Here is a 144179-nt window from a genome sequence, read left to right as displayed (position 1 = left end):
AATCTGCGGGAATCATCTTGGAACCAGGTCATTGGCCAGGAAAGTGATCCGAGCAGGATTCTACTGGCCAACCTTACAGAAAGATGCCACAGAATTTGTGAAAAAGTGCCAGCCATGTCAAATGCATGCAAATTTCCACGTGGCTCCCCCAGAAGAGCTCATTAGTATCACTTCTCCATGGCCCTTTGCAAAATGGGGAATGGATTTGTTAGGTCCTTTTCCCCAGGCGCCAGGACAAGTTAAATACCTAATAGTGGGAATAGATTACTTCACAAAGTGGATAGAAGCAGAACCACTGGCCACCATCACAGCACAAAGAAGTCGGAGGTTCCTCTACAAAAATATAATCACAAGGTATGGGATACCTTATTCCATTACCACAGATAACGGAACCCAGTTCACCGACTCCACCTTTAGAAGCCTGGTAGCCAGTATGAAAATTAAACACCAGTTCACCTCGGTGGAACACCCACAAGCCAATGGGCAAGCCGAAGCAGCCAACAAAGTCATTCTGGCAGGGCTGAAGAAAAGGTTACAAGAGGCGAAAGGAGCTTGGGCTGAAGAGCTCCAACAAGTACTATGGGCTTACAGAACAACCCCCCAATCCGCCACTGGAGAAACACCCTTCCGACTAGTCTATGGCGTAGAAGCCATGATCCCAATAGAGGTCAACGAGCAAAGCCCAAGAGTGATTTTCCACGACGAGATCAGGAATATACAGGGGCACAAAGAAGAGCTCGACTTGCTCCCTGAAGTCCGAGAAGAAGCTCAGATAAGAGAAGCAGCATTGAAACAAAGGATGACTACAAGGTACAACAAAAAAGTCATTCGAAGGAGTCTCACCCCAGATGACTTAGTCTTAATCAGAAACGACATTGGAGTCAACAAATCTGGGGAGGGAAAGCTCGCTGCCAATTGGAAAGGACCATACAAAGTCAAGGAGGTCTTAGGAAAAGGCTATTATAAGGTGACCGACTTAGGCGGCACCGAGTTACCAAGGTCATGGCACGCTTGTAATATGAAAAGGTACTACAGCTAAAAGCAAACTCTACTCCCTGATGTACTCTTTTCCCAGCTTCATGATTTTTTCCCAGAATCAAAGGGTTTTTTCTGAAGAAGGGTTTTTAACGAGGCATCACAGTAGGGGCTAAGGGAAATAAATTATCAAAAGCCCTTAGTAGCAATAAGGTACCTTCTCAATTAATAAAGATCTCTTTCATTTTAAATATCTCTTTCAAATTCCCTTTTTATTTTCTTTCTACGAAACGCGCCGATTTAAGCTCGACAAAACGTGAAAATCCCATGAACCGACCTAGATGGTCGTCAGGATAAAACGACGAGGTACAAATCGGCGTAAAGAGGCTATAGAAGTCGGTCATGATAAACTCGGAAGCAGTCCGACTCATAAGTCGGAAAACGAAGCCGAGTAAAGTTAAAATGAATCGCAAAAGTAGCCTAAGTCACGAAAAACTCAATAGAACAAAATTGAGCACTAAGAATAACAAAAAGAGATAAGGAAAAACTAAGAAGAAATAGTAAGGCTGCCTTGAAATTCAGAAAAGCAGGCAAGCCTCAAAGAAAAGTTTTTCTAGAAAAGATCAAAGAGTCAAGAGAACCACGAACAGAAAAAAGCATGCACACATAAGGTAACTCAAAACCCTTATCCAAAAAGGGCATTTATTTAACGCTAAATTAAACCCCTATTAAAAAAGAGGCATTACTGTTTTGTTTACGGCCTTAAAAGGCCAAAAAATTGTTCAAAACACCAACAAATAAATGTAAAGAGTTTAAAAAGAGGGGCCCACAGGCCGGGCCCCAATAGCCAAAATCACTTTTTTAGAAGATCACCACCAGCAGAGTCAGGGGGAACGCCAGGAGCAGGAGTTGAAGAGGAAGTCGGAGGAACGGTAGAAGAACTCGGAGCGTCCTTAGAGCGAGGAGGGGACTCTACGATCCTCTGCCCCCGAGTCTTTAAATCAGACTCAGATTCCACTATGGGGGCAGGAGGATCCACGATGGCACCATCAATAACAATCTTATCAGGGTCCAAAGGAGAAAGGTCCAAGTCAGGAGCAATAACTCCGACCTGTTCCTTGAAAATCCTCCAGGCCTCATCAGCACCATCCGCAATAGAGTCCTCCAACTCGGTGTAGGCCTTCCGAGCGTTCAGTAAGTCGTTCTTTACAGACACAAGATCAGCAAATAAACTATTGTAGCTGGCTTGCGCTGCCTTCCTCAACTCCACCTCCATGTTGCATTGGGCTTGCAACTTCTGCCCCTTCTCTCGGAGGCTGTTCCTCTCCCCCTCCAGTTTGGCGACTTTCCCCTCCAACTCCCTCTCATGCTCCTGATATATGCGAAGCCTACCCTCCAGCTCCTCGACCCTCGAGGTCGTCCCTAAGGAGCTGATGGGAGTCTTCTCAAATATATCCAAGAGTTTGCCACAAACCCCCGCCGTCTTGAGACTCTCCTCAACCACAGTGGTGAGGTAGTGCCGAACAGAAACATCATCCATACTCATACGAGCATGAGGATAGATGTTCTTTCGGACGAACGCAAGAGCGTCCGCCTCACCAGAAGCGCCAGACTCTAAGGTCTTGCGCTTCTTTGGCTCAGGTTCGGGAGTAGGTCGGACGGAAGGGGGTGGCAGAGAGGAAGCAGAGGAAGAAATTACAATAGGTTGAGAGGGAGTCCCAACGTTCCGAGGAGGAGGAGGGGGAGAGACAACCGTCCTAACACCTCCAGACCTGGCTCGAGACTTTGCCTTGGCTTCCTGAACCATCTGGTAAGACTCTTGAGCGTTTTTCTTTGCCATCTCTGCAAAGACAAATTGGTAGCTAAAATCAGACAAAGTCGGTAAAAGAAATTGCAAGTCGGAAATAAGCAAGAAACACAAAAAGCTACCTAATTGTGACTGGACAAAGGTCGGCGACCCCTGGAGAAATTTTTTAGTATCCAAGTATGGGGCCCTCCCCCACGCTTCTCGGAGGAACCCCACAATGGCTGCTTCTACCTCACTTAAGTCATCCAGACCATATTTCTCGCAAGGGGAGGCCTCCAGCCAATATAAAGGAAATCGGGGAGAAGAATGATCATCCAGGAAAAAGGGGTGGTGACCCTCTACAGCTTGCACTTTGAAAAAGTAGTTCTTGAAGTCATGAAAGGACTCGTCAAAAAGGGTAAAAAGTCTCCGACCTTGTATGGCTCGGAACGACACCCACTGTTGTTTATTGTTTAGCCCACTGAAGGGTTTTGTCATATGGAAAAGATGGAAAAAAACCTTTAAAGAAGTCGGGAACTCTAAAGCCTGGCTGACAAATTGATAAATTTTCAAAAAACCCCAAGAGTTGGGGTGAAGCTGGGTGGGAGCGACTCGACAGTGACGCAAAACAGATATCTCAAAATTCGAAAAAGGAAGAAAAACACCCAAACGGGTGATCATGCACTCATACATAAAGAAAAAATGAGGGGCCGCCTCATCGACTCTTCCAAAACAAACCCGGTCTTCAGGATCCGGGACTACCAATTCGTATTTTGGTTCGTCATCCTCAGAAGTACAAATTCTGTGATGAGTGCGAAGGTTGGTAATGAACTCAGAATCGACTGAGGGCTCCTCCCCTAAGACCGTGACATCAACCCAGTGAGAGAGAGCATCTACAGAAGCCATTTCTTTTTATAAAAAAGGGGTAACAAACCTACAAGGGGAAAAGAAAAATCACCAACACGGTCTCTAAAGGGAGGAGGATGCGAAACTAAAGTCTACAAATCAAATTTATCTACAAAGGCATATTAAAGAACTAACCTTTATCCGGAAATAAGGGTTGGAAGCAAAAGCCTTCGAAAACGCAAGAACGCAGCACGAACGAATGCAAGGAAAATTTGAAAGATCGCAGAAACGAAACAACGAAAGAGAGGGAAAATATTTATAAGAACGTTAGGGGCATAATGGTAAAATCGGGGCAATCATTAATAAAGATGCACCGTTACCAAGGCTATTAAATCCCTACGCACACCCCTAACAGACACGACGCTTGATTGGACGTAACTGTCAGAACCAAAAGGTCACGAAAAATCACGTCGGTTTTCAAACCATCACGTCGGTCCTCTTACAAATCGGCTATGACCCCGAGTTGAATACTCGAACCCAACTCTTAAAAATAAATTGGGCTCGAGTAGGGGCACTGTTCATACCCTGGCCCAATAAATAGAGCCCAGGATCCAAGCAAAGAAGCCCAACCCAAAGGGGTTGGCCCTCCCCCAGTACCAGCCTTCATCCCCAGAAGTCGGTACTGAACACGACCTGCTCCAAAGAAGTCGGATACGAGGGCTAGCTGGCAGATAACACTCATTCGAATGAGTAACTGCCCCTAGAAACTCTCTAACCACTTCATAGAGCCATATCTTAACCTCCCTAAGATATGGGAACGGTTATCCACCTAAAAAGGTGGCACTACTTCAGCGGTGGTTATTGGTTCACCACTATAAATACCCTGACATCCCTCAGGTATCACTAAGTTCCAATACATTCTCAACTTGCTCACACTCTTGCTGACTTAGGCATTGGAGTGTCTTTGCAGGTACCACCCCCCATTCTTCCACACGCACAAGTCGGACGGAGGAACACCGAGTTTCAGGTTCACTCGATAATCACCTCCCTCACGCGTTTGGGCCAACCAACGTCATCCGGCCCACGAATCTCTGGTTACCCACCGTAACAAATAGTTATGTAAAAGTCTAATCTATTCGTTTGTGGATATTGTTTGTTTTGATATATGTCGGACTTCGTAATTTTATTATTTTTGATAATAAAGAATAATGACAAAGTCTCTCATATTCATCCATCAAAATATCTCAAAAAAAAAATTTATATTTTTATAAGGCATGTATGTCTCATTTTATTCTCAAACCGATGTGAAACTTCACATTTTTTTAGTTTTAAATTAACTTAAGTTAGTTTAATGAAAGAACACAAAATAAAAAAATACCACATCAAATTTAAAATCTTAATATATTAAGTTTATAAAGAATCTTTCGTTTTATAAATTTTTCTTTATTTTTTTCAGTTTGAGATTATTCAAGTATTTATCATATTTACTCCTCAACAAAATCATAGTAATTTATTTATCAACGATAAATCTTTAATTAAAGCTCATATATATTTATGATGAATTAATTATTAACTTGTTTAATTTTGCTATCAATTCTATATCATAAAAAAAAAAGAAAAATAATATATATATATATATATATATATATACTAAATATTGTTTTATTTGTATAAAAATACGGTTCTTACTAATTAATTGTGTATTTAATTGTTAAAAAAAAATACTAATTAATATCAAAATGGTTTTTGATATGAAGAGTATATATATTAAATTAAAACAAAATTATAAATATCAGAATACCAAAAAATAGACTATATTATATCTATACAATAATGCAAGTGGGTGAAATAGACTGATAGATGATATATATTGCTAGCAGCTGCTTATATATTAGCAGTTGCGAATATAAACAATATAATTAACACCTACCACTTGCACGCATACCTGTTCATGATAATATGATATGATCAATTTCCAAAATTGGAAGATACATGAATATATATATGCAAATGCAGTGAATCCACCGGCTGGCATGCAAATGGGGTATATAGAGAAATCAAACTCTTGTAATCATATTTTGAAAACGATTATTCTAAGTGTATACTAAAATCAATTATTAAAATTAATTTTTATTATAAAATATATATTAAAAATAAATTAAATTATATATATATATTTATATATAAATATATTGATAATTAATTTTAATGATTATTTTAATATATTAATAATATTTTTATTTGTAAAATATGCATGATAATTTATATATTTTACGCTTTTATGATAGATTAATTATTGTTGGGCCCCCGATATATCTTCATATTATCTCATCAAAGAAACTATTGACAAAATAATTGATGACACATTCACAGAGACAGGCAGAAAATGTCTTTTTTTTTTTTTGTAAAATATTATTTTTTTATTATATATTTTTTAAATTAGGTAAAAAAATATGAAAAAATGTCAAAAAATAAAAAACTATACTTAAAAAAATTAAAAAATTAAAAAAATGTATTTTAAAAAATTTATATATTATAAAGCATATCTATATGCTTTAAAATGTGAATACAAAATAATATTTGAATAGAGCCAATAGAAACATGCCACAGCTGTGGCGGCTATTAGTATCACCTTCAATCATGTTATTTTGTTTTTTTTATCGAAAAAAATATATCATTTAAAAGAAAGTCAAACGATACTTATAGAAAATTAAATTTAAAAATAGATAAGATAATTAGATAAATTTTATGCTGAAATATAAACTGAAAATAAGTTTAACGTTTGATTATAAAGAATTTTAACTAGTAGAAATATAAATAGATTTGAATTTTTATGATTTTTAAATTAACACTAAAAATGATGCAACATGTTAAATAATTGTTCTTCTTTTCTGCTTAAAATCAAATTTTCCTTTGATCTGAAAATATTTCCATAAACAACAAATAAATTTCAATATATACTCTAAAATATGATAGATCTGTACCAACGTATCTACATTATCCATAAAGAGAGGACAATAAACCATCACAAAAGGTGACGCGAGAACAAGTAGAGTTAGTAGATTAATTATATTAGTTACTTATAATAAGGAAATACAAGTTTCATATTGCTTAGGATAGTGAACTTTGTGTTATCTATTAGTCCCACATTACTTAAGTCGTGAAGATTTTTCTTTTCTCACACTACAAGAATAAAGCCGATTAGCTACAACAAAAACAGTCGAAAAATCATCACTAATCTGACGCAAAATATAATTTGTGACAGATTAGCTACCGTCTAGCAACCAATGCTTTTCTCGTTAATTACAAGTCGCAGATCAGTGAGGCAAACACATTAGTCGCTAATTCATCGGAAAAGTTTTTTAGGGACCGAATAGATAGTCGCAAATCCATCACTAAATTAAAAGCTAATTCCATAGAAGAAATAGACTAACAGGTAGTCGCTAATTAGCGTCAAACTCTAGCGCAGTAAACTCATCGCTAAATCGAAGCTAACTTCGTAGACAAAATGGAATGCTTAGTTGACGCTAATTAGTGACGAATTTTTCCGAATCTAACTCGTCGCAAGTTGTTCGCTAATACAATCGCAAATCTATCACAATTTGTAGCAAATCTATAGCTAATCTTTAAAAATCCTTAATTAAATTTGTAGGAATTTTGTCGCTAAACCAAAGCCAATATAAATGAGAAAGCAAAGTTCCGAAGTAGTCGCTAATTTGCTAGAAAATATGTATTTAATTAGTTGCAATACTATCGCAAATGTCATTGCAAATTCCTTTTAAACTAGTAACAAGTCGATAAATATTTCGCACTACAAGAAAAATTGGTTTTTGCTACATTTTTAAAGTGTGCCAAAAATGTAAAAAAGTGGATATACAACAACGCTTTTAGAAATGTGCCAATTGAGTTGGTTTTGGCCACGCTTCGAAAGCGTGCCAATAGGAGACATAGCCACACTTTTGAAGGAAGAAAATAAGAAAATATAAAAAGAATTAATTTTTTTTATTAATTTACATGAATTATTTACATAGTATAATTATAATTTAAAAAATTACAAATCTATAATAAAACTAATAATTTAATTTACATACTGCAAATGTAATGCCAACAAGCCATAACAACCTCTGTTTCAAGGTGAAATATGGAGAAAAATGCCTGACCCATTTTTGGTAAATTTACCGAAAAACTATTAATTAAGTGTTGATTACTTCATCAGTTCTGCATACTTCTGCATATTACAAAAAAGAAAAACAAATCAATAGAAAAATTAAAAAAAAATTGTCCATACATGAGGTCATAGAACTAGCCAAACTAACCCATGATACAGAATTTCATAAATGGATTCATACAAGATGATCACCAAAAAAGTAGCAAGAAATTCAACAAAAAAAAAAGAAAAGAAATTCATAATCATAAAATCGAACAATAGTCAAAATCAAAGGTACTACACTACACTACACAACGTCATGTGATTTTTGTTTGCATGCAAAAGAAATTAATCAAGATAAACAACAAAATCAAATAGAAGAAAACAAGATGAGAAAATTATATGAAATTATTATCAAGAGAAAAAAAGTAGTGCAAAACAATTAGTATAAATTAAACAAAAGGCATAAAGTGATGATGATGATATAGAATCTTGGATATGTGTGGTATATAAATACATGTGTTGTTTAACTCATTTTCAATTACTAATCAATTCCTTTGTAATCCGATCATATCTCGTATGTCCTTATTCAATAGAACAATTTTATCACTTAAACATTCAACTTAAATTCTTGTTACTTCTTTACTCCCCACCGCTTAGTCCCGTACAACAAAATGACGAAAGTTAACTTTAAAATAGTAAGGAGCAAAGATGAGTTTACATTCTAAATTCAGTGTATATGTCCTTTCTATACACAATTAAGGGTAGTCCACGCCTCACAACTGTTTAAAACATACCTAACATATGTGTATATAACTTTTCTCCAACATCCTAAATACATACTATCATATTTTTGTTTCCACGAGAAAATAGAAAGAGAAAATTCCATGACTTTGAAATTAGTTCATATACTCAAACCACAAGAGAATAGAATACAGTTTATTATTTTATGGTTAAGTTTTGCACCCGATATAGTGATAAGTTCTTATAGAAATAAAATTGATGAACTACTCCTAAATTTTAGAATTAAACATATTAATTCCAAATAAAATGATTACTCCATAATTTTGTAAAAATATAATTTGGTAGAGGAATTAATTAAACTATTTAAAATTTTAAAAGATTAATTTATCCTTTTGTTTTATAAGAGACTCATTTGCTTAATATTTTAAAAGAGAGAAATTAAACAATCAATTTTCTTTAATTACTCACTAATTTGTGAAGCAAAAATATAAAAGGGACTGTTTAGGTTCTTACTCTTAAGAAAAATCCTCCATCCATTAGACTAGCAACTTTTAAAACAATTTATCTCACCTCTATAATAGGAGGAACCAATGGTCTTTTCCATTTCAACTCTTTGGTTAAGAAGTTCAATTTCTTCTCTTCATTCCACTCACTGTATGTACCCATTCTCAAGTACTTGGTAATTGCATCAACTGTTTCAGAATGTCTAGTAGATTCCTATGATAGATCTAATTTTCAGGGCACATGTGATTATAAAAGAAAAAATGAGCAACATATTATTCATACCTGATGAAAATCAAGCTTCATTAACATTATTCCAAAGGTAGAAACTCTTCAAATTAAGTCAGCTAGTCGACCATCAGCTAGCACTGCAGGTCCACATGATTGCTGAGGAAATCGAGAGTTAAAATAAAACTTTGAAAGGACAACTTTGAAGGATATATATAACTATTTGAGTCCTTACCCCACAGCTTAAGCGTTTAGGAGATAGAATTCACGCATGGTATCAAAGCCTATAACAGAAATTGTTTCTCATTCTTCTATGTATTAATTGAATTTAACATAGGTTACATGTGGTATGTGTATTGTCAAAGCTTAAAACTCAAGAAAAAGACTATTGTGAGATTACATATTAAATATATAACCATTTATGATCATGTACCTCTACCAATAGCTTAAGCTTTTGGGGTAAGATATTTCATTATAGCATGAAAAGTAGCAGTAGGAGAAAGCACCAGAGATTCATAACAGAGGAGCAGAGGTTCCAAAAGCTGATCTGTTGTTTCATAAAAATCAGATGGATTTTGCTCACATGGACAATCCTCTAAAAGAAACTCTAGCCGACTTTGAGTTCTTTAAAGCTAAACACATGGAACAGAAAATGAATTCGTTCACTAGAATATTATAAATTATAAACTAATTATTTCAATTACTTGCTAAAGACAAAACTGAAAATCAACAAGTTTACATAATAATATAGATAAATGCATTAACTTTAAGGTGAAAAATTGCATACAGTTGTCTGCATGTGAAATTGATAGTTGAAGATTATTAGATGACAATTTCGTCAAATATGTCAAATCATCTAACGGTTCTTATCTGTTAACTTTACATAGAGATAATTGTAGTTTCTACCTAAATTTAATGGATCATCATAAATTAACCTTTTATGGACAATTATAAATCTATTTGTGAAATAAAAGTCAAATAGGAATGCCATTCACCCTTTATTAAGAATTAATCGTGCAACAAGTTCTATGATTAGTTAATGATTCGTCACAATCACAAACATCCATAATCTTTCAAGTAAGGGAAAAATTAAGCCAAACCATATGAGACAAGAGAGGAATGGTAGCGGATATTTATATTCTCTAGGCCTCAAAAGTGGGAACTTCTTAACTGTACGGCCAACTTCAACACCCTTAGATTCATAAGCCTGCAGTTGATTATACTCAAACACGGTCTTATCCCACTGCTTTCTGTAATCATTGTCCATATAGAAGTTTCTTAGCATCTCAGACAAAATATCATTGAATATAGTCACGCTCAAATAATTAAAATCAATAAATTAAAATCAATAACAATTAACAAATTAAAAAAAAATTACAGTAGCAGGCTGGCAGCAGCTAGCACTGAAGAACAACAAATCAATAGCAAGAACAAATTAATAGCAAGAAATAGCAACAACAAATAATAGCAGTAGTGCAATGAAAAATAGAGAAACAATAGCAAGAACAACAAACAATAGCAAGAACAGAGATCGAAAATCAAAAAGCAAAAAATAGTAAGAAGAGACTGAATCAGAAATTGAAAAACCAACCTGACTCTCCATTCTTGATGAGTTGATGATGGAGTGGCAAAGTGCAGGGAGGACCACGGAAAGAGAGAGGCGCTACGAGGACGACGGCGTCCTGCACTGCTGATGGAGAGTTGCTATGGCCTGTGTGGAGAACGACGACGTGTTGCTGGCCTGCTGCTGCGTGGAGCCTTGCCAGGGAGGACGACGGAGAGAGAGAGGTGCTACGAGGAAGGGAGGGGAAGAGGAAAGGGTCGCGGGACACAAGCAAGGGTTGGTGCCGTCCGGCGACGTCAATGGCGGAGGAGAGGGAGGAGTTTTAATGCTGTGAGAAATGAGGGGACGAGGATTTTCAGCGCTGAGGATTGGAGAGTGAAGAGGGAGTTAGGGTTAATAGTGCGCCTAGCGCATTTCACTCATTTGGGAGTGAGTGGGGTTGTGTTTGGGGGGAATTTAGATGTTTTAAATTTTAAATTTTTATTGTAGAGGGTAAAGCCTTATTTTTTATTTTTGAATAGATTTTTTTATATTTTTTTTTGTTTCTCATTTATATAAATGGTGAAAGATTTTATTTTATTTTTAAAAATAAAATTTAAAATTTAGAGGATTTAAATCTTTTAAAAAAGAGAATTGTGAACAGTGTGATTAATTTAAAAATTTTTAAGAGAACTGGTTCTTAATAGTAATTTAGTATAATTATAATATTATAATATATTAAAATTATTTTTAAAATATATCAAATATTTATTTATTAATTTATTAATGAGTTAAAATAATTATTTTAATTTAAAATATAAAATTATTTAATTATTTTATTTTTCATAAAATTAAATTTAAAAATTTTTATTATTTAAATTAAATTTTTTTATTTTTATTATCTTACAATTATTTACATTTTAATTATGTATAATAACTAATTATTAAAAAATTATTTAAAAGTCTTAATTAAATAAGGTTAATTTAAAAGAAATTTAATTTAGTTTATTTTAATATTTTAAAAATAAAATTTTTGAATAAATGAAATCATTTCTAACTAATTTATCAAAAACAAAAAAAAATGATAAGAACCATGGGAGAAAGAAATTACATAGAACATCCTATATAAGAAGTGAAGTTAATGCGTAATGTACGTGTTCAGTATAAAAAAAAGTAGTCAAGATTTTTATTAGTGAAGAGTTTTTAACAATAATAATATATTAACAAATTTGTGGTTTAATTGGAACAAAAAATTTAAGAAAAAGCTTTTGATTTGAATTGTTTGAAATTTTTTAGAATTGACATCTTGCTAGAATATTATAAATTATTAGTTATTAAAAATTAGCTAGTTAATTATTAGTCACAACTTTGGTACTTTAATAATTGGATTTGGATTTTCTAAAATTTGAATTACATTTTAGAGAGTAAAGTGTGATCTCTCACCATTAATTTCATAAGTGGAACCAAGAATAAATATGAAAGAGAAACTATTCAAGAGTAGAAGATCACACTTTACTCTCTAAAGTAAAATTCAAACTTTAGAGGATCAAAATCCTTAATTATTCTCTCGTTTAAAATTGCTTTAGATTAGTGACAAAATTGTGACAAATTACATTAGTGTGTTTGGCAAATTTATTTCAAATTTTTCATGAATTTTCCATGGATTTATATAGAGGTTAGTGATTAGTAGCAACATGAAATAAGGACAGAATAAGGACTAACATTTTTTCTAACAAATTAGTAGTAACGTGAAATAAATGAGAAAAGTATATCGGTTGCTAAACGGTCGCTAATTCCTCACTAAATAAGCTTTTGATTAGTGACTCAATTGCGACCAGTTACTTCTAAAATTTTTTCGATCAACTTTGGATTTGTTATAACTCTGCGACGGATTTCCAACGAGATTAGTGAGTAATTTGCTACAAAATAGGTAGGATATAGCTTTTGCTTTGCGACAAGATTGCAGTTGCCAAGTCACTAGCTAAATTAAACTTGCGACAACTTAGCGACAAATGTATTTCGCCCGCTAATCAGCGACTTGAAATCAGCGAACGAAGTGTGTCAGTTGTTAAACAGTCGCAAATTTCTTGCTACTTAGGTCATAGGCACTCAATATCCGTATTTCTACTTTAGCGACTAATTAGCAAGGAACACTTTCCTAGCTGAATGATATATCCGTTGCGACGAGTTAGCGATGACTGTTTTTTGTCGCTACCCTAATTTTTAATTTTACAATATTATGCGACAAATTAGCGAGAAACAAATTGCTCGCTAAAAATAAAAACTTTGGCGACAAATTAGCTAGGAATTTGTCCATCGCAGAATACATTTCAAGTCTTTGTAACAGATTAGCTAGGGACATTGTTCCTCACTAATTAGAGTTTTTCACACAAAGTTTATTTAGCGACGAACTAGTGTGTGAATTGTTTCTCGCTACTTTACTTTTATTCGATTGAACTCCTAAGTGACTGATTTGCTAGAACATTGTCACTCGCTAATTAATTTGTGAGAAATTAGCGAGAAAATTTTTCTCGCTCTTTTTTTAGCTATAAAAGTCAATATGTGAGAAACAAACTTACTCGTAAATCTCTCGCTAATCAGTCGTTTTTCTCAAGCTCGGGTATTTTGTAACCGCTTATTAATTTTGTCGTTAGTGCGTCACTAATTCCTCGCAAGTTAGTGACGGATTAGTGACAAAAATATTTCTCGCAAAAATTCGTCGCTAATTTGTCAAATTCTTGTAGTGTCATTAGTATAAATAACTCATGTACCTTTTGTTTATGAAATGAAGTTGAAGTTGATTTGAATATAAAATAAGTAGTTGTGTGCTTATTTTTTTTTTAGACTCTTTGAGACTAAGATGTGCATCTTTGACTTGGCCAACCAAGATGGGTTTTTGGATATTTTTACCATGGTGGGGTGAGAAGCAATGGAGGTAAAGAAGAGAGGGGTAGGAGATGAAAGAACAGGGAAAATAATGGGGAAGGAAAGGAAGGTACAAAGAAAAACAAGAGTTAAAGAAAATAAAAACAACTCCACTAGACAATGAAAAATCTAATAATGTGAACAATGAGTTGTAGATTTAGCCCAATATATGTAAAAAATAAAAAACACTCCATAAATTACCTAAATAAAAAAATCCATCTAGTTATTCCAAAAAAATAACCATCACAAACCCTAATTTATCAATGCATTTTATTCCAATATCCTCTTCTTTCCTAACTGGCTGCCACCCCCACCTTCATCAATAATAATCCCACTTCACCATGGCTTGTCACACGTTGCCACCGGCATCGTTCACCCCTAGTAAAAGTAACCATCCACTTAAGGATAAAAATAATCATCTGCATACCTAATGAATTAAACATCCAACATATTTTAATTATATATAACTAAATCCAATCCAATCAAAATAATCATCTGCATACCTACTAAAATGACTAAACAGAAGAAGGAGAAAAATAAACAGAAGTAGCAACCATGATCAAGCTCCCTTAGCCGCGTACGTCCATGTAAGTTGATCGGATCTGTCGCGGATGGTGATGCTGGGACGGTGAACGCAGTGGGCTGTGGGGGAGGCCCCATAGCCGGTAGCGAGTGGGCAGCGCAAAGGAGGTTGACCGGGCTAGTACGGTGCGATCGGACGTCTGCGGAGAGGCTGGACGGCGTCGACTGAAGGCTAAGCGGCAGTGGCTAGAGTCTCGTCAGTGTCAGACCGGAGAACGGGGAAGTGAAGCAGTGGCTGAGTTATTTTGCAATCCGGAGTTCATGAATGAAGAAGGGAGGTTAGCGTGATATTGGGTGTAACTGCACGGTTTGTGATTTGGTTTAATTTAAAATCCTAACTTTTTAAATTTTAAAATAAAAAATTATTAATAATTAATTAATCATCTGATTTATAATTTTAATTTCATTTTCTTTATTCTATTGTTCACATTATTTACTACTCTCATTGTTTTCTTATTATACTTTTTTAAAGAAAAAAAAACCAAAAAAAAAGAGAAATAAAAAAAAAAAGAGGAAAAGGAAGCCACCACTTTACTAAATTAGCAGCGCCTGCAAAAAAAGGAGAAAAATAAAAGATAAAGAGAGGAAAGAGGGAGGTCACCACCTTACTAGGTTAATGGCGATGACAACCTCTCTCCAAGATAACACAAAGATAAAAGAATTCAAATGTTAGTAGAGAAGAGAAAGAGAGTTCAACAGCAAAGATATTCCCGTAAAAAATACACTACTTACTTTCAATCATATTATTAAAATACTAAAAATTAAATAACATCTAATTAGTTATTAATATAGAAACAAGTTAAATGTTTGTTGGAAGTTCAAAAAGATGCAACTAGCTTCAATAAAAAGGTTTTTGGCAATATTTTTGTTAAGAAAAGGGAGTTGGAGAGGCTTTTGAATGACGTTCAGATTACTCTGGAAAGTCGGGAGGATCAACAGCTTAGGATCAAAGAGCAAGTTTTGCATCAGGAACTGAATGCTGTCCTTCTTCAAGAAGAGTTGTTGTGGTATCAAAAATCTAGAGAACAATGGGTGAGATGTGGAGACAGAAATACAAAAATTTTTCATCTGCAGACAGTTATCAGGAGAAAGAGGAACAAAATTCATGGGTTATTTTTGGAGGATGGGTCTTGGACCACGGAGACTACGACTCTAGAAATGGCGGCAAATTCTTTCTTTCAAAAGCTCTTTTCTATAAGGGAGGATATTGACCTGGACGCCATGGGGCCTTTTCCTTGCCCGTCTCTTAGTACTGAGGCTTGTCAAAAATTAGTGGAACCGGTGACGTCTGAAGAGGTTAAAAGAGCTGTGATGACCATGAGTTCATTTAAAGCCCTAGGGCCAGATGGATTTCAAGCAATTTTCTACAAAGAGTTCTGGGACTCTCTTAGCAACGATGTGTATAGACTGGTCAAGCGAGCCTTTGAGGGTGAGCCATTGAATGTGGCTATTTTCGATACTCTCATTGTTCTAATTCCTAAAGTGGAAGTTCCCTCTTCCTTACGGGAGTTTCGGCCTATTAGCTTATGTAATGTAATTTATAAAATTGTCACAAAGGTTCTAGTTAACAGGTTCAGACCTTTCCTGTCGGAGATCATTGGTCCTTTGCAAGGAGGGTTCATTCCAGGAAGAGGAACCACAGAGAATATTATCATTGCTCAAGAGATTATGCACTTCATGAGGAACACCAAGTCTCGAAAAGGGACCATGGCATTCAAGATTGATTTGGAAAGAGCTTATGACAGGGTAGACTGGCGTTTTCTGGAAGCTACTTTGGTCCGGTTTGGGTTTCCAAAGGCTACCATTAATCTTATATTGAATTGTGTGACTTCCTCTTCGTTGGCAGTTTTGTGGAATGGGAACAGGCTCCAAAATTTCAATCCGAAGAGAGGGTTGAGGCAAGGAGATCCTATGTCTCCTTATCTATTTGTACTCTGTATGGAAATGCTTGCCTGCTTTATCTCTCATAGAGTTTCCCAAGGTTTGTGGAACCCAGTTGCGGTTTCTAGGAATGGACCACGACTCTCTCATTTGATGTTTGCAGATGATCTTTTGCTTTTCTGTAAGGCATCAAAAGCTCAAGTAATAGAGGTCATGCATTGTTTGGACTTGTTTTCTAGAGCGTCTGGTTTAAAGGTAAATCTTCATAAGTCAAAGGCCCAGTGTTCCAAGAGGGTGTCGGAGAGGAGAAAAGAGGTTCTCTCAGGGGTCTCTAACATCCGGTTCTGCAATGATTTGGGTAAATACCTGGGAATTAACATCGGTCATGCCAGAGCTTCCAGGAAGACGGCTCAGGAGATTATTGAAAAAATTTCGAGAAAGCTCTCCAGTTGGAAAGGACGCCTACTGAATAAGGCAGGGAGGCTTTGTCTTGTTAAATCGGTTATGGCCTCTATCCCAGTTTATGAAATGCAAATTTCTCTTCTCCCGAAGTATGCATGTAATAAAATTGATTCCTTGATGAGACAATTCTTGTGGAAAGGCCAAGCGACTGGAAAAGGGCTGCCTCTGGTCAGGTGGGAGGTCGCCATAACTCCTAAAAAGGCAGGAGGATTGGGTATTAGGGATACTTCCTGTGCTAACATGGCGCTTCTGGGAAAGTTAGTATGGGATTGTCTAAATAATAGTGAGAAGTTATGGGTGCAGGTTCTGAAGCATAAATATCTCAGGAATCAATCTGGTATGAACGGAAACAGTAGAAATTCTTCATCGGCTACCTGGAAGAACATTGTTAGTGCCTATGAGCATCTCAAGGAAGGGCTTCATTGGAATATTGGAGATGTCCACAAATCAGTTTGATATGATGAGTGGACTCCTTTTGGTAAGCTTTGCAACCTTGTTCCTTATGTACATATTTCTGAATCAGATTTCATAGTGGCTGACTTGTGGAAAGGGGTGTCTTGGGAGGTGGATAGTCTTACCACGCCTATTCCGCATGAGATTAAGCAGTTTATTTGTGGTCTGAGATATCCTAGTTTGACTGAGTTGGAGCCACAGTGGGAGTGGTGGCCTGCAGCAACAAAAAAGTATAGTGCAAGGGAGGGTTACAGATGGTTATTAAAGAAAACATTAAATTGGAATGCCAACAGTAATTGGAACTGGTTGTGGAACACAAACATTCTAGAGAAGTTCAAATTTACTATGTGGCTTAGCTTACATGATGCTCTACCAACTGAGACCTTTCGATTCAAGCGGCATTTAGCTTCTTCAGATATGTGTAAGAGATGTAACAAGGCGCAGGAGACTATGGAGCATTGCCTTAGAGACTGTGAACGATCAAAGGCAATCTGGTATATGTTGGATCCTAGTATCCTGGACTCGACGGCTGGTACTGCTCTTGAAGAGTGGTTTCGGAAGGCCTTGGCTAACAATGAGGTGTCCTTTGGTGCAGGGCTTTGGTGGGTATGGAGACATAGGTGCAATGACATATTCAACACTGACAACCCTTGGACAGACCATAAGGTTGTTGCCTTGGCCAGAATTACCGCCAAGGACTTACAGGTTTACAGGAATCGAAGCAATGTCTTTAGGTCTCTCCGAAATTGCCTGTGTTGGGAACCACCGGTAGGCAATAGTTTTAAAGTTAATTGTGATGCAAGCTTGTATATGGATTCAAATTTAGCGGGATTTGGGTGTATTATTAGAGATTCTAAGGGAGATTGGATCTCGGGCTGCTCTGGAAGTATTCCCCCTTGGTCTATAATCAGATGTGAATTATTTGCTGCTTGGAGGGGGCTGATTTTAGCTTGGGATTGCGGTTTGAGGGATATTATATGTGAAACAGATTGCCTTGACATTCTGCCCATCATGCATGAGCTTACAAGTGGGTATCCATCTGAAGTAACAGATTTGGTTCACAAGATTCAGGAACTTTTATCTCGTCCTTGGCTTGTTCACGTTGAATGGGTGTCCCGAGAAGCAAATAGAGCTACGGATTGGATGGCTAAATATGGTGCCAAGAGTAACTCTAATCATGTTATTTGGTCTGAGCCTAGTGTTGATCTCCAACGAATCATCCGCTCGGATTTAGAATAGTTTTTGCTTTGTTTCTTTCCTTGTTTAGTCACAAAAAAAAAATATAGAAACATATATAAAAATGTGAAATATACATGGTATATATTTAAATTTATAATAAATGCAGAAAAGATATTTTTTTGTGTTCATATATAAAAGTTTAATTATGATCCATTATTATAAAAGGTTCGATTATTTTACCGTACAAAAAAGTTAATTAATTTGTTGTGGTGTTTAATTAGTTTGATAATTGATCACTTTATTAAAAAATATGAAATAAGTTAAATAACATATGCACATGTATATATGACTAAGTTTTTGTATTTATAGAGTAGTTTTTATTATATTATTTTTCATAAATTTGTGAACTTTGTTTAATCAAATATTACTAAAGAGATACTGAAAAAGAGAATTTGCGAGTTTATTATTAATAGTTATTAAAACTATGACTGGATTGGTACTATGCGGGAGATGATTGGTATTATATTTTTGCTTATTAAATTTTATAAGATTAAATTAGGAGTCCATAGCTGGCTTGATTTCTGGTATTAAGTAGTGTCTTCTCGATAAAATCGGTTTATGTTATCTATTTGGGGACATGCGTATGACTTAAATGCTTTTTTATTCTCGAAAATATGGAGGCTAGAAGTTTTGTATCAGTTGCGGTCTTTCTACTAGTTCGAAGCATATTAAGCCTATTTGACCAATACAAAACGCGCCAAAAAACATATGGCGGAGGAAAATAGTTGTGCCATTTGTAGTGTATTCCCTGAATCTTTGCTCCATGTGCTCCATGACTGTAAGGTGGCGAGAGGTATGTGGATAGCATTGATAATAGTTTGGTTTCGAGTAACTTTTTTGACTCTCTTTTCTTGACTTAGTTGTTAAAGAATTTATCTACCAAATCTCCCTACCAAGGACAATCTTAGTCCATTCTTTTTGTTACTACGATGAATTCCTTATAGTATTGACGGAATAAATTTGTTTTTAATTATTTATGTTCAATTGAAATTTTACTTTACACTATAAAAAAAATTATATTTTTTATTTACTAATATTTAATTAATATTTTATATTCTAAATATTAAATATTAAATATTAAATATTAAATATTAATAGTATAAAATAAAATATATATTAACTAAAGCTATTAATTAATATTAATAAAAAATATTATCTCTGACATTTTTTTTTCTTTTCCTTGACTTGACCAATGACCATACCATTCAAATCTTATTATCAATAATAATTCGACTAAAATTTTGTTTTATTTTAACTGAAATCTTTATAAACGAACATAAACAGTCTTTCTAAGAAAAACTATTTATATTTTTAAACTCTAGAGATTAATATATTATATATTCATTATCTGAATCAATTTCTGGTCGATGTGGCAAAATAAATGGAAGTGATTAAAGATTCGGATGGCTCTCTCTCTCTCTCTCTCTCTCTCTCTCTCTCTCTCTCTCTCTCTCTCTCTCTCTCTCTCTCTCTCTCTCTCTCTCTCTCTCTCTCATATCGATCATGCATGCTACCTATATACCAAAGTTTAGCTGTTAGATCAATTCTTAATATATAATACATATTAAAATATAAAATATATATTAAAAATAAATTAATTTTTAAAATTTTTAAATTTAAATATTTTAATTCATCAAATTTTAAAATATATAAAATAATTTCGGCTCAACATTTATTTCTGTTAGATAATATATTTTTTTATTAATTACTAACGATAATTTTTTTTTTGTTGCCCACGGTATCCCCCAATCCGACAGGTGAAGGACTAATCCGTCGCGGATCTGAGCTCCATTTAAGGGTCTGCCGCTGGCCAATGGGTTGCTGCATGCATAAGGCGGGATTCGAACCCCCAGCATTTGCTTAAGCGGACGAGTGAGCTGACCACTCGACCAACCCAAGTTGGTTAATTACTAACGATAATTGCTGATGTAAATGTTAACTCGCACATGTAGTTATTAAATATCCACATGTACGAACTGGACAAATTAATCGAGGTGATGAAGTACAAAATAATCCGCGAAAAATTTAAAAAATATCAAAATAATCCTTAAAAAAATTTTAAAATTCTAAAATAGTTTCTTCAAAAATTTTTAATCTTTTTTCAAATATCAACGTCTTAAAAAATTTTTACTAATTAGAATAATAAAATATTATTGAAAATATATAATAAATAAATAATACAAAAAATAATAAAATATATTGTAAAATATAATTATATTAACAGTAAAATATCATTAAATCTATTACATCATTAACTTAAACTCCTAAGATATTGACACCAAATAAACTTAAAAAAATATTCCTAAGTCAAAAAATCTTTTTTTTTTGTCATAATTGTTAACTGTGATAGCACAAACAACTTTAACTATAATCTTATTTTGTGCAATATTAAAATTATTGAATTTCAAATCTTTCTAAGAAACATGAATAGAACACTTGAATTTGTCAAAACATTTCTTCTTCAAGTGTGGAGGATAGCATAACACTCAGCGAATCACTGCTGAGGAAATATATTGATGTATATTTGTCAAACACAATTTGGCTGAAAAAATGACTGTTCCACAAATAGTTGCAACAGTCTTTGAACCATTTGGCATCTTAATTATCACGGAATTGATACGGTGGTCAAAATGAAATAGTTTTAGTAAGGAAGACACATGTGCAGTAGCACCTGAATCTAGGATCTAATAATTGTTTTTCAATGTATAATTTGTAGTTGAGAGTATTTGAAAGATACCTGCGGAAGGAACAAGTATTAGCGATGCCAAGTTTTTACTATGAGCAAGTTGCTGATCATGCTGTTGAAATAGAGTAATTAGTGCCTCTTTCTGTTTGTCTGAGAACAAGCCATCGATGTTGATGCCATTATCACTCATGGGAGAAGTATTGCTGAGTTCACTGTTACCTTTAGCAACCGAACTGTTGATGTTGACAGTGTTAGCAATCCTGTGGTGAGATTGCAGATGAGGAGGGTAACCATGCTTGGTGTAACAAGTATTCACAGTGTGACCTTGTTTGCCACAATGAGAACACGGTTTTGGAGCACCCTTTCCCCTGCCACAACCTGAGCGCCCTCTCCCTCTATAATTGGAGGCTGATCTCATTGTACTATCTTTCTCCCTGTAGTCTTTTTCCACAGCATTAATCGATGCTCTTGGTTCGGCTTCACCATGATTCAGCTGTCTTTCTTGCTAAAGGAGTAAGCAATAGATTTTGTTGGTGTCGAGGGAGGATTTTGTTAGCATGATTTGAGAGCGTGCAGTCGAATGCTGGTCATTGAGTCCTCTAAAAAATCTAATACCATAAGACTCGAGTCTATACTATTTCATTACTACATGGCCACAAGAACATGAAGCTGCACAATGGCAAATTGGAATTAGCCTAAATTCATCCAACTCTTCCCAAATTACTTTGAGTCTTGTGAAGTAAGCTGTAATGGTGAGGTCTCCCTGTCTCAAACCAAACAGCTCCTCCTCTAATTCTTCAATTCTGAACAAGTGACCTTCTTAGAATCGATGCCGAAAACCTCTCCACAATTCGCTTGCGTCGTTACACCATAACACACTATGTAAAACTTCAGGACTGATTAAGGCATGTAACCATGAGATAACGATGGTGTTATTTCTCTTCCAACCCTCAAACACCGGATCAGTCTCATCCGATCTTAGAAAGGAACCATCAACAAACTTGCATTTGTTCTTTGATTTTAGGAAAATCCAAGTTGGGCCCAGGCATGATAGTTTGAAGTAGTGAGAAGAGAAGGCGAGAGTGTGGTACCTGGATTTTCACTCGCATGCAAGAAAAAATAGCTTGAAGGATCGTGAGTCAGATTCAGGTTAGATCTATTCACCTGAGCTTGAAATGCTGAAAATTGCTTCATCATCTGAGCAAAAGCTTGAAAATCATTGGCAGAAAAACACGGATTTGAACCTTGATCTGGATTCATCGATTCTCCCGGCATCATGGCTTCCTTTGATGAGCCTTCACACTAGAGAACCAACTTTCACAATCTTTACCGATTTAAATCACTTTAGAATTCTCAATTTCTGCACTCTCCACGCTCACCGCACCATATAAAAACTCATGCTCTAAATGCAGAGTTGTGTGAAATAAATGAGAAGAGTTGAGAGAAAATATGCGGAGCCAGCAAATATCAAAAAATGAGATTATAAAAAAATGATGAATCCCATTGAACTAAGCTATAGAATTCAGTTTATATACATGGTTAAGTAACTGCCATCTAACTTTAGTAAACAAACTCTAGTTGACTTGTGACTCTTGTTAAGTTCGTCACTTAAATATTTGGTTACAACCACTAACTAACTTCAACACTTAGTAATAGAAACAGTACGACAATAGCAGCATAACTAACTTTCAATGCATAGTAGTTAGTTATGCATCAATATGTTTCCTTAGCAATCATTGGTTGAGTGCTAATGATATCCTCCACATCAAGTGTTGGAAAGTATATATTAAGAGGTTCACGTTGGAATTTTGTAAATTATCTACATTAGTTTGCATTGCATGTAAGTTATAGGAATGACAATTTTTTCCAATGGAACAGGTATTCGCGGAAATTTACCCGTCGGGGGACAAGTTTGGGAGCCGATTTCTTTCCGTGTGGCGGGAAACGGGTATCTGTTAGTAAACGGGGAGGGGGCAGGGTTAGAGATACCCGCCCCGTGAATACCTGTTTAATACCCATAACTATCAATTTACCAAAATATCCCTAGTATATATATATTTTTAACAAACCCCATTCCCAATTTCTCATTGCACTCACACGCCCTCTGCCCGAGCCTCGCTCTCAGATCCTTTCCTCATCACTGCTGCCACCTCCATTACTCACTTCCTAGACTTGCCGGCAAGCTCCTCCTCCTTTGACGAGGTCACCTCGCCTTCCCCCTTCCCCTTTCCCATTTTCTCATCAAGTTCTGCTCCTTTGTCATCAAACTGCCTGCCGCGGTGTCGCCTAATCGTCATTGCAGTATCTAGCATCCTCATCGTTGTCAGATTCTCTCCATCTCGCAGACAATGTCGTCAGAGCTCCTCCTCGAGCGCCATCCCTCCTCCTCTTCCTCGTCAGATTGTCAGCGCCACAGATCTACCCGTCGCCGTCTCCACCACAGATTTGCGCATTGACATCTACGCATGGCCGATTTCCTGTTGCCGTCTACTTTATCTCCGGGTCTGCTCTTCGTCGCTGCTGACTGCACGTGCCTCGTCATCTACAGATTTATGTGTTTTAATTTTTTTAAAATCTATTGTTAATCTGCATTGTTATGAAATCTGCATTGTATAGATCTGAAATTTTTTAAATTATTCTGAAACCTGTATTGTTAATATGCATTGTTACAAAATCTGCATTGTACAGATTTGAGATCTTTGAAATTGTTTTGAAATCAAAATTGTTAATCTCCATTATTATGAAAGAATTATTAATGTGCATTGTTTCTGAAATCTGAGTTCTTTAAATTTTTTTATTTTTTATTTTTTTTTTGTTTTTTAAAGAAAATCCGTGGAGATATCCACGGGGAATGAATATTCAGCGGGTATCGGGTATCCGTCACCCATCGCAGATACGGGGCAGGAACAAGGGGCTTTTTGGGGCCACAAGGCGGGGGTGGGGCATTTCCTTGTCCCCACGGGGACCCGTTGTCATTCCTAGTAAGTTTTAAAGTGTTGCCTTCGTAAATATTTTCACAAATATTTTCAATTATTTATATGAAAAATTTTATGTTAAATAGAAGTTCTCTTATCTCTTCAAATAACAATAGCTTATTCTCTTCTTTATAGTTAAAGAAGGTTATAGAATACAAGACCTATAAATTAATTTTTTTTGAAGAGTAAACAAGCTCAACACACTAAGTGGAGCATACAAGTGACAAAACATAAACGTAAGCAACCCTATGTCATCTCTGGCATAGCCATCAACAAAATAGGTTATTTGCACCAATCCTTAGAACAACAAAACGACCTAGCAATGCAATCTACTACATCTATTGACTTATTTTGAAAAATGAACTCTTCCTACACAGCCAGATATTCCATATAACTGAGAAGAACCCCACTAACCATGTTTTTCGCGCGTCTTTCCTCAAGGGCAATGACCTCCAACTCTCAAAGTGCTTTTTTATGAATTCTGGGATACTCCATGCACGACCCACATAACTAATCCACGCGCACCACACCTGCCATGCATACTCACACATAACAAACAAATGTTCTACAGTTTCAATTTTCTTTTTACACATTACACAAATGTTATCAGTTCGTTCAATGATACCCATTCTACTCAGCCGATCCTTTTTATTAACTCAGCCTACCAACACAAACCAAGTAAACAACTCTACTCGAGGGGGCACAAGTCCTTTCCAGATTCCATTTGTGAACTTGTAGCTGAGAATATCTTCTGTCACAATCTGTACATGCAACACCTGCACAAATGAGTTAGTAGTATAAACGCCTTCCTTATCAAATTTCCACACCGCTCTATCTTGTGCGCCTTCTATCAGTCTCACAGCTTGTAAGATATCTAAAACTTGGTTCAAACTGTCAGTCTCCCATTGGCAAAGTTTTCTCCTCCACTGAAAGTTCCAAACTCACTCTATCCCATCCCAAAACACACAGTCCCCAATCACGGATCCTTTGTTATTTGAAATCAAGTAGAGTCTCGGAAAGGAGTCTTTCAGCTTTTCCGACTGTATCCATGTATCTTCCCAAAATCTGGTTGATCTGCCATCACCTACTTCCATAGCCAGACCGTCAATAATCTTTTATCTGACATGTTGTTCTTTAATTTGTAAGTGACAAATATCTCTCCACGAACCTCCTTTTGTTGGTATAGTTTGAGTAGATAATAACTGCCCAGGATTCATATTATTACACAAGCATACAACCTTCTTCCACAAAGGACACTCTTTCTTAGAAAATCTCCACCACCACTTAAACAATAAAGCAGTATTCCTAATCGTCGCATCTCCCACACCCAGCCCTCCTAGTTTTTTCGGTGTTTGTACCAACTTCCATTTTACAAGAGCCAGCCCAGGACGTCCATCATCTTTTTCCCGAAAGAATCTCTTTTGCAGTGAAATTAAATTAAATTAAATTAATATCTTATATGGTAAAAAAAATATAGATTCATTTATTGTAAATTGTATTTTTTTTCAAAAACAGTGTTTTAAAATTAATTTATAATTTATTTAAAAATACATAGAAACTATTTGTATATAAATAATTAACTTTAAAATAAATAGACCAAAAATTTTAAAATTTTTTAATTTAAAAACACTTGTATATAAATAATTTTAAAAAATTATTTTAAAATTTTTTAAAAATTATTTTGAGATTTTTTAAACTGTTTAAAAATTATTTTATATTTTATTCTAAGAAGTGATTTATTTAAATATATGTAAGTTAATATTTCACGTTACCAACCATTATTATTAGTGATTAAATATATATAGCAACATAACGTTGTGCATATTATTTTAATATTATATATATAAAGGGAAAAAAAGGTGATGAGATAAGATTAATAATTTATTGCTAATCAAATTTTATTTAAGAATCTGTTATTAATTAATAATAAATTATTATATATATAATAAAATTTGTATTTTTAATATTTATTTAATAAATAAATAAATAAATAAATTATTTGACCATCTAAATAGATTTTATATGATACTATTTTATTTTGTTTCAAGAGAGATAGGTACCAACTTTAAATAAGCACGGGAACATTTGAAGAAACTAAACTATATGACAAACTTAAGAGACTACTTCAAACTTTGATTTGGTAAAAACAATTAATGAAATACGTAATAATTTTGCTCACTGAATCTTCTAATTATATCTTTTTGTTGTTAGAAAATTATTTAATTTTTTAATTTGTTGGTACGTAATAGATATATTAATTATAATTATAAATTATATTATTTTAAATTAAATGACTTATATAATGGTGATCTCATTTATTGTTATAGATGATAAATTGAATAAGTCATAATTACTTTTAATTTAGAATTAAATGAGAATAAAATTAGATATTATCTTTTATTTTTTAGATAATTATATTTTGGATTTTAGATATATTATTTTTTGGATTTTAGATACTATTTTATTTGGGTTTTAGGGTTTAATGGATGTCATGCTCAAACATAAAGAGTGCCTTCAGTCCCCAACATATTAAAGTCGCCTGACCAACTCGTTTTCCATTTGCAATTCAACCGCTTAGGAATACAGAAGGCTTTGGTTGAGAAAGATCGAAAGAACTACAAGATCCAAACTCTTTCGATCATGATTCGTGTTTATGAATTCAGGTACGTTTCCGCATTCAAATATTTTATTTCTTAATGATTTAACATGAATAATCTTTGGGTTAAAGAATTCTGAAAAAAATTTAACAAGAGATATCAGAGCCGTCTATAATTAAATCATTAAAAAATTGTAAATTTATTTTATTTCAATTTGAATCTTAATTTGAGTCTATAAGATTAGATCCAAATATGTGCTGCTTTTGGATTGTGTAGCACATGTTAATAAAATTAAAAAATTTTAATTAATTTCTTGATCATGGACATTGCATATCCATAGATTTAACATATTTACCATAAAGTTTTTTTTGTATGTACTATAATTTAATCTGTGAATATGAATCCAGATAATTTTTTTTTTTTAAAAAATGTTCTTCGTTTGTTTATCTTTTTTATACCGTTTTATATGGATTCATTCTTTTGAAAAATTCATTGTTTTTTTTTTTTTTTTTTGCGTGGATTGAATCATAATGATTGATTCTAATTTTAATAGATTAAAAAAATTTTGGCATATGAATTAGTTGAACAGTTATAATTATGTCTTTTTTTAAAGGTCTGAAAAGACACCATTAAGATTTAATTCCTTTTGTGATTTAAATATTTTTTTAATTGTTACATTAGAAAACTAATAACAATTTGGATTATTATACCCACCTATTTTATAAAGATTTTGTTTTGGAATAAATTGATTGAACATTAAGCTGTCAAAGTAGCCTCTTTTATGAAAATTGATTTATTTAAAACATTAGAAATATGTTGATATGTAATTCATGTGAATATTGGTCAGCCCAAAGGAAGATCTATATTTGGCCGAATTACGTACACATGTTGATAGTAAATACATGTTTGGGTAGTTAATTAAGAATAAAGTAATACTTATTATTTATGCAGACAATAATCAGCCCAAAAGAAGTTTATTGTTTGGCCAAATAATAAGCATTGCACACTTTTGGTTTATTTTTTATTAATTATGCGATCAATAATCGGTCCAAAGGAAGGTTATTGTTTGGAAAATTAATAGAAAATATATGGCGTAATAAATAGGTTGCGAAATTTAAGTTTTCATGTGCGCATTCAGTCGGTCCAAAGAAAGTTTTAATGTGTGACAGAAATTTTGATAATATTTGATTACTACAATGAGAGTATCACTTACAGTTAATTTTTCTATCCAAAGATTGAAAATTAATGTTGTTTTAAATATCTCAATATAAATTTTTTTTCCATTATTTAACTAATGTTTACTGCATGTTTTTTGTTCTAATAAAGAAATTTTGGCTTCAGCTACTAATGTTTCTGCACAAATAGCAGTATTCCTATGCTGAATGGTTCAAATTTTAAGGTTTGGAAGGATACCGTGGAAATTATCCTCGGTTGTATGGATCTAGATATAGTTCTTCGAGAGGAGAAACCCACTTCCATTCTAGAAAATCTAAATGAGGTTAAATTAGAGAAATGGGAGATATCCAATCGAATGAGCATTATGATCATGAAGCACTCCAATTCCTGAGGCATTTCGAAACTCAATTACTGAGGATAAAGATGCCAAACAGTTCCTGAAAGATATTAAAAAATTCCTTGCTAAGAATAAAAGGCAGAGGCAAGTAGATTTTTTAGCAAGCTTGTCTCCATGAGGTATAAAGATAAAGGGAACATACGGGGAGTACATTATGGAAATGTCTCATCTTGCTTCAAAATCGAAAGCACTAAAGTTAGAGTTGTCTGAAGACTTACTCGTGTATTTAATTTTGATCTCCCTTCCTGCACACTTTGGGCAATTCAAAGTGAGTTATAACACTTTGAAGGACACTTGGTCCTTAAATGAGCTTATATCTTACTGTGTGCAAGAAGAAGAGAGGCTACAACAAAATAGGGCTGAAAGTGCTCACATGGCTTCATCTTCTCAGTATAAAAGAAAGTGTGATACTACTGTGGATGTGTCTTTTCAGCAGAAAAAGGCTAAAAAACAGGATCAAGTTTCAACCTGTTTCTTCTGTAAGAAGGTGGGACACATGAAGAAGGATTGTACCAAATATGCTACTTGGCGTGTAAAGAAGAGATTGCCTGTGGAGCTGATCGCCAAGTGATGCTGAAAGATACATCTATGTGGCAGACGACAATATAGTTGCAGTCGAAACTATAGGAACCTTTAGATTATGTTCTACAAGTGGATTTTATTTGGATTTATTAGAGACATTTTATGTACCGTCATTTAGACGGAATTTGGTTTCTGTTTCTCGTTTGGACAAATCAGATTATTTTTGTTCGTTCAGAAATAATACAGTCAGTCTCTTTTATAATTCGAATAATATTTGCTCTGGTTATTTGGTGGATAATCTATATGGGCTTGATTTGAATTCCTATAATAATGAAATACTACAAACAGGTACAAAACGAAAACTAAATAAGAATTTGGCATCATTATGGTACAAACGCCTAGGTCACATCTCTAAACAGAGAATTCAGAGGCTCGTGTCGGATGAAATTCTTGGACCCCTAAATTTGGCAGACTTTGAAGTCTGCATTGAGTGCATAAAGGGGAAAAGGACAAATGAAAGGAAATTAGGTGCCGAGAGAACTAAAGAGGTCTTAGAACTAATACATACCGATATATGTGGCCCATTCTCTATTGTCTCTTGGAATGGACAACGGTATTTTATTACGTTCATAGATGATTATTCTCTTATGGGTATTTATATTTAATTTATGAAGAGTCTCAATCCTTGGATGTTTTCAAGTCTTTCAAAGTTAAAGTTGAACTTCAATTTGGAAAGAAAATTAAAGCTGTCAAATCTGATCGTAGTGGTGAATACTACGGAAGATTTGACAGTTCAAGTGAGCAACGTTCTGGGCCTTTTGCTCTTTTTCTAAAGGAGTGTGGTATTGTTTCGCAATACACCATGCCGGGCAAACCTAGCATGAATGGTGTTGTAGAGCGAAAGAACCGAACTCTTAAGGACATGGTGAGAAGTATAATTAGTCATTCTTTCTTACCTGAATCACTCTGGAGAGAAGTCTTAAAGACCACAGTGTACATCTTTAATAGGGTGCCAAGCAAAACAGTTAACAAAATCCCTTATGAAATTTGTACTGGAAAAAGGCTCAGTATAAAGCATTTGCATATTTATGAATGTCCAACAGAGGCGCGACCTTATAGGCCGCATGAAAGAAAATTGGACTCAAGGATAATTAGTTGTTACTTTGTTAGTTACGCTGAGCGTTCAAGGAGGTACAAGTTTTACAATCCTGAATCAAAATCTATTTTTGAAACGGAAAATGCGAGATTTTTTGAGAATGTTGAGTTTGGGGGGAAGAAAATATTAGGAATGTTACTTTTGATGAGGATTCTATAACTGACAATGATCAGGTTCTTGTGCCTATTATTGTTCAAGATACAGTTATAGTACAAGAGCACAATGAGAATCCTACTGTAGATTTAGTTACAATACAGGAGAATAATGAGAATATTGTTGTTGCTCAATATATTGTTACAGTATAGGAAAATAATGAGAATCTTCCTCAATCCCAACCCATACAGCAAGCTCAACAACCTCAAGAAGTGTCATTAAAGAGATCCAACAGAGAAAGAAAAAAATTCATCTATGGTATCAAACAAGCTTCCTGTCAATGGTATCACAAGTTTAATCAAGTCATTACCTCATATGGTTTTGAGGTAAATATTATAGATAAATGTGTATATCGCAAGTTTAGTGGGAGTAAATACATATTTTTGGTCTTATATGTTGATGACATTTTACTTGCCAGTAACGATATAGGCTTGTTGCATGAAACTAAGAAATTTCTATCGAACAAATTCGAAATGAAAGATCTTGGTGGTGCCTCTTTTGTATTAGGAATCGAGATACTTAGAGATCACTTTCAAAATATTCTTGGATTATCACAAAAGAACTATATCAAAAAAGATTTTAAGTAGATATGTCATGGAAAGTTGTAGACCAATGGACACACCCGTAACTAAAGGAGACAAGTTTAATCTCAAGCAATGCCCCAAAATGATCTTGAGAAGACAATAATGCATGATAAACCTTATACATCAGCACTAGAAAATTTAATATATGCTCAAGTCTGCACACATCCTGATATATTATTTACAGTGGGAGTGTTGGGTAGATACTTGAGCAATCCGAGCATAGATCATTGGATAGCTGTTAAACGCGTAATGCGTTATCTAAAGAGAACAAAGGATTACATGCTTACTTATCGGAGATCAGAAAATTTGGAGATCATTAGGTACTTTGACTCCTATTTCATGGTATATAATTGCAAAACTTTGTCACTGAACTTCGTATAGTAGATGACATTGAAAGATCATTAAAGATATTTTGTGACAATAAGTTAACAGTACTATACTCCAACAACAATAAGAGCTTGACAAAATCGAAGCATACATACATCAAGTTCTTAGTTGTCAAGGAGAAAGTTTAAGAAAAAAGAAATTTTCATAGGACATATAGGAACAGAGTATATACTAGCAGACTCATTAACCAAGGAATTGATCCCTAAAGTCTTTTATGAGCACACTGCTCGGATGAGTGTCAATATTTGTGATGCCTTGGTTTAGTGGGAGTTTATTTTATGCTATATGTCCTATGACAGATATTAGTTATTTTTTCTGCATAATTAAGTTGATGGTTTATTTCATGTTGTGTGAAATGTTCATTTTGCAATATTTGTTTTGCGTTTGATCTCAATAAAGTTTTAAAGTTGGACCAGCTGAAAATAGACATGCATAAGATCACTTGGCATGTAATTTCCATATTACTCATTCAAATTTGATCTATGTCGTTAAGTATATTAGGATAGTGATTGTCGTGGTTTAGTCACGACATTAATGTGATAAAAGCTGTGGTGATTCCATATCTAATATATGAGTAATAAGAAAATAGCATTCAAATGCGCGCATAAAGTTTATAAGATGTGATTATGTCAAGAAAGAATATATGTACAGGCCAAGTGGGAGATTGTTAGGAAATTATTTAATTTTCTAATTTGTTTGTGAACAATACATATATTAATTATAATCACAAATTATGCTATTTCAAATTAAATGACTTATATAATTGTGATCTCGTTTATTGTTATAAATGTTAAATTGAATAAGTCATAATTACTTTTAATTTGGAATTAAATGAGAATAAAACCAGATATTATCTTTTGTTCTTTAGATAATTATCTTTTGGATGTTAGATATATTATCTTTTGGACTTTAGATACTATTTTATTTGGATTTTAGGGTTTAATGGGTGTCTTGCTCAAATATAAATAGTGCCTTCAAGGTTTCGGTCCCCAACATACCAAAGCCGCCTCAGCAACTCTTTTTCCATCAGAGAAATCGCAATTCAGCCGCCTAGAAATACAGAAGACTTTGGTTGAGGAAGATCGAAAGAACCACAAGATCTAAACTTTTCCAATCATAATTCATATTTATGAATTCAGGTACGCTTCTGCATTCAAATATTTTATTTTTTAATGAATTAATATGGATAATCTTTGGGTTAAAGAATTATAAGAAAATTCTAACATGTGTGTCTCACTATTTTTTCCTTAAAAATTTAAGTTATATATATATCACGTACTTTTCGTATAAAAGTCTTTCTTAAACTTAAACCATTGTTATATATTGGTCTATATTTGCCTCTTCTTCGTTTACAAAACTTTTGTTCAAGTTTTCATTAAGACCTAAAACAATAGATATGAAAGTATTTAATAATAATAATAATAATAATAATAATAGATTATACAAACAGGGAATGCTTGCTTACTAATAAAAAAGAGAAAAATGTCAACGGGTTATAACTCTAATGATATAGTCTCTTTTTTTCACTTACAAATTTCGAGTTTAAATTTTACTCCTAACTTTAGAAAAAAAAAATTAAAAAAATATAATGTGGAAATTATAAATAATTTTATATAGTGAATGAAGTCAAAGATCGAACACTTGGTTGTTTCGAGTTCAGGATTACTTTCGTGAATATTATGAGTATTCAACTTTGGCATTTATGATGAGACTTGAGAGCTTTACTAGCTATTTAATTAATTAATTAATTAATTTGTTATCAACGCATTTTATGATTTTTAGTATCTCTTGGCTTCTTGGGGCCTACTATTTCTTTCTTTGGGTGTTTTTGGTTTATACGGTCAAAGTCAACTCTATTAAAAAATTATTTGATTTCATAACTTATTTGTGGGCAATACATATATTAATTATAATCACAAATTATGCTATTTCAAATTAAATGACTTATATAATGGTGATCTCATTTATTGTTATAAATGTTAAATTGAATAAGTCATTATTACTTTTGATTTGGAATTAAATGAGAATAAAGCCGGATATTATCTTTTGTTCCTTAGATAATTATCTTTTTGGATTTTAAATATATTATCTTTTGGGCTTTAGATACTATTTTTGGGCTTAAGGGTTTAATGGGTGCCATGCTCAAATATAAATAGACCTTCAGGGTTTTGGTCCCCAATATACCAAAGCCGTATTTGTTACTCTTTCCCCATCAAAAGAGTTACAGTTCAGCCTCCTAGGAATACAGAAGGCTTTAGTTGAGGAAGATCGAAAGAATCACAAGATCCAAACTCTTCCAATCGTATGATTTATGTTTATGAATTCAGGTACGCCTCCGTATTATGATATATATATATTTTTGGTGATTCAATATGAATTATCTGGGATATGAAAATTAATTTATTCTAACAAATGGTATCAGAGCCATCCATTATTTACTCATCGAAAATATTCAGTTTTTTGTTTTTTTTCTATTGTCGAATCCATATATATATATGTATGTTGTTTACGTTATAAATTGTTGCATATATATAAACTTGTTTGAGTTTGTGTGTGCGTCAATGTATATATATAAATTGATACGTAGATATATATCCATCGATAAGCCCCATGTGTTTCTATATATATATATATATATGATTTTAGCATTGTTTCAGATTACATGTTATTACTGCCACTTGGATTGCTTTGTATATATATATACTTTTGGCTGCTTATATATATATATATATATATATATATATATATATATATATATATATATATATATATATTACCGTATTGATATTTTTATTTGATATAGTAATTGATTTATTCTGAAACACTAGCACAAAGAATTATTATAATTGTCTCGTTTTTTTATTTTGCGTGTCATTAATTTGGTATAAAATTAATGGATTATCTTTTTTGGATATAAAGATTAATTTTAATTTTAATAGATCAAGAATTTTTGGCACATAAATTATAATCATATTTTTCTTTAAGATTTCAAAAGATATCATTAAGATTTAATTCCTTTTGAGATTTAAGTATTTTTTTGTTGTTACATAAGAAAATTGGTAATAATTTGGATTAGTATACCCATCTATTTTATAAAGATTTGGTTTTGAAATAAATTGATTGAACATTATGCTGCTAAAATAGCCTCTTTTGTGAAAATTGATTTATTCAAAACATAAAAAATATGGTGTTATGTAATTCATGCGAATATTGATCGGCCCAAAGGAAGGTCTATATTTGGCCGAATTACATACACATATTGATGGTAAATACATATTTGGGTAACTAATTAAGAATAAAGTAATGCTTATTATTTATGCGAACAATAATCGGCCCAAAGGAAGTTTATTGTTTGGCTAAATAATAAGCATTGTACACTTTTGTTTATTTTCTATTAATTATGCGGTCAATAATCGGCCCAAAGGAAGGTTATTGTTTGGCCAATTAATAGAAAATATATGCGGTAATAAATAGGTTGCGAAGTTTAAGTTTCCATGTGCGCATTAAGTCGGTCCAAAGAAAGGCTTAATGTGTGACAGAAATTTTGACAATATTTGATTACTGCAATGAGAGTATCACTTACAGTTAATTTTTCTATCCAAAGATTGAAAATTAATGTTGTGCTGGATATCTCAATATGGATTTTTACCCATTAATTAACTAATATTTACTGCATGTTCTTTTGTTCTAATCCAGAAATTATGGCTTTAGCTACCAATGTTTATGCGCAAATTAGCAGTATTCCTATGCTGAATGGTTCAAACTTTAAAGTTTGGAAAGATACCGTGGAGATTGTCCTCGGTTGTATGGATCTAGATATAGCTCTTCGAGAGGAGAAACTCACTTCCACTCCGGAAAATCTCAATGAGGTTAAAATAGAGAAGTGGGAGAGATCCAATCGAATGAGCATTATGATCATGAAACGCTCAATTCCTGAGGCGTTTCGGGGCTCAATTACTGAGGATAAATATGCCAAACAGTTCCTAAAGGATGTTGAGAAATTCCTTACTAAGAAATTCAGTGCTCACATGGCTTTATCTTCTCAATATAAAAGAAAGCGTGATACTACTGCGAATGTGCCTTCTCAGCAGAAAAAGGCTAAGATACCGGATCAAGTTTCAACCTGTTTCTTCTGTAAGGTGGGACACATGAAGAAGGATTGTACCAAATATGCCACTTGGCGTGTAAAGAAGGGTATAATTCTTACTTTCGTTTGTTCTGAGGCTAGTTTAAGTTATGCACATGTTGATACTTGGTGGGTAGATTCTGCTGCTACTACTCATGTAAGTGAAACTATGCAGGGTTACCTGTGGAGCCGACCGCCAAGTGATGCTGAAAGATACATCTACGTGGCAGACGGCAATATAGTTGCAGTCGAAGCTATAGGAACCTTTAGATTATGTTCCACGAGTGGATTTTACTTGGATTTATTAGAGACATATTATGTACCGTCATTTAGACGAAATTTGGTTTCTGTTTCTCGTTTGGACAAATCAGGTTATTTTTGTTCATTCGGAGACAATAAAGTCAGTCTCTTTTACAATTCGAATAATATTTGCTCTGGTCATTTGGTGGATAATCTATATAGGCTTAACTTAAATTCCTATAATAATGAAATACTGCAAACGGGTACAAAACAAAAACTGAATGAGAATTCGGCATCATTATGGCACAAACGCCTAGGCCACATCTCTAAACAGAGAATTCAGAGGCTCGTGTCGGATGGAATTCTCGGACCCCTAAATTTGGCGGACTTTGAAGTCTGCATTGAGTGCATAAAGGGGAAAAGGACAAACGAAAGGAAATTAGGTGCCGAGAGAGCTAAAGATGTCTTAGAACTAATACATACCGATATATGTGGCCCATTCCCTACTGTCTCTTGGAATGGACAACGGTACTTTATTACGTTCATAGATGATTACTCTCGTTACGGGTATCTATATTTAATTCATGAAAAGTCCCAAACCTTGGATGTTTTCAAGTCTTTCAAAGCTGAAGTTGAACTTCAACTTGGAAAGAAAATTAAAGCTGTCAAATCTGATCGTGGTGGTGAATACTACGGAAGATATGACGGTTCAGGTGAGCAACGTCCTGGGCTTTTTTCTCTTTTCCTAGATGAGTGTGGTATTGTTCCGCAATACACTATGCCAGGCAAACCTAGCATGAATGGTGTTGCAGAGCGAAGGAACCGAACTCTTAAGGACATGGTGAGAAGTATGATTAGTCATTCTTCCTTGCCTGAATCACTCTGGGGAGAAGCCTTAAAGACCGTAGTGTACATCCTTAATAGGGTGCCAAGCAAAGTAGTTAACAAAACCCCATATGAAATTTGGACTGGGAAAAGGCCTAGTATAAAGCATTTGCATATTTGGGGATGTCCAGCTGAGGCGCGACCTTATAGGCCGCATGAAAGAAAATTGGACTCAAGGACAATTAGTTGCTACTTTGTTGGTTACGCTGAGCGTTCACGGGGGTACAAGTTTTACAATCCTGCATCAAGGTCTATTTTTGAGACAGAAAATGCGAGATTTCTTGAGGATGTTGAGTTTGGGGGGGGGGAAAGGAAATATTAGGAATGTTGCTTTTGATGAGGATTCTATAACTGACAATGATCAGGACCTTGTGCCTATTATTGTTCAAGATACAGTTATAGTACAAAAGCACAATGAGAATCCTGTTGTAAATCCAGCTACAGTATAAGAGAACAATGAGAATATTGTTGTTGCTCAAGATACTGCTACAGTACAGGAAAATAATGAGAATCCTCCTCAAACCCAACCCAGGCAGCAAGCTCAACAACCTCAAAAAGTGCCATTAAGGAGATCCATAAGAGAAAGGAGAAGTGCAATTTCGGATGAATATGTTGTCTATCTCCAAGAACATGAGGATGGCATTGGTTTGACAGAAAATGATCCAATCAATTTTCTTCAAGCCATGCAAAGTTCTAACTCTGAAAAGTGGATCGATGCCATGAAAGAAGAGATGAAGTCTATGAAAGACAATAACGTTTGGGATCTCGTAGAATTACTTGAGGGTGTGAAACCAATTGGTTGTAAATGGATATTTAAAACCAAAAGGGATTCTAAGGGTAATGCCGAGAGATATAAAGCTCGTCTAGTCGCTAAAGGCTTTACTCAAAAAGAAGGCATAGACTATAAAGAGACTTTCTCTCCAGTATCATCGAAAAACTCTTTTAGAACCATAATGGCACTAGTAGCTCATTTTAACTTGGAGCTACATCAGATGGATGTAAAGACAGCGTTTCTCAATGGTGACATTGATAAAATGATGTATATGGTACAACCAGAAAATTTTGTATTAGGTGATTCAAAATCTATGGTTTGTAAGTTAAAGAAATCCATTTATGGTCTCAAACAAGATTCCCGTCAATGGTATCACAAGTTTCATCAAGTCATTATCTCATACGGCTTTGAGGTGAATATCATAGATGAGTGTGTATACCGCAAGTTCAGTGGGAGTAAATATATCTTTTTGGTCTTATATGTTGATGACATTCTACTTGCCAGCAACGATATAGGCTTGTTGCATGAAACTAAGAAATTTCTATCGAACAAATTCGAAATGAAAGATCTTGGTGATGCCTCTTTTGTATTAGAAATCGAGATACTAAGAGATCGTTTTCAAGGTATTCTTGGATTATCACAAAAGAACTATATCGAAAAAATATTAAGTAGATATGGCATGGAAAATTGTAGACCAATAGACACACCTGTAGCTAAAGGAGACAAGTTTAGTCTCAAGCAATGCCCCAAAATGATCTTAAGAAGACAACAATGCATGATAAACCTTATGCATCAGCACTAGAGAATTTAATGTATTCTCAAGTCTACATACATCCTGATATATCATTTATAGTGGGAGTGTTGGGTAGATACTTGAGCAATCCGGATATGGATCATTGGATAGCTGTTAAATGCGTAATGCGTTATCTAAAGAGAACAAAATATTACATGCTTATTTATCAGGAGATCAGAAAATTTTGGAGATCATTAGGTACTCTGATTCCGATTTCATGGCATATGTTGCGAAACTTTGTCACTGAGCTTCATATAGTAGATGACATTGAAAGGCCATTAAGGATATTTTGTGACAATAAGTCAGCAGTGCTATACTCCAATAACAATAAGAGTTTGACAAAATCGAAGCATATAGACATCAAGCTCTTAGTTGTCAAGGAGAAAGGTTAAGAAAAACAGATTTTCATAGGACATATAGGAACAAAGTATATGCTAGCAGACCCATGAACCAAGGGATTGATCCCTAAAGTCTTTCATGAGCATACTGCTCAGATGGGTATCAATATTTGTGATGCCTTGGTTTAGTGGGAGTTTATTTTATGCTATATGTCCTATGACAGATATTGAATTATTTTTCTGCAGAATTAAGTTGATGGTTTATTTCATGTTATGTGAAATGTTCATTTTGCAATATTTGTATTGTATTTGATCTCAATAAAGTTGGACCAGCTGGAAATAGATATGCATGAGATCACTTGGCATGTAATTTCCATATTACTCATCCAAATTTGATCTATGTCGTTAAGTATATTAGGATGGTGATTGGCGTGGTTTAGTCACGGCATTTAATGTGATAAAAGCTGCGGTAGTTCCATATCTAATATATGAGACGGACCAGATTGTTAAAGTAATGAGAGAAATAGCATTCAGATGCGCGCATAAAGTTTATAAAGATGTGATTATGTCAAGAAATAATATATGTATAGCCCAAGTGGGAGATTGTTAGGAAATTATTTGATTTCATAACTTATTTGTGGGCAATACATATATTAATTATAATCACAAATTATGCTATTTCAAATTAAATGACTTATATAATGGTGATCTCATTTATTGTTATAAATGCTAAATTGAATAAGTCATTATTACTTTTGATTTGGAATTAAATGAGAATAAAACCGGATATTATCTTTTGGGCTTTAGATACTATTTTTGGGCTTAAGGGTTTAATGGGTGCCATGCTCAAATATAAATAGACCTTCAGGGTTTCGGTCCCCAATATACCAAAGCCGCCTTTGTTACTCTTTCCCCATCAAAAGAGTTGCAGTTCAACTTCCTAGGAATACAGAAGGCTTTGGTTGAGGAAGATCGAAAGAATCACAAGATCCAAACTCTTCCAATCGTATGATTTATGTTTATGAATTCAGGTACGCTTCCGCATTATGATATATATATTTTTGGTGATTCAATATGAATGATCTGGGATATGAAAATTAATTTATTCTAACAAACTCACGCCTGAAGTTATGAGGAAAAAGAAAAGAGAGATAAATGTTTATTGTCTAACTTCAAATTTTGGCTATTTTTTTTTATATTATTTAAATATATGTGTAATACATTGTTATTGTAAGATTTGGTGTTTTTTTTTTTATATGGTGTTTTATTTAAATCGGACGGTCCGATTTGTTTGAAAAAAAAAATAAACTACAAATCGGAGGGTCCAATTTATTTGAAAAAAAATATATATTACAAATCGGAGGGACCGTTTTGTATTTTGTATTTTTTTTATTTTTTAAAATAAAAATCGGACGATCCGATTTTAACATTAAATTTTTTTTTTATTTTTCAAAATCAAAAATCGGATGGTCCGATTTCTGATTGTTAGTTTAAAAAATGAAACAAATCGAGGGTCCGAATTGTTTAAATCATACCAGCGTAAAATTCATCTCTTCTCACATCATTGTGAGATACACTCCTCTCACTCACATGAAAAAGAAAAAACGTCAATTTTTATGACACTGCATTTTCAATTATTCTTTTTTTAATAAAAAAAAATTAGTAATAATTATTTGGTATGTTTTATGGAGCCTACAAAATGCATATGTTTTAACTTTTATAAAAAATAATGAATTCTATCTATGGAGACTTATATTTAGATAATTTAGACACAAAAATTATAGGCACAGTATAAATTTCTCTAGTGTTACTTACATTGATCAGCGATGGCTAATGGCTTGTTAATTGGAATAACAAATACCAAATTGAAATTGAAAAGGTTTGATAATAAAATAGTGAAGTGACTTGTTAAATTATTAACCTATTTCGATTATACCAAATATTCTTGACTAGCTAGCAGGCGTTGGAATAACTTTTAGCTTAAGGTAGGATTTTTTTTATTAATTTTTTATGTATGTAATATAATTTGTATTTATATTACACAATACATAAATTAAAACTTATTGAGAAATTAACAGAAAATTTTTATATTTTATGCTCTTTAATTTATTAATCTTGATTATACATTAACAAGGAAAAAATTAGTCCTTAATGTTTAATCTATTTTATTTTTGTCTTTAACATTTTATTTTTGTCTTATTTATAATTTTTTATTAAAATTAATTTTTTCTTTTTCCTTTTATCCCTTTTCTCATCTTCCTTTCTTTGTGTTTATTTTTTTTATTATCATCGTCTTTTTTTTCTCAATAATTCATTTTAAAAATTAATTCAATTAGTTTTAAAAAAAAAAAAACCTTAGTCTAGTTCGTCCCATCCCGCTAAAATATGTGATTTGGCCGTATGAACTTGACAAGTTCTAAATTTTAGTTGATTCATCTTTTTGATGAATTTGGTTGCTTAACCCAGTAAATTCGATTCGTTTTAACACCTCTAATTATTATTGATGTTGTCATTAGAAATGATGGTAATGGTCATGTAAGAAATGTTATATTAGACTGTGTTTGGTTTTGAGAATAGAATAAAATAGAATAATATTGAGAATAAGATATTAAAAACAGAAAAACAAAAATAAGTATTTTTATATTTTATTTAATGATAAACTAAAATAAATTATAAAAATTTAATTTATTTTTATTTTAATAATATTGTAATACTAATCAAGAAGTGATTGAAAATGGAAAGATATAATTGGAAATTAAAGAAAAATTGAATTTTTGTTGTGAAATAAAAGATATATATAATAGAGATGTATAAATAGAAGACTCTAGTATTAAAATAATTAGCCTAATAATAATTTATATATATATAATAATATTATATGTTGTAATGTGTATATATATACAAAGATAGAAAGGAGTATTAAAAATAAAGAGAGAGAGAATCGCATTTGTTTATTGATACAATCTCAATATAATAAAGATGATTAATATTGCTATTAATATTATATGTAAAGAGTAATAGAAAATAGAATTTAAAATACTTATAAAATAAAAGAAGAGAAAGAACTGTAGTAGAAATATAAAGAGAAGAGTATTTGATTGTAACATAAAGAGAGAGTATTTGATTTTATTATTGTTGTGTATATTCTCTTGCCTCAGATCATGCTTTTATAGGCAAAGAGAAGTTTACTTTTCAAACTACATTTATTTCTTTCATCCTAAGAACTTGTTCTCTTCAACGTAGAAAATGGGTTGCCCATTAAATGGACATCCATTCTTATCCTTTCCTAGTCACAACACTCCCCCTTGGATGTCCATTTAGGATTATGCCTCGTTAAAACCTTACTAAAGAAAAACCCAATGGGAAAAAAACTTTAGTGAAGGAAAAAGAGTACAAAATCCTTTGTGATGAGAACTGCCTCATTAAAAACCTTGTCAAGAAAAACCCAATGGGAAAAAAAAACTTGACCAAGGGAAAAAGAGTACAGTCTCCCCCTCTTGCTGACATCATTTAATGTCTCGAAATCGGCGCATCCCAATCTTATGTACCAATCTTTCAAAGGAGGATTTTGGGAGTGACTTTGTAAATAAATCTGCCAGATTGTCACTTGAACGGATCTGTTGGACATCAATTGTCCCTTGATTTTGAAGGTCATGAGTGAAGAAGAATTTGGGAGAAATATGCTTTGTTCTATCACCTTTGATGTATCCACCCTTAAGTTGAGTAATGCATGCTGTATTATCTTCAAACAGGACAGTTGGAGCTATCTTATGATCAATCAGTCCACATGATGATAGAATATATTGAATCAGACTCCTCAGCCAAAAACACTCGCGACTAGCTTCATGAATCGCCAGTATTTCAGCATGATTAGAGGATGTTGCAGCAATCGTCTGTTTCGTGGACCTCCAAGATATAGCTGTACCACCATATGTGAACAGGTATCCTGTTTGAGATCTCCCTTTATGTGGATCAGACAAGTATCCAGCATCTGCATAGCCAACTAATTGTGACTTGGATCCATAGGAATAAAACAAACCCATATCAACCGTCCCATGAAGATATCGAAAGATTTGTTTGATTCCACTCCAATGTCTTCTGGTTGGAGAGGAACTATATCTTGCTAGTAAATTCACAGCAAATGATATGTCAGGTCGCGTATTATTAGCAAGATACATTAGCGCTCCAATGGCACTAAGATATGGTACTTCAGGACCAAGGATATCTTCATTTTCTTCTTTAGGACGGAATTGATCCTTTTTCACATCTAAAGATCTTACAATCATTGGGGTACTTAATGGATGTGACTTATCCATGTAAAATCTTTTCAAGATCTTTTCTGTATATGTTGTTTGATGAATAAAGATCCCACTTTTTATATGCTCGATCTGCAGGCCGAGACAAAACTTAGTCTTTCCAAGATCTTTCATCTCAAACTCTTCTTTTAGAGTTTTTATAATTGTTGGAATCTCTTCAGGAGTCCCAATGATATTTAAATCATCAACGTACACAGCAATTATAATGAATCCGGATGCAGATTTCTTTATGAAAACACACGGGCAGATATCATCATTCTTGAATCCGTTTTTGGCCAGATACTCAGTAAGACGATTATACCACATTCGTCCAGATTGCTTTAGACCATATAAAGATCTTTGCAATTTGACTGAGTATAACCCTTGCGAATATTCATTGGATGGTTTAGATATCTTTAGTCCTTCAGGGACTTTCATATAGATATCACGATCTAATGAGCCGTATAAATAAGCTGTTACCACATCCATTAAATGCATATGCAGTTTATGATATGCAGATAGGCTGACCAAATAACGCAAGGTTATCGCATCCACTACGGGGGAATACGTTTCTTCATAATCTATACCGGGCCTTTGTGAAAAACCTTGTGCCACAAGTCGGGCTTTGTAGCGCACAACTTCATTTTTCTCATTTCGTTTTCTCACAAATACCCATTTGTATCCAACAGGTTTTACATCTTCTGGTGTACGGACTACAGGTCCAAAGACTTCACGTTTTGCAAGTGAGTCTAATTCAGCCTTCATGGCTGCTTCCCATTTTGGCCAATCATTTCTTTGTCGACATTCTTCGACTGATCTTGGCTCAAGATCCTTACTTTCATGCATGATATCTAATGCCACATTATATGCAAATATTTCATTGACAATTGTCTTATTTCGGTCCAATTTCTCTCCTGTAAAGACATAATTTATCGAGATCTCGTCATTTTCACAATTTTCAGGTACCTGAACGTCTTCTGGCGTTATATCAGAATTTTGGACAACTGCAGGTGTCTTTACTATGTCTTTTTCAACAGGAATCGTATTTACCTCTTTTCTCTTTCGAGGATTTTTATCTTTGGAACCGACAGGCTTGCCACGCTTCTGGCGTGTATTTGCTTCAGTGGCAGTTTGTCCAACTGGGACATCAATTCGAATTGGGGCATTTTCCGCCCTGCCACGCTTCTGGCGTGAATTTGCTTCGGTGGCTACTTGTCCTACTGGGACATCAATTCGAATTGGGGCATTTTTCGCTGGTATATACGACTTGGTTATCCTCTTTGTATCGGAAAATGCATCAGGCAATTCATTTGCTATTCTTTGCAAATGTATAATCTTTTGAACTTCCAGTTCACATTGCCCTGATCGAGGATCTAAATGCATCAATGATGATGCATTCCAATTAAGTTCCTTTTCAGGAAACTTATTCTCTCCCCCTAATGTTGGAAATTTTGATTCATCAAAATGACAATCCGCAAACCGGGCTTTAAACACATCACCAGTTTGTATCTCAAGATACCTCACTATAGAGGGAGAGTCATATCCAACATATATCCCCAATTTTCTTTGGGGTCCCATTTTGGTGCGATTAGGTGGCGCAATGGGAACATATATCGCACACCCAAATATTCTTAAATGGGAAACATTTGGCTGCTGGCCAAAAGCTAATTGCATAGGAGAGAACTGATGGTAACTCGTTGGCCTCAAACGAATAAGTGCTGCAGCATGTAAAACTGCATGCCCCCAAACCGAGGTTGGGAGATTTGTTCTCATAAGCAAGGGTCTAGCAATTAATTGGAGACGCTTAATAAGTGATTTTGCTAACCCATTTTGTGTGTGAACATAAGCTACTGGATGTTCAACACTTATTCCATTAGCCATACAATAAGCATCAAAAGCTTGGGAAGTAAATTCACCAGCATTATCAAGACGAATTGCTTTAATTGGGTTTTCTGGAAATTGTGCTTTTAATCGAATAATTTGAGCCAGTAATCTCGCAAACGCCAGGTTGCGAGAAGATAATAAGCACACATGTGACCATCTCGAAGATGCGTCTATCAGGACCATAAAATATCTAAAAGATCCACATGGTGGATGAATAGGTCCACATATATCACCTTGAATCCTTTCTAGGAATTCAGGAGACTCAAATCCAATCTTTACTGGTGATGGCCTTAAAATTAACTTCCCTTGAGAACATGCAGCACAACAAAATTCACTAGTTTTAAGAATCTTCTGGTTCTTTAGTGAATGTCCATGAGAGTTTTCAATGATTCTCCTCATCATGGTTGTTCCCGGATGACCCAATCGGTCGTGCCAAGTTATGAACTCATTTGAGCTAGTAAACTTCTGGTTTACAGTGGCATGTGATTCAATTGTACTAATCTTGGTATAATACAACCCAGATGAAAGTGAGGGTAATTTTTCTAATATAACTTTCTTATTTGAATCATGAGTTGTTATACATAAATACTCATGATTTCCCTCATTCATCGCCTCAACATGATATCCATTTCGGCGAATATCTTTGAAACTCAACAAGTTTCTCAGAGACTTGGTAGATAATAGTGCATTATTTATTATAAATTTTGTTCCTCCAGGAAACAAAATTATAGCTCTTCCGGAGCCTTCTATCACATTGCCTGAGTCAATAATAGTGTTAACATATTCCTCTTTTGGTACAAGATGGGTAAAATATATATCACTTTTGAGAATAGTGTGCGAACTTGCACTATCCGCAAGGCATACATCTTCATTACATATCCTTGCCATTCTCTTCAAAAACAAATAATAATAAAATGAGTAGTATGCACAGTTAAATTGAATACTTGATCAGAATTATTTTCTAAGAAACACTGTACATAAAATAATGTCATATACCAAAATTTTATTTTAAAATTTGACACAATTAATAATTTCAAAATTCATAAATATCAATATTTCATTATTTATGTACATCACATTTGAAACTTAAATACATAGAAAATAAAACTTTAACAATAAATTTTTTTTTACATTATTTATTTACATAGATACTTCACAATTTCACATATTAAACTATTCCATCATTGATCAAATGGCCAATATTTCCTTCAGGGTCCTCAAAGAAATCAGATACATCATAATAAGTGGTGGAGTTCTCAGCATCATTTGAAACAAAATTTGTTTCCTTTCCTTTGTCGTTCTTTTTCAAAGATGCCTGGTAAAGATCGACTAGGTGCCTTGGGGTACGACAGGTACGTGACCAATGGCCCTTTCCACCACAGCGGAAACACTTTTCCTCGGTTGATTTATTCTGCCCGATATTCTTTTCTTTGTCCCACTTCTGGTGAGATCCTCTCTTTTGAACATAATTCTTTTTCCTTCCATAATTTTTCTTGTTATTAAAAGCTTGCCATTTACCTCTTCTGGGGTAATGACTTGCCGCATTTACTTCAGGAAATGGGGCGGCGCCAGCTGGGCGCGCTTCATGATTTTTTAATAACAACTCATTGTTGCGTTCAGCAACAAGAAGGCAAGAAATTAACTCAGAATATTTTTTAAACCCTTTCTCTCGATACTGCTGCTGCAGGAGCACATTCGAGGCATGGAAGGTTGAGAAAGTTTTCTCCAACATATCATGATCAGTTATTTTTTCCCCACACAATTTCATTCGTGAGGTGATCCGAAACATTGCAGAATTATAGATTTAAAATCTTGTAAACGCAAATGCGTCCATTCATATCGGGCCTGAGGAAGTATCACCGTTTTCTGATGATTATACCTTTCTTCAAGGTCTTTCCAAAGATCTGCAGGATCTTTTAATGTAAGATATTCATTTTTCAATCCTTCGTCAAGATGATGACGGAGAAAAATCATGGCTTTAGCTTTATCCTTCTGGGATGCATTATTTTTAGCCTTAATGGTATCTCCAAGATCCATTGAATCAAGATGGATTTCAGCATCTAATATCCATGATAAATAATTGTTTCCAGATATATCAAGAGCATTGAATTCAAGATGAGAGAGCTTCGACATAATGAAAATTTGTTACCTGAGTCTTCCTAAAAATTTGATCAGAGTCTCGTGCTGATAACGTGTTGTGAAATAAAATATATATATAATAGAGATGTATAAATAGAAGACTATAGTATTAAAATAATTAGCCCAATAATAATTTATATATATATATAATAATATTATATGTTGTAATGTGTATATATATACAAAGATAGAAAGGAGTATTAAAAATAAAGAGAGAGAGAATCGCATTTGTTTATTGATACAATCTCAATATAATAAAGATGATTAATATTGCTATTAATATTATATGTAAAGAGTAATAGAAAATAGAATTTAAAATACTTATAAAATAAAAGAAGAGAAAGAACTGTAGTAGAAATATAAAGAGAAGAGTATTTGATTGTAACATAAAGAGAGAGTATTTGATTTTATTATTGTTGTGTATATTCTCTTGCCTCAGATCATGCTTTTATAGGCAAAGAGAAGTTTACTTTTCAAACTACATTTATTTCTTTCATCCTAAGAACTTGTTCTCTTCAACGTAGAAAATGGGTTGCCCATTAAATGGACATCCATTCTTATCCTTTCCTAGTCACAACAATTTTGACCAACAGAACGAAAATAAAACGTAGAAATAATATAAATATTAAATAGGATGAACTAAAGTACTAAACATTAAAGCCTAATTTGATATTTAACACACGTTTTTGAAAAAATATTGCTCTGTTGACAAAAACGGGTTAGCTACCTAAACCTAAAGATACTCTTAATTTAGAATCTATATATAAGATTAGACTATATATATATGTGTGTCTTAATTTAAATCTTATGGCAATAAATTTTGAGGACCCAACCAATGCATCATCGGTCATCCAATGAATGACACAGCGAATTTCATATGTTTCCCCCCAACAAACCCATATAGCAATGGAAATATGGAATTATATTTGTTAGGAAAAAATCATGAAATTAAAAGAAGCCCAAAGTTGGTAAAAAAGAAAAAAAAATCTAATAAACTAACAATAATTTTTTTTTAGCTTCTCATTGTATCCTTTAATTCGAATCATTAATAAATTGTTGTATATACAAGACAAAATTTAAATTTTTAATATTTAATTAAACGAATTAGTGAACATTACGATCAACTAACCGAAGTTGATTTTAAACTAACAATAATTTAAGTAAACAAAAACATAATCAAAATATCAAATTCTTTTAGTGAGGAAGTTAATAAAATTAAAAAAAAAAAAGTTTTTGAATGTTAGGGCAAACATAAAAAATCAATTAGCCACCGTAGAATTTTCAACAATCTACCTGTCTAATCTGAGGTGCACAATAATGAACTTCTTCCACAGGAAAAAAGAACGTACTTATTACAATAAATTGTTAAGCCTTAACTAGAAATAATTCTAACGCTCACATTATATCCAACAGTAACTGTAATGCCAGGTGTATACGTTACTCTAGATTTTATTATTTCTGAAGTATTATTAATTAGAAGAAATAAATTCACAAATTGACGCGTTGAATTTTAGAGAACAAATTGATTCATGTGTGATTCACTGATTTTGAAAAGAGCCTTGGTAGACAGTCAATGAGATATTTGTATAATGTATACAATGGACTATTTATTTAATTTAATATAAGTTAAAAATAAAAATTACTCACAAAATAATAAATTTAAAAACTCTTATTCAGTTATTTTACATCAAAATTCAAATTTTAAATTTTCCAATTTCAAATTTTAAATTTTTAAAAAATTCAGTTAGTTATTTAAAAAAAAATAACCATTTGAAATCCTTCAATACTCTCTTCTTTTTCAACCGGCGGCCACCCCACCTTCATCAATAATCATCCCATTTCACCGTCGCTACTTGGCTTGCCACACGCCACTCACCTTTAATAAAAATAACCATCCACTTAAGGATAAAAATAATCATCCGCATACCTAATGAATTGAACATCTAAATATTTTAATTATATATAACTAAACTCAATCCAATCAAAATAATCATTTACATAAAAATAAAATAACCATCCGTATACCTACTAAAATGACCATCTTAAATTGACCATTAAAATAGAAGAAGAAGAATAATAAACAGAAGAAACTATTATTGTGGTGAAACATAATTTTGAAGGACTAGTCATGACAAAAGCGGCACTGTTGTGAATGGCTCAAATCATGAAAGAAGCTAACCATGCTTGGATTCGAAAAAGAAGAGTATGGTAGTATCATCGGTGAGAAGAGACTTGAAGGAATGGGAGAAAGCGAAGGCGCATCGGAGGAGGTGAGGATGGTGTCGGGAAGAAGGCACACACCGGCTGCGACGGAGGCGCTAGACGTCCGGGTTACTGCGGTGCCATTAGTTCCACCCACACAATATGCGCGTCCTCCCTAGCGGTGGCCTGTGCGGCAACGGCGCCAGTCGGAACAGTGTCGGCGCGATTTCCGATGGCGGCTGGTGACTGTGGCGTTAGTGTACCGGCGAGACTCGATGAGAAAGACACAGAACACTCACAAACCGTATTGATAGAAAAATGTGAGAGAGGGAGGTTGTTTATTTGTTTCCAAAACCGACGGTAATCTTAATATTTGATTTAAATTTTAAATTGAAAACTATTTAAAATTAATTAGTTGTCTATAATTTAGTTTTAATTTCAAATTAACTTCATTATACATATTGTCATGGTTCTGAAAACCGGACCGGACCGGCCGGTTCAACCGGAAAAACCGGAAACCGATCACCTAGCCGGTCCGGGTAACGTAAAAAACCGACTGGCAAAAAACCGGTTGAAAAACCGGTTGAACCGGCGGTTAACCGGTGAACCGGAAGAACCATTCGGTTTTTTAGCGGTTTTTAGTTTGAAAACTAATATGCTAAACGACGTCGTTTTGGCTTTAAAAAAAAAAAAAAAAAAAAAAGAGAAAACGCGTAAATGGAAGGAAGCCCTAATAGCAATCAGTTTCCACTTTCCACTCTCCAGAGCTCGAAATCACCAGCACCCAGCCAAGCTCGAAATCACCCAAGCTCGAAATCACCAGCACCCAGCCACCCACAGCCATCAGTGAAGCCCACCGCCATCGCCATCGCCACCGCATCCCGCAGCCAGCCATCCACAGCAGCAACGATGTTGACCACCGCAACCACCACCGCGTCCTGCTTCTCGCCGAGCCCGCCTCCTCTGTCGTCCTCGCCGAGCGTCGCCTTCTGAGGTTCTGTGTTTGATTTTGTTTGCGATTTTGCCTTCATTAGTGAATTTGTTTTTGATTGCTTCATGATTTTTGTTTACTGCTTCTGATTTTTGTTTGCTGCTTCATGAATTTGATTTTCTTTGATTTTTTTTATTTAATTTCTGAGGTTATTTGTTCATCAGTGAATTGGGTTTTGATTGCTTCATGATTTTTGTTTGCTGCTTCTGATTTTTGTTTGCTGCTTCATGAGTTTGATTTTCTTTGAATGTTTTTGATTTATTTGCTGAGGTTATTTGTTCATCAGTGAATTGGGTTATTTGATGCTATAAATATCATATAAATGCTAATTCTGTATGATTCACAATTATATTATAATTATTGATAATTTTAGGATTAATGAGTTGTGCACTTGTGCTCTCGAATTTATTGAAATAGGTTGAACATACAAAATGAATGAGGGGTTCTGTAATGAGTTGCAGGTATTGGTGGCTCTTCAAGCGGCGCTGACCGTTATTGGTAACTTCACAATGTGCATTGCTGCTTACAGGATATACAAATCGTCCAGCGAAGGCTCCAAGAATTTTTGAATGAAAAAGTATGTGTATATATACTTTGAATGGATGTCCTACTCTTCTCTTGTGTTGATTCTGATTGCTAAACTATATCTTCCATGAACATGCTGATCATTTACCAAAATATGTTGTTAGACAACTATAGAATAGTCCCATAGGCAAAGGCATAGGGTTCACATGATTACTTGAACTCTTTTCATTACATTGAAAAATAAAGCTTTTCAAAGCTACAAGTTTGTTCAGTTTAAGAATCAAAACACAGTACCTTATTACTTGTGAAAGTATTTTAGTAAAGATTTTGCCAAGGTATTAGTTAAGAATTGTAAATAGAAAATACTCAATAATAATCATTACATTTGAAAATTTCAACATATATTTTACATCTCTAAGATCAGCTTTGTGTGTGTTTAGATAAACTACAACTTACTAGGGTAGTGGCTGGGGTAAGCTTTTGTAGAACTCATTCGAAATAAACTTTATTGGAGAAATGTAAAGCATGTGTTATATATTGAAGCAAATGGCATTTGCATGCAGCCTTCCACGAGATCAAGTAAGCAGAGAAGTCCCCTCCAAAATGGTTTGAAGATGTGGTCCATTTCTTTCATAATTCACATGTCATTTTTCTTTTCAAGTAAAGAAAAGCCATCCCATCTTGTCTACCCTCTAAAAAATCCATGCCACCCCATAAAGATAATGAAAGCATTCATAATGGCTCATCAGTCACAAGTCAAAGTGTCAAACTTTGATCATCCACATGGACCTAAACTTTGATGTTTGAAGTTGTTTGTGAACCTCTAATATTAAGTAATGAATAATTTATTACGTGAAATTTTAAATTTTGTTAAGTTAGAAATTATTGAATTTATATATTTAAAATTATTTTTAAGTTTTTTAATAATTTTATTTAATATTTAATTAAACCGGTTGAACCCCGGTTGAACCCCGGTCGAACCAGTGAACCATTGAACCAGTGACCTCACCGGTTTATTGACCGGTCCGGTTCTCGCAACCTTGCATATTGTATAAAATATACATTGTCTCCTCATACTTTTCCTTTTTAAAAACTTTAAATTTATTACAGAATGAAATCAAAATCTTTTAAATTTTACTAGATTAAAACTCAGTAAAAGAAAAAAACTTTAAAAAAACCAAAATAGAAAAACCAATATTTTATATACCAAAGACTTATATTTATACCTAATTAGAGAATAGGTAGAACGATTTCTTTCAACTTCATTGCCACCTTTTGGAAAAAAAAAGAACCAAGAAGCGTGGTTGGTTAATTGGAATTCAGAAAAACCCACATTGTTTTCGCTTTTTCTTGTGTTTCAAATGTCAAACATACAGTTTTCAAAAGTGAAAATTAAAACATATGAGTTGTTAAGGAACAAACAATTAATTCATCACTGTCAATCTCTTTCCCCACCTAAATAACCAAGAAATAATAATGGACTTTCAAAATAATTCTTTGTATATATAGGGTAACGTTTGAACATGCATTAACTAACTTCTTGCCCATTTTACGCAATGATCCATGGTTTATTTAATTTGATGATGTGGCACTTGTTTACCTATTCATGGTGGGTAATGTTTATTAATTATTATGAAGTATTAATGCTGAACTTTTTGGCACTAACTTAACACGCAAAACTATATTCTATTTCTAGCCCATGGCGCTTTCTCAATTCTCATGCATATTTGGCGCCAAGAACAAAATAGACTTTAGGGTAACACATAATCTAAGGAGTAGGTGTAGCAGAAAAATGAATCCTCTCTATTTTTTTTAATACTTGAGAGAATAAAGTGTGATTTTTTACCTTTAATTTTATAAGTGAGACAACAAATAAATATAAAAGAGAAAGAGCAATAATGAAGGATGAGATTAAACATTGGACACCATCCAATTTTTTTTTCTATTAGAGATGATCCACTCCCATGTAGCGGTGCCAATAAGTAGAGTAGGATATGATTTAGATTTAATTCTAACTTTATTTGTGAATTGAGATTTTTATATAGGTGGATACTACCATGAAAATTTTATAATTGTCTTCATATGAAAATATTTTCTTTTAATCTTTGGATGATGGATTGCATGGTTAGATTTTGATATGTTCTAAAAGTGTTGTCTTTGTTTAAAGTATGGCTAAATAAATAAGTTACATTTTTTAACAAAGCATCTTCATGAAAAGATATTTTTGCCATCTTCATTTGAGTAGTTTCCTTTTATATAAACTTAACTCTAACTTATTCATGGGTTGAGAATATTTCAATCCTAACTTTATCTATTATTAACCTGTGAGTACTCGATCCTATTAGTGGGTTACCAAAAAGTTGCAACATTATTATATATATAACTTGATAATAATTTAAAATAGAATTGATTTTTATGTAAAAAAAAATATTAAATTATTAATTAATGACCTTTTCTTAATAATTAAGAATCTTTTACATTTAGTGAGAAGTTTTTTATTTAACATCTATTTAAAATATATTTTTATATAAGTATATAATATATACATATATAAGATATAAGTTGGTCAAATAGAATTGAAACTCAACCTGCACCATATCTTACCTGCAACTAGATTAAATTGGATTGGATACCTGTGGATAAAGTGTGTGGATAAGGTGCATGTTACTATCCCTAAATAAGTGTGACGTGCTATAAAAATTTGTCAAATAAAAAATATTATATATACATAAAAATTAATTATTATACATATTTATATATTATTTAATTTATTTTTAATATATATGTTTTTGGTGATTTTTTTTTGGTGACTTTATTTTTAATATATATATTTATATTAATAATTGATCTAATAATTATTTTTTATCTTTACGTAACATTATTGATGTTAGATAGAAATTTTATTTAGCAATTTTGAAACCTCATCAATGGTTGGTGTGGCAAAAATCTTTGTGGAGATGACTTTGCAATTGTCGGAAATTCGGAATAATTGCCACAAATTTTATTTGAAAGCAACATGTTATTTTTTTCCCCTTAAAAAAACGGTGTCGCTTCATAACGCTACATTTTGGAGTAATTTAACGGTGTCGCTTCATAACGCTACATTTTGGAGTAATTTTTTGGATCCCGCTAGGAAGACAATGAATTATTTGTACAATGTGTATAATAGGACTATTGAGTTATAAAATGAACATCCCCCATACTATCTAGAATCGAACTCTTGACCTTTCGGATCTAGCGTTCTAATACCATATTATGATACCACTCATCCCAAAAGCTTCAACTAATCAAAAAATGTAGCACTAATGATTATATCTCTAATACTCCCTAAACTTTCATTGTACACATTGTATAAATATTCCATTGACTTCTCATACTTTCCCTAATTTTTTTATCTTCAAAAATGTGTTTGCGTTGTTTTTAAATCGCTACAATTTGCGATGCTATATTGAAAAACAAATTATGACAACAAAGTCAACAACCTCTAGTGCTAATTTTTTCCCTTCGTTGATTCATGCAACAATTTTGAACATCACTGTTCTGTGTTCTCTCAGTGCGTACATAAGATAGAATTTATTTTTTTGATACTTATTTAAATAAACGAGTGAGTTAATTATTTAACTAATTAAAATTGGTTTCACACAAAATAATTTAAAAGTATATCATATGCTTCAAATAGCTTGTAGTTTGGGAAAATGAAAATATCAACATACATTACACTACAATGTATCTTCTATCAAATTAATAATGTTGCCAACTTAGCATTCACCTTATGAATATATACTCATCATTTGGTCTAAAAATGATATTGCATCGAAGGGCGGAGTTTGGTCACACATAAGGAGGGGCTAAAAATAATTAATTTGACAATAAAATAACATTAGAATAAAAAATTTAAGAGATTACATTAAAACTTATATAAAACAATTAAAATTTAGGGGATCATGGTCTCCCTTGGTTACTATGAGGCTATGCCTCTGCTTGCATGTTGCATCTCTTCTGTCTTTTTTATTTTTTATTTTTTAATGTTTATCAAAAGAATTTATTTTAATTATTTTTAAAATTTCCTATTCAAATTTATTCTTTTAATATATCTATCATGCTCACAATTTTTAATAGATTAACAAAAGATTTGAACCACTTAAATTTATCATAGTATCTATAAAATTATTATTACTATTATAGATTTTTGGCTTTTTTGTTTAAATAAGTTTTAAAAAATATTAATTCACAGAATACGCATAGATAGAAAGTTGAAACAAAATACGCATGACCACTTCAGGAATAGTATACACAAAATAAAATTGCATTCCATTCCAGGACAGGCGCCAGCAAAATGGAACTGGCAGGATTGACTGCGCAGTTAACATGCTATTCCAGGTGAGGCAGACACGAATTAAACGACCTCAGGAGAGACAGATGCGAATTAGACGACCTCAGGGGAGGCAAACGCGAATTGGTCCAAGGCAGACGCGAATTTAATTTTCATTGAATTAAGCTAGCTAAGGATTGTTATTTCTATAGCCTATGATGCAATTGTATAATTCAGAAGTGCAATGTTATTGCATTTAATGTGTTGAAACATTTTTTGAACTAGGACGGTTTGAGGTTACAAAAATTGATTCACAACCTTAGGTTTATAATTTCTAATATTCTTCTTTTCAACTGAGATTTTTGGTTTATGTTGAACAACATTTTAATAACGGATTTATTGGTTTTGTGCTGTGGGTGATGAGAAATATAATCTTATAGTTATTCCTGGCTAATAATATAGTAGGTAATGAAAACAATTAAGGTAGTGTTTGGTGAAGAGACAGAGATTAAAAGACTGAGATTGAGAGACAAAGACGGAAAGACTGAGACTGAGAGACAGAGACTAAGAGACAATAATTGAAATAAATCTCAGTATTCTGTTTGGTGCAAAATGGGAGACAAGAATTGAAACAAGAATGAAACTCTAATTTAATTTACACAAAGGGTAAAATTGGAATTAATTAATTGAAATGAGAGTATTTTAGGTATAAAATGTTATTAAAGTTTCAGTCTCCATCTCTAAAAATTTCAGTCCCCTGTGTCCCTACTTTTTGGAGGTACTAAAATACTGAAATTTTAGAGACAGAGACAGAAATTTTAGTACCAGTCTCTGAACTAACAAACACGATACTGAGTCTCAGTCTCTGTCTCAATACCTCAAAACAAACGCTACCTAAGAGACAAGAGACTGAAATAAATTTCTGTATTCTGTTTGGTGTAAAATGAAAGATAGAAATTAAAACAAAATAAAGCTCTAGTTTAATTTGCACAAAAGGTAAAATTGGAATTAATTAATTGAAATCAGAATATTTTAGGTATAAAATGTTATTTATTGTTTCAATCTTTGTTTCTAAAAATTTCAGTCCTTTGTGTCCCCATTTTTTGGAGGTACTGAAATACTGAAATTTTAGAGATAAAAACAGAAATTTTAGTACGAGTTTCTGAACCAACAAACATGATACTGAGTCCCAGTCTTCCAATTTTTGTCTCAATACCTTAAAATAAACGCTATCTTAAGTACTTTAGTTGAGGTATGGCTTATGATTCATTAGTATTTTATTTTGTGTTTTGTACTTTACTGTTTTACATTATTTTTAACAAAATAATCATAATAATAACGATGATGATGATGATTTAATTAAAGTTTTATGACCTTTAATTTTTGTACTTAAGTTAGATTAAAAAATCATTTTTAGCCAAATTCTTTTGTGTTGCAGCTATTATATTTGTTAGAGCATTTTTACAGGTATGGTCAGTAAAATCTATTGGAACAAGATTATTGAATGCATTGTGCCGAACCTCAAATTGAAGCCAAGTAAAAGATTATGTTGTTTCTACCTGATAGATATTACATATTAGCTAATGGGTACGCCCTCAGTCGTGTAAGAAAAAGAACTTTGTTAAAGATAAGTGTAAAGAAATTGCATAGATTGTTTATGGAAAGGATTCTGCTAGGGAGATAATGGATTATTTGTAGTACAATGGGTTATTGAGTTACAAAATGAATATCTTTTGTACTATCTAAAATAACTATTCAAATACTAGGGATAATAAATATCTTTCCAAAAGATTAAACTAATTTTGGGGTTCACCCAGGATCAAACTTTTAACTTTTCGGATCTAGCGCTCTAATACCATGTCATAATACTACTTATCACAAAAGTATCAACTGATGGAAAAAAGTAGCACTAATGGTTATATTTCTAATACTCCATAAACCTCCATTGTACGCATTGTATAAATATTTCATTGGCTCCTCATACTTTTTTGTATGGAAAAGACAATTTCGTGTGTGCCCTACTTGAAATTTCCATTTTGTGTTAGCATACCCAGCTTGAAAGGAGACCTCTGACAAATTCCATTTCGCATTCATCCAGCCTGCTTTGGAAGCTTTATTTCATGGGTAATGTAGATGAATTGAAAGCTTCATTTTGTTGTCACCTTTTTTTAGAATGGAGTGCAATTTTATTTTGTGTGTACTGTTATTGAGATAGCTATACGCATTTTGTTCCAAATTTCCATTCATAAGCATTATAAAAATTAATCATTTTTTTATACTTATTTAAATAAAAAAACCTAAATTTTTTACATTTAATTTTTCTTTCTTTACCATTTCAAGTACAAAATAATATTAAAAGTTTGTGTTCTATTCTTGAATGAAAAGATAAATTTTCTGTAATATGTAAGATATTTTAACTGTCGCAAACTATTAATTTTTTTTTGTTTGTGTCTAAATTCCTTCGCAAATTTTTGCAGCCAAATAACTTTCTTACAAGATTGTGCAGATATCATCCATTAAATTTATACAGTAAATAGTGCAACAATAGATTAAACTTACAAAATTAGCTTATTGCACCTCCTACAAACGTAAACATATAACTAGCAGTAGACTTCTGTAGCCAAAATCTTTTGTAAATTTCAAATAAAATATAACATTGATAATAAATCTAAAACCTCCAAAACATAATGCATTGTCAGATATTACTTTGATGTATCTTAAGATTTTCTTAGTAACACTCTAAAAGTTTTTTTTTTTTTTTTCTTAATAGCACTAGAATACGTTTTGCAAATAACTTGTTTGAGATAGCCAAATATTCCTTTGTTTTCCGGTGAATTTACATATCTAAAACATGGTTATCTTTTGTCAATGCAAGTTCTTCATATTAAAGTCCTTAACTAATTGAGTTTACTTTTAAATTTATTTTAAGCATTTAAGATTCGATTATTTCAAAATAAAATGTGTTAATCACTTAATCTACTAACACAATCATAATATTATGTAATCATAAAAAAAAATTATAAATTAACATATAGAGCCTACACATACAAGTCTTTTTGGTTTACAAATCTTACAAGTTGGCACAAGTTTAATAAAACACACGCATTATACTCCCACATTCAAGAGTAAATAAACGCACGTATTTAACCACTTCCTGTTTCCAAAGCGCGCTACTCACCATGCATTATGAAGGACTCTTCTTCTTCTTCCTCCATGAAAACGATTTTTTTGCCAAATTTGAAGATAATGAAACTTCAGAAATACACCAAAACGATTACAGAAATACACCAAAACAGTTACAAAAATACATCCAAAGGATTACAAAACTACACCCAAAGGATTTAAGAAATACACCCAAAATTCGTTGAAGTACACTAAATGAAAAAGAAGAAGAGGAAGAGGAAGAAGAACGTGTAGCAAGAAGAAGAAGAAGGAGAAAGAGAAGGCAAGAAACGAAAGAAAAGAAGAAGAAGAGGAAGAGGAAGAAGAACATGCAACAAGAAGAAGAAGAAGGAGAAAGAGAAGGCAAGAAACGAAAGAAAAGAAGAAGAAGATGAAGAGGAAGAGGAAGAAGAACGGTTGGAAGCGCGTTAATATGAATGACTTGTAAAGACTTGTATAAAAAAACATTTGTATGTGAAGAATTATTCTAACATATAATCTACAAATAACTGATCTATTAAAATGGATTTTACAATACTTTTTAAAATATTATTTGCTAAATTATTTCCTATTACAAAAGGCACACAGAGAGTAATAAGATTAAAATAAACAGTACCCACATAATTTAATTTATTATAAAATAAAATGCATACTACAATTTAAAATAAACAAAGTTCATTTAATTAGTCCAAAACAAATAAATGAGGAAAATAAAAAGCTGCATTCGATCCTACGATTCTGCAGGCTGCTGAGCTGCTCCGATCCCTCCGTCGCGATTCTGCCGCGTCCAACGGGGGCGGCCCGATTGTTGTGGTTTCGGCCCAATTATACTGACCCGACCCGTTCGAAACACCCAATTCACGAATGTGAGGACACTGGATTAGGGTTTCGACCAAGCTTCAGTGACCGATTTTTCTCTGGTCCTCTCCCCTTTTCTGCTTGAGCTCTCGTGAGTCTCTCTTCTAACCAGCAAGCTCCGCGCCTTTAACAGCCGCCGCCTCCGCCGCTTCTCCAGGTTATCTTTCTTTCTCTCTCTCTCTCTCACATCCCGGTGTGTCGATTATTCCTATGATTCTGATGTTTAATTTTCGTTGTCGATTTCCTAGTAATTACTATTGCATTAACCGTCATTTGTAAGTTCTCTCTGTTTTTGGTGTATGATTGGTAATGTTTCATTGAAAAGCTGAGTGTAAATAGGGGGTTTGATTTAGCTGAGTGTAAAGGAGGAACATCATCCGTTTAATGAATCTCATAGATTAAGCTGTGTTTGATTTAGCTAGCACCGAAGAAGAGAAGCAATGCATTCACTCTTCTCAAGCAAAAGCGCCATTCGACTTCAACACTCTTCATTTCATCGTATCAGTAGCTTCTTCTTCCTTAAGTTTCATTCCGATGATTCCATTCAATTGGATGAAGCTACGGTTCGGGAAACCCTTGTGTCCTTCAATAACGATTGGAAGAAGGCCTTTGACTTCTTCAACTGGGTGGAGTCCCAACACCACTTCCCTCACTCCACCACCACCTATAACAACATCCTTGACATTCTCGCCAAGTACTTCGAGTTCGACCTCTGTTGGGACCTCATCCACCGCATGCGGTGGAACCCTCACTCCCAACCCGATCACACTACCTTCCGCCTCATGTTCCACCGCTATGCCTCTGCCCATGCCGTAAACGATGCCATTTCCACCTTTCATCGCCTCTCCCAGTTTAACCTCAAGGATCACACCTCCTTCTCCAACCTCATCGATGCCCTTTGCGACCACAAGCACGTCCTCGAAGCCCAAGACATCGTCCTCGGCAACAACAAGGACCTTCTCATTGATGATGGCTTCATCGATAGCGTTGGGAAAACCAAGATCTCCAACATGGTTCTTCGCGGGTGGTACAAGTTGGGTTGGTGGAGCAAGTGCCGTGAATTTTGGGAGGAGATGGACGCTAAAGGGGTCCACAAGGATCTTCACTCTTACTCCATATACATGGACATACTCTGCAAGAGTGGAAAGTCATGGAAGGCTGTGAAGCTCTACAAGAACCTGAAGAGCCAAAGGATCAAATTAGATGTGGTTGTTTACAACATAGTGATTCGTGCAATTGGTCTCTCCCAAGGTGTTGATTTCTCAATCAGGGTCTTCAATGAGATGAAGGAGTTGGGGATTAAGCCGACTGTGGTAACATACAACACTATAATGAGGCTCTTGTGTGATAGCTATAGGCATAAGGAGGCACTTGCATTGCTCAATGAAATGCGTAGGGATGACTGCTATCCCAACACAGTTTCATATCATTGTTTCTTTGCGACACTTGAGAAGCCTAAAGAGATGATTGGGTTGTTTGATAGAATGGTTGGGAGTGGGGTGAGGCCCAACATGGACACGTATGTGATGCTGATGAGGAAGTTTGCGAGATGGGGGTTTCTAAGGCTGGTGTTCATGGTGTGGGACAAGATGGAGCAGCTTGGGTGCAGCCCTGATGCATCTGCTTACAATGCTTTGATTGACGCTCTTGTCGAGAAGGGATTAATTGATATGGCAAGGAAGTATGATGAGGAGATGTTGGCTAAAGGGCTTTCCCCTAAGCCTAGGAAAGAGTTGGGAACAAAGCTTGTCATTCATCAAGAAGAAGAAGCTCAATGTTGATCAACACACAAAATACTTGTGTAGCAAGCATGACAATATGGCTGCATTTGTAACGAGGGAGGGTGGGACAAGACACTGTGATAGAGGTACTGAAGATATAGGTACTAGTGTGCTTTATTTTGAGATGCACATTGAGACAATGTATTACTCTCCCACTGTACCATCTCAGTGCTACAAAACATCTCTGTTTACTCCCGTGTCTTTGTATTTGTTTGAGACACTAATCAAAGATTGCCCAGTGGCATAATCAAAGGGTGCATGCAAAGATGTGTTAGCATGCAACGTAGAAATTAGGCTTGGTTTTGGATTTAAAGAATTCTCTTCTCATCTCGCACCATCCATCATCATCATCAGCATCATCCTTAACCTTATCCTCCTGCAAAACTTACCATTTGAGGTTCAATTCATATATGTCCCTTTTAGTTACTGCTACTGCCCATTAGTTTACTTTCCCGTTGGAATCATACCTGTTTCTTTCTTATGATCGGAACTTTGCGGGTGTTTGTAGCAATCTCTTCATTTAACCTTGAATTCTTATAATGCATGACACTCCTATATGGTTTGTCTGTAGTCTGTTTTGATTTACGTATTGTAGTTTTGGTACCTTATTTCAGTTTGAGAAGCAACTCTTCAATCATCACCGCAGTGATGGACACAAGTAACTGGAGGGATGAACTGCAGCCTGCTTTCCGCCAACGCTTTTTCAACAATATGTAAGTCTAGGGGTTTGTTTTCATTTTCAAAGTTACAATGTTCTGTTTCTTCTCTTCAACTCTCCCAACTATCTTGGCCTCTGCAAGATCAGAGCTGCAATCGTGCTGCTGATCATGGTTTCGGATTAAGGTTTAGCACAACATTGTCACTGTTTTGCAGGATCCGCAATTGCATTGTTGAACACAATTTAGTCAGATGCATTTTCATGGCATTGTTTTCAATCTTTTGTAATAGCATTTCACAATAGAATCATTACCATGATTTAAAACCAGGCTCTGAATGCTGTTGTTACTTGGCTGTACTTCTTTGTGCTCTGTCTATCAGGAAGGTAAATTTAGCCTTTGTACCAAATAATAATGTGCAGCTTGCGTATATTGAGAAAGATGGAGGGTCTTAGGCATCTTGGGTAATGTCTATTGTTCTCGTTCCTCAACTGCTGGGTGACTTCTTTTAGCCTTTTTCTTTTTCATTTCACAGATTGCATAACTTACAGTTAGGTCATCCTCCTGAGAGTTTTGATGAAATCCTTGAATTTCACAAAATTGCTCATAGTATTGAGCAGAAAAGTTATGCTGGTGCTACAAGCCAGGTAGGCCCAAAATCTGGAGATTCATTCTTATAATGACTATCTATGATCACCTGCCATTATAGAATAATGACTGAACATGTAATATGGTTGCCGTTTTTTATTCCCATTTTTTGCTTTTGTGCTAATTTCTTTATGAATTCTTATCTTTATTTTCAGGCTGAGTATGTTATGCAAATAGCTCGCAAGATGCTTTTGTTGGAAAGTAAGTTTCTGAACACTGCTGTCAACTTCTTGTATCACTAGCCCATTTTAGGTTTTGGAGTTATTTTATAGTTGAATTTTCTAGCTGTATTGCTATTATATAATACATGTTGCACATGTGGTGTACCCGTGTTGACCATCAACTATATTTTTCACAGATTTTGATGGGTATTTTAAATATTGTTCAATTGTGCATAGGTTAATTTACTAAACAGTGAATGGCTACCTTCATGTCCATGGCAAATGCATGATTCTGTTGATTATCTGAATACTGTTGTTCTATGCACATGTTTCTGGTGCATTAACAATGTTTTTGTTTTCTGTTTTGTTTATTTCCGTCTGGAATGAATTACATGTTGTATCATTTATACCTCAGATAATATAAATTTACTAATACCAATAATTGGAGCCTGCTGATGTTGGTCATCCCTTTTCAGAAGCAAGAGAAAGAGAATGGAGAGATTACTTTTGCCCTGATTCCCGACAAAGAATTGTCTACAAAATGTAATTTTCTTCCTTTGTTGTACTTGGTGATCTGAGATCCTGAATATATATATATATATATATATATTTTTGGCTGCATTTGCACATCAAAAAGAAAAATTAGTCATAAACTATATTTCCATGAGATTTGTCATGTGTAACTAATTTGATCACAGAGCATGCTTTTAAGCTATACTTTAGGATAAGATTAGGCATTTGGCTTCTGTTAGGTCTTAAAGCACTCCATTGTTCAAATGATTTGTCCATTATTATTTTAATGTTTACAGTTTGGGTAGCTTGCTACATAAATTTATTCTCTTCGTTGTGTGCTTCTTCTTTTCTTCTGATTGTTAGGAGGATTTATTTGTTAGAGATATAACCATTAATGTTTTGTTTTCCCATCAGCTTAAGCTTTTGGGATGAGTGGTTTTATGACTTGGTATTAGAGCTCGATGTCTGAAAGGTCAAGAGTTCGATCCTTGGTGAACCCTAAAAGTCAAAAATAGCATAAGGCAACTAAAGGAGAAAAGAAGGCCTATGCAAAAATTAAAAAAAACCCAAAAGAGGCTCTTGTTTTAGGGGGAGTGTTAGAGATATAACCATTAATGTTACCTTTTTCTATCCGCTTAAGTTTTTGGGTTTAATGGTTTCATGACATTATTACTTTCCATTCCCTTCGATTTTTTCTTCTCTTTGCCTGAATAGATGTCTTATAGCAAAAACTGTATCATCAATAATAACCTATATAAAATTCTATTCTGATAGATCATAAAATATAATTACCTCTTTGAGTTTTGACATACCAACATTCTATGTTTAGTAACCATTTACAAATTCTAGAGGGTAACAATTTAAACAATTTATTCATTATCTGTGTGTGAGCTTTAGCAAGCTAGTGTTGCTCATAGTCTATAGCGGAGAAGCATGTTTCTTGATTTTTGATAATCATATTCTCTCATTTGTGGATATTAAAATATCAGTCACTTGGATGTTCTAACTATTAGGCTACTATGATTATTTTGTAGAATGAAACTGTTAAAGAGACATCTTGATGTGACTGATCCAGAGGGATCACAAGAACTTTGGAGGATTGCTGAAAGGCTTGAGGAGAAGATCTTTTCTAAAGCAGACACCGAGGTATATTTACTTATAATGATGGCCTCAGTTGCCAGTTTTCATATGTGGATTATCTATGTAAAATTGCAAACACGGATATGGATGATGGAAGGATTGATTGGATGTGATATCCCCTTATTTCAGACTGATTATCTTAGGAAAATAACTATAAAAATGCATAAAATGGAGAATACACCCCGGAGAAGCCATTGACAACCATGAAATCAGCTTGATCTTTACAATGAACTTGTCAATCCAGGTAATTAAGTTCCTTGGCCTGTAATAGCAACTTGCTTAAATCTCCCAATCTTGGTCTTTTTGTAATTAACTTGGTATATTCTGAGACTCTCATTTGTTTCCAGTTTTCTTGTCTAAGCTCGTCAGAAGACAAACATTCTTATTGCTTGAAAAAACATTAATATTTCTTGTTTTTCCATCACTAGTTCATACAAACCCGACGTAGCATAGAAGCAGAGGTAGAAGATTCCAGTAGATGACTATCCAATGCGCCAGCGGTTGAAGCAATTGTCAGTTATAATGGTTAAAACTTTCAGTGTTGTAACTGGTTCAACTAAAATTGCAGAACTGTTTTGGACACCTCCTGTTAGATTGGTAGTTTGGTCATACTAACTTTTGTAAAGAGCCGTTGACTGTTGTGTTTAGACTTCCAGTTCATGATACCAAATAGTTGGTCCTTTTTCTGAAGTGTTTCTGATTTTAGATCATGAATAAGGTTTGGGATGCAGCAGCGTCTAGTATCCAAAAACACGTGGATTTCCAACAAAAGTGAAATGCAACCAACATCTAAATGGAAGAAAAGAACATAAACTAATGCATAAAAGTCACTAATCGAATTAAGTGTATTGAATTTCAATACCCTAATAGATAATCTGAACATAGTCATGAATATTGGGCTATCGAAGATGGAAGAAAAGAACGACGAGAAATTATTTTTCACTCATTTCCTTAGTTATTATAATAATAAACACTTTCGATAATAAAGTATTGTATGTCGGGAAATTATTTAATTTTTTAATTTGTTTGTAGACAATACATATATTAATTATAATCACAAACAGAAAAATTCTACATCTATGTAATTTTTTCATCCAAGCTATCCAAGTAACTTTGATCAGATGCACCTCCCTCAACTCCCTTGCGCGTTTGTTATACACGCGCTTTATATAATGTAAATCTTGTTCTCTTCTCGCGTTTTCCTCCTTCTTTTTCTTCTTCAACCTAATAAAATTCGTTGTTCTTTTCTGTTCGCGTTTTTCTTTTCTGCTCGCATTCTTCATTATTGATCAATATTGAATTTAACGTAATAAGCTCTGTCGTTCTTCTTCTTCGTTTTCTTCTTCGATTTACACTTCTTTATAGAAACAATGAATGATTCAAATTCAAATCAGTTGAATGAGGTTATTATGTTGAGACAGCTAGAAAATTATTGCTGCATGTTATCACAATAATCTTAAACACTGAATAAAGTAAAAGGAGGTCACCGAATCGAACAATGTTCATGTGGTCAATAAATGGTGATCAACTTTCAATCAACAAGAATAGTATTTCTCATCCTCTTCCTCTTCCTCCTCCTCCTCCTTCTTTTAAATTTGCGCACGTAGGTTCTTTTTCTGCTTCTGCTTCTTCACCAGCACCACCAACATTTTGCTCGGTTAAGTGGAGTTGCTCATTTTGATTCACTTGATTGTTAATGTATTCAGTTGAGTCATTGTGCATGTAGAAATATTTTTCTTACCGATTGAATGTTTATCACGTTTTATTCAGCACATGATTGGTGTTCGGTTTAGTGGTGTTGGTCATTTCAGTTCACCTGGTTGTTATGTGTTCAGTTGACTTCTTTTGCATGGAAAAATGCTATTCTTGATGATTGAATGTTTATGACGTTTTATTCAGCACATGAATGTTGCTCAGTTCCAGCGGAGTTGCTCATTTTGATTTACTTGATTGTTAGTGTGTTCAACTGAGTCTTTGTGCATGTAGAAATATTTTTCTTTGATGATTAAATGTTTATGACGTTTTATTCAGCACATGAATGATGTTCGGTTCAGTGGAGTTGACTATTTCGGTTCATTTCTGTTATGCACAATTTAAAACTCTTCTTCCTCACCTTCTACTGCTTCTTTACCAGAGAGAGAAAGAGGAAAAGACAAAAAATACAGCAGCAATAATAACAAAAGAATGAAGATAAGGAGAAAACACGTGAAAAAGAAGGAACGCGAAAAAGAAGGAGAAGAATGAGGAGGAGGAGGAAGACGAATCTCTGTTGCTGTTTTCGTTCGTTTCTGGTTGTTCCTTGCCAAATTTTCTCGCGATTCTTCTCCAGTAGTGGTTTTTGCAGAGAACGTACTGAAGTTTGAGTGATTTTGAGAGAGATTCGAAGAGAACGAGCAGCCAAATTTTCTCGCGATTCTTCTCCAGTAGTGGTTTTTGCAGAGAACATACTGAAGTTTGAGTGATTTTGAGAGAGATTCGAAGAGAATGAGCAGTTTTGTATTGAGGAAGAAGTAACGTTTTTTCATAATGAGCGTTAAGTAACGAATGTGCGTGACTCTATTTAGACTTGTGCCAACTTGGTTACATGGATGTCTAGCGCGCCCGAATAATAAATTATGTTATTTCAAATGTCACAAGAAAATTATGTTATTTCAAATTAAATGATTTATATAACGGTGATTTTATTTATTATTATAAATGCTGAATTGAATAAGTTATAATTATTAGAATAGTAAGAGACCCAATAGTGTTTTTCAAGTCCAATTTAATTTAATTTTGGAAATTGTTACGCCTCTATTTTAGTTTGTTTTGTTATTAAGGTTTGTTAGAAGATTTCATTTAGTTTTGATTTGCTCAGTAGTATTTTTAGGAATTTTAAATTTAAATCAAATCTGATTTAATCTAATGAAATCAAATCTGATTTAAATTAATTATCATATCTTTAGGATTTTAAAATTTAAATCAAATCTTATCTAATCCAATAAGATTAAATTTGATTTTTTTTGTGACTGATCAAATTTGATTTAAATTAGTTATCTTATCTTTAGGAGATTTAAATTAAATTATCTTATTTTATTTATTTTTTCTGCTAGTTTGTTAATTGTTAGGGACCTAATTAAACACATTTGGTGAGACAATTTAAAATTTTCAATTGCTTTATGCACGTTCCTTTTTAGTGTGATTAAATGAAGTAAGTGATTTGTTTCGCATAAAGAAAATTAAGGATCCGATACTAAGGTAATTGTGTGTGCTAGTTTCTTTCAATTTTCATCATTTTTATTGAGATGGTCATGTTCTTTGAAGGTTTATTAAGAAATCCCTTCCGATATCATAGGTTGCTAAAAAGTAAAAACAGATTTTTTAAAAGTCTAATAAAAAAATTCCTTATTTATCTTTTTATGTTTTCGCTGTGTCTTTAGAGTGTGCCTTTTTGTGTTATTCTTTTTTTTTTTTATCTTTCCGTTCTTTATTAAACTCCCTAAATCCTCTAATAACTTCTTATCATTTGTCCTCAGCAATTTTTTTTATAAGAAGAATTATAATTCAACTGTTTTAGAAATACAGTATTATAATATATATTGTTGGTGATTCAATAGAAATGATTTGAATTAATAAAAATTTTATTTTAACAGTATATGGTTAAAGTTACATATCTTTCACCAAATAAAAGTTCGATAAACAATTTATCTGAACCAATCAAATTACCGTGTTTCGGTTTAGCAGTAAGGTTGCTGCTTATAGTAACGAATTACATTTTGTAGATTTAGTTCTCCATAATTGTGAAGAACTGAAAATATATATATATATATGAAAAAACAATATTGAATGAAAAGCTTAAGAAAAATGTAGTATTGTAGATTTGTAGTATTACGTTAAGAAAATTTTTTGGAGTGAGTAATTTTTAGTATTTTGGTCATTATTTGATCAGTATAAATATTAAATTATTATTTTATTAATTTATGTATATGAATTTTGAAAAAATATGGGTGCAAATCATATTAATATATGAGTATAAATTGTATTGATTGATGTGTACAAAATTTTAATAAATATATGTATAAATTATATATTTTTTGTGTATAAAATATTTATAATTATGGATAAAAATTATTGTTGATTAAATACTAATAAAAAATAATAATATTTATTGATCATATAATATTACTCTTGTATTAATATGAAAAAATCAAAAGTATTAATGTCGATAGTCATTTTTTGACACGGTGTTAATTAACATTATTTAAAAGTTGAGAGTTCTGCATATTCTTCCAAATTCAGTCAAATTTATTTATTTATTTTTACATTTTAAAGGTGAGTTTTGTAGAGTTCGATGGAGGAGTACTTGAAATTTTTAAGAGTACATAGTTCATACAAACGATAAAAAATAGTAGCTACATATATTTGTACGCAAATTTTTTAGGTAGACAATTATTTTTGTAAACAATATGAATAATGTAAATTTTAACATTAGCATAATCATCTGTATACATAGTGAATTAAACATCCAGTTATTGTGTATGAGTAAATCGAATCAAAAGAAATAACCATCTAATTAAAAATAATAAATATAATAATCTACATATATATTGAATTGAACATCGAACATATTCATTATTCATATTGTTTAATATTCTCATTGTCTACTTTTATTTTTTTATTTGTATATATATATATATATATTATATTTGGTTGACTTTTAATAACAAATAATACCATTGATAGGTTAATATTTTGTGTTCCATAAAATAAGTTTATATACTTTTGCTTTTGACTTTTAAAAGTTAAAAGGTCTTTTACAATTACTTATAAATATATATTTTTTTAAAATATAACGAGCTAATTTTTAGTTAGTAAATATTAACTAATTGAATTTAGAATTTAGCTAATATTTATAATTTAGAAGTTAGAGTTATGAATTTATGAAATCTAAAATTTAAGGTAAGTAAAATAATTTTAAAAAATTAATTACCTAGTATTATTTTTTTTAAAAAATTATCCTATATTTTTTAAAATAAAAAAATCTTATATAAGTTTATCAATTATATTATATACACAAAAAAATCAGTTATTATATATAAATATCTATTTGACATCTCATAAAAATTTTCTATTATTATTACTTTAAACAAACGTAACTATTAGCATATTACATATTTAATTATTCCAATAGCAAAAAGAAAATGTGAATTAGTATATATAAATATAACAAATATATGATGATTCATTTGATGATGGAGTCTTAGTATACTATAAATAGAATATTTTTTGTAAATTTATATCTGAATAAATATTTAAATTTAGCTTTACTCCTTATTACATTTATATTATATTTATTATAATGATTTCAAGTTTAAAAAAAAAATTATCAAAGCCAATGAGTAATAGCTCAAATGGCATAGTCTCCCCATACTCAATTATTAAGAGGTTGCGGATTCGAGTCTCCTATCTTTGGTTAAAAAAAAAAAAATTTATTAAATACTATTATTACTTACTTTTATTTGGTTTTATTGCACAACTGTAGCTGCTGAAATTAGTGTTGGAAAAGAAAAAAGTTTGACAAAAGCAGCTAAATTTAAAGTCGGCGATGTAATGAGTGGGTGAAGAAGGAACAACCCCAAAGTTTAGCTGACAATTTCTTCGTTTCTCTCAATTCTCCGATTTTCTCACACTCCACACGCCACCGTTCCGAATCTCTATTTAACAACCGCCGCAGCTCCTCCAGGTTTCCTTTTATCTCTCTCTCTCTAACATCCCTGTTCGTCGTTTATTCCCGTGGTTTGGTTTTTAATTTTCGTCGCTGATTTCCCAGTATTACGATTGGATTAACTTTAATTGGTGAGTTATCTTTGTTTCTGGTGTACGATTGGTAATGTTCCATTGAAAGGCTGAGTGGAAATTGCGGGTTTTCCAGTGATCGGGATTTTTAAGAGAGGGGGGGGGGGGGATAGGAAGAAGCTCAGAGATCTCTAATTGGGGGAAATATCATCCGTTTAACGAATTTGATAGTTTAAGCTGTGTTTGATTTAGCTTAAAAATCTTGTGTGATTGAAAATTATGGTAGTAAGTTGTAGAGGGATACATGTTAGGGCAGAAAATCTTTACCTTATTGTTGGCCAAAATAAAACAACTCAGAACTGGAATATGGGAATTGCTTAGTGATTACCCCTTCAAACTTATCTGTATTCGCGCCGGAGATGCCGCAGAATTGTTAATAACTCGACAAGCTTATGGAAAGGAGCATAAAGTATGCCTCCGGCAGTGGGAATTTTACCCTCTCTTACTGGAAAATCAACATAACATGGTTAAGAAGAGAATCTATTGGAATGAAAAGGTAGGGGGAAAAATAAATGGAATTCTTTTAGCATAAGAAAAAAGTTATATGCTGTGCAACATTTTTGCTACATGGAGAGACATCAATTATCATTCCTCTCTTTGTAAGAGGATTATTACTTTTTTTTGTGTCTTGGGTATAAAGTTGTTTGGTTGCCTGTTTCTGAGGTTGTCTGTAAAGATTGTGCACCACTCACCAAGCACTGTCAAGTGGAGTGTATGCAAAAGCATTTACAATCAAGAAAGAATTAGTAACTAGTATATTGCTGGTTTTTTGGTATAGATGAACGTTTTGGGTTGAGGTTGTTGCTTAGGTCTTATGCTGTTTTTGTTCCGACTTATGCCCCTTCATAGTCGCTCCAGTGGAGAGTTAAATGGGTGTGTTTTTAAATGGGTCAAGATGTTGGGCATATTTTCAGTGCATGCCTTTTATAATCCTACCATGATAACTTGTGGCTCAGAATAATTTAGGTTGGATAATGGATATCATGGTCTTTTTTTCCCTAACTTCCCTGGCTTGGGACATTGGCTTGAATGATCCTGGCTTGTCAGGCTTGAGGCATCCTTGGGTCTGTGAATTCAGTTACCTTGCTTTGCTTCGTATTTATCGGTAGTAGACTCAAGTTAGTAAATTATCATTCCTAGTCCCATACAACCTTTGAATGCCGTGTTAACTGGGAAAAAAAAAACAGATTTGGTTTTTACCTACTGCATTGACTGCAATTTATGGAATCTTAAGTTTATTCTTTTGGAAATCCTTAATTGATTTTATATAGCATGTCTGTTGAACATTTAATGTTAATTTATGATAATCATTTCTCGAATAATGCTTTTGATTTGATTTCCATGTTTGGATTATTCTGAAGTTATTGGTGGGTTGACGTGTCTTTGACATCTTTTGTTTATTAAAGATAAGCAGCTGTTAATATTGCTTGAAGTATCTTTACAAAGCCTGTATAAACTGAGTCATCCTTAATACTCTGTTGTCCATTTACATCAAGTTTACATTATTGTCGAGGGGAATCAAGATAGTAGCTTGTTGTGTGGTGGGTCACAATTCAGATGATTATGCTCATTTGGTTGCATTCTATCTTATTACAATCAAAGCTTATTTAAAGAGATTTTGAGGATGTCCAGTGTAGGACTACGTGGTATATCAACAATTGCTATTGATGATCTTTTTAATGCCTTGTAAATACAAATATTCCCTTTATGTGTTCTTTTCGGAGGCTGATTTGATAAGAATGTTCTTTTTTGGTGTTCCAGTTAATGTCGATTTGATGGATACCAATAATTGGAGACCTAATCAAGGCGCTGAACCTATTATGGATAATAATGATTGGAGAAGTCAGCTGCAGCCTGAGTCCCGCCAAAGAATTGTTAATAAAATGTAAGATTCAGTTTTAATGTTGTGCCTGTACCACAGATGTGATTTATATCTTTTTAACTGTTGCATGTCAAAAGAACACATTTGTTAAATACGTTGACAAAATTTACTTCCTATTTTTGGTCCATTAGAAAAGAAAAAGAAAAAGAAAGTGTGGTTAAAGAACATGAGCATAGTAGCATACTGTGTAATTGTCTAGTGCGTATATTTTATTAAATAGGTGCTCAAATTTCTATGTGATTATCGGTAAAGAATCCGTCCTAATTTATTGAATTCTGCTGCCAACCAAATGTTACTTTTTTTTTTTATCTGGGGCTGAATAGTGATTTTTCAATTTCATATTCATGTTCCGTGAATGAATTTTAGCATGCAAGTGTCACACATATTTCTTAGATTGGCAAACAGGCATAATCACACTTGTGGATAAACCCCAAACATAATTCAATCACAGGGTGTTGCATTGCATTGTATTCTGGAATAAGCTTTTGGCATGATGAGTGAGAATTGGTGTGTCTTTTGAAAATTCAGTACGTTTTGAGAGAGGAGGAAGAAAGTTTTGCTTTTGGTCACTATATTTGCAAACATTGGTTCTTTTCTATGGAGTGTGATGCCAGTTTCTTCAAGTAGAAATCTCCTCATGCCGGTTTTGCATGTGTATTTGGCTTTCACTGTGATGTTCTACATTTATGTTCTTGTTGCCGGAGTTGTAGTACGACATCTTTCCCCTTCCTTTTCTGTAGGTAGGGGAATAATAATGTAAATTGATGATTTCAATAAGGACTTTTACATGCTAATAATGTTCCATCGTTAGATTATATTGTACTAAGTCTAAGATCTTGATCACTTGTATTATTTAATTGTTATTTTATTTTTTCGCAGAATGGACACATTAAAAAGGCACCTTCCTGTTTCTGGTCAAGAGGGTTTGCATGAACTTCGGAAGATTGCTCAAAGATTTGAGGAGAAGATTTTTACTGCTGCAACAAGCCAGGTATATCCCTAATTAGGGTTTTCACAATTACCATTTTCATTTATGGTTCACCTTTGCAAAGTGCAAAACATATATGATAAGGAAGACTGATGAATTGATGTGGCCCTTATTTCAGCCTGACTATCTGAGGAAAATCTCTTTGAAGATGCTTACTATGGAGACTAAAAACCCAGGCAATATGGCTGGTAATTTACCATCAAATCAAGGTGGGACTAGCAACAAACCTCCTGATCCAGGTTAGCATTTAAGGGTGTTCGTGTGGTGATAGCATGCTGATAATATCTGACTTCTTGAGTTGTTTCTTGTTTGTCAGCTTGAGCTGCTGGGGCTACATACTGTCCTATTGCTTTGAAATGGCATTTTCTCTGATTTGTCTTGCAGTTGATCCTTGTCAGATGTTTTTACGTTGAAATCATTCTTATGTTAGCAATTCATATTGGCTTTGATTTCACACTGTGACTTGGGCAATTTTTTATTTATTTGTTTCAATTAGGACTCGTTATGCAGCCTCAAGTTCACAATGCAGGGCAGCAACATCCTATGCCATTGCCTAACCAACCCCAGCCACGCCAGCAGCTTCTATCTCAGAACATTCAAAATACCATTGCATCACAACCAAACTTGCCACCAGTTTCTAGTCTAGCACCGACTCCCATCCAAAATGTTGGCCAGAATTCCAGCGTGCAGACTATACCTGGACAAAATTCAGTCGGGAGCACTCTTGGGCAGAACTCCAATATGCAAAATGTATTTCCTGGTTCCCAGAGACAAATACCTGGAAGGCAGCAGGTTGTTCCCCAGCAACAGCAGCAGTCACAGAATTCACAGCAATATATGTACCAACAGCAACAGCAACAGCTTCAGCAGCAAATTATGAAGCATAAGATCCAAATGCAGCAGCAACAACAGCAGCAGCAGCAACAGCAGAACCTTATACAACCAAATCAGTTGCAATCCTCTCAGCAGTCCATGATGCAAACAATGCAGACATCCTCTATACCTAGCATGCAACACAATCAACAATCTAATAATGTCCAACAGTCAACACAGTCCATGCTTCAACAACACCCTCAAGTTATGAGGCAGCAACAACAGGCATCTATTATTCATCCGCAGCAGACACAAATGTCTCAACAGTCAATATTGGCTCCACAACAACAACAACAGCAGCAGCAGCAGCAGCAGCAGCAACAGCAGCTTTTGGGATCTCAGGCAAATACAACAAACATGCAACATGCATCAATGCTTGGACAACAGAATAATGTTGGTGATATGCAACAATCACAGCGGTTGGTTCCTCAGCAGAATAATCTCTCGAACCTGCAACAACAACAATTATTAAATCAACAAAATAACTTATCAAATATGCAACAACAGTTGGCAAATAATGTCAACTCAGGCATGCAAACAAGCCAGCACTCTGCACACATGCTACAACAATCGAAGGTTTCACTGCAACAACAGTCACAACAAAATGCATCAAATTTGTTACCATCCCAAACACAGCAGCCACAACCACAGGCTCCACAGCAGCAAATGATGGCTCAGGTTCAATCTCAGCCTGCACAGTTGCAACAGCAATTGGGCTTGCAGCAGCAGACAAATCCGTTGCAACGAGATATGCAAAGACTTCAGGCATCAAGCTCCTTACTTCAACAGCAAAGTGTTCTTGATCAACAAAAGCAATTATATCAATCGCAGAGACCCATTCCAGAGACTTCATCAAGTATGTAGATGCTCAACTATGCATTTTTCAGTCTTTAATCTTCTATATATTGATGTCTCCACGGTTGTCAAATTTGTTGATCCTACCCTGTGGATCATATAGGGATTGGACTCGTACACTGTGAGATCCTGTTTTTGGCCATACTAACCATGAAATTGCAACAAAAATATGAATAAACTCATTCAAAATACATAACAGATGTAAAACTGTAAGTAGGTCTAAGCCCTATAATAAACTAAAGGTCACAAGTTACATATCCTAACATTTAATGGAAAACGAATAGCTTTTAACTGAATTGCAAAGCATTGCAATATAGCTAAAATGGGGTAAGGAGAACGGAAGAAATGAAGACGCAATGTCAACAGGTTGGGAAGAGCAGCACATCCACCCAGATCAGAATCACAAGGGCAGGCCAAAACATTAGCGAAGTAGAAAAGAACAGCAAAACTTGCACCAATTTTTGGATTTCAGATCAATACACTTCAATTTTAGTTCTGAAGCAGTACAATTGTTGCAGCAGATGTGAGCTTTTACTGAATGAGGGATTAGCGTTTGGGGCAGTTTCCTGGTTTAGGCTAGGTTTTTGCACCAGATAAATCCAAACCCTCGATTGCTGGGAATGTGGAGATTGCACAATCAAAGTTCCTGCTTGATTAGAGTTGTTTTCTGCTGCGAATACTTCAGCCTTTCAAACATCTACAGGCATATAATTATACATTTAGGAGTGTGGTTTTGACATCCTTGATAAGCCTCTTATGCTACTGTCACTAACAAAAAATGTCAAAGAAAGAGGATAAAAATGAAAAAAAAAATTGACAAGTATAGTTTACCATATTTTTGTGTGGTTTTGTGCTTTGTGTGCTTATCTTTTTTCGTTAAATTATTATAATGATCTCTCCCACACCACCAGTGCAATCCTCTCTTAAATTTGGGACAATTGCCTTCTAATTTTCATTTTGTAATATTTAGTCTTGATAAATTTTATTTCCTTGCTTCAGAAACTGTGGTGATGCATTATTATACATTTGTCATTCAAGTTTATGATTCCTATTGCAAAACACCTTTACTTATTAGTCTATAGCCCATAGGAAAATCCCATATTGGTGAAAGCATCTTTGTGAGAACATAGTATATTACTATATAATGATGTATGTTGTAATTTGCAGGGTCTTTTTTAGTTCATTTTCAATAACCCCCCCCCCCCTCTCTCTCTCTCGCTCTCTCTCTCTAAATTCAAATGTCTACATTTGTTATATGCTGCTTATGTTTGTATGTCACAATCTGTTGTAGCTTCTGTTGATTCAACTGCACAAACTGGACAGCCAAGTGCTGGTGATTGGCAAGAAGAAGTGTATCAGAAGGTAATAGGCAACTTCCTCATTGCTTTTCTTGGATTGAACAACAGAAATTAGTCAAATGAACGCTAAGTTAAATAATGGAAGTTGATGGCACTTATTTTGAGGGTTTTTATTAAGATCTCTCTGTTAGTGCAACAGTGAAACTTTTCTTCATATTATTTCTGAAATAGTGTGGACTATATTAATGAAAACTGTTGGTTTCTACCCTGAGCAGGAATATCCTCTTCCGTGAATCTCTTTTATTAGTACCTTACTCATCCTCACTTACTAGCATCAGCTATCAAGGCAGATTCATCATAATGTTTAATCTGATAGTGTTTTGATTTGTATAGCTTCAGTGCAAACATTATGTTCACCCCCCCCCCCCCTCTCCTCTCTTAAAAGTAGGAAAAGACTGGCGGCGGCTGCTTTTCCAACATATTTATTCTGTTATGATGCATATTGCTTGCATGAGATATTTCAAGGTTTCTAATGCCAGTTATTTGATTCTTGATTATTTGAACATACAGATCAAAATCATGAAAGAAAATTACTTGCCAGAGTTGACTGAAATGTACCAGAAAATTGCCTCTAAACTTCAGCAGGTATGTTCTGTGTTCTTTTATTGCTGCTATGGGTAAAGAATTCTTTTCCGTGGAGTTTGCAGTGTGTTAAGCACTTTCAAGTGTTCTTCACTGATCTTGAATGAAGCCCTTCATTTATTTATTTACTTTAGAATAACATAAATTTGTTTAACCTTGTATCTTTTCCCTATCAGCATGATTTACCCAACCAACCAAAGTCAGATCAACTTGAAAAGCTGAAGGTATTTAAATTGATGTTGGAGCGTATTATAGCATTCCTCCAGGTGTCCAAGGGAAGCATTTTACCTAATTACAAGGATAAAATGAGTTCATATGAGAAGCAGATTATAAACTTCATAAATACAAATAGACCTAGGAAAGCCCCAGGACAACTTCCCCCAACTCATATACACTCAATGTCACAGTCACAATCCCAAGTCACTCAGGCCCAGTCTCATGAAAATCAAATGAACTCTCAGTTGCAAACAACAAATATACAAGGTTCTGTACCGATGACACAGCAGAATAATATGACAAGTATGCAGATGTCTGGTGTATCACCAGCACAACAAAATATGATCAATTCAATGCAACCCGGTACCAATTTAGATTCAGGACAAGGCAATGCTATTAACTCTCTGCAGCAGGTTCCAGTGAGTTCCCTTCAACAGAACCCTGTTAGTGCTCCTCAGCAAAGTAACGTTAACTCATTGTCTTCACAAGGTGGGGTAAATATGATCCAATCAAATCTTAATTCCCTCCAGCCAGGTTCAAATATGCTTCAACAGCAGCAACTAAAACAGCACGAACAGCAGATATTGCAGAGTCAACAGCTCAAACAGCAATATCAACAGCGGCAATTGATACAGAGGCAGCAGATGCTACAACAGCAGCAGCAGCAGCAGCAGCAGCAGCAACAACAGCAACAGCAACAGCAGCAGCAGCAGTTACACCAGTCAGCAAAGCAACAGTTGCCGGCACAATTGCAGACACATCAAATGCAACAACTTCACCAAATGAATGAAGTAACCGATATAAAGGTGAGGCAAGCAATCGGTGTTAAGCCGGGGGTCTTTCAGCAAAATCTTAACTCCAACCAACGCTCAGCTTTTCCTCATCAACAGCTGAAACAAGGGAATTCTTTTCCAGCTTCTTCACCCCAACTCCTTCAGGCTGCGTCTCCTCAGATTCCACAGCATTCATCTCCTCAGGTTGACCAACAAAATCATCCTCCGTCTCTCACAAAAGCTGGTACCCCTCTGCAATCTGCCAACTCACCTTTTGTAGGCCCTACTCCTTCACCTCCTTTGGCTCCATCTCCTATGCCAGGAGATTCTGAGAAGCCCATTTCTGGTCTCTCTACAATGTCAAATGCTGTTAATGTTGGACACCAACAAACAAGTAGCACAGTAGCACCTGCTCAATCCCTTGCCATTGGAACTCCTGGGATATCAGCCTCCCCATTACTAGCGGAGTTTAGTGGCCTAGATGGTCCTCATGGTAATGCCTTGGCACCCACTTCTGGAAAGTCATCTGTAACTGATCAGCCTCTTGAGCGCCTAATTAGAGTGGTTAGTCCAGTTAATCTTAAGCTGGCCTGATGGGTGTGTGTGACCTTCAAGTATTTTAGATTTGTTGATAAGAGTTTCTGCAGTTATCTACTGTTTTAATTTTGGATTTATAAATGACAAATTTATGCCTTAATCGTGATTCAGATGAAATCCATGTCATCCAAAGCATTAACTGCCGCAGTCAGTGATATTGGTTCAGTTGTCAGCATGAATGATAGAATAGCAGGATCAGCTCCAGGTAATGGATCCAGAGCTGCTGTCGGGGAAGACTTGGTTGCCATGACTAACTGTCGTCTTCAGGCCAGAAATTTCATCACCCAAGATGGTGCCAATGGAACCAGGAGGATGAAGCGCTACACTAATGCTACCCCTTTGAATGTTGCATCATCTGCTGGTAGCATGAACGATAGCATTAAGCAATTAACTTTGGAGGCATCTGATTTGGAGTCAACTGCAACGTCTAGCATCAAGAAGCCAAGGATTGAGGTACTTATGCTTTCTTTTACTGCCTTCATTTTCGGGCTTCCCGTTACTACTAATGGACTTAACTACATGGATTATAACTCATATACCTTCTATTTATTTAAACTCTATTTCTAAATTTAAAGTTTTTGTTAATCATGGCTTTTCTTTATTGCAAATTCTAGGGATCTAGACTTCGAAAGAAACATATTTTGCAAATGACTGTTATATGCCCCTTTGGATGACATGAGCTTGGCACCTGGTATCTATTGTTTTTGTTCTCACTCAAGGGTTTTAGCCATCTCCAACTAGTGGGAAAGGGCTTTGTTTCAATGTTGTTGGCTTAGTGAGATCTCTTTGAAAAATTTAATGTGTGGGAACATTTGCTGTTTTGGTGTTCGATGGCTGATGAGAACTTTATTTGTACATGGCAGGCTAATCATGCTCTTTTGGAAGAAATCAGGGAGATTAATCAGCGACTTATTGACACAGTAGTAGATATAAGTGAAGAAGAAGTTGATCCAACTTCAGCTGCTGCAGCTGCTGATGGGGCAGAAGGGACCGTTGTCAAATGTTCCTTTGTTGCTGTGGCTCTCAGTCCGAGCCTAAAATCCCAATATGCTTCTGCACAGATGGTGGGCTTTTAGAACGCTTAAGCCATATGCACATTCAGTAATTGTTCATATATATATATATAAGAACTTCTCTTTATTTATTGTATGCAGTCACCGATTCAACCCCTGCGCTTGCTTGTTCCTACAAATTATCCTAATTGTTCTCCTTTACTTCTTGACAAGTTTCCAGTTGAATCCAGGTGAGAATGAGCATTGCAACTACTATATTCCCATTTCCTTAGTTTTCCTTATATTTGCTGGCAAGTCTTCTGGCTTTAATGATAATGAAAACAATAAATTGATGTTGACAGTAAGGAGAACGAAGATCTTTCACTGAAGGCAAAGGCGAGGTTTAGCATATCCCTGAGAAGTTTATCACAACCAATGTCTCTTGGGGAGATTGCAAGGACCTGGGATATCTGCGCTCGCACAGTTATTTCTGAGCATGCTCAACAGAGTGGTGGAGGAAGCTTCAGTTCTAAGTATGGCACTTGGGAGGATTGCTTGACCAGTGCATGATCGTGGCATTGACACGGTACCCCCCTTTTATCCCTCGTTTTGCCTTGGGCTCTGTAATGATTGGAACTCGTCATTGTGTCAATTATACAAGACATTTTATACAAGACAGACGCCTAAGATAATACCTGCTGTAGTAAATATGTGAATTAATCAGATTGCCACGGTCATGTACCCTATGAATGTTGCGTAATGTAGCTGTTGGTTGCTATTATTATTGACAAAGAATAGGGCAGTTTGTGTAGTGGTGGACTTCGGAGACAATATATTTGCAAATAGGATTTTCTCCTATGTTTTCTTTCGATGTCATGTAACATGTTTCTCCGTGCAAATTTATACGCGTTATGCAGAAATTTGTATTAAGAGTGCTATGGGAGAATTACAGGGAAGTTATAAGAAGTGGATTGTCAAATTAGCATATTTCTCTTAATGTTACCTGCTCGGTGACCAATATATTTTCTTCTTTTTGTTTTGCCTTGTATTTGAGCTAATATTACTCAATTCATTACTTTTTTACACTAAAAGTATTGGCACTCTTAACATTTCACGTCTATATATTGACATGAGAAATTTAGAATAGAAGGAAAATTTAGACCGTTAAGTTTTGTATGAATGACCAAAATTAAAGCTAGAAAGTTATACAAGTTTCTAAACGGTCATATACTCCCCATGATGCACGGACACTAATACGGACATGGGACACGCTGACACGCGAATTTTAAAATCTTACATGACACGGGGACACAAATATATATAAAATATAAAGTATTTTTTAGATAAATTGTAATGATATTTTGATATTTTATTGATATTAAAATATAAATTAAAATTTTTAATTATTTTTAATGTCTTATTTTAATTATATCAAGTATTTAAAATATTTTTTATTTTAATAAATAATAATATGTACTATATTTAAATTTATTTTAAGAATATATATTAAGAATAAGACTGGACACGCGAACACGTGATGATATTTAGGTGTGTCCAAGCGTGTCCGGAGAAGAATTTTTTATTTTTTATTAAGACACGGTTGGACACAGCAGACACGTGTGTCGGTGAGTATCGTGTCCGAAATGTGTTCGACACGAGGACACAATAACTAAGCGATAGTATACTCCTGTAGTGAGTTCTCATCTTTTTAATCCTAATTATTTATTGTTATATAGTCCAAATTTGTTATTCTGTTTGCCTTTATTTGGGTATATGTTTTCTACTTTTACCAATATAGAATTGATCGTAGTGATAAACATCTTGATCATTTAATCATTGGTCTTGGATTTGAATATCGAAGATAAATAAATAGCTAAATCGGATTGAATTAGTCAAAATACTTGTGAATATTAGCGACTTCCCAAATTTAAGGTTAGGGATATGAAAAGTATTGGGATCATTAAATCTAATATAGGTTCGATTCTGGCTGATAAAGGCTGTCATTGTTCTTGTACGAACAGGATCAATGGGGCATCTTGTTAACTTATCTTTGTTTAGATTTAAATAATTGGTCTAATATTTACTTGAAAAATGTTAGTTGTCTTTTAACTTTGTCTTTATTCAGCCTTTTTATAAATTTATTATTATTTAATTAATTTAAATATCACTGTATTTACTTTTAGCATTCGGGAGCTTCTAGCTTTTGGCTTTTTGTACTGCATCATTTTCTATCGTTGAAACTACATTAAAAGAGGAGCAGTCATACACGTATTCTTTTTCACACATCACAGTAACCTAGATTATAACCAATTGAACAAGTTTGATTTCTCATCCTTAATTCACTAATTCATTTTTAACAAACCCCCTGATATGTTGAACTCCTAAGATCAGTTATTAAGAGTGTCACGGGACAAAACATACACAAATATGGTAGAATATAAATATATTTGATAGGACAGAGATAAGGACAAAGAAAAATATCATAAGACTTAAATACATGATCCTAGTGTGTATTTTAGTTTTAAATATTTTGAACTGTATCTATGTTATATCATGTCTCTGGGTTATATAAACTTTTTTAGTTTTATATATTAAAAAAATATATATTGAGATACATATATAAAATATATATTAAAATATATAATATATATTAATATTAAAATAATATCAATTTAATTTTGATGTATAATATAAAAATATTCTATGCGCGCATCTAATTTTGTATCACTACATCCCTAAAAATAATTATTTTCAACCATTAAAGCGTAGTCATTTAAATAAATAAACAGTAATTAAATAATTATGTAAAATAAGTTTTTGTTTAAATATAGTACTAGTAGTTCTAGTACAACACAAGATGGGCAGCCCCCACCTGAAATTGCAAAAATTACCGGTAATGATGCTTCAGATATTCCTTTTCCTTTGAAATGATGAGCACTGGTACCACTGCTGCTGTAAAGCAAACGAAGAAACCAAAAAAACAAAGCAGAATCAGAAAAAGAAAGCAAAAGTAAAACGACGTCGTAATTATTCGCGGGAAACCCCTCATGTCTCCAATGCGCGAGACACGCCATCAATCCCTCGTTGTTCCACGCGCTTTTTCTCTCTCCCTCACTCGCTTCCAAAACCAAAAACCGTTTCAAATAAATAACCGCTCACACACCAGTTTCCACACACACACACACATATCATAACTAAAACCGTTAACAGTTAAGAGTTAAATAACGCCGTTACCGATGCCTGAAGCCGTCGTCGATTTCCGCGCTCCGCCGCCGTCTCCGGTTGCCTCAGGACGGCGATCGTCGGTAACTAATGACGAAGTTTTAACGGAGTTTCTAGAATCCTCGCTCCGCGTCCCTGATCTCGTGTTGCCCGATAAGTTCTTCCCGAAACAGAAGCTTCTAGAAACTCCGCCAAAGGTCGACTTCGTTTCTCTCTGTTTTCACCGTGACGAGGCGGAATGCGATGCCGTTTTGGACGCCATGGCGAAAATCGGGTGCTTCCAGCTCATGAACCACGGGATTCCGAGGGAGCTCGTGGTGTCTGCTGCGGAGGCCGCCGCCGGAGTGTTCGGTGTGCCGCCCGTGAAGAGAGAGGCTTTGATGAGGTCACCGGAGAAGCCTTGGGGTTATGAAGAGTATCATGGCGGAGAAGAAGAAGAAGAAGGGAGTGAGATGTGTGAAGAGTTCGTGTGGTGCAGAGAAGACGAGTTGAAGTTGAATATGGAGGGAATTTCGCCTATTGGATATCCAAATTTCAGGTAATTAACGTTATGTTAATTAATTATTAATAATTGATAATTAGATAATAAATAACCCTATATACGTAATATAATGCATCCATTTTATTAACAAATCATTAGTACATAGCTAGCTACTACTAGAACTTATTATGTATATAGATTGTGATTATATATCTGCATGCCAAGAGAGGATTGCGTGATTTGTGATTAATTAAATATTTCAATCTTGCATGTAGTAATCAAATTCTAAAATATAGGATTTCTCAACTATTGGTTCCCCACTAGATATTTCAATCTTGCATGTAGTAATCAAATTCTAAAACATCATTGGCACTACACTAGATAAGATGAATATTATTGTTGAGGAATGCTACGGGACAGCAACTTTTGTGATTTGTAGTCATCAAATAGCCATCAATGATGATTTTAATGGTGTGAGATTGGTATGAGATTTTATCCAATAGCTCACTTTTTTTTGCTGGTTACATGCTGGCCAAAATTTAACAAAGTTGCTGGCCCCTAGACTTTTTCTATTATTGTTTGCTATTAACTATAAAGTGAATTCTATGGTATATATATATATATAGATAAACATTCATATGTTCAATTACCAAAAATGAAAATAAGATAAATATTTAATATGTTCAAAATCTCTGATATGAACTAAAATTTGCATAATCTTGATGTAGTTTTCACTTAAGATAAGGTCGCGCATTATTTTTTAGTAATATATGATGAGTTTACATAAGTATAAGAAAAACAAATCATATGTTTTTTTTTTTCTTTTCTTTTATAATTATATCATATATGTTTTAGAAACGTTACTAGTGGTCATGGAAGGATGATAATTATTGTTGTTCTATAAAATATAACAATGAACAACAGATTTTATTTAAATATTTTGATTTTAGAATATATTGACAGAACATAGTCACCAAAAAAAAAATATTGACAGAACAAAAAATTAGAGAAAGGGAGAATAATTCTCAAGCATGAATTTGGATTATTTTATGGTGGTTGCTCACATATCCTTACATTTAAATGGGCATAAATATTCTTTTTACTTTACACTATTTAAAAAGTGACATATATGTTAAATTTAATGACACCTAATTAAATTTTAGCCAACTTTTATTTTAATTTTTAAATTTAAATTTTATTGATTTTATCATCCTTAAATTTTGTTACTAACCTTTTAATTTTAGACTTTAAACCCCTATATTAATCATAACTATTTAACTTAACACATATGAACAACACTTTGGATTATATATAACCAAGCAGCTATTGTAAGTGAGAAAGTATGATCATAAAATTCATTCAATCACTGTAGTTTAAAAGAAAGAAGAGAAAAAGAAGCACACTAATTATTCTGTCACACGCAAAGCTAGTGGAGGAAAGGTAACTGGTTTATTCTTGCTTAGTTATGATCCAACATAATAATTAAGCTAGCTGGCTATAATCAACTGAAATTGCACGAGTTAGGAGCAAAACATCTTTACACTTCATCATTTATTGTTTAAAAAACTGCACATGCAGTAGTGAGCACTATACTTTACACATCCATTAACTCTCAAAATTAGGAGTAATGCATTGCACGCATGTAATGTCACTTATCAATGAATTCATGAGAATAACTAAAGATAAATTGACATTCAGATGCTTAGAAAATGTATAATAAAAAGTAGTACTTATTTATAGGTCAGGAATATCATTTAAACATAATGACAAAATTAATTTTATATCAAACTAAATAAATATAAAATCTGAAAATATTCTAAGTATATTCTTACAGTCAATGTCAAGATATTCCATGACAACTATTCACGAAGTGTTGCTCAATGTTTTTAAATCTTTTTTGCAGCAAGAAAATGGAAAAACTCATGCTACGCATCGAGACTGTGGCCGAGAAAATTTTACCGGTGATACTGGAAAAGATTGCAAGAAAAATTAAAGTTGATGATATGGATTTGGTTCATCATGGGCATGATGTTGGAACAGTATGTTGTATATATAAGCATTGCAGAGATAATAGAGAAGATCAATGGCCTAACTCCTTAAAATATGATGTGATTAGAATGCTGATTAGGGGAACGGATTACTCACACTCATTGGGTTTTCATGTATGCGATGGATCTACAGAGTTCCATGTTTACTCTAAGAAAAGTTGGCTCTCTTTCTGTCCAGAAGAAGGTGCCATTATAATCACCGGTGGTGATGAAACTCAGGTAATTTAATTTACACTTCTGCATGCCTCCATTTTATGCCTCCCCATTTTTCTTTTGTTTAATTTTCTTAATCATCGATTTAAAACGATTATATTAGTAACTAATTTTATAAGAGAACAATTGAGTATACACCTTTGTTGACCCTTTTGTGTTATTATTAGTAATATAGCAATCTCCTTATGTTGTTCAATTTGCACTTGGTACAAGATGAGAAGGGATTAGAGGGGAAAGTTCTATGTAAATTTTGCTTTAATCTACTAGGGGCAAAATAGTCTTTTCATTTTGAAGTGAAATATTCTTATGAATAGGAATACTGCATTTCCTTCCCTAACACTGGAAATGAAAATTAGCCAAAAATCATAAGACATACCAGCTACAAAACACAGAATGTTTGTGTAAGAGTAAAGTATCGTTTTTGTCCCTAACGTTTGGGGTAAATCTTATTTTTGTTCCTAACGTTTAAATAGTCCTATTTTTATTTTTAACGTTTGTAAAAGTGATTCAATGTTATCCTGCCATCAATTACACATCATGAGCGCTTTAGTTTGAGTTTTAAAAATCTCTTCTTGAAGTTAGAATACAAATGTTCTGGGATAGAATCGATGATCTACTCCGAAAAATAGCTCATCAAATGTTGAAATTAATTTCTACAACATTTACATAATTCACTTTTTTAGGGACATAATTGAATCTAAACACAAATAGTGGGTATAATATTAAAATCGAACACATCTAAGTGAGACCTAATTGAGAATGAATACATCTAAGTGAGAATAATTGAAAAATATAATATAATTTGTTAGTATAATTGATAGTATGATAACATTGAATCACTTTTATAAACGTTAAGGATACAAATAAGACTTACTCCAAACGTTGGGGACAAAAACGATACTTTACTCTTTTGTGTAATTATTCATAGTTTCTTCTTTAGTATATTTTCTTTGTGAATTGAATGTACAATAAAACTAATATTCTTATATATTAACTTTATTTTTCTTATTTTTTTTATTATAATTAAATTTTGTAAGCAACTAAAGCAATCTATATCTGTTCTCCCAACAGAGAATGAGTGATGGGCATTACAAGCACGTTATTGGGAGGCCAATATTTAGAGGCAAGAATGAAGACAGCATTTCAATGGCCTTCCTCTATCATACTAACGATGCCAAAAACGATATTCAAACCAATAGTGGAAGAACTATTTCACTTGCCCAGCAAGCCGTTTTGGCTATAATTTTGACCCTTATGTATCACGTCCTGATTTTTGTAACCAAATTTTTGAACTAGTTAAATGTGACTTTGTCAATTTATATAAGAGGATGTTTGATTCATGGTTCATGCCCTGTGATTTCTGAATTTCTACACCCATCATTATTTTCGTATTTAAGAAGTGCTCTAACAAATATCAAACCAGAAGAGACTAGAATAACAGTTTCTAAAGAAACACAACAAAATCAAATCCCAAATTTAAGATGGATCAGAACATAAAGTGTTTAAACTGCAACTTTCAGAAAATAAAATACTGTCAAATACTCAACTAGGTACCTAGAGATGGTTGGGAGAAAAAGGAGAAAAGGGTTTCAAAATAACATCAACAACTTAATATATATATGTTGCTTAAAGGTTGCATAGAGCTTATACAACACAACGTCAAGTCTTCCTATACTTCACATCATCCATTCTACAGAGTTTCATGTTTACTCTTAAGAAAAATTGTCTCTCTTTCTGTCCAGAAGAAGGTGCCATTATAATCATGGTGGTCATGAAACTTGGGTTAATTCATGTACACTTCTGCATGTCTCCTCATTTTTCTTTATTTAATTTCCTCTAATCAATTTAAAACGATTAGATTAATAACTAATTCTATAAAAGAACAATTGAGTGTACACCTCTGTTGATCCTTGTGTTATTATTAGTAATATAGCAATCTACTTATGTTGTTCAATTTGCACTTGGTACAACATGAGAAGGGATTAGAGTTCTATGTAAATTTTTCTTTAATATACTAGGGGTAAAATAGTCTTTTCATTTTGAAGTGAAATATTATGAAAAGGAAAACTGCATTTCCTCCTCTCACAGTGAAAATGAAAATTAGCCGGTCTTAAGACATACCAGCTACAAAACACAAAGAATGTGTTAATTTTGTGTACTTATTCATAGTTTTTTCTTTAGTATATTTTCTTTGTGAATTGAGTATACAATACAACTAATATATATATATATATATATATATATATATATATATAAACCTCTCTTGTTTTTTTCTTTTTCAATTAATTTTTGAAAGCAACTAGAGCAGTCTATCTTTGTTCTCCCAACAGATTGATGAGATTTACAAGCGCGTTATTGGAAGGCCAATATTAAGAACAAGTTGGAAGGCCAATATTAAGAACAAGTCCAATGCTCGCATTCATTTGCATTTCATTTTAAGTCCAAAATGCCACATCAAATCCCAAATATAAGATAGATCCGAACATAAAAGTGTTTAAACTGCAACTTTCAAAAAGGAAAATACTGTCAACTAGGTAGCTAGATCTGATTGGAAAAAAAAAAAAAAAAAGAGTTTAAAAATAACATCAACAACTTATGTTTATGTTGCTTAAATTAAAAGTTGCATAGAACAAAAGCATGATGTCGAGTCTTCTTATACTTCACATAATCCACCCTTCCAAGTTCACACTTCCATGCTGAAGCAATAGGAGTCATCTCCTTTATAGCCGCCTGAGGAAAGAAAAAAACTACTTGAATGTAAAAAGCCAGATTAAGAAAAAACTATTAGAAAACAATATTTATATCATCTGTGTGATTCATAATGCAAACGGGGCAGGTTGAACAGTTCTATCGCAAGAATTAAGGCTCTGTTTAAGGCTTTAAGCACTTTTGACCATGATTTAAAATTTAATTTTGCATATCATCAATATGTATAATTCCAGTTTACATTATCGATTCGCGATTCATACATATTTGCATTATCAATAAACTTTTACCAAATATTCATGTCATAATTCATGTGAAGGAAGGATTGCATATATCTCACGTAATATCACAATCATTCTAATATATATATAAAATAAAAAATGTGTAATCATGTACATAAAATCCTAACAAATACAATTCTGTCTTCTTTAATTAAATTACCTTTAGAATACCAATAATGTTTTTCCATGTGTTGCTTTTAATCTAAAATCCTAGAAAAAGATCGATTTAAAATGTTATAATCTTATTGTATTGACCCAACACTTTATTTTTGTATAATATAAATACATGAAATCCAATTTCATATACAAGTCAACGACAAACAACAAAGCCTTTTCCCAATTTCATGTAATATCACAAAAGAACTAATTCAAGAAAATTCTACAGCATTAGTTAAAAGTGCAGACAGCAAACATGAGGAAGCAGTGAAATATATGCCAGTACACCCTATATAAAATGGCAGTATAACAGATGATTCTTTCCATAAGATAACTAATTTTTCACATATAGAATGGACCCTGGTTCACTTTTCACAATTTTCATACTAATTTTTTAAACATGCCTCATAAGGAAAACTCAGATTTATATTACTCGAGATAGTATTGATATGGCAAACCACAGAGCAGAGGAGAGTTCATACCATTTGCAATACGTGAATTCTTCAACTTGGCATATGCTAGAGCCCCTCGGTAAGACAGATATTTCATTAAGGATATGCTCTTTCTCCTTTTCAAATGAACCAATGTTAGTGTAGATTATAAATGTCTTTAAAACAAGTGCATTTTGCAAGATATAAGCCAAAAATTCACGTTCCTCTAATGAGTCTGGGTATCTTCTAAATTCAAGAATGTTCAAGTGTGACCTAACACAATTAGGTACACTGGCTGGCTGTGTCCAACTGCTAGGTTCAGTACGGGGAGTTTGGTCACCAAAATACTGTACCTGACAACATGGGAAAAAAAATTGTCAAAGGATGCAGGCAATTAATAACAAATAGAAAATGGTGGAATTATGCAAATGTTTATACCCCATTGTTATCAATTTTGAGTACTTGAAGCTTAGGGCAGCAGCAAAGCAGTTTTATTAGGACTCCAGAGTTGAAACTTCTAAAACAAATCCTCAGTTGACGTAAGTAGCTAAATTCTGGGAAGTGTAAATTTGGAGCTTTGACCAAGCACTGTGTGAAAGATAACACAACCGTTTAGAGATTCCAATAAGCAAGTTAGAATGAGTAACGGATTATGAGACACCGACAAGCATATTACCTGGGTGGTAAATCCCCCCAAAGCCAGCTTCTTCGTCTTGGAGAGTGCCTGGAGAAGTTTGGGTACCCAATCAACATGCTCAGCCTTGGGAGCAATATCAATAGAAGCTTCCATCATGTTGGGAAAATCACTGATGACTAAAGTCCTTACACACGATTCTTCAAGGTATATACGGAGGTACTCAAGATTCGGGGCGTCTATTTGAATCTCAGTGATTATGGGATCATCAAAGTCTCTTTCTCTTGCCTCTATTAATCTTAGCCTCTTCAAAGAGGGGGAGAGCAAGTGAATGTTAGGATAAAACGATGCATCAAAAATGAAGTAAAGATATTCAAGAGCAGGGCAGGCAGATATGAGGTTGAGGTCAACAGGTACGTCTGGGCCCAGTGATAAATTCTTGAGTAGAGGCAAATGAACCGAAGATATATTATTCAAAACAAGATTAGCCACCAGGGTGAGAGAAACAAGCGAAGCACATGTGAATATTTCATCAACATAGTTGCTACTAACATCACCATACAAAAGGAGATGCATTTCTTGAAGGCAAGGCCCCAGAGCAGCTCGCACCCACCTTCCGACGGCATTGCCGCTATCTAAGTGTGCCCCACAAATGAGGCGGAGCTTTCGGATGTCGGAAAACCTGCGCTGGGATAGAACTGTGTCCACAAAAGACACGAATCTCTCATTGTTCCCAATGCGTTGGGTATCAAAATCAAAGGCTTGGAGATCCTTCCAGAGGTGGCGCCACCGGCGAGACAAGAAGCTGGTGCCCACGGCATCTATGGTTGGGAGGAATGAGACGATGTGGCACAACAACGAGTTTGGTAGGCTGCTGATGATGTCTGTGCCCATGCTTCTTTTTTATGCTGTACATGTTTCAGCCATTTGAGTGGGTCAAACAAAATGTCAATCATATGCAAAGAGTCAGATAAGTCAATGGCTATGTCCATAAAAGAACAAAAACAAAAACTTCTGCTTCAGACCCTAGCTATGAAATGGAAAAAAAAAATGATTTTCTTCTGTTGTCACTTTTTTAGGGTTTATAATTATACCAGAGTGAGTGAGGTTGATATAGGCATATAGACATAGACACCAATTTCGGTATAAATAACATTTTTTTTTTCATGTTAGTTAATGATATTACAGCAAATCGAAATACGGGGAGAAAGTAAAACACTCATCGTTTGAAGGGTAAAATCGGGAGATGAACAGAAATGCAAGAAAGACTGAGAATCAAGAAAGGAGATAAATAACCCTAAAAGTAAAATCAAAATTTACAGAGGATGTTACAGCCTATTTTAAACGTTCAAACTTGTCTATATTAGTGTATGAGTGAAGAGTAACGATAAAAAATTAGGGAAAATGTAAGAACAACGAGAATGCGTAATAACTACTAAGCCAACATTATTTGGGTTAAAAGAAAACAAAAAATGCATGGCATTGGGGATGGTAAGTAGTACCAGGATTTTCACCTTGATGGCTAGGGCTTCGTCGTACTGTGTGGAGGAGAGGAGTCAACCGGGGCTGTCAATTAAAAAATGGGTTCATTGAGGGAGAACAAAAGATAGCGAAGAAGGAAGGATAAGGTGATCATGAATAATTTTATTTTTTTTGCTAAAAAAAATTTAATAATTAACAAAAATATATTGAATTTATTTTTTGATCTAAATAAATTTCAATTAAATTAAAAAATAAACTAAAATTATTTAAAAAATAAAAAATTGATCAATATTTATGAATTTTAATAAAAACTGAAATTAGTTTAAATTTGAACAAACAGTCAAAAAAACTCAATTATTAATAAAAATATATCAAATTTATTTTTAGATCCAAATAAATGTCAATTAAACTAAAAAAAGAAACGAAATTATTTAAGGAATAAAAAATTTGATTAATACTTATCATCGGCATCAAGTGAATTAAAATTAACACACAAATGAACCAAAATTAGTTCAGATTTAAATAAGCAGTCAAAAAGACTCAATCATTAACAAAAACACATCGAATTTATTTTTGGATCTAAATGAACTTCAAATAACCTAAGAAATAAATTGAAATTATTTAATGATGTCACCAGAGAAAATCAAAACCAATAAAGGTTTTAGTATAATGTTGGCGTTATTAGTATTTGGTGATGATAACAAAAGAGAAAGATAACAAAAAAAAAGAAAAAAAAAAGACGTAGCATCAGAAAAGAAGAAGAATGGTTTTTCGGAGAGATTTTGAGTGTATATATACGCTCTTTTAATAAGAGTGATTTTTATTGGTATTGAGCCCGCTTGATTAAACTTAGATGACAATAAAATTTAAATGTGTAGCATATCTGTTTATTAATATATATATATATATATATTCAATAATTTGTTTTTGACATGCCAATTATATAAAAGAAATATAATAAGTTTCAAAAATTTAAAAATAATTAATTATCTTAAAGGTACTGAAATTCTTATAAAATATAAAATACAACTCCCAAAATAAAATATTAGTCGAAATAAGTTATCATAAAAAAGTAAGGTAAAAGTTTTCTTTTCAACCATATAAGTTTAAAAGAAAACTTAATATTTTTTACAAAAAAAGAAATATTTAAATTAGATAATATAATTATTAAAATAAAATGATATAAGTTATTATATCCATAAAAATAAATAAATAAAAATTAATTTAAAAAAGTATAAAGATTTGAGCGTATAACATAAAATTGATTAAATAAAATATCATTAAAAGAAATAATTAAAACTTACACCTATCACATTATTAAAAATAATTATAAATAAAATTATCAAATATTTTTTATTTTATCAAATATATATCTCATATATATAATATATAGGGCTGGGCTACACATACAAGCTTACAAGCTTACAAGTTGGCCCAGCCCAAATACAAGTCACGCGCATCAACACAGATTACATGGAACGTCACTTCACGCGCTCAACACAAACGGTTACGTATGGCAAACTCTTCCACTTCTTCCACTTCTTAAAACGCTTCGAAAACAAGGAAACCCTTCTATTTTCGAGCGAAGATCAAAGTTCAAAATATACATGTCATTGTTCGAAACCTCCGTCAAAACACCATCAAACTCTCCATCAAGAATTTGAAGAGAAAACAAAGCAACAATACTCAACGTAAGTTCATTAAGATTCCTGTATATTTTCCATATTACAAACTATGTTTTGCTTTCCTTCAACGTCGTTGTTCTAGGGTTTACTGTTACTCTTGCTTCTTTGTTACACTGTTCTTCTACGTTGTTGTTCTAAGTTATCCTGTTATTCTTGTTGTTCTAGATCTTCTGGTAAATAATTTTTGGGGTTTATTCCGTAGATTGGGGGGTGTATACTGCTTGAACTTGTAATGTGGCTTGATATTGAAGTATGTTTGAGTGATATCTGACTGATATATATGGATACTATATCTGAATCATATATATGGGAGTATCTCACTGTTATCAATGGGGGTATCTGATTCTTACATGTGGGTGTATCTTACTGTTATCAATGGGTGTATCTGACTCATATATGCGTGTATCTTACTGATATCTCAATTAATTTGATATTGAAGCATGTTTGAGTGATACCTGACTGATATATATGGATTTATCTGAATCATATCTATGGGTGTATCTCACTGTTATCAATGAGTGTATCTGAATCATACCTATGGGTGTATCTTACTGTTATATATGGGTGTATCTTACTGATGTCTTTGGGTGTATTTTTCATTTCAGAGAAAATGACAGCAAGAAAACAAACAAAAGACCTTAAGTGTGCCACACATCTCCTAAGTGATAAGTTCAGAAACATGAGTGAGGAGAAGAAGGCGATTGTGAGGGATCTCAGATTCGGTGGGTTGATGCACATCCCACCACTGAGGGTGGATCACCAACTATTAAGGGAGCTAGCAAACAACTTCAAACTTGGGGACAACAAACTAAAAACAGGATATGGTTCTTTCCAAATAACACCAAAAACAATAGGTCATGCGCTTGGCATCAATGCAACAGGTAACTAGCTTAAAAATATAGGTGTATATTAAGTTGATGCTTGGGTGTATTTAAGTTGATGATTGGGTGTATTTGAACCGACTTGGATACTTTGTTGTTTTCCTTTTTGTAGGAGATCTGTTTCCTGAGAAAGTTGAGTATAAGAAACTTTCTGATGATGACAAAATAATTTTTAGAAGATTCCAGGGTAAGACCCTCAAAAGTCTTATCGATGAAATGATGGAAAAATCGGCGTTGGCAACGAAGAGGAACGCCTGATGTTCAAGAGGATATTCATCCTCTATATACAGATGGCGTTCCTTTTGCCAACGACGATAAACAAAATATCGCCTGTGCACTTGGCCCCAATTTTTAAGATGGACGGCATATCGGAGAGAAACTGGGGGGCATGTTTTGACCTTCATGATCAAGGGCATCACAGACTACAAGGAGAAAAAGAAGAAGGCAATTGATGGCTGCCTCTTCGCCCTGATGATAATTTACTTTCATCTTTCAAAAAACAAAGGCAAGAAGAGGGCTGAAAGACCACCAAAGCCCTGGATTGCCAACTGGACTAAGGAGCAGTTGGTGGAAAGAATGACTGTAGAAAGAGAGGAAATTTTGGTAAGTAAACATAATATGTTGGTTGTATTTTATTTACCTGAAATATCTAATGTTGGTAAGTAAACATAATATGCTGCTAGCTAAAATATCTAATGTTTCAGGGGATTGTGAAGATGGCGGAGACAAGAGCAAGAGAAAAAATGAAAAAAGAAGAAAAAAAAGAAAAAAAACAAGAAATCAAAAAAAAAGGAAGGCGAGTTCAACATCGTCTTCGGAGAAAGAAACTACTGACAGTGACACTTCTACCTCTGAGTCTGAGACTCAAGAAGACTCAGAGGATTCAGGAACAAAACACCGCAGCAAACAGTGAAAAAAGTAAGTACCATACTTGGGTGTAATTGCTTTTTCAAGTTGGGTGTATTTTGTTGATCACGTTGGGTGTATGTAGTTTATTAAGCTGGGTGTGTTTCGTTTGCTGCGTTGGGTGTATCTTGTGCATTCATTTGCGTGTTTTTTTTAGTATGTTCTAAATAATGATTGTTTGCCTTCCAGAATGGACTCCAGAAAAAGAAAAAAGAGTCAAGAGAGGTCCGATTCTGATTCAGAATCTGAATCTGAATCAAGTGATGAGTAATGTCCTGAAATTATTACTCCTTTCTTTTGGCTTCATTATTAAGATTTCGTGTATTAACTGAAGTGTCTCTTATTAACTTATAGGAGCGAATAATCATCACCGGTGGAGAAGGAAAAGAAAAAGAAAAAGACAAAAACATCACCAAAAAAGTAAGCACTTCTTTGGATAATATTCTGTAATAAAATTAATTTTTTATTTCTGATTGGTACTCTTTTTTTTCCACCCAGAACACAACCAAAAAAGAAAAAAGTTGTTGTGGAGGATTCACCTCCTAAAGAAGATCAATACTTTGACGGGTACAGTACCTCGTAAGCTATATTACCGTCTATCATCGTAATTATTTTTGTTAACATCTTCTTTTATGAATGTAGTGAGACATATGAAATATCAAGTGACGAACTAGATGAATGGCTAAGGCAAAACGTTGATAAATCTGCTGCAGAGGGGTATGTCTTGATGGGCTGTCTATTTCATATTTTGGTGTGTTTTGTATGCTAATAATTGTTTCTTGTTTTGCAGGGAGAACCAAGCTGACATGCGATCGACAGAAGGTCGCTATGTGTCGTCTGAAACGTAAGAAGCTTTATTATTCAATAAAATCTTGTTATCATCATTTGGGTGTATTTTGTGGAACCATTTGGCTGTATTTTGTGGATCAAGTTGGGTGTATGTTGTTTACTAAGTTTGGATATTTCGTTTGTTTTGTTGGGTGTATATTGTCCATTCGGTTGCTTGTATCTTGTGCATTCATTTGGGTGTATTTTATACCTGTATCTTATTTTGTCTGAATAACATGAAATCTGTTTAGACTACCGGCTGTGAACTTGGGAAGTGATGATCCTTCCTCTCAAGGACGCACAGAACAGAGTAGTGTAAACCAGCCGTCACAGAGCATGTAATTTCTCTTTCAAATAACCGTTACTTTTGTTCTTCTATTACCCTTCTACTTCTAATTCTGTATATATATTTTTTAGAAAAAAAAAAGCCCTTTATTATTTTATTCAAGAAAAAAAAGGCAGGAAAAAAAAGCAAAAACTGCAAGTATGTAAGTTCTCAAAAAACAAAGCCTGTCTTCTTTTTGAATTGTTCGAGTGTATTTTTTGACTTTCTTTGGGTGTATTTTAGGTTGAGTCCGTCTGATTCGAATATGATGGTTGTGAGGGAACAGACACCGTCGAATGCGCTTGCAATGTGAGTTTTTCAAGAATATTTAAACCTTATAACCTTATTATTTTCAAAAGCGTTGTTAACCCTTTTTTTTTCTTCTTGTTTAGAGTCCCGATTCAGGTTTTTGTGCCTGCATCCCAAACAACCACTGAGACAGATTTTGAACCAACCCCTATGCTACAGATTGAAGGGACTACAGAAACGTAAGAAATAGTATTGGGTGTATATTTGTTTAGAGTTTGGGTGTATATTTGCTAACAGTTTGGGTGTATATTGTTCCTGATTAGTTTTTTTTTACGCCATGATTAATTTTTTGTAACTGTGCAGCACTCCTGAAACCCCCAAACAACTTCAAGAGACCACACCCACGATTCCCCCAGCTCCAACTAAAATGTAAGTTCATCAGACTAAAATCAATCTTTGCTTATCATCTGTATATTCTTATTCTTATTCTTATTCTTATACATGATGACGCAGTCATCCAGCTGCAGAAGACGCTGCTGCCCTGTTGATGATGGCACGGACATCAACCCATGTTCCTAAAACAGATCCAGGGGTGCCATCATTCAGCCTTGGATTGACTGATTCAAGCCAGGAGGGGCCGTCAACGCAGGAGACAGAAATGGCAAAATCTCCTGAAGCTGCAAATTTGATAGAACAATTGGACGATTTGGTCCAAAACATAGCAAGCAGTGCGGCGAAGGGAAAAAACAAAAGTCCACAAATTCAGAGGGAGACTGGGGGACAAAGTTTTGGGAAGTTTGAAACTCCTGGGACAACAAAGCAGATTACGGATGATATGAAACAAAAGTGCTACATCTGGGGGACGAGACTGAAGGAAGACGCAGATGGCAATACTAACGAGTATGAGGAGATGTGCACTCTCGTTGCCCAAGGTGAATACATTTTGATGAGAATGCACCTTGCATCCCTCCAGGCAAAAAGTGATATAGAAACTCAGGTAATATTAGAATAACATTAATGTTTTTATACCAAATTCAACTGCAATGTTTATTAATGTAAAATTGATTTCGGCATATATTTCTAGATTGTATCTGCCATCTGCCTCATCCTCAACCAGAAAAATGAAAAGAGGTTTCAAGAACAAATATACTGTCTCCCCCCCGATATTGTGGTAAGTGTTACTTCTACGAACTTTGGGTGTATTTTATGTATTGATTTGGCTGTATTTTTTACGTTCGATTGGGTGTAAGTTTAGTATTTCATTTCTTGTTTCGCAATTCTTGCAGAGTATGGCGCTTTCGGATCACCCAAAGGGGGAATTCATATCACCGAAAACGAAAAAGGAATTCAGGGTGGAAGCCTACCCGAGTTTCATTCCCTTCATAGATAGAAAAAAATTAACTTCGCATCCATATGTAAGTTTTCGTTTGCTAAATTTGTTAGTACGGTTATTTACTTATATGCCAAATAAAATAACACACTGTTGAAATGTGGCAATCCTTCAGATTTTTGCTCCTGTTTGCCACTCGGGGCATTGGTGGTTATGGCTAATAAATACAACAAAGCAGAAATGTCATATACTTGACCCGCTACACAAAAAAGCTCCAAGCGATGAGAGAAAGGACATTAATAAATTCACTGTAAGTTGCCTCTGTCTTCTTTACTTTAATAGATAGGTCTATTTCGTTAGTTGTGTTGGGTGTATATTGTCCATTCAGTTGGGTGTATCTTGTGCATTTATTCGGGCATATTACTGATTTGTTTTGCTATTTAAGGGATATGTATTTTCAAGATTGATAACATATGCCGGCGGGGAACCTCTACAGAAAGGGGAGAACGAGAAGAAAATTAAAGCATCATATGTTAAAATATCAAGCCAAAAAACAAGGTATAAATTTGTGACTCTGAACATTAAACTTTCGTAAATGAGATTTGTAATTTATTTTCTTCGTTTTCAGCTATGACTGCGCTATCTACGTTATGAAGTGGATGGAGTTAATTGAGCCAGAAAACATCAAAAAGGGGAAGTATGAATGGGATAATTGGCCACAGGTAACTGTCTTTAGAACTATATAACTCTGTATTACTTTACTGAATTAATATTGCTGTTTAAACAGAATATACTTTTTAATTGTAGGAGGAGGTGGACCACTATAGAGTGGAGTATGCTTCCCGGATACTATTCAGTGAGATGAATAAACAGAGAGATCGGGCAATTAGAGAGAGTAGTGCTATAAGGCTGTCGAAGCCATCCTCTGTATTATTGAGTCCGTTTTGTCAGATTAATTCTGCTGATATAGAAACTGCGTAATCCAACTGCTGGGTAGTTTGTAAATTGAACAAATGATGTAAATATTTGCCATTTATCAACAACTTCTATTCCATGTATATTTTTTCCCATAGTTAAACTATCTGTGCTGGTAAACTGTCTGTGATGTATTCAAAAGCTGTATTACAAGTGGTAAAATATGAAGGAAAAATCAAGGCATATATAAACGCAAATTATAAACTGTTACATCCAACGCAAGTCTAATAATACACCCAAGATTGCATAAAATATACATCCAAACTGTCTGTGCTGTATTCAAAATGTATGAATTACATGTACTAAAATATGAAGAAAAACATCAAATCAAATATACACCCATAACCTGCGAATTTTTACAGCTTTTGTTCTATATGTATCTAAATATGTGTCTATATGTAAATTGTGAATTAACAAAAATACACCCAAAAGAACAGTGCTTTTACACCCATATTCTATAAAACTATACACCCAAAGAGTTATCCCCTGCTGCTTGTACCCTGAACTGATAATTCATAACGTGTCCTTGATATTGGCTGGAATTTGAATGCGCCGCTGATGTAGCATCAAACAGGTTTATCTGAATATAACACTCACACATTAGCTAACCTATTAACGAGAAAAATAAACTCAATCGCCACAAATTTAAAGAACATTACTTTTACCTCGCTTAAAACTTTCGTCTTCTTCTTCTTTGTGGCATTTGCGATCTGTTTCTCCAGCTTTGAACCTAGCCTGTTTTTTGGACGTCCTCTTGTTCGAATCCTTGGCGGGCTTTGAAGCTCGTTAACGGATTCCAAGTTGGCGTCTTCGTGGGATAAAGAAGATGTCCCATTCCTTTTGGCTTTTAATGCTTCCATCTCGGCCATGATGTTATTGTACGCACGGTGCAGAATTGTAGTCAGCTCCTCCGATTCGGAGGCAAATTCGCAAATATTTTGCGAACGAAAAACCAATTGGTCGAACCTCTTGCTTCTTGGCTCCATTAGTGGCTCGTCGTGGCTGCTCTTGATGTGTGTGTGTCGTCTCTTGACCTTCTTGCTCCATCGTTCCAGTATGTATCTAGGTGACACTTGGCTTACTTGTTCGAAGCTTAACACGCTTAGTGCGTGACGGCACAGTATCCCTCTCGACTCGAATAATAAGCATTGGCATTTTACCTCGGCTGCAACTGAGTCATAAGTAACCACGAACTTGTTGAATATTGAGCTGTAAACTTGTTCTCCGACTTCGTATACTGAATAGCCTAGAGCGGAATTCTTTAATCTGGTGATGCAATTCGCCTTTCCTCTGAATTGCGCTTGGACTTTCCTAAACTTTGCATGAGTGTACGCCTCTTGAAACTGAGCTTCAATGGAGGATTTGGTTGCACACGGTATGATCGTATGAAAATCTGCAGCATCTGATTCTCTCTTTGCTTGCTCCCTGCTTCCGAGGCAATTATCGTATTGTTTGACGAACTGAATAAGCGAGCTGTTCCGGGTGATATACTTGTTAAAAAATGAATGCATGCTCTTGCTCCTTTGTGTGCTTCTCATCCCTGCCCAGAAGTGGTGATCCAGATAGATAGGAACCCATATGTGACGGTCTTCGTACAGATCTGCATAATACACCCAAACATAGACTGTAAATACACCAGAGGGAACATGCAATTTACACCTCTGCTGCAGATTTTAAAAAGACATTACCTGAAAGCCACTTGTTGTCTGCAAGACCAAAATTCAGCAGAAAATCGTTCCAATTCCTATCGAATGAGTCTTTGCTGTGAGAGTTCCAAACAACTTGGCTCATTTCTTGTTCGATATCGGCATGTCCCTTGTACCCGTTTAATTTGCTTGGAATCTTTTTCATGATGTGCCAAATACACCAACAGTGAATTGTTGTTGGCATACAGGCCTTTAAAGCCCTTTTCATTGATGCGCACTGATCGGTGAGAAACCCTTTCGGAGCGTTTCCTCCCATGCAACGAAGCCAGCATTGAAATAACCATTTGAATGATTCAATTTCTTCGTTCTTCATCAAAGAGCATCCGAGAAGTGTTGACTGACCGTGGTGATTCACCCTGACAAAAGAACCACAGACCAAATTATACCTGAAACAAATTACCATGGTCCAGAATGCAAAATCATTAGTTACACCCCAACAAATGCTTCGCATACACCCAATGAGACAGCCAATATACACCTCTGCTGTGGATTCGTAAAAATAAATTAATTTAGCATCATAAACAGGGGCAGTTTGTTACCTGTTTGTATTGTAGGTGGTGTCGAATGAAATGACGTCTCCGAAATACTCAAAGGCGGCTCTGCTTCTTGCATCGGCCCAAAAAGCCAGCTTAATCGATTGATCCTCTTCGAGTTGGAGCTCAAAAAAGAAATTCTGATTCTTCTCTTTCATTCTTAACAAATATTTTCCGAATTCCTTTGCATCTTCTTGTTCGGAAACATTTCGCACTTCCCTCGTAATGTAATTTCTCACGTCCTTTTCGATAAAATTTAACTCGCGGTGACCCCCGGCAGCCGCAACAAATGATTGGTATGTTTTGCTTGGTCTGATACCGGCCTCATCGTTATTCTCTATTGTACGACGAATGGACATGCTTAGTTCCCTATGCTGTTTGAGCATCTCTGTTTTGCTTGGACAGCAGGGGTGTGAATGATCGAGCACAACCTTTGAAATAATCCAAGCACCGACATCCTTCAATGTGTGTATATAAATTCTTGCAGGATAGTTTAAACCGGCTGTAGGATTGGTCTTCTCGGTCGGAGATATTTTAGATTTCCATTTTTCCTCTCTGCTACATGTAATCAGTTGATTCTTAATCTCGTTTCCCTTCCTATTTGTGCACCGAACTCTTGTAGAGAAACCTGCAGCCTTGGCGTAGTTCCTGTAAAATTTTCCAGCATCTTCAAGGGTGGTAAAGGTCATTCCAACCTTCGGAACAAGCTCGTCATCAACAACCGAGAGAGGCTGCACAATACACCGTGTCAGAAACTGTGAATACACCCATAGATATGATTCAAATACACCCAATCATGCCTAATATGATACAGCCGAACCGCAACAACTCAACTACATAATGACCTTTAAAGCCATAAACAGTAAATACACAGGCTGCAGAATACACCATGTCAAAAACTAAAAACACACCCAATCATGTCTGATATAATACACCTGAACAACAACAACTCAATTAAAATAACAAAACCAGTAGTGTAGATACACCCACACTTCTAGCAAAAATACACCCAAAAAAAGACCTGATCTATACCCGAGCGTCTGCTATAAATTCCAGGTAATTAATCACAACTAATACATTGAATCGACAGATTCATGTTAACGTGTTAGTTTCACAGTCAATGTTCACCAATTTTTCAACTACACAATGCTATAAAAATTACTGAAAGAAAATTCATTATGTAAATCAAACCTCAGGAACTTCGTTAGATTCAAATTCATAATCCACTTCGCCTGGATTCAGCTGACAATCTGAGGTGGAATGATCCATTATCTTCAAAACGAGTTCAAACTTTGATTTCAGAAAACAACAAATCAAAATAGAAAACGAAGCTCGAGTTGCAGAGAGAGAAAAAAGTAACGTAAACGAAGAACATACCACTGAAAAAAGAAGAGGAAAAGAACGATGGAGAAGAACGAGGGAAGACGCGCGAGAAGAAGAACAACCAAATCTCAAAATAACGAAAACGAAGAAGGAAACAAATATTTTAAATTTGGTAGTTAGATATACGTGGGATCTTATATAGCGCGTGTAATCAATGTATGTGGAGCAGCGCGTATTTTAGTTTTTATTGTGTAATGAACTTGTAAAGCATACAAGTCCTATGCAGAGCTTTTCCGTAATATATATATACTTCTTTAAAATTTTGGGAGTCAAGTCACTACGTGGCCTCCTTAGATCCGTGCCTGATTATAACTGCTTTGATTGATAAGAGCATTAAGGTTTGGGACATAAGGAATTTTAGGATTACACGTATGAAGTGAGAAAGGTGAGGTTTTTAAGATATGAAAGTTTGCTTTTGGATTTTCATGGTGGGGGATTGCTTGAGTCGGTACGATCATCACACGGAGCTTGCCGTTGGTGTTGACATGAGTGTTCTTGTTGAAGGCTTGATGACCAACCCTGATTGGGATGAGCTTGTTTATGTTTTGGAGCATGGCATATATAAATTTTTGTTGGCTTAGAGCCCAGCATAGCAGGAAGTTAAAGATAATCGGTGGTTGGATCAATTTTAGAATTTAATATGTTTTTTAAATAAAATTAATAAAAATTTAATAATTGAATATTTTTGTCAAACATAAATCATCTTTTATGAGAATAAAATTTATTTAGTTCTTTCGTAGTCAGTTTTATCAATGTTCAAATCTTTTATAGTTAAAAATGATCATTTACTCTTTTTAATATCTAATTTGTAAGTATATAAAAAGTTTTAAGTAGTTATTTAATCAGAAATTTTAAATAAATTTTTAATTAATAGATTCAAAATTAATTATTTTTTGAATATAATAATGTATGATTAGTTATTTTTATGTATAAAATATTAATTTATAAAATAATTGGTTCAAATCTTTATACTAGTTTAATTAATTTTACATCTAAAAAAAATCATCAAATTTTAATTTATAATATCCTAAAAAAGAAACATTTTAAGAATAGTAATTTTAATTTATAATGGCTAATACTTTTAGCTAGTAATTTAATACATTTTATTTAGTAGCCAAACACTATATTTTTAATCAACATTTTTAAATATTATTAGTTAATTACTAACAAAAAATAATAAATGCACTTGCTCTTATATTCTTAAATTCTTATTGTCAATTTCAAAATTTTCCATGACAATACTTATTTATGAATGTTGCTAATGTTTTTAGGTAGCTACTTCTATAAAGATATTTTTGTGCGAAAATAATATTATAAATCGTTAGATGACTTGATATATTTGACTGAATCGTTTAACGATTACAAATATCAAGGCGTCTCACTAATATATTTTGAGTAAATACCTAAAATGGTCCCTAAATTTCAAATCGCTATTCAATTTATTCCTCGACTTTTAAAAATGACCATTAAATATTTGAAATTCGAAAAAGTGTATATCCGTTAGCAGAAGTGCCGTCTAAACGTTGATGATGTGGGGCGTGGAATGCCTACAACTATATGCTGGTGTGTACCAAACTTGAATTTGATTCAAATTGGTACATGAAATTACTTAATAATATCCAAATTAGTCAATTTTCAATTATAAAACTCTAATCTCCAAATTATTGTCTTCTCTTCTTCGATCTCTCTGTTGTCTTCTTCTCTTCTTCGACTTTTTTGTTTTATCTTCTGATTCATATTCATCCTGAACAACAATCTCAATACACCTATCTAAAAACTATTTTAATTGCAAGTTTGATACCTAGGAAAAGCTATGCTTTGATGTCACAATCTTTTGGTTTAGTTGCTGCGTAACTGGATGGAAGAAGTATGGCATTATGGAGAGAATTTGCGAAAATAGGATGAGTTGAAGTTGATGCAAATCTAATTTGTTGCTTCTCATACTTGTATCTTGGTGTAGGTACTAGGAATGCTGTTATTGAATAGACAAAAAAAAGTAGTTGGTTTTAGTTGCTTACGAGTCAAATGTGATTAATTTGGTGAAGCTAGGACCACTATGTCAGCATATTTGGAAGAGGTGATAATAGTATGATTAATGTGGTTGGATTAATTTTAAGTTCAACACGTATTTAAATTATATATACCCTTGTATGTTCGTTCATTAAGCTAAAATATATTTTCACTTTTAAGAAGGTAATCATTATCATCATCTTCAAGGTTTTAACATCACTTTCTAAGTTTGTCATCCTTCAATTGAACTCGTACAAAATTTCTTGTGAAATGGGTGTTGCACAAACTGATTCTTCACCTCCATTAATCCAAGAGAAAAAATTACAATGAATTTCATACTGCAAAGCAAAAAACGCAAGTGAATTTAAACTAAAAGTGAAACCATGTTAACATTTTCTTTAGAGTCATAACCTTACCTCATAATTTAGACAACCATAAAATAGTCTACTAAGATTCTCTGTCGTCGTTGAGTACTTCATTACCATCCGAAGCCCGCAATTACAGAAAATGACATTCTTACCTCCCCTATTGCATATTCCTTTGCTACCATAAAGTTTCCCTGCAGAATTGTTCCTACTTGAGCTACTTTGGCTTCTCTCTCACCACCCATCATCACTCATGCAGACGAGAAAATAAGATGAACTGAAAGATAGCAGAGAGGTCGAAGAAAAGAAGACAACAAAGAGATCGAAGAAGAGAAGAGAATAATTTAGGAATTAGGGTTTTATAATTGAAAATGGACTAATTTAGGTATTATTAGGTAACTTCAGGTTCTAATTTAAATTAAATTCAAGCTTGGTACACATCAGCATACAGCTGGAATGCCCACATGACAGTTCACGCTCCACTTCATTGTTTAGACGACACTTCTACGAGGGATTAACGGAGATGCACTTTTTCGAATTTCAGAAATTTAATTGATCATTTTTAAAAGTCAAGGACTAAATTGAATGCAATTTGAATTTCAGAGACTATTTTAGATATTTACTCGATATGTTTTTAAACCAGCAACAAATTGGAAAAAGTAAAAACTCACGCTATATTGCTATACATCTGAAAGTGTGGCCGAGAAAATTTTACCGGTGGTACTGGAAAAGATTCCTAGAAAAATTGCAGTTGATGATACGGATTTGGTTCATCATGGGCATGATGTTGGAAGGATATGTTGTGTATATAAGCTCATTGCAAAGATAGAAAAGACAACATCAAGAGCCTAAATCTCTTTCTGTCCAGGTTAATCAATTTACACTGCATGCCTTCATTTTAAAACGATTAGATTAGTAACTAATTAAATCTTAACTTGGTCAATTTATACAAATATCCATATCGATTGAATCCATTCTTTTTGTTTACTTGAGACCGACACTCCACCACTATCAAATAAGGGTGTGATTCCTGACCAAAAAAAAAAAAGGGTGTGATTCATGCCCTGTGATTTCTGAATTTCTCTACCCATCATTTTTTCCGTAGTTAAGAAGTGCTCTAACAATGCAAATATCAAACCAGAAGAGACTAGAATAACAGTTACTAAGAAACACAACAAAATCAAATCCCAAATTTAAGATAGATCAGAACATAAAAGAGTGTTTAAACTGCAACTTTCAAAAAGGAAAATGCTTTCATGGAGAAAGGGGTTTAAAAATACCATCAACAACTTACCGTTTATGTTACTTAAATTAAAAGTTGCATAGAACAAAAGCACAATGTCAAGTCTTCTTGTACTTCACATAATCCACCCTTCCACGTTTACACTTCCATGCTGTAGCAATAAGAATCATCTCCTTTATAGCCAGAGGACCAAAAAACAACTTAAATGTAAAAAGACAGATTAAAGAAAAACGATTACAGAACAATATTTATACCATCTTTGTGATTCATAATGCAAATGGTACAGGTTGAACAGTCCTATAGCAAGAAATAGGGTTCCGTTTAAGCACTTTTGACCATGATTTAAAATTTAATTTTGCATGTCATCAACATGTATAATTCCAATTTACATTATTGATTCACGATTTATACATATTTGCATTATCAATAAAATTTTACCAAATATTCATGTCTTAATTCATGTGAAGCAAGGATTGCATATATCTCACGTAATATCAGCACTATCACAATCACACACACATATATATATAATAAAAAAAATGTGTAATTATGTACATAAAATCCTAACAAGTACAGCTCTGTTAAAATTGGATTTTGTGTATGTTTATCATACAAAAATAAAGTGTTGTGCCAATATAATAACATTATAACATTTTAAATCAATTTTTTTCTAGGATTTTAGATTAAAAGCAGCACATGGAAAAGCATTATTGGTATTCTAAAGGTAACTTAATTAAAAAAGAAAGAACTGTATTTTTTAGAATTTTATGTATATAATTAGGCTAATTTTTTTTAATATTGGTCAAAGATGTGTGTTACACTAGGTTATTTGGTTTCAGGAAAGTTTTACTCTACTATAATTTTTTTTTTTTTTAACTTTTCAGAAGACACAAATCTAAAAAATTTTATAAATTAATTTAAAAGAAAACATCATTGACGTTTTCATTAAAAAATATATTTTTAAAATTTTAAAAATTATTAAAATAGAAAACGACATTGCTGTTTTTGTTTTAATTTTTTTTTTTAAAATTGTGATATTTTAACGAATTTAAAAAAAAGTTGCAGCACCCTCACAGTTGGGTACAACACACATAATGAGTCACTTTGGAAGATAACACCCATCTGAATTCTGAACCCAATATTAAAAAAAAATTTCCAAAACAATAAGGCCTTATCCCAATTTTATATAATATCAGAAAATAACTAATTCAAGAAAATTCTACCGCATTAGATAAAAGTGCAGACACAATTGAAAACATGAGTGATTCAACAAGGCACCAAACACAAAATGAGGAAGCAGTAATAAAATATATGCTAGTACACCTTATATAAAACAGCAGTATAACAGATGATTCTCTCCACAAGATGTTCCTTTTCTCTAATTTCACCCAAAACATTAACTAATTTTTTGCAAATAAAATTGACCCTGGTTCACGTTTCACAATTTTCATACTAATTTTTCAAACATGCCTCATAAGAAAAACTCAAATTTATATTACTCGACATAGCATTGATATGGTCAACCACAGAGCAGATGAGAATTCATACCTAGTTAAGATACGTGCTTCAACTTGGCATATGCTAGAGCCCCTCGGTAAGACAGATATTTCGCTAAGGATATGCTCCTCCTTTTCAAATGAACCAATTTTAGCGTAAATTATGAGTCTCTTTAAAACAAGTGCATTTTGCAAGATATATGCCAAAAATTCGCGCTCCTCTGATGAGTCTGAGTAGCTTCTAAATTCAAAAATGTTCAAGTGTGACATAACACAACTAGGTACACTGGCTGGCTGTGTCCAACTGCTCTGGGGAGTTTGGTCACGAAAATATTGTACCTGACAACACGGGAAAAAATTGTCAAAGGATGCAGGAAATTAATAACAAATAGAAAATGGTGGAACTATGTAAATGTTTATACCCCATTGATATCAATTCCGAGTAGTTGAAGCTTAGGGCAGCAGCAAAGCAGTTTTATTAGGACTCCAGAATTGAAATTTGAATAACAGATGCTCAGTTCATGTAAGCAGCTAAATTCTGGTAAGTGTAAATTCGGAGCTTCAACCAAGCACTGTATGAAAGATAATACAAAACCATTTGAAACTTGGAATATGAGCAATGGATTGTGACACTGATAAGCATATTACCTCGGTGGTCCACCATCCAAAATCCAAAATCTTTGTCTTGGAGAGTGCCTGGATAAGTTTGGGTAGCCAAGCAACATGCTCATCCAAGGGAGCAATCTCCAAACAAGCTTCCATTATCTTGGGAAAATCACTGATAACCAAACTCGTTACACATGATCCCGCAAGGAATATACGGAGGTATTCAAGATTCGGGGTGTCTATTTGAATCTCACTGATTATGGGATCATCAAACTCTCTTACCTCGAATAAACTTAGCCTCTTCAAAGAGGTGGAGAGAAAGTGTATCTCAGGGTAAAGGCTTCCATAATAATCGATGTAAAGATTTTCAAGAGCAGGGCAGCCAGATATGAAGTCGTGTTCAACAGAGACTCCTAGCAAGAGTGTTAAATCCTTGAGTAGAGGCAAATAAACCCAAGGTATAACATCGAGAACAAGATTACCCCCCAGGGTGAGGGACACAAGCGAAGCACATGTGAATATTCCATCAAAATAGTCTGGATAGAATTCCCCGTAACTAGAATAGAGAATCATTTCTTGAAGGCAGGGCCCCACAGCAGCACGTATCCACCTTCCAATGGCATTGTCAATGGCATTGTCAATCACTTTGTTGTTATCTAAGCCTCTCTGACATGAGAGGCTGAGATTTCGTATGTGGGGAAACCTGAGCTGGGATAGAACTGCATCGATAAACAACGCGAATCTCTCATTGCTCCAATTGAGTTCGGTATCATCAAAATCAAAGACTTGGAGATCCTTCCAGAGATGGCGCCATTGTCGAGACAAGATGCTGGTGCGCACCGCATATAAGGTTGGGAGGAATGAGAGGATGTGGCACAACAACGAGTTTGGTAGGCTGCTGATTATGTCTGTGCCCATGCTTCTTTTTGATGCTGTTGATGTTTCAGCCATTTCTCCCAACTTGAGGGTGAATGATATGCAAAGAACAAGAATGAGTGAAGAATATCAAGAGTAAAAATTAAGAACAATGACGGTATATAATAAGCTAACATGTTCTGTACTTCTATAATCTATAATATATATAATGGGAATATGAAAAGGATTATTGTCCAAATGGAAGTAAAAAGAGCTATATATGTGTAATATTATTATGAATGAGAAGCCTGGGAAATGAGCCAAGGGGCAGAAAGTAACAACATTTTTTTTTTGAAATAAAACAAGCTCAACACATTAAAGTGGAGCAAAACAGACATACATAACATAGCTGAATACAAAAGAAATCCATCTCATCGCCTCTCTGGCATTGCCATCAACCACCAATAGGATGACGTTCATTCCACTCGTTATAGCTCAACAACGCCTTTCTTTGAACATTATAACACCGAATTTGGTTGCAGGCATGCTGAAATGGTCAGTGTGCCAGTGAGTGTGTGTTTCAAACTTTCAATGTGTCGCGTTATTCCCAATTTGCCTTTTTCTACCATTGGTTAATACTTAGGTGTGAAAGGGATTCTTTACCCTCAAGTTTTTAGTTTACCAATATGAAAAGGATGACATTACTATCATTTTTTTATTCTGAGTGAATCACTGGTATCTGAATTTTGTCATCACAGATCATACTAAGTGTGTGCATTCACTGCATTGTTAGCATTTTCATATGTTACCGTTCCCACCTAAAGTAATAATAATTGAGCCTTCAACGCAATAATAAAAATTAGGGAAAATATAAGAACAACGAGAATATGTAATAAGCTAACATTATTAGGGTTAAAGGAAAACAAAAGTGCAAGGCATTGGGGAAGGTAAGTAGTACCAGGAATCTCCCCTTGATGTAGGGGTGCCAATAGATAGGGTAGGTTAGGGTTTAGACCCAACCTTAACCTCATAGTTATCAAAACGAATCGGTAATCAACCTGGTCTCATACGACCAGATCACCGAGTCACTGATTCAACTGGTGGGTCACGCGTTGACCCGATCATAATTAAATAAAAATATAAAATTATAAAAATAAAATTAAAAACAAAAATTAAAATACATGTTTTCACAAACATATTAATAATAATAAGTATCAATTTTTAGACACAACTAACGATGCAAAAAGTGATAATAAACTAATCACTAGTACAAAATACTTTCTTAATTTAAATGAACAAAAGCAAGTGAAAGATAACACAATTAGTAAATCAAATCCAAGAAGTGATCTCAAAGTCAGCATCTATATCTTCTTAAGACAAATTTGAAGCTTGACCAACATTTTCGTCATTTTGATTTGGATCTATATCTTCCATAGCATTGTTACTGGGTCCATCATTATCTTAAATCAATTAATTCCACCTTCCCTAACAGATTTGTCACAGTATATGCATATCATAGTGATTTTCTCTTATTTTTTAACAATTTGTTTACGATACCCAAGCAGGATCAATCTTTCATCTATTACTATAAACTCTCTTTTAGTTGAACATCAGGAGTTGATGAGCTTGTTCTTGAGATGGTGGATTTTCTGATAATGGTGTTTGTGAGGAAGACATTTTTAAAATTCTAACAAAAGAAAAACAAAATTACATCAATAAAAGATTTAGATAAGTGATATTCAGCAACAATTCAACTTACAGCAACAATTTAAAAGCAATAAAATGCTTCATCAATTCAACATGTTTTCCAGCAACAAAATGCAATGTTCAGAGATATATTGATTATATTCAGCAACAAATTCAACTTACAGCAACAAATTCAGCTCATTCATAATTTTCAACAAACTCAACTATGATAAAATTCAAAAACAAAGAACAGGGCCGAAGGAAGCTCACCTGCCCAGGGACCAATTAACGGTGAAGGAAGCTGACCCACTGAACTGCCGGGCGAATAAAAAGACGACGACCACCACCACCCGAGGGATCAGATGCTGGTTCGGTCTGCTTCTGCCGCCGGCGAAGCGAGCGCACCGAAGGCAGCGACTGAGTGCGAGACGGTGACGACACTGGCCGCGACGACGGGTGAGACTGAGAGAGCTCGATGGTGAGGGAGACAGTGACGAGAACGAGACGAGAGACTGGGAGTCTGAGAGAGAAGAGAGACTTTGAGGCCTGTGGGATGGATTAGGGTTTATGGCAACCAGAAGCCCCGGGGGGGGGGGGGTGGCGAAAAGCCGCCACTCGACCCGATTTTCACCGGGTCGGATACTTGGATGATCCAATTAGTGGCTCGGTTCGGCTTAATGATTGGGTTTTCGGTCGAACCAGCCTAGTCTGTAGGTTAATGCTTTTGTTAAAATTCAATCATATTCTACTGGGAGTTTATAAAATGTTAACTCTAATTCTATTCATTTTTAACCTGCTCGTATTTAATTTTACCTGCGGTTTATAAAAAATATAATATTCAATAATTTTATATTCTGATGATATTTAGAATTATAATTTAATATGTATATATCGATTTGACTTATAAATAGAAGTGTTAAATTTTTAATTTAAAGTCTTAACTTAGTGATTAAAACTTTTTATTTGAGTGAAAAATTCTTAATTCAACACTTAGATTCAGTTTGGGTAAACAACTTAATTAAGTTATTTTTGAAAAAATAGCTTAAACAATAAATGCTTATATTAAAAGTAGCTTATAAATAAGTTATTTTGTGTTTAGTTTTTTAGTTCTAAAAGTACTTATTTTAAAAGAAAAATGATAAAAAGTTTTTTATTATGAGAGAAGTCATTTTTTTTAACTTCTCCTTAAACACCAAAATAGCTTTTTAAAAAGTTGTAATTTTGTTTTAAAAATTGTACCAAATATTAATACTATACATTTTTATAAGTTAAAAGTTAAAAAAAATCACTTATGAACCTATCTAAACGGCCTTATTCGAATCACATTTTTTATATATATATCAACCTTACTATCGTCATTTATAGCGGGAACGAAAAAAAAAAAGCGCGGACTGTGGAGGATAGGATCTAGGAAGCACCGATACGACACGCGATACGGATACGACACGACACGGATACGTCGACACGTTCTTTTTATAAAAAATTGGATACGACACGTTTAGGATACGTTGTGAATTAAAATTTAAATAATATATCAAATTAATAAAATATCATATTGTAAATATAAGAGGAAATATAGTTGCATAAAAAAGACTAAAAATTATGCAATTATTAAAAAAAATAAAAAATTTTAATCTACTCTTGTCATCTCGCTAACAAAAAATGTATCAATTTCTTTTCCTCCAAGTCCATCATCCACAAATACCACAGCTTCTATGTTTGGTTCATCTAAAGATAAATACGAAACCTCACTCAGATTTGGACTGTTGTCATCAACTCTGCTTCTATTAATTATTTTATTTTTAAATTTAAATTTTGATTTGTTTTGATTTTAAAATATTTAAAAATTAAAAAAATCGGTTACTTGGGCCATAAAACCACAAAATCGGGTCGGACTCGTTCGGATTCGTTACAGTTTCACCAAAATTTTGCACCGTAAGAAGACACGCCATCGATACGCTCGTTTGAAGTATCCGTCGAGTATCGGTGTCGGATTCGTGTCCGACACGATACGCTGGCACCATAGAAGAATCCGTGCTTCATAGGATAGGATTCAATTGGGGTTGTGATTTGAAAATTAGTGTCAAATTATATCTATAACTTCATCAGACAACTTTAATGATATTTTCCCATTTAATTTTAGAATACAATTTATAACTTCACTACAAAAACTTAAAAGAAAAGTAAAATTAAAATTAAAATTTGCCATAAAATCATCTAAAATTTTGAAACTTTAACTTTAACTTTGTATTTTTAGTGACATTTTTACATTCTTCCATTTTCTATCGATATAATTTATATAAGAATCTTACTAATATGTCTTAAAAATACATTTTCATCTATTCTAAGATTACATTTTAGAAGCACCCTAAAAAAAATTTTTTACTAAAAATTAATGCAAAAATCATGTTTTTAAGTTTCTAATGAATTGAATATATAAAAGTTTAAAAATTTTCTATTATTATACTTTTAAAATGGAATATTTTTAAAATATGCTTATTAAACTTGTTTGCATGCCTAAATTAAGAAAGTCCTCCCAAGAATTTTGCTAAAATAGAGTTATAGTACATGTTGAAATGTGGGAAACATCCAACGTGATGGCTTTAACCAGTAAGCACTATCTAATTAGTAATTACTAAAGTGAAAACTTATATGCAGTTAGTTGCCTTCATGTAAAATTGCTAATGGAGAACTGTCGAAATATCTAACCATTCTCATCTAGCAACTTCATATAAAAATCACCCATTACTAATTAATACCACTGGATGACTAAAATGCTTCGGAATCTGTTCATTGAAAATCAAGAGTAATAACAGACTACGTAGCTATCATACAAGACCAAACCTTAGTTCAAATTGTATTCCCAACTACATATAATGGTTGAGATGGACCAAGATAACTATGAATTTTGCCTTCATTTTTTATACCTAATCCACTTCATGACTCTTCCAATATCTCAGCAGAGCCAAGAACTGCATTGGTACTACTACCTTCCATTTGTCCTTCGGATTTGGATAGTTCTGAAGATTCCATCACCTTATCAGAGATATCTGAAGAATGGTGTACTGACTGATCATCCAGTATTTGTTCCTTCTGTACTAGTGGCTTTGGGCGTCTGATTGCTTCCGCAGCCTCTGACATAACCACCGGAGGTGGCTGAGGGGGAACCCACGTACGTTTGATTGGCTGCTGACTGGATGCAGCGTTATATCCATTATTCTCAACTCCATTATCAATCTCTCTGATTCTGGCATTTTTCGCTTGCCACCGAGGTACAGCATTGTCACTATTATCTAGGACACTGGAATTCAAGTCCTTGCCATTTACTTGAGACTGAAATACTGGGGTAGAGTTGTGTTGAACTTGACCAACTTCCCAAGGCTAGCAAGGAGAAGTTAAAGAAAATTATCAGATTCATATGCAATAATACCAAAAATTGTATTTTCTACATAAATTGCACTTTTACCAAAAATGTTCAAAGTGAGTATTGTATCACTTGTATTGGTTACTTAGAAGCCAACTCAGTAAAAAATCAGCTCAATATACCTCTCACATTAAAAAAAAAAAAATAAACTCCTATTTACCTGGGTCCTAACATGTAATTTAACATACAAATGATTAACTCAAAATAAATAAATAAAACACAGCAGACAATAATTGTCAAGTGATGTCATGTTAAGCTCACATAGATGGTCACAATCAGAGTTTAAAAAACCTAGAAGGAATAATTTGGGAGACGACTCTAACAAAAACTCTTCAATAATGAATCTAATTGAAAATACAAGACTTGAGCAATATAATATAAAGTGGGAAATACAGAGAAAAAGAGGCATTTTAAATAAACCTTTGCTCTTGGTGCTAAGCGAGGATTTGAAGGTTGCTGATTTGGGTTGGGGGGTGAATCATCGATATCCTGCATCAAAACCTCGTATCATATAACTAGCACCAACCACACAAAATTGGTAAGTAAAATATAAAATAGTAATATCATTTGCACATCACAATATTTTACTCAGCAATGACTACTCCTTTCACTTCAACCAATAGTCTATCCTATGAAACTAATTGGTCCACAAAAAGTCTATGGTTAGATGTGCAAATGCAATTATTAAGAAGAAAAAGAACAAAGGTTTACCCTGATGTTAGAAGGCTTCTCCCCTCTCTGGATCATAGCCATTATCTGCCAAAAAAAAAAAGAAAAGAAAAATCATTATAATCATAGTCAGCATCATCGTCATAATTATAATTATAAATTACAACAAAGCCTATTCAGCTAGATGGGGTCAGATATATGGATCAAATGATACCATATTGTTCTATCAATAGATCGTATGTGTCAGCCCATTTATAGTTAAAACCCATTTAATAGGATTAATAAGAATACTAAAACTCTAAAAGTAACTGAATGAAAGAATTAGTGGTTGAGCCCATAGCCTAACAGTAGTCTTCTACAAGTCTCACTTGAGATCCATGTCCTGTGTTTGAATGAACCAAACAAAATAAACAATACTCCAGGATCTCACATTGCATATTTTAGAAGACAATTTGTTCAATATTGAAAGGGGATGGCATGAATAAGCGGCATGAACACTGCATCTGGCACTCAAGCATGTTATCATCAGTACCAACAACCAACTAAGGAAAAAACGAAATAACAGACTAAAATCACTATTTCGCTTTGCGAGTTGAAAATCCCTATGCACACATTTTCACATTACTAGTTGGAAATTCAATCATGAACACCAATTCACATGTGTTGTCTCTGGCACTTTCAGAAGCACAACTCAGAGAAATTGGCCATAAATAAACTATAATTTCAAATGATAATCTAACAATTAGTAAAAAGGGCTCAACATGTAACTGCTTTTTTTGGTGTCAAATTTTATATTCCTATAACATCCCAATCAGTTTTTGTTTACTATTTGCCTCTCTTTATAATAACTTTCATGTTCTAATAATGTTTTCAATAATAATAATAATAATAATAATAATAATAATAATAATAAATATAAATATATACTAAAGAACAGTGGATTGACAATCACTTCATAAGAATAATGGTCCCTCAGTCAAAGCCTGTATTTTATGCCAATCCAGTATCAACCATAGCACTTCCAAGTTCCAAACAACAAAAGGAAAAGAGAAGGAAAGAGATAATAAGAAAACAAGACAGTGACTTACCTCCATATATGACTTTGGATGGGGAGCACTAGATGGTTCAACAGAAGCAGGTTGGGATGAAGATGTCACTGCACATTGACATTCTAGTCATAGGTAAGCATTTATAAAACCACATTGATTTATTTAAGACATAATTGATGTATAACAACCTGAATGTAGGCCATAATCCCGCTTCCCATTTACAATGAACGGCTGCACACAATACAGAAATTACAGTTGTCAAAAAAAAATATTCTAAAAAATCAAATGGGATCAGATAAAAAGGTATGCCAGAATTCTTTAAAGAAGTTGAAGATTCCCTAACATGTATATTTATATCTGACCTTTGAGCTAGTTTGATTGACTTGGTAATCTTCTCGCCTTGAGTAAGAGGCTCCACTGGATGCTATTTTAAGTCCACCAATTTGGCATAAACACAAGGCATCCAATTAGAAATACTGTACTAGTAAAAATCTTTTGAAAAGAAATTTTGAGTACTAGTATAAATCTTTTCTCTAGCTGTGATAGAATTTCTGACATGCAAAGCCACCATCATTTTCAAGAAGCGAAAAAATGAACTTCCTGATACAGCCATGGAGTCCAGTTTAAATACTAATGTCCTAGTACCATATGATTCATTAATTCTCTTGTTTATCATCCATAAGCCAAATCATCAGTACCATACATGCAAAGTTGCACTCTAGCAGAGAATATATTCACACAATTTCACCAATGACCCAACCACATGTATTCTGAACAAAAATATGCAAATGCCTTCAGAATTCATAGAATTGGAAATTCTTTGTCCAAGCCTACTATATAAAATTTCCAAATTACCTTCCAATCTTCTTATTTCATTAGTCATTAACTTCATCTCCTGCATTTGCTGATTCAAAAGGCTAACAGCATCCAAAAAGTATCTCTTCTCTGCAATGAATAAAATCGGATCAAGCAAATACATTCATTATTGGCAACAGTAAGATGCCAAGGAAAGTGGAAGTAGACAATATTTTTACAGCATCAAATTTTGTTATATTAAGCCACCTTCGTTTCTACAAGTCAGAATTTCTTGGTTTGCTTTTGCCAACTCCACGGCTGCAGCTGCAGCTGCTTTTGCAGCTTTTGAAGCTTCTTCCACCACGGTCGGTTTTGAATCTGTGCTCTCTAATTGGTTGTATTCTTCCTCTAAGACGATCTTCCGAATCCAAGATTTCAAACGCGGAAGGATGGACTTCTAAAACATGGGGCATGCATTCAGAGTTCAGTGCAGGTCAAACCAAATGCAAAGAGCATGAATTTAGATACTAGAAGAGATAATATGCTTCCATCCATTACGATGCTTGTTATGATAAAACCATGCAGAGAGGTTAGTGAAAATACCTTAATTAAGATAGCTGTTCCAGCGCCTGAAACAACCAGAAACCCAACTGCAACAAGGGCATGGGACCAGTGAAAAGAGTAGCGTGAGGAAGTTCTCGACAAAGTAGTAACACCAGCGGAACCAGATACACCTGGCTGCAAAGCTTGTGATTGTGCCGGACGCTGAATATCTGGTGTGTTGGCTTCAATTGCATATTGGTGAGTAATACTATTACAGTAACCAAAGTATACACGAAAATGAAAGAAGAAATTGGGTTCTTTTTTAACAGACTAACAAAAATGGAGAATTACACAACCGTAACTCAGTGGAAATGTGAAAAGGAATACAATAACACCAAACTACAACTGCAACTTCAACATTAGATATTTTACCTTGATTTGCACCAGCGGTCTGCTCGCTCGGCTGTGAATCCTGTTTTTTTAATGCAGGTGAGGATCAAAGCAGATTAACACAAAAGAAAGTGACAACAAACAAACTGGTTGACTGAATATGAACAAGCAATAGAGCATCTAGAAAATGAAAAACCAATCAAACAAGAAGTTTACAGGCACACGGCGAAAGGCCTCATCTATCTCCTCCTTTGTGAGCCCCTTCTTCTCAAGGAAATTTCGACGGTATATGACGGGGGAGCCTCTAACTTTCGGGTGCGAAAGAAACTTCACTGCATTCTGAACTTGCTCCTCCCGCATTGGTTCGGTGTTCACAAAGACCGACGCCTTCGAACTCTGCTTAGAAGCATCTTCCCCAGCGTCTTGCTGATCCACATTTGTTAGCTTCCCGAATTCAGCACCTACACCTCCAACAAAAATGAACTATATGAATAAATTTCACTATGACCAAAACAATATAACCAGCAACTTAGACACGACACTCTGGTAGCCAATTCCGATCAATAATAAAAATATTAGTGCAATAAATATCAAAAGCAACAGAAATAACTATTCAAAGCATTTAATAATGATTATTAATAACAATAATCAAAGTTTGAGGCAGAAATCAAACCACCGTATCCTTTAGTAACCGCTTAATTATGTAAGTTAAACATGTCATAGCAAGTTATAATATGTAAAACGTTCCATTCTCACAAAATCTCATCATAAACTTATATAAATCATGTGTTAATTCCCAAAAATCTTAGAAAGCAGAGAGTTATTTACATACATAACTATTATTAGTTCGATCAAGTGCAAAAGTAAAAATAGACTAATTACTGAAAGAAAAATGGGGAAAAGAGGATAAATTGGAACCTGTGTTTTGAGGAGGCATGGTTTTGTTTGCGAAATTGGTAGTTTGAGTTTAGAGGGAGAAGTGATGGATCTGAATTTGGGATTGGATCATCTCAGCTCAAAGCTCGTATATGTGTATACCTTTGATGATTGATGAGTGTGTTTCAGACTCGGTGAAGATCAAAGAGTAGCTTCAACATTCAACAGTGACAACTCCACCGAGAATTTGCAAGAATGGCTAGGGAAGCTATCAAGCTAAGACCGAAAACAACAAGGGTAAAATGGGTACATCATATCGTTTCATGATAAGATAATTTTTTTTTTTTAATTTCAATTTCTTCTTTGCGGCTGATTAATTTAGGAATCTATTGTATATTGGATTATTGTGCATGTATAGAAAGAGACTTAAAAAACTAGCATTATCTTTTTTTTTTTTACGGAAGATATGGAGATTCGAACTGCAACCTCTTAATTGAGTATGGAGAGACTATGTCATTTGAGCGATTGCTTCTTGGCTAGCATTATCATATTTTATTAACATAAAAAATCAATTATTCATATAAAATAATATTAAAATATAAAATATATATTAAAAATATTTAAAGCAAAACATATAAAAATATATAAATCTATGATGCTTGTCTTTTATAATTATTTTTTAATATCTATAAAAAATAAAATATATAAAAATATTATATACACATCATAAATTAACCATGAAATCAGTTATTATATACTTATATATTTATATATATTGATTTACATATTTTTTAATTAAATAATTAACTATTAAAATAACCAAATTTACTATAATAAAATAACTAAATATGTTTACAATAGTATAATAAAACTTTTTATGAAATGTTAGATATATGTTTTTATATACAGTAATTAATTAGTGACTAATTTTAAGTATACATGTATCATGATTAAAATATATTGTATATAATCACCAAAAAATATGTATTGTACTATTGTGTATGTTGGTTTCCATTTAACTTGGCGTTTTGTGATGCCAGAAGAAAAATGGCACGCACTTTAAGTAAATTTGGACGCTATAAAAGACTGATTAAAAACTCTTATATTACAGAAATGCGAATAAAAGTTGAGTAAAATTACAAAGTTCTTCAAATTAATTAAATCACTATTCCATGTAAATCAATTTTTAATTCCCTCTCGAATACACACACCACTTGTGAAATATTGACTCCAATTGATCGTTACAAACATTAGTAATTAATGATACATTATTTGAGTGTGGTAAATTTGATTTTGTAAGTCCACTTGAAATAGTCTAATAGTGAAAAATTGAGTAATATACTAATATGTATAAATTCTTAGATTTAAATCTCATTCGGCGAAAAAAAAGCCAAAACAATTTTGCAATGTTATTCACATATAAATTAGATAAAGCTAATTATGAAGGAAACAGAAAATTCTTAACCCCCAAAAAAAGGGAGGTAAAAATGAAATGTAATTAAGCACACGCGGAAAAAAATAAAAGGAATAAAATAAGAGAGCAAACTCAACCAAAGAGAGAGAATGCAGATCACGCAAGAAAATAAACAAAGTTGAATATATGTTAACCAAACTAATAGCATTGATTTAGGATAGGTGTTTTTGCTTTGGTTTTCCTTTGTTTGTCTTGACACCAAAAAAAAAAAAAAAAAAAAAAAAAAACTAATAGCATTGATGAATGACAACTATTTAAACGAAGTTCCAACAAACTTTGGCTTAAGTTATATGACATGGATAATCATAGTTTTGAAGCATGCATTAATACTATACATCATATCATTCATATGTATCAAAACATATGGTGGAAGTTCCTCTAATCCCATTACATCTATTTCCAATTGTCCATTATAGCAATAGTTAGTTACACATTACTACAAGGCAAGGAAGCTGTCATCTACTCAAAAGTGTTAAATACATATGGTGATTTGAGCATTGTAGGGGAAAGGTTGATGCATCCACCCTTCCCGAACCAAAAGAGGAGGGAAGCTTGTGTACCTGATCTTCAATATTCTCACCACCGAAAAGTTAGATTAAACAATAATTATTGCCTCTTGAATGTCATTTCTATTGAAATTAAAAGCTTATGATTAACTAAACAATAATATTTTGACCATAGACATGTTGCATTGCAAACCAGGCACCGAGATAAATTTCTAGTAATGCTAAAAAGGACTGCACCATGGGCATGATGATATAGGCAAGACTAAAACAAAACTGGCAAATGCATAATAATATAGGCTGCAATATTGTGCTATGAAATTCTTCAATAGAGTTACCTAAAGTCAATTCCGAGTTAGAGAAACCGTTTATTACAAACCATGACATTTAGAGTTTGAATAACTGTTTACATCGAAACAATTTATAAAGCTCTACGTGTTAAAACTAAATAAATTAATTAAACAGCAGAGTATATATCAAAGGGCAAAAGTATAATTCAGTGGAATAGTGGATAACATAACTTTGGGGATAAAATACTCACGATTAATAAACAATAAACCATGTTACTACATTGCTAATATATTCATATAAAACGGCCTGTATGTTTTGTGAAACAAACATCAAACAAGTCAAAGATATTTTATTGACATAAAGTAAGAAAGTACAAGCCAATTCCAAAACCACCAAACCAAACCCCAGCAATCATTTGAAGAGCTCATTTTTCCATGCCCAAGGAATCAGACCAGACAAATTAATCCTTATAAAAAGTAATCAAAAGCTTCAACAAATATTTGAGGAACACAAGTGATATTGACACATAAATTGGACCAAAGATGCAGTCTTTCATTTAATACTATTTTTAAGGCAAAACACGAAGAGAGAATAGAGATGGTGAGAGATTGTACCATTCGTAAATGTTGGCTACTCAGGTAACTTTTAATTTGCATGTTTTGGAGCTCCTTGGTATGGTAGATAATTCCTGGCGGATGCGATGTTTATACTTAAGGCCAAGACTACGATGAGCATGGATTTTCATTGTCTTCAAAATAGGTCCTCTCTCTAAAAGATATGCAACAAATGCATGTTCATCTGCAGAGTCTTGATATCCTTTAAATTCAAAAATCTTGAGATGTGATATAACACAATCAGGATCCTTCATCGGCAGTGTCCAACAATTAGGTTCCTCAGGTTCCACAGTGGAAACTTTCTAGCAACAATAAACAAAACTTTTCAAAATATGCAAGCAAGTAATGAACAGAAATAGATACACAGCCAAACTAGAAAAGTGATCATACCTCCCGATTATGAAGAGTGAGAACTTGAAGCATATGGCAGTTATGAAGCAACTTTATCAGAAATCCGGAGTTGAAATATGGAATTTCAAGCTCTAGATTAAGTAAACGGGAAAATTCTGGCAATTCAAAAGCAGGAGCAACAAGCAAGCACTGTGTGTAGAAGATAAGAAGATAATAAACACCACATATAACTACAGTTAAAATTCACCAAAAATTGGAATAAGTTACATCGAGTAATCCATTGAATGGACAACGGAAAAACGATAAGAATATCACCTCCATAGTGGAAAGTTTCAAGTCCAACAGTTTTGTTTGGTGGAGTGCCTTGAGAAGCTCAAGCATCCAACCAACCTGCTCTTTGTCTTGATCAATATCAAGGTGAGCTTCCACCATGTTTGGATAATTGCTAATTGAAACCTGTAAGCATCTTGCCCATAATGTGATACTTAGATATTCAAGTAATGGGGTGTCTATCACAAGATCCTCAATATCATTAAGATCTTCTTCGGTGTCATCAGCCTGTATTAAGGTTAAACGCTTCAACGAACCAGGCATTTGGATTACAGGAGGATCGCTCGCATTAAGTGGGAAGGATTCATGTAAAGTGAGCTTGAGATTTTCAAGAGCCCAGCAACCATCTAAAACAAACTCTGGGTCCACATAATTGAGATCTAACTCCAGGTTCTTGAGGGATGGCAAATCAACAAATCCATCATAAACAGTCAAAACCATATGACCTTTCAAAACAAGGGATTCGAGTGATGCACTGGTTAATACCTCTTCAGGCAATTTGATATCCCGATTTCCAAACTCATTGCAAGGGAGAGATAAATCGAGATACAGCTCTTGGAGGTGGGGTCCAACAACAGTATGAATCCATGTTTTGATGGTTTTCTTTTCACCTCTAGGTATATCACAAGCGAGGCGAAGCTTCTTGACATGGGGAGCCTTGCTTTGAGCGAAAACTGCATTGACGAAAGCAATGAATCGATGTGTCCCACCAGGCAGATAATAAGGACTATGTTTACTATTGTCCAAGTCCAAGACTAGAAGATCCTTCCAGAGGTGGCGCCACCGGCGAGCGAGGACGCTGGTGGCCATGGCACATCTTGTTGGGAGGAACGAGAGAATGTGGCAAAGCAGGGAATCCGGTAAGGTACTGATTAGGTCTATTTTGGGAGTTCCTGTTCTTGTTGAGTCCTCTTCTTCTACTTTCCTTTGCTTCCGCTTCGGCATTGTCAATTTTGACGACACTAATGAAGCAATGAACGAATCGATTGAGCTGGATTTGTTTGGGATTGAAAACCTTTTCATGCACAGCATATTAGCATAAGTACATGGCTCAGTTAAATAACTATAAACATTCTCAAGTGAATGTGTTAATGCTAGTCAATCTACGTGAAATAAAATGAAGAGTTAGTTTGTGGAAGAGGCATACCAACGGTGTTGCAGCTGATGATGACTTGTGAGTGCGTTACCGTGAAATCTTGAGCGGTGGGCGGTAGATGGCCGGCCAAGACGGTGGTTACTGGTTAGGGTTAGACTTTTTGGATTTTGAGTAAGAGAGCAGAGGGGGCACCGTGTTGGTGCGTAAAAAATATGACTATGGGGGGACTTGGGTCAAAAATTGGGCTTCAGCTGGGAGGGAATGGTAAAAAACAAAAGGACTTGGCTTAGAAAAAGCGATTCGGGTTTGAGTGACGTTTGCTTGTAAGATCGAGTTAAACTCTAAAGTGGTCCCTGAGATTCATGGTTTGGACCAATTTAGTTCCTGACTTACTAATTGCACCATTTATGTCTCTAACTTTGTTAAAATTGCACCAAGGTCGTCCCTAGCCACATTTCCGGACAAACTAACTGCCGCCGGCAGTAGCCTGGCACTGAGAAGCCATGCTGGGTGCCACGCTGGAGTGCAATCTTGGCGCTAAAAATGTGGATGGATGAAACAGCGTCGTTTCATGTATGTTTAGAAACAAAACCCAAATAACCCAAGATCTATGATCACTTCATCTTCTTCTTCGTCTTCTGAAAACCAAAACAATGCACCATGAAATCTTGAGTGCTGGCCATTGTATAGGGTTTGAAGGTTGAAAACGTTTGGCTCCGTGGAGTTCGCTGCCACTGTGATAGTGTTGTGCGGTCGTTGTTGGTGAAGGAAGGAGAAGCAGTTCATCGCGATCACACGAAGGTACGTTTGAACTCGGAAAAAAAAATGCTTTTCAACAAAAAGAATAGCATCAATGTCTGTGTTTGTTGAAAATTTGATTTTGGTTGATGAAAGTTGAAAGTTTTTTGATTATCTATTAGGATTTTTGTGTGTAGTGGTAAAATTTTTTTCATGCTCTATTTTGAATACAATTTTAGTTGGGTTGGTTGATGGGTGTTTCTGGTGTTTTATAAGTGGTTGAATGTCAATGTTTGTTTTTGCATGTGTGAATCTGATTGTTTGGTTCCTCAATTTGGTTTTCTGCATAATGCAAATGGAGACTTTGATGGATATTATGTTCCATCATGGGGGAACATTTAAAAAAATGATGATGGAATACTAGTGTACTCACCAGATAACAGAACTTGCTTAGGAGATTTAGATGAGGACACGTTGGATGTGTTCTTCATAAGGAACTATTACAAGGAGCTTGGGTATGACAACATACTTCAGTGTTGGTGGCTGCCTCCTGGGAGGAGCTTAGATTGTGGACTGAGGGCTCTTACATCTGATGGTGAATTAAGAGAGATGTGTTTTGCTGCACAGAATAATGATGGAGTTGTTGATGTGTACTTTGAGCATGGGGTGTCCACACCAGAGGTGATTGCAGGGAAGGAGGTTGTAGTATGGTTTGATGATACTTGTGAGGGAGACTTGGTGAGCAAGAAGAACACAAGTGAGGGTCCTGAAGCTGATGGTAACTCCTCGAACCCAACTACAGAACCGAATCCTATCCCAAATGCAAACCCAATCCCCATAAACAATCCTATTCCAACCCCCCTGAGACCAACCATGTCACTATTCCAAACCCCATTGATGATAACACAACTCCAAATCCAATGCATGCTAAGGCTCATGAGAAACCCAATCTGAAACCCAATTCTAATCCAAAGTCTAAGCCTAAGTCAAAGCCCAACCCAACATCTATTTTCAGGTCCAAATTGACTAAAAAGTCCAATCAGAAGCCCAATCAGAAGTCCAACCCAAGCCTGAAAACTAAGCTGAGAGAGACTACCAAGGCATGCTCCACAGGCAAAGATAAAGGCAAAGCAAAAATGAAGTCCAAACCTCAGTTTTTACCTAGGAGAATTACAAGATCTCAGGCTGTTGGAATATATAGAAGGTTTGCTAATAAGGACAAGGGAGCTCTTCATGTTGACTTAACTATAAATGATGATTCCAGTGATGATGATAGTTCAGAGGATAGTTCCTTTAAGCCAATACAAGAAGATAGCTCTAGCAGTGAAGATAATGCAAGTATGTCCAAACCAAGAAATAAGAAAGTAAAGGACATAAAAGAGAGCTACACATGCTGCTGCTAAGACAAAAGAGAACATAATGCAACCAGATGATGCATTGGTTGAAGATGTGTCAGATGGAGAGGTGGACTTGGGGTTTGTGGAAATTCCAGGGATTGTTGATGTGTATGAAGCACTTGACCCAGGTGCAGAATCTGATGGTGCTAATTCTTGGCACTCAGAGGAGATGAAGACTCCTCATAATTCTGAAGATGAGCTACAATCTGATGAGGAGTCAGACAAATTTCCAATATTTAGAAATGGGACAAGATTCGGTGAGCTACATCTACAAGTAGGTATGAAATTCAACACCAAGTATGAGTTCAGAAAAGCTATAAGAGAGTATACTATCCAAGAGGGAAGGAGAATTAAGTTAAAAAAAAATGACAATATTAGATGCAGGGCTGTGTGCAAGGTGAAAGAGTGTGCCTGTGTTGTGTATGCCTCAAGGGACTGTGATGACTCATGTTGGCAAATCAAGACTTTCAACGACGACCATACTTGTGCGAGGGAGAACACCAACAGGGCTGCTAATAGGGCTTGGGTTGCAAGTAAATTAGTGAAAAAGGTAAGGAAATACCCCAATTTCAAGCAATGCGAGGCTGCTGTGTACTTCAGAACAAAGTGTGACCTTATTCTGAATAGAAATTCCATTGCAAGGGCACTGGAAGATGCAAGGAATGTAGTATACGGGGATGAGAAGGCACAATATGCGAAACTAAGGGACTATGCTGAAACTTTACTGAAGACGAATTCTGGATCTACAGTGCAGATATGTATCGAACCTCAACCAAATGGAGACGTCATATTTGATAAGATGTATGTTTGTTTGCATGGTTGCAAAATGGGATTCAAGGCAGGTTGTCGCCCCTTGATTGGGCTTGATGGGGCATTTCTGAAGACACAATTTGGAGGTTAGATCTTAGCTGCTGTGGCACAAGATGCCAATCATCACATTTACGTGATTGCATGGGCTATAGTTGAAATAGAGAATACAGACACTTGGAGATGGTTCCTGAAGCTGCTTCATGCTGATCTTGGAGACTACAAAACTAACGGATGGTGCTTTATTTCTGATATGCAGAAGGTAATGTTAACTTTCATGTGCTTTTAACAATATTTGATTCTCTAGATGTAAGTGGTTTGGATGGGAATAATGGTTGTAAAATGTGTATGTTATATATGTCCTCTGAATTTTGTATACATGATGTTGGTTGTTGATATGCACTGTTAGTTTAGTTAGATCCGAATAGCACAAGGGACCAATCGTGCATTTTACACCTAACTGAAGGGACTAAATTGTATTAAAATGTGAAAGTCAGGGACTATATTAGGTTCATTAATGTAAACTCAGGGACTATTCTGTGGCACGATAAAAGTTTTTACATCAGTTTTTGTTTCTGAAACATAGTGTAACAATGTCCTGCAGGGTTTAATTCAAGCTGTCCAGGAGGTGATGCCAAGAGTTCACCACCGTTTTTGCGTTTGGCACCTCTGGAGGAACTTCAACAAACAATGGAAGGACCTTAAGTTGAGGGGACTGCTTTGGGAATGTGCCAGATCTATAACATTCCAAGATTTCATCAATAATATGAACAAGATTAAGAGGGTGAACGAGGAGGCTTAGGCATATCTCAACAAATGGCCTAGAGAGTCATGGACAAAGTCCCAGTTCAGCGATGGGCCAAAACTGGACAACATTTGCAACAACGCCTGTGAGGTTTTCAACGCAAGAATCAAAGAGGCCAGAAGCAAACCCATCATCACATTACTTGAGGAGGTGAGAATGTTTGTGATGAGAACTATTGTGAAGAATAAGGTAAACTGGCAAATCATGTTGGTATACTCCCCCCTATAATTCAAAGTCGCTAGATAAAATCAGAAAAGAATCAAAGAACTGGATGCCTATCTGGACCAGTGATGAAGACTATGAGAAATTTGAGGTTCATGGCCATCCAACAAACATGGTGGTGGATCTTGGAAAAAGACTATGCACTTGCCAATTCTGGATGCTGACCGGTGAGCTTTATCAAACTCTCTAACTTAATCATTAACATTTGTGTACTTTGAAAACTGTGATTGTCTTACTATGCATTTGTGTTACTAACTGTAGGCATTCCATGTGTTCATGCCTGTGCTGCCCTTGCAAGGGTAAACAAGAGGCCGGAAGACTTTTGTCACCATCTGTGTACTATGGAGGCATACAACAATACTTATGCCCATCACATTAACCCTCTTCCTGGCCAATCATTGTGGGAAAAATCCTTGTACACTCAACCACAGGCCCCTAACATTAGGAGGAGGCCTGGAGCTTTGACAAAGAAAAGGAGAAAAGATGCTGATGAGGGCAACAATGGTAATAAGAAAGCCAAACCAAGTGGAGGTTTGAAAAGGCATTTGAAGCCATTCACATGTAGGTATTGTGGGGTAAAAGGGCATACTAAGAGAGGGTGCTCAAAGAAGAGACTGGATGAAGTAGCTGCTGCTGTTGCAGCTGTAAAAGCTGCTGCAGATAAAACCAAATCAAATGTTGCTGCTTCTGGTTCTGAGGCTGGCCCTCCCCCTCAAACTGATACTGCTGCTTCTGCTTCTGAGGCTGGCCCTCCCCCTTAAACTGATACTGCTGCTTCTGCTTCTGAGGCTGGCCCTCCCCCTCAAACTGATGCTACACCAGCTGATAACCCTCCTGCTGTGGAGATTGACATATCACAACCAAACTATGAAGGATCACAGGTAATACACTTCACCACGTTACAACAGCACAGAAGTATATTTTTTTTTCAATCTGGGCTCATGTGTTGAACTATTTATCTGCTGTAGGACATAGCAGGACCTGCTGCACCTGCACCACCAAGGCCACAGAAGTTACCCATCAAAAGGAGGAGCTCACCACCACCTCAATCCATTGGTGTGGATCCAATGCAAGGAGCCAATGTGGCTACATCTTTTAGATTGCACAACTTTATGAAGTTTGTGCCAACTCTCGGTTTCAAAGTACCAAAGAAAAAGAACAATTCATGAATTTGACATTAGGATGTTTAGGATAATACTTTGTTGTTTTGTTAAAGGCAGTTAGTAGATAGTTGCTTTGTTTAGGACAATTGTCATAACTTTTGTATTGCCAGCCTTGATAACTATGTTGTGGCACTTCTTTTGTTCCTTTAATGTTTGCTACTCAAATATGTTTATCTTTGCTGCTTTTGTAATTATGCATTATGCATTATGCTATTATGATGTCAGATGATCTATAATTATTTCTCTTTATGATAACCAGTCAATCAAAAACAGGGCATATATCTCAAGATAAAATAATTATTTCTCTTTATGATAACCAGTCAATCAAAAACAGGGCATATATCTCAAGATAAAAAACCACCTCTTACTTTCATTCATCCATGAACACATTACATACAACATTGTCAGAACTTCAAAGTCATAATCAACACAGCAACTACAGTGAAAAATACCACTATGCCTAAGAATTGTATCATAGATTTTTGGGTTCTCATTTCAACTTCCAATTTTCCAATCCTCCAGGCTAAATTCACTCTCACTTGCTCATTGTCAACTGCAGTTGCATCCACTCTTCCTTCATGTTCCTCTTCTTCTTCTACATCATCAGCCCAGAGAAAAAATCCACACCATGTTTTTCCCCTAGTCTGAATATGAGATATCATAAGAAGGAAAGAACAGAAAATAACTAATCAATTTTTCTTACCAAAAACTCACATTGTAATTTGGACAACCGAAGAAGGGCTTATCTGGGTTGGTAGTTGTTCCGGACCAACGAAGCACCAGCCGGCAGCCGCACCCACACCGCTCTGGTACCCGCGACGGTCTGGTCCAACTCCGCGTTCTCGTCATCGATCGTGTTGAGCTTCCTTGACCCTGGCTCGCACACCCAATCATGGTTTTCATTGCAGTTCAACAAGTAGGAACAACGAAGACAATGAAGAACGTTGCTGGGCAGAGAGAAGAAGATGAAGAGGGGTGACGATGCCATGCTATAAATTGGGATTAAAACTAGGTATAGGGACCACATTGGGTCAAACAGTTTCAATTGCCACCTCAGCTTGCCTTTATCTACGCCAGCGTGGCTTCTCAGTGCCAGGTCACTGCCGGCGACAGTTAATTTGCCCGGAGATGTGGCTAGGGACAACCTTGGTGCAATTTTAACAAAGTCGGGGACATAAATGGTGCAATTGGTAAGTCAGGAATTAAATTGGTACAAACTGTGAATCTCAGGAACCACTTTGGGGTTTAGCTCTGTAAGATCAGTTTGAATCTTGACGCACATTTTTTTACCCCAATTCCATTACTCAGATTCTTTATAGTAAACATTATTTTTACCAAAATATTTTCTTAACAACTAACAATTAACCCACACTCTCTTTCTTTTATTCATTAAAAAATAATCTAAATATACAATTAGTTAACAACTCCTCATTTTTTGGGGTGTCCAAAATTTTGTGAATATGATCCGATTCAGCTGTTGCTTCTTTACTGACGGCAGCAACGCCACTCATTGCCACCAGACGCTCTCCCGTCTGCCAGCTTCCATCACTAGTCCTCAACGGTGATATCTATCTGTATTTTAAGCTACCACGGTGTTTGTGTTTACTTTACATTTGCCTTAATTAGAGAGAGTGCGAGAAAGAAAGAAAAGAGAGAAAGAGAAAATCAAAGAAAGAATTGATTTCTAAAAGTAACCATGAGTTTAAATTTGTTCACCTGGTCCCGATTTCAAATGCTCATATTTACACTTTCAAATTTTGATCCCAAAAGAGAAATATCCCGCGCAATTATTCATATTATAAACAATGGTGTATTAATAATATTTTTCTGCAAATATTTTGACTATTATACCTTCTCTTGTTCACTATTTTTGCTTTCATATGTCGTGTAATTATGTCATTTTCAGATGCTGAAGGCATCCACTTGTCAAGCAAAGAATTTAGCACTAGTTATTTATTATATATTAAAATATATAATAGATATCGTTAGTTTCCTTGTTTGAAGGATATTTTTGTCAACGTTCACAAAGTTAATAGAAATCATAGTTTTGAAAATTATGCATTAATAAGGAAACTGGAAAAGAGAGTTTGTTGTTAGAAACAAGAAATTAAACTGAAGAAAGGATTTGTGTATTATTAAGTGTAATCAAGTTGTGTATTCAAGTTATTTGGAGTGATACAATATAGAAGGATATTTATAGGGGCTAAGAGAATCGTAATAATAAAGACGTAATATTCTATAATAAATATTCAGATATAGTAAATAATTCTAATTGATCCTAATTATATTCTAACATTATAATAAATATTCAGATATAGTAAATAATTCTAATTGATCCTAATTATATTCTAACATCTCCCCTCGTTTGAAACTTATTTAAAACAACGAAATAAAGAGAAAAAAACTGCATAAATTGATAAAACGGGCAGACGGAACTGCCGCTAGTCTGAAAGGAGCGCAGACGGAACTGCCGCTAGTCTGAAGGGAGCGCAGACGGAACTGCCACTTGTCTGAAGGAAGCGCATACGGAACTGCCGGAAAAAAACACAGACAGAACTGTCACAAGGAAACACAGACGGAACTTCCACAAGAGAATGCAGGCGAAACTGCCACGAGGAAAGCAGACGGAACTGCCGAAAGAGAGCAAAAACGATATGATTTCTTCATGAGAATAGGAAAACAACGAATGATATTGGTGTTTGATCATTCGACTCGAAAAGACACAAGAAGGAGAGAATAGGCTAGTCGATAAGGTGAAAAAGCATCAAAGAAGCGACAAAAAAGAAAGGGAAAAAATGGCACGAAAAAAAAAAGTATGAAAAATTCGGTAATTTTAACCGAAGAAAAAACAACCTATCCTCCTCAAGGAGGATACCATGGCTCTGATACCATGTTAGAAACAAGAGACTAAGCTTGAGAAAAAAAAAATTGTGTATATTATTGAGTGTAATCAAATTGTGTATTCAAGTTATCTGGAATGATACAATATAAAATGGTATTTATAGGGGCTAAGAAAATCGTAATAATAAAGACGTAATATTCTATAATAAATATTCAGATATAGTAAATAATTATAATTGATCCTAATTATATTCTAACATTTGTAACACTCAAAATCATATCATTCTTATTTATCAACTATCAAGTCCAGCAAAATATATGGTGGAATTCCTCTAATCCCATTACATCTATTTCAAATTGTCCGTTATAGCAAGAGTTAGTTATACATTACTACAAGGCAAGGAAGCTGTCATCTACTCAAAAGTGTTAAATACATAAAGTGATTTGAGGATTGCAGTGGCAAGGTTGATGCATTTACCCTTCCCGAACCACAAGAGGAAGGAAGCTTGTGTACCGGATCTTCAATATTCTCAGCACGAAATAGTTAGATTAAACAATCATTCATGCCTCTTGAATGTCATTTCTATTGAGATTAAAAGCATATGATTAACTAAACATTAAACAACAATCTTTTGACCATAGACTTGTTGTATAGCAAACCAGGCATCGAGATAAATTTCTATTAAAGCTAAAAAGACTGCAACATGGGCTATATATATAATAATTAGGGAAGACTAAAAAGAAAACGGGCAAATGCATAATAATATAGGCTGCAATATTGTGCTATAAAATACTTCCGCAAAAAATTACCTAAATTCAATTCACAATTAGAGAAACCATTTATTACAAACCATGACATTTAGAGTTTGAATAACTATTTACATCCAAACAATATATAGAGCTCTACATGCTATAAATAAATAAAATAATTAAACAGCAGAGTATCTATCAAAGGGCAAAAATATTATGCAGTGGAACATAACTTAGGGGCTAAAACACTCACAATTAATAAACAATAAACCATTTTACTGCATTGCTAATATATTCGTAAAAAACGGCCTGTTTGTCTTGTGAAACAACCACCAAAAGAGTAAAAAACATTGTATTGTGAAAATTATGCATATTCTAAAGGGCAAAACTTCTGTATGTTTTGCAAAACAAACATCAAAGAAGTCAAAGATGTTCTATTGACATTGAGGGAGAAGGTACAAGCAAATTCTAGAACTACCAAACCAAACCCCAGCAATGATTTGAAGAGTCATTCAAATAATCCAATCAGACAAATTAATCCATGTAAAAAGTAATCAAAAGCTTCAACAAATATTTGAAGAAAACAAGTGACATTGACGCATGAATTGGACCAAAGATGCAGTCTTTCATTTAATACAAATTGTAAGGCAAATCAAGAAGAGAGAATAGAGACGGTGAGAGATTGTACCATAAGTAACTGTTGGCTACTCAGGTAACTATTAATTGGCATGTTTTGGAGCTCCTTGGTACCATAGATAATTCCTGGTGGATGCGCTGTTTATATGTTACGCCAAGACTAGGATCAGCATGGATTTTCATTGTCTTCAAAATAGGTCCTCTCTCTAAAAGATATGCAACAAATGCATGTTCATCTGCAGAGTCTTTATATCCTTTAAATTCAAAAATCTTGAGATGTGATATGAGACAATTAGGATCCTTCATTGGCAGTGTCCAACAACTAGGTTCCTCAGGTTCCACTGTGGAAACTTTCTGGCAACAGTAAACAAAACTTTTCAAAATATGCAAGCAAGTAATGAATAGAAATAGCAACATAGCTAAACTAGAAAAGTGATCATACCTCCTGATTATGAAGAGTGACAACTTGAAGCATATGGCAGTTATGAAGCAATTTTATCAGAAATCCCGAGTCGAAATAAGGAATTTGAAGCTCTAGATTATGTAAACGGGAAAATTCTGGCAACTCAAAAGCAGGAGCACCAAGCAAGCACTGTGTGTAGAAGATAAGAAGATAATAAACACAGCACATAACTACAACTAAAATTCACCGAAAACCGGAGGAAGTACATTGAGTAATCCGTTCAATGGACAATGGAATTACGATAAGAATATTACCTCCATAGTGGAAAGTTTCAAGTCCAACAGTTTTGTTTGGCGGAGTGCCTTGAGAAGCTCAAGCACCCAACCAACCTGCTCTTGGTCTTGATCAATATCAAGATGAGCTTCCACCATGTTGGGATAATCGCTAATTGAAACCTGCAGGCATCTTGCCCATAATGTGATACTTAGGTATTCGAGTAACGGGGTGTCTATCACAAGATCCTCAATATCATTAATATCTTCTTCGATGTCATCATCCTGTATTAAGGTTAAACGCTTCAAGGAATCAGGCATGTAGATTTCAGGAGGTTGGCTCGCATTAAGTGGGAACGATTCGTGTAAAGTGAGCTTGAGATTTTCAAGAACCGGACAACCAAGTAAAACAAAGTCTGGGTCCACATAATTGAGATCCAACTCTAGGTTCTTGAGGGATGGCAAATCAACAAATCCATCATAAACAGTCAAAAACACGTGGCCTTTCAAAACAAGAGACTCGAGTGATGCACTGGTTAATACCTCTTCAGGCAATTTGATATGTCGATCTCCAAACTCATTGCAAGCAAAAGATAAATCGAGATACAGCTCTTGGAGGTGGGGTCCAACAACAGTACGAATCCATGTTTTGATGGTTTTCTTTTCGCCTCTAGGTATATCACAAGCGAGGCGAAGCTTCTCGACACGGAGAGACTTGCGTTGAGCGAAAACTGCATTGACGAAAGCAATGAATCGATGTGTCCCTCCAGGCAGATAATAAGGACTATGTTTACTATTGTCTAAGTCCAACGCTAGAAGATCCTTCCAGAGGTGGCGCCACCGGCGAGCGAGGACGCTGGTGGCCATGCCACATCTTGTTGGGAGGAACGAGAGAATGTGGCAAAGCAGGGAATCCGGTAAGCTACTGATTAGGTCTATTTTGGGGGTTCCTGTTCTTGTTGATTCCTCCTCTTCTACTTTTCTTTGCTTCGCTTTCGGCATTGTCAATTTTGACGACACTACTGAAAATGTAAATGAAGGAATCAATGAACCGATTGAGCTGGATTTGTTTGGGATTGAAAACCTTTTCATGCACAGCCCTGGCGATGGCGATGGCAATGGAAAGGGTAAACTAGGATTTGATCTCTACTCTAATTTCTATTGTGTAGATTGAATTTTTTTTAAATGTTAAAAAATAAATAAATATGTTTTTGATTTTTTATTTGTAGATATTTAAGTGTATCTGTTTGGATTTACCTTTGTCAAACTAAAATTTGAATGAAAATAATTTTATACAATTGATTTTGAATAAAAATAAATTTATACCAATATAATTTATATTTGTCAATTTTATAATAAAATTGATTTTAATAAAATGAATATTATTTAGATAATATTAATTAAAATTACTTTTAAATAGATAATTAATTAATTATTAAAAAAATATAATATTAAATTATAATATTTTTTTAAATATATTTAATTTTTTTATACTTTTTTTAATATATTTTTTATATAATATTTTGTATAATATTATATTTTAGTATATTATAATTTTTATTATTATAATAAAAATTAATATTTATTTATTAAATTTAAAATAACATATAAAAATAGACAATTTTCAAGTACTGTTTTTATAATAAAAATTAATGTTTATTTATTAAATTAAAAAAAATATATATAAAATAATAAATTTTAATATTATTTTTAAGTATTATTAATAATTTTATTTTTGTTATTATTTTAAATTCTAACTTTTTATTAGTTATATTTTTATTATTATTTATAATTAATTTTTTATTTAATTTATCATTTTTAATAAGAACAATAATATATATTATAAAAAATTAGAATAATAAACTTTGGGTAAGAATTACAATGATAAATTTTACAATATCAAATAAAAAAGTATTTTATAATTATTTTAATATTATATATTCTTTTATTTAGAATTATATTGGACGATAAAATTTTATTACTTATAACTCTATTATTATGTATGATTAATTTTTTATTTTTTTTATCTTTTTTAATAAAATTAATCATTCATATTATAACAAAATTACAATAAAAATAAAAATAAAATATGAAACAAAGTATTAAAATAATAAAAAATTATGAAAAAAACTATTAAAGCCAACAATGACAAGCAACAAACCGAAAAGCACGTTAAGAAAACGCAGAAACTCCAAGAGAACGTGCTTTTAGCATGCAAAATCACCTCTGCGTTTAGAGGAAAAAAATTATCAAACATCAGAGAACAACGTTAAAAAAACTTAAACACACTTTTATCCTCTCCAAAGTAGATGCCAAACACACCCTAAATTTTTGAGGATTTAAAAATATATTTAAATTCTTGACCTTTTTAAAATCTGGACATATTATCCTTCATGTTCACTTGACTCTGTCAGATTCAACGAAAAAAAATCAAACGTGACTCCAGTTGTACTGACTTAGTTGATACAGATGCACACGTGAGAGAATTTTTTAAATTAGACAAATATTTTTAAAAAGTCAGAGACTTAAATGTACTTTTAAATTTTCAAGGATTTAGTCACCAAAAAAAATTTTCAAAGATTTAAATGTCCGCATACCAAAAAGTCAGGGATCAATTTATCTTTTTCTCTAAATTTTATTTTAATTTTTTTGTTGAAAATCTCGCAATTTTAATTCGATTGACATCCAAAAATTCTCAACCTTATTCTACTTGACTTTATATGGAGAAAAATTAAATTTTGTCAAACAAATATAAAATCCAATAATTTTATATTCTATACATATTACATATTAATAAAATAAAAAAAATTAAGTTTAAATTAAAATTAAAATTAAAAATAATAAAATTTTAAAAAAATTTAACATAAAAATATAAATAATATGATCATTAAATTTTTAATAAATTTAAAATAATACAAACAAAGATAAATATTTTGTCATTTATTCTAACTCTAAATTCTTATAACATTACTCTTTAAATAATAAAGGTAATAAATTAAAAATTTAAAATATTAACTCCCTAGTTATTTTGAATTTTTTATAAAAAGAAAGTCGTGGGTTTAATATCCACTTTTTACACTATACGTATAATTTTTTAATATATAATATATTAGGAGGTACGTATAGAGTAGGATAATATATACCCTGAATCCACATTCTATTTTATCCGCAGCGAATTAGGTATTTGCGAGTAGGATACATGTTATCAGTCCTAATAACGACATTTAACTTTCTAAGTGCATTTAAAAAAATTTTTAGTGTGAAAAAAGAATTATATTCTATTAAAAAAATAATTTATTTTTTTATTTAAAATTTAATTTTATAGTTTAAAATACTTTCAATATATTTACAAAATTGAATTCAATTTTTAGTTTAAAATAATTTTTAAATGTATAAATTTTTTTTTATAATTTTTTCCTTGATAAATTATTTTTATTAGACACTCACCTATAAATAAGAATATTTTTAACATTTTAAATATTAAGTCTTATGTTTGTGAAAATCAAACTTCTTTTAGTTTGGCGATGACAACATGAGAATTGAAATTCTCAAATAAATTAAAATTATTAATTTTTATTTGTTCTAAAATAAGAAAAGAAAATTCATTCTTCTACACACACTATATATATATATATATATATATATATATATATATATATATATTTGGAATATTGGGCTTGGAAGATTGGCCCAAACGGTAAGTGGAGGTGGTCTCCGATTTGGTTGCGTCTGGGAGCCGTCGTCCTACTTGTGTAAGTAAAAGAATGGGAGGTGGTACCTGCAAAGACACTTCGATGCTTAAGTTAGCAAGGGGCTTAGCAGGTTGAGAGAGTATTGAAACTTAGAGATACCTGAGGGGTGTCAGTGTATTTATAGTGGTGATCCAATAACCACCGTTGGAGTAGTTCCACCTTTTAAGGAGGATAACCGCCCCTTTATCTTAGAATAGTTGAGATATGGTTCCTGGAAGTGGGTTGAGAGATTTTAGAGGGAGTTACTTATTTGAATAAGTGTTATTTGCCAGCTATCCTTCGAGCCCGACTTCTTCGGGAAGGAGTCTGTGTTGAATCCGACCTCTTCTGAGGAGGTCGATGGGAAGCGAAGGCCAATCTTTGGATTGGGCCTTTTAGTGTGTTTGGTCATGGATCATAGCGTTGGGTCAGGGTATGAACAATATATATATAGTTTAATTATTCTATTGGTTTCTATAATTTTATCCAATTTTCAATTAGGTCTCTATACTTTTTTTTTTCAATTGAACCCTTATACCATATCAAATTTTGTAATTAAGTCTACAAATATGTTGGAATTAACGGAATATTCTATTAAACAAGATGAATATACCTAACACTAGGGGTGTTCAAATCCAAACTGATCTAAATTAAACTGCTCATACAATCCAATCCAAACCACACAATGCGCTATAACATTATTTATTGTTATATTTATAATTTTACTTATAATATAATATGTTCAATTTGTTATACATTTTTATATTATTCATGTGTTATTATTATTTAATAAATATTTTATGTTTAAAATGTGATTTATTTATTTATTTTAACTAATCTGTAATTTATGAGTCGGATTCGAGTATTTAGAACTCGGGTGCGTAGTCGATGTGATTTTAAAACCGACGTGATTTGAATTTCCTCAACTGTCACGTCTAATCAAATGTCGCGTCCGTTGGGGTTTTCGTATTTACACGTGGGAGCAGTTACATTGGTAACGGCGCGTTTCTTTAATGACCGCGTTAATTTATCTTTATGCCACTGGCCTGTTTATAAATACTTTTCCCTCTCTTTTCCTTATTTTCTTTCATTTTTTGAAATTCCTTGTCTACGACCCTTACTCTTTTTTAAAGAAAAGCTTTTTACCCTTCATTCTTGGAGTGCTTCGCTGCTGCTGCCCTTGTTCGTCCTTGCTTTCTTCTGCTTTTATCAACAAAGGTTAGCCTTTCCTCCTCCTTTCTATCATTTATGTTGATGTTTTGCTTTGTGCGTTTAGAGGAGGTTTGCCTGCCGCTTGTGGTTTTTTAGTTTCTTAGCGAATACGTCAATACGTTGGTCTAGCGGTTTTGTTTTCTAGCTCTTTTAGAGAGGCTGTCTCGACTTTTAGAGGCTCTGTGTTTGATCCTTTTCCATTTTTTTTGTAGGTTTTTGTCGCTTTTTCACCCACTTCCTTTTATTGGAAAAGATGTCTTCTTCCATTTCTGAGTGGGTAGATGGTACTGTTCTTGGGGAGGAACCCTCAGTGAACACCGATTACATCACCGACCTTCGCACCCATCATAGGATTTGTGGTTCTAATGAAGATGAGCCCAAATATGAGTTGATAGCCCTGGGTCCTGAAGACTGAGTTTGTTTTGGGAGAATTTCTGGTTCTGATCCCTTTTTTTTTATGTACGACTGCCTTTTTACCCGCTTGGGGGTTCTTCTACCTTTTTCAGATTTTGAGATAAGTGTGTTGCACCACTGCCGAGTTGCTCCCACCTATCTTCACCCCAATTCTTGGTATTTTATGAGAATTTACCAGCTTGTTAGTCAAGAGCTAGATTTTTCAATCTCTTTGAAGATCTTTTTCTACCTTTTTCATATGACCAAGTCCTTTAGTGGGCATAATAACAAGCAACAGTGAATTTTTTTTTGGGCCATTCAAGGTTGGAAAGTTTTTTCAATATTTAACGATTCTTTTCACGATTTCAAAAATTTCCTTTTCAAAGTCCAAGCTGTAGAAGGACACCATCCTTTTTTTCCTGATGAAGACTCCAACCCCTGATTTCTTCTCTATTGGTTAGAGGCCTCTCCTGTAGAGAAATATGGCCTGGAGGATTTGGATGAGATAGAAGAGGCTGTCATGGAATTTTTCCGAGATGCTTAGGGGAGAGCCCACCAATCTGAATACCAAAAAGTTTCTCTTAGGCTCTCTGAGTTTCGTGCGGAACCAGCTAGGTAGTTTTGTTGTTGAATTCTGTAGTTTCCGACTTGCTTGTGATGCTTTTCCAACCTGTAGATTGATTTGTTTGTTTGTACTTTTTAGAGATGGTGAAGAGTGGGTCTTCCTACCAGAAAGTTCAGGATGCCAAGAGAAGGTCTCGGGCTTGGGCTGACAATGCGACGGTGATGCGTGAGCATCTTCTCTATCTTTTCCTAGTGAATTTGTATTCAAATTGTTGAGTTTAATCAAGATTTAAATATCTTTTAGCCACTATGGATGCTACTTTGAGTTGTGTGCATTTTTGTTTATTTCAGGTAGCATTCGGATGTATTTGACGGAGTTTTGTAGCAGAAAAGGAAGAAAGCGAGTGATGCTGTCAACCCCGACCTTCTTGCACTCAAATAGGAATAACTTGAGATATAGAGGTTCAATTGACGTGATTCCAGCGGCATTAGAAAGCTAACTTCCAAGGCTTTCCAACGATGTATAATAGTGCATACTTCTTTTTCAGCATTTTTGGCCTCCTCCACGTTGAACTTGAGCTTTCTCAAGTTCAGCGTGGAGTCCACGTACAAAGGAGGAATCACACATTATCCACGCTGAACTTGAGAATTCCCAAGTTCAGCGTGGACTCAAGGAACTCACTCAAAGAGCCACTGCCTCCTTCACGCTGAACTTGGAAATTCTCAAGTTCAGCGTGGACTCAAGAAGAACGCCAAAGGAAACACTGCTTCCTCCACGCTGAACTTGGGAATTTCCAAGTTCAGCGTGGACCTTAATGCTATAAGTGGTCCCCAACCTCATCTAAATGGCTCGCGCAAATCATTCCTTTAATTTTGATTTAAATTTTTATTTATTTATAACTAGGAAAAGATGTTATTTTAGTTTTGGAAAATATATTTTACATTAATTAGGATTAGATATAAAAGGGAAAAGAATCAGCCATTCGGGCTTCTCTCTTCTACCTCATTCCACAATTTACAGTTTTTCAGAATCCTTATTTTCTCTCTGAACCATGAGCAACTAAACCTCCACTGTTAAGGTTAGGAGCTCTGTCTATTGTATGGATTGATACTATTATTTTTCTATTTTAATTCATGTACTGATTTATATTTCAAGAATTGTTTTCGTTCTTTATTTTATGAATTTGGGTGGAACGGAAGTATGACCCTTTTTCTAATTGAGTTCCTGTATAACTTGGAAAAGCTCTTTACTTGAACAACAGCTTGAAAACATATTCTCCTAAATTTCTAATTATCTGGACTTAACGGGATACGTGACATATAATCCTCTTATATTTGGGTAATTAAGATTTCTGTGGCATATAAACTAGAATTGAACTTCACCCTCTAATTGGAATTAAGTGACCAAGGAATTGGCGGTTGATGAATTTTAGAGGAGACTAAAAAGGTCTAAGGAATTAGGGTTTAGTCACATAGGCTGCGTTTGTTTTCAGAGACAGGACAGAACATGACACTGAAACGGAGACAATAGGACGGAGACATTAAAAATTATCTTTTGTGTATTGTGTTTGGATACGATGGACAAGACACTAATGTAATGTCTAGTATTATGTTTGGATACACATGGACAAGACTAAAATATTATATGAAATGACTAAAATAACCCTATGATTCCAAATTTTCTACATCAATACAAATTAATTTAATAAAAAATGAGAATACGTAGGAGTACAGACGGAACTTGAAAAAAATATTTAAAGAGGCAAAAAATTTTAATAAAAAAATATATTAATATTTATATTAAAATAAAATTTATAAATATAATTATTTTATTTTAAAATTTATTATTAATATGTAGGAATACTTAAGATTAACAAAAAAAATAAATTTAAGTTTGATTAATAAAAAATTTTATTTAAGTTAATAAGCCAAATTAATTTTAAATAAAAAATTAATTTTAAAAAAATTTATTTTTACATGAAAAAACAATTAGTTTTTGCATATAAAAATCTATTTTTATTTAAAAAAAACTAATTTTTTTATCTAAAAACTGATTTTTCTTTATAAAAAAATTTTTTTTTTTAAATTATATAAAATCAATTACAATTTATAAATTATTTTTTAACATTTTAAAAGATTAATTTTACTTTTGCTAATATTTATCTTTCAAAAATTTCAAGATTAATTATTTTTGTTATTTTTTTTATTACAAATAATATAATATAAAGTTAAAATGGTATTGAAGTAAAACGATAAAAAGAAAAAAATTATCTACCCCCAATAAAAAATTCTACAGAAAGGAGAGAGTACCTGGAAAAGAAAGAGATAGAGGAAGAACAGGAAGAAAAAAGTATCTCTGAACAACGCAATAGAAAAATAAGAAGAGGGTAATAGTGGAAAAAAAGAAAACAAAATTTATAAAATTGTCCGTGTCCACTCTTCCAAATCCCGTGTCCATCGTTGTCCTTCGTGAAAGAATGGACACAAAATTATAAAAAACTGTCTCGGAGACAATATGTCCACTGTCCATGTCTCTGCTTCCAAACACTTTTTAAACAAGTGTTGTCCATGTCTCCGTGTCGTGCCCCCGAAAACAAACGCTACCATATAGTTTGCCATGAATTAAATCTTGCATGATTAAAATAGTTAGTAAGAAAAGTCAATCCGGAAAATAGATATCTCTGAAGCCTTAACTGTTTCTCCATATATTATTCACAACCTGTTCACTGCTTGCTTTCTAATTTACTGAATTTACTGTTTAATGCTTTTGAACTCTTAAACACAATTTTCTGCTTGTCTAATTAAGTAAATTAATCAACCATTGTTACTTAGTCCATCAATCCTCGTGAGATCGACCCTCATTCACCTGAGGTATTACTTGGTACGACCCGGTGCACTTGCCGGTTAGTTTGTGGTTTTAAATTTCGCACCAAGTTTTTGGCGCCGTTGCCGGGGATTGATAGTGATTAACAACTATTAGTTGTTTGATTGCTTAGATTAGGCGTTTTAGTTTTAAATTTTATTTAAATTTTGCTTAGTATTTTCGAAAAAAAAAATTAATAAATAAATAGCATTAATATTTTTCTTAATTTCTGAAATTAAGTTTGGTGTTTTCTAGCTAGTCTTATTTTAATTTTTCTTATTTAAATTTTGCTTTAGTATTTTCAAAAAAAAAATCTATTTTTTCTTCTTTGCTTTCCTGTTTATCACATGGTGCGTTTAATTTTTTTTGGTATTTTGTGCTAAGAAAAATAATGGAGAGAGATCACATGGGTTACTACTCACACCCAAGGAGTGATTCCTATAATTATGAATGGGGGAACTACCCAAATTTTGGTTGGCAAAGTCAAAACCAAAGAAACTTCAGTGCTCCATATTCCAACTATCAAGAACCACCATCTCCATATTCATACCAAGAACCACCACCTCTCTATCCATATCAAGAACTATCATCTTTCTACCCATATCAAGAATCATCATCTCCTTCTTATTCATATCAAGAGTCACCATCTCCTCATTCATATCAAATACCATCAGATCTTGAGCTTCTCATGAAAGAATTCTTACATGATATAAAGACGAGTGTCAAAAATGTAGAGAAACATATGCAGTCGATTATCAAGTCCCAGGAAGAGGAATAAGCAAATTCCTTCCCAAGAGATATAATGCAAGATCCTATAGAAGAAAGTGAGGAAATCAATCAAGGGAGTTCATACTCCAATGAATTAGAGAACTTTCCACCCTCACACATGGAAGAAGAGGAAGATGCAAAAACAAATGAGGAAGATACACAAACAAAGGCGGTTGTAAGGGATGAAAATAATTGTGAGAATCTACACTCCAATGAAGTAGAGACTGGCATAGATAGTGAGTTTATTGAACCACCAATTCAAGAAGTTCTTGATGAAGGGTACACTCTAACCATCACACAACACCCAAATTTTGAAATCAAAGAAGTGAAGGAAACCAAGGAAAGCACTGAAAAGAGGATTGTGACCAAGAAACAGAAGAAAATATCCATGAAAAAGAGAAGGTCAGGAAAAAACAATCCAACCTCTACACCAACAAGCAAGGTGAATCAAGTTAATCACAATAAAAGAAGGCTTGTTCGGAGAAATTTATATCAGGGGGCACTAATTTTCACCTCTTTCCCCTTGGAGACATTTCTTTTAACCAACTGGAAGAAGAGGAAGAAAATTCAACAATCAAGTGTCAAACTAGTAACATTAAAGAAGCGCGTGTCGGGAGGCAACCCGATAATTTAGTATCCTTAGTCTATTTTCCGTTCTAGTAGTTTTATTATTTATTTGATTTTTATTGAGTTTTTATTGTTTTTCCTTCGTTTTACATGTGTTTTGATCATGCAGAATTTTTAGAATAAAAACCAAACACTTAAAAAATTTTTTGACCACTTTAAAAAAAGTTGATTCTGCCAGGTCCACGCTGAACTTGGAAAATTTCAAGTTCAGCGTGAGAGACGATGTAAAGGAGCACAAATTTGATAAAAGTCCACGCTGAACTTGGGCTACATGGAAAGAGGAGTTTCACGGCGTACATCATGGCGCTGAACTTGCCCACCCCCTATATATATATATATATATATATGATTCTTCAACATCACTCGGTTCGGACCTCCACTTAGTTTCACCCAAGCTTCATCCTGGTCATAGATAGATCACCCAGGTTCGGGTCCATAAGCAGTGACAATTGCCCTATGAAGACTCGCTTTCGCTACGGCTCCGGTGGTTTCCCTTAACCAAGCCACTGCCTATGAGTCGCCGGCTCATTCTTCAACAGGCACGCGGTTAGAGCCCCGGGCTGGGCTCCTCCCACTGCTTGGGAGCTTACGATTTCATGTTCTATTTCACTCCCCGATGGGGGTTCTTTTCACCCTTCCCTCACGGTACTACTTCACTATCGGTCACCCAGGAGTATTTAGCCTTGCAAGGTGGTCCTTGCTGATTCACACGGGATTCCACGTGCCCCATGCTACTCGGGTCAGAGCGTAAGCTAGTGATGCTTTCGGCTACTGGACTTTCACCATCTAGGGTGCAGCACTCCACCGCTTCGCCTAGCAGTACGACGCTTGTATATATACCCCCTATATAACATATCTCTATATATATAATTATATTACTAACCCCCCCTCTTTATATACCGTATATATAAATTATCCCCCTCCCCCTCCTATATATTTTGACGTATATAACCCCCTATCTATCGTATATATATATAAAAATAAAGAAAAAATATAATAAATGCATCAATAAATAACTATATATATATCTAATTTAAAAAAATTGAAAAAAAAATAAAAAATATATATTTTAATTAGTTTTAATCTTTTTTTATTATTTTCTTTTTTTTAATTTTTTTTCCTCCGTGCACTTTTTCTATCCTTTCCTATTTTCAGTTCTTCTTTACTTGAGGACAAGCAAATTTTTAAGTTTGGTGTTGTCGCTGCGCTCATGACTTTTCTGTTTATTTTTATGACACTAAAAGGAGGCGAATCATCTTCACGGAGGAGCACAGCCTAAAGAATGAAACGGCCACTAGGATAACTGAAGTGGTTGAGTTCCTTTCATTCTATATTCCTTCCCATTCTTACTATATTAGGTTCCTATTTTCTGCTTATTTTGTTATTGCATGATCAGTTTTTATTTCAATTCCTAGGTCTAGTTAACTTATTTCCTATTTCATTATTTTATTCTCGTTTTTATGCTTAAAAAGAAAAAGAATATCTCATGTATTGCTCACTAAACTTGAAAATTAAAAGAAAAGAAAGAAGTGATGTAATGCATGAAAAGAGTGAGTTTATATCTAAGATTTATCATACTTACTTAAATGTGGTGGTGTTATTTGTAATTCTGAATGAATGACATGAACAGAGCATATTTGAATTTAAATCAAGGGATGTTGATGTATGAGGAACAGGGATTTAGAGAATTATTATGACTTCTCTGAAATAAACAAAAATTTAATCCTTGAAGCAAAAGAGACAGCAAGATAAGAATAAAAGCAAGGTCCAAGGCTCTGAGCATCAATGACTAGGGAGGTCAGACATGATTAAAAGCTCAAAGAGTTGTTTCCCTAGTCATATGCTTGTGGTGTTCTTGTGTCAAGTAATCCTTGAGACAAAACATTTAGAGTCGTGATCAAATGCAATTAACGGAGTATGCCAAAGGCTTTGAGCACCACTATCTGGGAGTAACTGAAAAGAAAAAAATCAAATAAAGTGGAGAAAAATCAGAATTTAGAAACAGTTCCCCAGTCAAGTGCTTATGGTGTTTCTGTCTCAAGTAAAGATTGAGACAAAACATTTAAAGTCACGGCTAGGCTCAAGGTGCAAAGCATCAAAGAAAAGAGAATTAAAGTGAATTCTGCTGTGTTCAAGGATTAAACTAGAGTATAAAGATTAGAGAATTCATAATATGATCTGGATTCCCAATTCCGAATGACACTGACATTTCTCTGATTCAAAGGAGAGTGAGATGCCAAAACTGTTCAGAGTTACAATGAATAAACCCCATTTTTAAGAATAGGCTCTAGCATGACTAAACTCTCACTTCTCATGCAAATTCACATCTTAATCATGTACTTATTTTGGTTGCTTGAGGACAAGCAACAATTCAAGTTTGGTGTTATGATGCGTGAGCATCTTCTCTATCTTTTCCTAGTGAATTTGCATTCAAATTGTTGAGTTTAATCAAGATTTAAATATCTTTTAGCCACTATGGATGCTACTTTGAGTTTTGTGTATTTCCGTTTATTTCAGGTAGCATTCGGATGGATTTGATGGAGTTTTGT

The 144179-nt window shown here is 34.0% G+C and overlaps 9 protein-coding genes, 1 long non-coding RNA gene and 1 other non-coding gene across 28 annotated transcripts; 6 read left to right on the top strand and 5 right to left on the bottom strand.

Annotated features, from left to right (window-relative positions):
- The first annotated feature begins 49337 nt into the window (after positions 1–49337).
- Positions 49338–50527, top strand: LOC148543576 (uncharacterized). Its single transcript, XR_015899833.1, has 2 exons — positions 49338–49613; positions 50072–50527. It is a non-coding gene; the product is annotated as an uncharacterized LOC148543576 (long non-coding RNA).
- A 4131-nt stretch (positions 50528–54658) lies between these two features.
- On the top strand, positions 54659–54745 carry LOC148543575 (small nucleolar RNA snoR20a). Its single transcript, XR_015900934.1, has one exon. It is a non-coding gene; the product is annotated as a small nucleolar RNA snoR20a (small nucleolar RNA).
- A 3530-nt stretch (positions 54746–58275) lies between these two features.
- LOC110262343 (Pentatricopeptide repeat (PPR) superfamily protein) lies at positions 58276–61259 on the top strand. Of its 4 annotated transcripts, none has more exons than XR_015899376.1 (4): positions 58276–58624; positions 58886–60334; positions 60863–60961; positions 61122–61259. XR_015899376.1 is itself a non-coding variant. In XM_021112584.2 (2 exons), exon 2 carries the CDS (start codon positions 58908–58910, stop codon positions 60246–60248), a length of 1341 nt encoding a protein of 446 aa, XP_020968243.1. In that variant the 5' UTR covers positions 58276–58624; positions 58886–58907; the 3' UTR covers positions 60249–60511. The 4 variants fall into 4 exon arrangements, 1 of the variants encoding a protein (XP_020968243.1); XR_015899378.1 differs by having other exon boundaries at positions 58492–58624; positions 58890–60334; XM_021112584.2 differs by lacking the exons at positions 60863–60961; positions 61122–61259 and having other exon boundaries at positions 58886–60511.
- A 7610-nt stretch (positions 61260–68869) lies between these two features.
- Positions 68870–79302, top strand: NRB4 (mediator of RNA polymerase II transcription subunit 15a-like protein). Its single transcript, XM_088498315.1, has 12 exons — positions 68870–69088; positions 70963–71086; positions 71963–72074; positions 72190–72310; positions 72568–73800; positions 75091–75161; positions 75668–75742; positions 75916–77292; positions 77437–77778; positions 78189–78389; positions 78480–78568; positions 78680–79302. The coding sequence occupies exons 2-12, from the start codon at positions 70977–70979 to the stop codon at positions 78885–78887; spliced, it is 3939 nt and encodes a 1312-aa protein (XP_088354441.1). The 5' UTR covers positions 68870–69088; positions 70963–70976; the 3' UTR covers positions 78888–79302.
- Positions 79303–81469: 2167 nt separating this feature from the next.
- DTA4 (downstream target of AGL15-4) lies at positions 81470–85628 on the top strand. The gene is made up of 3 exons (XM_016319120.3): positions 81470–82077; positions 83924–84287; positions 85353–85628. The coding sequence occupies exons 1-3, from the start codon at positions 81554–81556 to the stop codon at positions 85575–85577; spliced, it is 1113 nt and encodes a 370-aa protein (XP_016174606.1). The 5' UTR covers positions 81470–81553; the 3' UTR covers positions 85578–85628.
- Positions 85629–86675: 1047 nt separating this feature from the next.
- On the bottom strand, positions 86676–90085 carry LOC107619376 (F-box/FBD/LRR-repeat protein At5g56420). 3 transcript variants are annotated; one of them, XM_016321650.3, is made up of 5 exons: positions 90004–90085; positions 88532–89397; positions 88294–88443; positions 87907–88208; positions 86676–87011 (listed from the first exon to the last, which is right to left on the bottom strand). In XM_016321650.3, the coding sequence occupies exons 2-5, from the start codon at positions 89381–89383 to the stop codon at positions 87002–87004; spliced, it is 1314 nt and encodes a 437-aa protein (XP_016177136.1). In that variant the 5' UTR covers positions 89384–89397; positions 90004–90085; the 3' UTR covers positions 86676–87001. The 3 variants fall into 3 exon arrangements, with proteins under 3 accessions (XP_016177136.1, XP_016177135.1, XP_088353955.1); XM_016321649.3 differs by having other exon boundaries at positions 89992–90077; XM_088497829.1 differs by lacking the exon at positions 90004–90085 and having other exon boundaries at positions 88532–89952.
- Positions 90086–95680: 5595 nt separating this feature from the next.
- On the top strand, positions 95681–96602 carry LOC148543574 (uncharacterized). Its single transcript, XM_088498575.1, has 5 exons — positions 95681–95842; positions 95930–96016; positions 96132–96260; positions 96351–96485; positions 96564–96602. The coding sequence occupies exons 1-5, from the start codon at positions 95681–95683 to the stop codon at positions 96600–96602; spliced, it is 552 nt and encodes a 183-aa protein (XP_088354701.1).
- A 7332-nt stretch (positions 96603–103934) lies between these two features.
- Positions 103935–109619, bottom strand: LOC107618892 (FBD-associated F-box protein At4g10400). Of its 5 annotated transcripts, none has more exons than XR_015900060.1 (6): positions 109304–109609; positions 106535–107452; positions 106309–106458; positions 105939–106225; positions 104442–104563; positions 103935–104177 (listed from the first exon to the last, which is right to left on the bottom strand). XR_015900060.1 is itself a non-coding variant. In XM_016321069.3 (5 exons), the coding sequence occupies exons 2-5, from the start codon at positions 107441–107443 to the stop codon at positions 104557–104559; spliced, it is 1353 nt and encodes a 450-aa protein (XP_016176555.1). In that variant the 5' UTR covers positions 107444–107452; positions 109304–109619; the 3' UTR covers positions 104307–104556. The 5 variants fall into 5 exon arrangements, 3 of the variants coding, with proteins under 3 accessions (XP_016176555.1, XP_016176554.1, XP_020967820.2); XR_002354357.2 differs by having other exon boundaries at positions 104062–104177; positions 104442–104541; XM_016321069.3 differs by lacking the exon at positions 103935–104177 and having other exon boundaries at positions 104307–104563; positions 109304–109619.
- Positions 109620–111799: 2180 nt separating this feature from the next.
- Positions 111800–117182, bottom strand: LOC107618029 (peroxisomal membrane protein PEX14). 2 transcript variants are annotated; one of them, XM_016319951.3, is made up of 12 exons: positions 116822–117182; positions 116120–116364; positions 115946–115985; positions 115574–115743; positions 115238–115427; positions 115031–115120; positions 114538–114599; positions 114364–114406; positions 114215–114282; positions 113169–113213; positions 112878–112946; positions 111800–112414 (listed from the first exon to the last, which is right to left on the bottom strand). In XM_016319951.3, the coding sequence occupies exons 1-12, from the start codon at positions 116838–116840 to the stop codon at positions 111971–111973; spliced, it is 1485 nt and encodes a 494-aa protein (XP_016175437.1). In that variant the 5' UTR covers positions 116841–117182; the 3' UTR covers positions 111800–111970. The 2 variants fall into 2 exon arrangements, with proteins under 2 accessions (XP_016175437.1, XP_016175436.1); XM_016319950.3 differs by having other exon boundaries at positions 115574–115755; positions 116822–117102.
- A 1324-nt stretch (positions 117183–118506) lies between these two features.
- On the bottom strand, positions 118507–121678 carry LOC107618996 (F-box/FBD/LRR-repeat protein At4g26340). 6 transcript variants are annotated; one of them, XR_015900078.1, is made up of 5 exons: positions 121490–121637; positions 120328–121357; positions 120052–120201; positions 119662–119959; positions 118507–118818 (listed from the first exon to the last, which is right to left on the bottom strand). XR_015900078.1 is itself a non-coding variant. In XM_088500385.1 (5 exons), the coding sequence occupies exons 2-4, from the start codon at positions 121285–121287 to the stop codon at positions 119682–119684; spliced, it is 1392 nt and encodes a 463-aa protein (XP_088356511.1). In that variant the 5' UTR covers positions 121288–121357; positions 121490–121678; the 3' UTR covers positions 118507–118818; positions 119662–119681. The 6 variants fall into 6 exon arrangements, 5 of the variants coding, with proteins under 5 accessions (XP_088356511.1, XP_088356512.1, XP_016176686.1 ...); XM_088500385.1 differs by having other exon boundaries at positions 119662–119963; positions 121490–121678; XM_088500386.1 differs by having other exon boundaries at positions 119662–119963; positions 120328–121304; positions 121490–121649.
- A 7995-nt stretch (positions 121679–129673) lies between these two features.
- On the bottom strand, positions 129674–132616 carry LOC107619673 (F-box/FBD/LRR-repeat protein At4g26340-like). 3 transcript variants are annotated; one of them, XM_016321968.3, is made up of 4 exons: positions 131515–132616; positions 131240–131389; positions 130850–131151; positions 129674–129994 (listed from the first exon to the last, which is right to left on the bottom strand). In XM_016321968.3, the coding sequence occupies exons 1-3, from the start codon at positions 132562–132564 to the stop codon at positions 130870–130872; spliced, it is 1482 nt and encodes a 493-aa protein (XP_016177454.1). In that variant the 5' UTR covers positions 132565–132616; the 3' UTR covers positions 129674–129994; positions 130850–130869. The 3 variants fall into 3 exon arrangements, with proteins under 3 accessions (XP_016177454.1, XP_016177455.1, XP_016177453.1); XM_016321969.3 differs by having other exon boundaries at positions 129674–129930; XM_016321967.3 differs by having other exon boundaries at positions 129674–131151.
- Positions 132617–144179: the final 11563 nt, after the last annotated feature.

Source organism: Arachis ipaensis, chromosome B9, assembly GCF_059453495.1.
Source record: "Arachis ipaensis isolate K30076 ecotype BB chromosome B9, ASM5945349v1, whole genome shotgun sequence".
Taxonomy (NCBI): Eukaryota; Viridiplantae; Streptophyta; class Magnoliopsida; order Fabales; family Fabaceae; genus Arachis; species Arachis ipaensis.
This window is presented reverse-complemented; position numbering and strand designations above follow the sequence as displayed.

Excerpts from the sequence above, each read along its gene's own strand:
- LOC110262343 (XM_021112584.2), top strand. The coding sequence starts at position 58,908 with ATGCATTCACTCTTCTCAAGCAAAAGCGCCATTCGACTTCAACACTCT.
- NRB4 (XM_088498315.1), top strand. The coding sequence starts at position 70,977 with ATGGATACCAATAATTGGAGACCTAATCAAGGCGCTGAACCTATTATG. Across the intron at positions 72,075-72,189 it reads TTACTGCTGCAACAAGCCAG|CCTGACTATCTGAGGAAAAT; the intron begins GTATATCCCTAA and ends CCCTTATTTCAG. Across the intron at positions 78,390-78,479 it reads AATATGCTTCTGCACAGATG|TCACCGATTCAACCCCTGCG; the intron begins GTGGGCTTTTAG and ends TATTGTATGCAG.
- DTA4 (XM_016319120.3), top strand. The coding sequence starts at position 81,554 with ATGCCTGAAGCCGTCGTCGATTTCCGCGCTCCGCCGCCGTCTCCGGTT. Across the intron at positions 82,078-83,923 it reads ATTGGATATCCAAATTTCAG|CAAGAAAATGGAAAAACTCA; the intron begins GTAATTAACGTT and ends TCTTTTTTGCAG. Across the intron at positions 84,288-85,352 it reads CCGGTGGTGATGAAACTCAG|AGAATGAGTGATGGGCATTA; the intron begins GTAATTTAATTT and ends TTCTCCCAACAG.
- LOC107619376 (XM_016321650.3), bottom strand. The coding sequence starts at position 89,383 with ATGGGCACAGACATCATCAGCAGCCTACCAAACTCGTTGTTGTGCCAC. Across the intron at positions 88,444-88,531 it reads TGGGGGGATTTACCACCCAG|TGCTTGGTCAAAGCTCCAAA; the intron begins GTAATATGCTTG and ends TCTTTCACACAG. Across the intron at positions 88,209-88,293 it reads TCAAAATTGATAACAATGGG|GTACAGTATTTTGGTGACCA; the intron begins GTATAAACATTT and ends CCATGTTGTCAG.
- LOC148543574 (XM_088498575.1), top strand. The coding sequence starts at position 95,681 with ATGAAACAAAAGTGCTACATCTGGGGGACGAGACTGAAGGAAGACGCA. Across the intron at positions 96,017-96,131 it reads GTCTCCCCCCCGATATTGTG|AGTATGGCGCTTTCGGATCA; the intron begins GTAAGTGTTACT and ends CAATTCTTGCAG. Across the intron at positions 96,261-96,350 it reads AATTAACTTCGCATCCATAT|ATTTTTGCTCCTGTTTGCCA; the intron begins GTAAGTTTTCGT and ends GCAATCCTTCAG.
- LOC107618892 (XM_021112161.2), bottom strand. The coding sequence starts at position 107,443 with ATGGCTGAAACATCAACAGCATCAAAAAGAAGCATGGGCACAGACATA. Across the intron at positions 106,459-106,534 it reads TTGGATGGTGGACCACCGAG|TGCTTGGTTGAAGCTCCGAA; the intron begins GTAATATGCTTA and ends TCTTTCATACAG. Across the intron at positions 106,226-106,308 it reads TCGGAATTGATATCAATGGG|GTACAATATTTTCGTGACCA; the intron begins GTATAAACATTT and ends CCGTGTTGTCAG.
- LOC107618029 (XM_016319950.3), bottom strand. Across the intron at positions 114,407-114,537 it reads TCAATCAAACTAGCTCAAAG|CCGTTCATTGTAAATGGGAA; the intron begins GTCAGATATAAA and ends TATTGTGTGCAG. Across the intron at positions 114,283-114,363 it reads GGATTATGGCCTACATTCAG|TGACATCTTCATCCCAACCT; the intron begins GTTGTTATACAT and ends GTCAATGTGCAG.
- LOC107618996 (XM_088500384.1), bottom strand. The coding sequence starts at position 121,374 with ATGCTGTGCATGAAAAGGTTTTCAATCCCAAACAAATCCAGCTCAATC. Across the intron at positions 120,202-120,327 it reads TGAAACTTTCCACTATGGAG|TGCTTGCTTGTTGCTCCTGC; the intron begins GTGATATTCTTA and ends TTCTACACACAG. Across the intron at positions 119,964-120,051 it reads TCACTCTTCATAATCGGGAG|AAAGTTTCCACTGTGGAACC; the intron begins GTATGATCACTT and ends TATTGTTGCTAG.
- LOC107619673 (XM_016321967.3), bottom strand. The coding sequence starts at position 132,564 with ATGAAAAGGTTTTCAATCCCAAACAAATCCAGCTCAATCGGTTCATTG. Across the intron at positions 131,390-131,514 it reads TGAAACTTTCCACTATGGAG|TGCTTGCTTGGTGCTCCTGC; the intron begins GTAATATTCTTA and ends TTCTACACACAG. Across the intron at positions 131,152-131,239 it reads TCACTCTTCATAATCAGGAG|AAAGTTTCCACAGTGGAACC; the intron begins GTATGATCACTT and ends TACTGTTGCCAG.